General features: G+C 49.9%; 3 protein-coding genes and 1 pseudogene across 9 annotated transcripts; 2 read left to right on the top strand and 2 right to left on the bottom strand.

The window, feature by feature from the left end:
- Positions 1 to 4,803: 4,803 nt before the first annotated feature.
- Positions 4,804 to 110,520, bottom strand: ACTN1 (actinin alpha 1). 7 transcript variants are annotated; one of them, XM_003824087.6, is made up of 22 exons: positions 109,830 to 110,201; positions 56,266 to 56,380; positions 51,719 to 51,838; positions 42,852 to 42,938; positions 40,651 to 40,738; positions 40,014 to 40,092; positions 35,347 to 35,428; positions 33,167 to 33,252; positions 24,169 to 24,261; positions 22,568 to 22,798; positions 20,655 to 20,802; positions 15,934 to 16,084; positions 15,284 to 15,392; positions 14,677 to 14,817; positions 13,381 to 13,563; positions 12,966 to 13,100; positions 11,308 to 11,487; positions 10,450 to 10,596; positions 9,476 to 9,556; positions 8,945 to 9,010; positions 7,570 to 7,728; positions 4,804 to 5,506 (listed from the first exon to the last, which is right to left on the bottom strand). In XM_003824087.6, exons 1-22 carry the CDS (start codon positions 109,932 to 109,934, stop codon positions 5,348 to 5,350), a joined length of 2,745 nt encoding a protein of 914 aa, XP_003824135.1. In that variant the 5' UTR covers positions 109,935 to 110,201; the 3' UTR covers positions 4,804 to 5,347. The 7 variants fall into 7 exon arrangements, with proteins under 7 accessions (XP_003824135.1, XP_003824133.1, XP_034793605.1 ...); XM_003824085.6 differs by lacking the exon at positions 8,945 to 9,010 and having other exon boundaries at positions 109,830 to 110,520; XM_034937714.3 differs by lacking the exon at positions 13,381 to 13,563 and having other exon boundaries at positions 109,830 to 110,411.
- Positions 17,484 to 20,457, bottom strand: LOC106635490 (non-histone chromosomal protein HMG-14-like). The gene has a single exon (XM_034937715.3). It carries the CDS (start codon positions 18,597 to 18,599, stop codon positions 18,297 to 18,299), a length of 303 nt encoding a protein of 100 aa, XP_034793606.1. The 5' UTR covers positions 18,600 to 20,457; the 3' UTR covers positions 17,484 to 18,296.
- LOC117975841 (barrier-to-autointegration factor-like) lies at positions 56,387 to 68,852 on the top strand (annotated as a pseudogene).
- LOC134728926 (uncharacterized) lies at positions 109,933 to 112,439 on the top strand. The gene is made up of 5 exons (XM_063596147.1): positions 109,933 to 109,938; positions 110,272 to 110,350; positions 110,440 to 110,662; positions 110,811 to 111,180; positions 111,829 to 112,439. Exons 1-5 carry the CDS (start codon positions 109,933 to 109,935, stop codon positions 111,928 to 111,930), a joined length of 780 nt encoding a protein of 259 aa, XP_063452217.1. The 3' UTR covers positions 111,931 to 112,439.
- The last annotated feature ends 30,296 nt before the right edge of the window (positions 112,440 to 142,735 follow it).

Consider the following 142,735-nt stretch of genomic DNA (forward strand, 5'->3'; position numbering starts at 1 on the left):
CTCTGCCTCCCGGGTTCAAGCAATTCTCCTGCCTCAACCTCCCAAGTAGCTGGGATTACAGGCGCCCACCACCACGCCCAGCTAATTTTGTATTTTTAGTAGAGACTAGGTTTCTCCATGTTGGTCAGGCTGGTCTCAAACCCCCAACCTCGGTGATCTGCCCGCCTTGGCCTCACCAAAGTGCTGGAATTGCAGGCGTGAGCCATCATGCCCAGAGGGACCTAATATTCTTACAGCTTCCACTTCTACTGCTTTTCAGTGAACATTTTCCCTGGCTGAACTCCTGGGCTCTCTGTAATGGAACTGCTTTCTTCCATGGACCCTGAAGGCTATGATGGCTTCTGGATTGGACCCCAGAGGGAACTTCAACAGATTTAGGTGGCTCCTCAGTTTGGGGATGAAGTAAGGGCGACTTTGGTTTCTCAGCTTTTAAGAGTAGTCATTTTTTTCCCTTAACCACTGAAAATGCATTCCAAGACTTCTACTGAACAACCTCTAAGATTCTTATTCTCCCCATTTTAGGGGGCTTCACTTGACAGGCTCTTTGAATCGGTATCACCAGGTTCACTTCTCACAGACTTCTTCCATTCTGAAGACCTTCCCAGGCCCTCCAGACATCCCTTACATTGCTTTTGGATTAAGTTTAGGATGTATCTTTCTTTTCCTCTTCCATCAAATATAGAATCCAGATTTGGGGGATCTGACAGGCAATAGGGCCCATAGGCCATATTATACTCTTCAGATATGATCAGATTTAGAGATGCTCCATTATTTTATGAGCTATAAAGAAAAATGTAACCAGTTAAACCATAACACAATGCTTTCTTTAGAATTTTATTATGTTCTTTATGTACTCATATATGTACATTATTATATACTTATTGAAAGAGCTCAGACTTTTTTAGACTTGTATCATGGACAATAGGAGGAAACCGAATTTGCTAAAATTCTCTTCTGAATCCCTTGTCAGAGTCTTTTTTTTTTTGAGACAAAGTTTCACACTGTCACCCAGGCTGGAGTGCAGTAGCGCGATCTCGGCTCACCGCAACCTCCGCCTCCCGGGTTCAAGCAATTCTCCTGCCTCAGCCTCCCGAGTAGCTGAGATTACAGGCACCCACCACCACACCCAGCTAATTTTTTGTATTTTTAGTAGAGACATAGTTTCACCATGTTGGTCAGGCTAGTCTCGAACTCCTGACCTCATGATTCACCCGCCTCAGCCTCCCAAAGTGCTGAGATTACAGGCATGAGCCACCGTGCCCGGCCCAGAGTCTTTAAGTGCCTGTTTTTCACACACCTTTGCCTGCTGTGCCATCAATAGAACTGAAAATGCAGCTTTTCTTTTTCTTTCTCTCTCTCTCGCCTCCCTCCCTCCCTTACTCCCTTCCTTCCTTCAGCATGATCTCGGCTCACTGCAACCTCCATCTCCCAGGTTGAAGTAATTCGCCTGCCTCAGCCACCCAAGTAGCTGGGATTACAGGCATGTGGCACCACATCCGGCTAATTTTGTATTTTTAGTAGAGACGGAGTTTCATCATGTTGCTCAGGCTGGTCTTGAACTTCTGGGCTCGAGCGATCCGCCCACCTCAGCCTGCCAAAGTGCTGGGATTATAGGCATGAGCCATTGCACCCTGGCTAGCATTTCGTAAGCCAGTACTACACTATGATCATCAGCATTTTCTCTCTGGGTACCCACTATGCAACTTTTGATACTGGAGCTTGATCTTACCAGGAGGTAAGATTAATGGAAGTTTTTGAGACAAAAGACAGGACTCACATTCCTGTCTCAAATAGGCAGGCAATGACACTAAGTCATGACTGCTATCTGGCCAACAGCAATTGTAAGACACCATTAATCCTAAAGTGAGATCAATTGTATGCTCTATCTCAATATCAGAGATGCTAAAATGTGAAAATTGATGAACTGAGACAGTTCTTATGAGGCCACCTTTTGGGTTATCCTAAAGGTGATACCCAATCTAGCCCATGAGCAATGGCCCCAGCCTTATCCACTGACAGGCATCACTTTATCACACCAGATCAGACTGGGCCAAGTGCGTCCTGGACATCTGGAATTGGGACTAGTCTCGTGTCAAGAAAATGTCAACACTAGGCACTGTGGAATTGACCTCTGCCACCATGGGGAGGTGTGCACCCAAAGCTGGGCTGCAGGCAGAGGAGGGAGGCTGACACACAGAGAGGGGCCAAGATAAGCTATAGAGAAGGCAGGACCTCAGCCTCCCAAGGGCTTTCCAGTTCTGTGGCTGGTGCCTACCTGGAGCTGGGCTGCCCTCTGGCTCCTGCATCTGAGACAACAGGAAGCCTTACATCTCCTGCTGGGCCCAGCTATTCTGGCCTTTTTGGGCTCTCAGAACTTGGAAGCTTCCTTTTCCCCTCTCCATGGATGGCGCTTTTAAGGCTTAGGAGATCAAGTCCAGCAGCTAAGGCAGCCTCCCAAAGGCCAATGTTGCACACTCACGCCTTTGAAGCTAGGGCAGTTTCTCCAGCAGGTCATGCCTATGCCACGGGTCACTGACGTCGGGGAGGCAGCCAGCTCCCCAGGGCATGAACGATGGAGTACAAATTAGCTTCCTATGGTTGCTGTAACAAATTATCACAAATGAAGTGGCTTAAAACAACACAAACGTATTATCTCACAGTTCTGGAGAATAGAGACCCAAAATGGGTCTGTAGACCTGCATTCTATCTGGAGGCTCTCAGGGAGAATCTGTTTCCCTGGCTTTTCTAGCTTCTAGAGGCTGTCCGCATTCGTTGGCTTGTGGCCTCACATCACTCCAACCCCTGCTTCTGTTGTCACATTTCCTCTGATGCCGACATGCCTGCTCCCTAAGGACCCACCCAGATAATCCAGAACCAATCTCCCCACCTCAAGATTCTTAATCCCATCTGCAAAGTCTTATTTGTCATATGAATTAACAATCATGGGTTCCAGGGACTCGGAAATGGACATCTTGGGGGACCATGACTCAGCCTACTACTACCCTCAGCACAGAGACTGTAAGAGGGTTCCCCTTAATGGTATTTTTCTGTAATCAGGCCTTTTTCTTTAAGAATATTTTAAACAGCATAACAAAGCACAGCTGACTTTTTTTCCCCATTTTACAGACAGGGTCTTGTTATGTTGTTCAGGCTGGACTCAAAACTCCTGGGCTCAAGTGATCCTCACCTCAGCCTCCCAAGCAGCTGCCACTACGGACATGCACCAACACGCCCTGCTAGAGCTGGTTTTTTATACAACTCTAGGGACAATACCCATTGCCACTTATTAAATGCCTACTGTGTGCCAGGGAGAGAAGGAAAGCAACATTATCGGCCCCATTTAAGGAGGTCACTTGCCCAAGGTAGTCCAAATGGCCGGTGGCAGGCAGACGAGCTCACATCTGCCTCCCTTGACAGGCACTGATGTTGAGGTTGTATTTCTTCCCTTGGCGTCCATAACGCAGACCCTAAAGTCTTGTTTGTGTTGGAGAGCTTTGGAGCCTTAAATTTAGAGGCGCTTCACACAGCTCATGCCACCTGCAGAAGTACCAGAGAGCCTGGCATAGGCCAAAGAACTGGCAAAGCCTTCAGTCTCTCCTCACCACCTCAGGAAATTGAATCTGTTCTCCCTCCCAGTAACTCACTTAGCCAAATGACTACACTTGTTGGGCACTAACCCCATGTCCAAGGGACAACTATGAGCTGGTCCAGTGATGGAGGAGGTGGGTGGCAGCTGGGTCACACTCCTGCCACAGATTTGGTACCCAGAACAGTCATTAAGGTTTTGTCAAGGGATGGACAAGCCAGAGAGAGGAGAGATGGGCCTTCATGAGGATATCAACAAAGTCCCTACAAAAAAGTCGGAGGTAGATAAAAATATTAGGCAGGAAAGAGATGTAATGGATTCATCCCACTGAGGCATGAACAATTAATTGCCACCTGTCAATTGTCAATGGGGAGAATTCCATCCACCCAATCATTTAAAGCAAGCTGGAACCGGTTACAATGAGAATTAGCCAAGGATGAAATTTAAAGGATGCCCGGGGGCAAGTGATGTAATGGGTTGCAAAACAAACGTCAGATAAAAGGCATGGGCTCAGGGGCCCTGGTGCCAGAGCAGACGGCATCCTATAGAGACTATCTTTTACTCTGGAGAAGCTAGAGCAGTACACACAGTATTCGACATTCAGGGATGGGGCCTGAGATTCTGTATTTCCAATGAACTCCCAGGTGATGCTGAACAGCTGCCATCTGTGGGTCATCTCGAATAGCAAGGGATGAGATGACTCTTAAGAGATAACTCAAGCTGTTCCCTGCAGCAAAAATAAAACGAGTGGGGGGAATGCAGATGTCACAGAGCTGTTTGATGCCGTGGAAAAATGAAGGTGGGGCTTATCATCAAGAAGTCCTTTACACATCCATGACTTTCTGTCCAACTCATAGGAGACTGTGAAGAAATTACCTTTTCCTTTTTAAAATGAAGAAACTGAAGTGTAAGAAGATTGAACACAGCAGGGTCAAAAACATTAGGAGTAGATACAGGTGCCCCACACCATCCTTGACCCCACACACACTTCCAGAAAACATCAAGCAAGGAGCAGGCAAAGAGCTGTCATAGGAGTGTGGTTGTTTTAATACCATCTGTGCCAAGCAATATCAAAGCTGTCCATACTCTCCAAGTTTGTCCTATTTTTAATAGACAATATTAAAAATTTTTTAAGTGTGTGCTGATAAAGAGACTAGTCACACCTCTGAGGGGATTTAAAAATGAGAAGCCACATAAATTCTCTTCCTTAAAAAACAGCCATTTCAAAAGATTTTCTTTAATATCATAAAATATTTTCATGGACAAGTGAGCTAGCAAACACACATGCACCAATGTGCCTTTTGACAAGAGTACCCCCTACCCTGACTCCCACACCAAAGTGGACATGAGATTGGAGAAATGAATACAGCAGATGGAACAGATAGAAGAAAAAAAAATCAGTAAAAAGGATGGAATATAACTTTGTGCTTGGTTATTTTCCTATGTCGCAACAAAACAAGACATTTCGGTGCAAATAGTTAATCTTTCCTCTTTTTTTCCATTTGTCTGGTGGAGAAAAAAATACTTTTTCTATAATAAAATATGTAGTTTTTTGGTTTTTAACGTAACTTTTTTTTCTTTTTTGCAGAAAATAATTTTGTAAACTGTCACTTCGCGGGCAGGGAGGATCGATGCCACGTGGGCCCCAGCTCACCCGGGTGGAGGCTGGGAGCTGAAACCGAACCCAGGCAGGAGATGGGCGACGGCAGAGGTGCAAGGCAGGGCACGGCGCACAAGACGAGGGCGGCCGGGCGGGGTGGATTAGAGGTCACTCTCGCCGTACAGCGCCGTGGAGAAGGACATGTAGTCCAGAGCACCTGGCACGGAGTCGGGGCCGGTGTAGGGGGCCATCCGCGCGATGCAGTACTCAGCCTGGTCGGGCGGCAGCTCGCGGCGCAGTTCGTCCATGGTAATATAGTTCTGCGAGGAGAGAGTGGTCAGGAAGGCCGTAAAGTCCAGCAGCCGTAAAGCGGCGCGGCCCGACACAGCCGCAAAGCCTGGCGGCGTGAAGGCAGCATGTGCCGTTTGCATTTTGCCTCCCTGCTGTAACTACAGGATGTACGGACATAAATATCCACATATGTACATACCGCATACACAACATGTATTTTTAAAATTCTCTCAGGTTTTCCACTTCAGTACCTACTTTGTAAGCCACTTTCCAATCTAATTCCATGTGCCAATTACACCTATAATCATCTTCTGAATCACACTCGTCTGCAATAATTGCGTGCTGGAGCAGTATCAGCAGATACTCTGGGGTGGAGCGTATAGGTTCCTGGGGGGACCCCACACGCACTCAGCTGAGCTCTCTGGAGGCCGCGGACAGAGAGTCTAATTTTAATGAGCCCTCCAACAGATTAAGAACACCATCCATGTTTGGGCATCACTGCTTCCCAAATATGGCCAGGCTATGTTAAGCAGCTTTGCAGAAATGTGGGCCTTGCCCCATGCAAGCAGCTCCAGCCTGGGTATCTACCTTCTCCCAGGTTTGCTCATGATAGGTCTACTTGGAAACTGTTTCTTTTAGGAGCTTCAAGATCCAGGAGAGCTCATTTGGGGGCTCTGACCCACAAGGTAGTCGCCCTGCACCATGCCCTACCTCTGCCAGAGTGCCCTGGGAACCAGTTTGAGGGAGGGTGGAGCTGCCACTGTCAAACCAAAAGTTGGGAGACCAGGCCCCTAGCTGGGCCCCAGTTTTCCTCCTCTACAAAATTAGCCACTACAACTAAATGGTTTGAGGATCCTTCCAGCTCCAAAGTGCTATGATGCAAATAACGTTGTTCTTGTACTTAAATCAGACCTTTAGGGACTTCTTTGTAGGTTCAGCCTTTATTCCCTTATAGACAGACATTCCAGAAATTATATTCCCTCCCTATTGGCTTTTGCTTTCGGTAACTGATTCTTTTCAGTTTTAAGACGGAGTCTCACTCTGTCACCCAGGCTGGAGTGCAGTGGCGCAATCTTGGCTCACTGCAACCTCCGCCTCCCAGGTTCAAGCGATTCTCAGGCCTCAGCCTCCCAAGTAGCTGGAATGACAGGTGCACGCCACCACGCCCGGTTAATTTTTTGTATTTTTAGTAGAGACAAGGTTTTCCCATGTTGGCCAGACTGGTCTTGAACTCCTGACCTGATCCATCCACCTCAGCCTCCCAAAGTACTGGAATTACAGGCGTGAGCCACTGTGCCTGGCCTGAATCTTTTCAGTTTTGAAGTAAGGATGGCATAAGGATTTACTGTGACTTTTACTGAACAGAACACAGACCCTAGGCCCCCACCCCACCCCCACCATTTCTTCTGGCTGCTCTGTGAGTCTTTTCTCTAATATTCGAGGGATCTGTGGCTTCTACAGATCCCCTCAGGTCCCTGGGCTGGAGATGGCTGTGGTTCTGGGTAACATCCAGGTCTACCAATGACCATCTCAGAACAGTGGAGACTTGGACTGAGCCTCTGGCATCCATGGAGACAACCCCCTGCATCCATCCACTGCCAGGTGGAGTGTTGCAGGGTACTTGGGAGACTGGGAAACCCAGAGTAGATCACTGCTCAGGGTAGAAAACACGAGAGACATGCTTCCTTCCTGGGTCCCACAGTCCCTCTTCCTGCTCCCATTATAGTCCGTGCCGATGCACGGGATGAGACCAAGGGTGAAGTCCCAGGGATTGTCAGATGGACTCCAAGAGTCCAATCACACATCCACACCACTCTATTCCCGTCTGCCACCCGTCATTTCATCCCAGCTATGGAGTCCCTCACTGGCATGCAGTGATCCTGGAAGGGTCACTTATACTAATCCTGTGTCCTGACACCTTAGCTGAGCCCAAGGCATTACAGAAATGAGTAGAAGTGGCAAACAAGGAGAGGCCAAAGGACCCTGGAAGAAGGGGCAGTTGAGGAGTTCATGTTCCAGCTCTCACCCCTTTAGATCACAGTCCAGCCAGTGCCTGCCACCCCAGCACAGTGCCCACCCATAGGACACCCACCTTGTCCCCGGCCAGGATCTTGAAGGAAGCCATGACTTGGTCTGCTGTATCTGTGTCGGCTGTCTCGCGGGACATGAAGTCAATGAAGGCCTGGAATGTCACTACCCCCAGGCGGTTGGGGTCCACAATGCTCATGATGCGGGCAAATTCTGCTTCTCCCTGGAGGGAACAGCCAAACCCAGGCCTGTCAGCCCGTGGCCTGCTGGGAATATCTCATATGGACTGAAGACCCTGGGGGCTCAGAGCAGCCTGTGGCTGGAAGAGGAGGGCACATCCCCCTGACCTAACCTGGGTTGTCCTAAGGGTATGATGGGGACACAGCACCCAAGAGGGGAGACCCAGCTCAGGGTTTCCCACACCCTGCAGATGCCTGAGTTCCTCTTAGAGCAAATAATCATGTTGATAATAACTATAATGACAACAATGATTAACAATGGCTGACACCTATGTAGCATATCAAGTATTAATCTAAAGCTTTATTTCAATTCATTTAATCCTCACTACAACCATAAAGATAGGTATTTTATTATCTTCATTGTACAGATGAGAAATCTGAAGCCCAGACAGGCTAAGTGACTTGCCCAGGGTCACACAGCCAGGAAGCAGCAGAACTGGGATTTGAACTCAGGCAGTCTGGTTCTAGAATCTGTTCTCTCCCCACCACACTGTATTTTCTACATGCCAGATACATGCACACACTTAAATTCCTTCATTTAATCCTTGTAACAGTCCTGTAGGGTTCCCCCACTTCAGCTGAGGTAACACGCTAATGACGACAGGGCTGGGATTTACTCCCAGGTTCACTGCTCCTAGCCCCATGCCCATGCCCTGCGCTGGACAGCCTGTGGGCTCTGCACTTGGCACCATGGCTCAGGAGTCACCTGACTGCTCTGCTCAGAATGTCTGTGCAAGGGGGGACAGACTAGGAAGGTTGGGGGGTGGGGGACGGCCTGGGATAATCCAGAGGGGCGGCAGGCCCAACCAGAGTCACCGCCAGGACAGAGGTGGAAGTCTCAGTTTCCATGCTCCATGTGAGGTGACGCATGCCAGCCCGAAACCTGGGATATCCCACACCACCAGTCCTTCCTGCCAGCCTCAGGGTCAGCCCAGCTGTCCACAGTGGGAGTGAGAAGTACCAGAAGATGAAGTGGCACAGAGATTGAAGCGAGGAGGTCAGGCCTCCCGGATACACACACGCCCGTGGCCGGGCCGGCTTTCAGGAAGCCATCTTCCCCAAGGACATGGGCCTTGGGGCTCCTCTAGGGAGGGCAGCCCCTAGCCTGAGGGCCTCCAGCCTGCCACTCCTGGGACTTGGCTGCTCCCGCCAGCTGGCTGCCTTCTCACCGGGGCAGACAGAGGGTGGGGTTTACGTTACCATGTTGTAACCCATGGAGATCAGGCAGGCGCGGAAATCATCCGTGTCCATCATGCCTGTCTTCTTCTGTGGGGGGCGGTGGTACCAAGACACAAGGAGGGTCGGGAAGGCAGGAAGAGGAAGGGCCGGCCCGGGGCCAGGAAGACAGGAACAGATGGCCAGAACGGGGATGAGATTTATGGTTTTGGGGGTCAGGATGGGTAAAGGAACATAGGAGAAGATGCGAACACACATCGGTGGAAATGTCCAAAGACAGGAGGAAGACAGAGCAGGGAGATGCAAAAATCCACCCATGGGATGAAGAGCAGCGAGGACGGAAGACAGCGGGCACCCAGTAGGTTGCCACGAAAGACAGCAGAGGGCAGAGGGTGGACCAGTGATAGGGCAGACAGAGACAGCAGGAGAGGACGAGCCCCATGGCCCACAGGAGGGGGACAGGAGATCCAGACAGAGAGAAGAGAAAAAGGAAAAACGCATTATTTCTTGCCCCAGACGCCACCCCTGAGCGTGCTCCATGCAGGAGGCGAGTACCTGGGGGTCGTTGCCAATATCATAACCCAAGCTGATGAGGCAGGCTTTGAACTCCTCGGGACCCAGTGTGCCGGAGTGATCCTGGGGCCGCGGTGCGCCAGGCAGCGAGCCATGCGGTGTCAGGGAGGTGGAGCCGTGAGGGGGGCATGCCCCGGGGGAGGGTGGCGTGTGTGGGGAGACACAGGGACAGGCATGCGGAGGGAGGGTGGGGGGGCGGGGGAGGAGGGGAAATAAAAGTGCACACGGTTAGACACACCAACGAGGCTCCAGGGGGTGCCCTCCCCCCAGCACACGCAGCCCTGCTCCAGGGAGCAGGACCACAGTGGGGTGTGATGAGCCACAAGGGTGAGAAGCTCCCTCAGAAGTGACCCAGCCCCCCCGCTTCCCCAGGGGCTTCCCCCCAGGTGCCTAGAGAGCCATGAAGCAGGTGGGGTGGTGGGCAGCACCCAAGCCCATGCTCCCACGCTTTGGGACCGCCCGCAAGCCCCAGGGCACTGGGAAGGGGCAGCCCACTAAAACCCAGCCTGACCCAGAGCTGGGATGGGAACCCAGGACCAAGGCCTCTGACATCCCCGGCAGAGTCCCAGAGGCCACTGGAGGTCGGGGTAGGGGTAGGGGCCAGCGAGGGCAGGAGGAGTCTCTCTTCTGCTCCTCTGTCTCCACAGCCAGGGAGCAGCAAGCCTTCACTGAGGGTGACTCCTCATGGTAGGAGAGCAAGGATCGGGGTCAAAGGTCCTCTTTCTACCCACAGTCTGAACACTCTCTCCCGGAAAGCAGGGAAGCTTATGGGGCACCAACACAGGTTTACCAAGGATGGTTTTGCGGGGTGCATTGAGTCAGGGCAGGCTGACGGCAGTTTCCCCTTTCTCTCCCTCCTCACTTGCATGGCAGCCCACGACCCGGGGAAGTGCCCTCCAGGGCCCTGGGGCAGGGGTTGGGGGCTGCACTAAGAAAGCACAGGATGGGGCTCTCACCCGGTCAAAGTGGTTGAAGGAGGCCCGGAACTCATTCATCTGCTCCTGGCTGATGCCCTTGGCATCCCGGGTCAGGATCTGGTTCTCTACCTCATTGATGGTCCTGGCGATGGTGGTGAGCAGCTGCTCCCAGCCCACACGGATGTGCTGCAGGACAGCAAGGGGCCTGTCAGCAAAGGGGTCCCAGGCCTGGGCTCCTGGCGGCCCCTGCCCACCCTACTCCCCAACCATCAAAATGGCCAAAGCCATCAAACTTGGCCTTCTGTGTGGCTTAGTGTCACCAGAGGAAGGGGAACCAGGACAAGGACAACCTACTAGGACAAGGACCCTAGATGACCAAGGGGCAGGGTGGCAGCCTCTGCCTGGGAGAGCAAAGAAACCAGGACTTGCCAATGGGGGTCAGGTCAGGAAGGAGGGCAGATTTGGGGGTAGGAAAGATTGAGACCAAAAAATCCGTGATTCCCCGAACCTCCAACCCCACAGCCACGCGCACACACACACACACACACACACACACACACACACACTCTTGCACAGTTAAAACAAGTAGCCATTTTCAAAGCAGATGCCTGAGCCAGTGTTTGGAGCCCACCAGCACCCAGAACCACCAGAAGTGCTTATTCTGAACTCCACCCCAGAATTAGTGAAGCAAATTCTAGAGATGGGACCTAGAAATGTGCATTCTCAACACATTCCTTGGGAAAGCAGAAGGTACTAAAAATTGAAGATGTGAGGCTTCAGGGGTGAAGTGAATTTATCCTCCAACTATGACCTGTTCCCTTGGAGACTTCCCCACCCAGGAGAAAGAGCAGAAGGGGCCACGGGCTCCCCAAGAGGAACAAGGCCAGCCCCACCCACCTCCATGGTGTAGTTGGTGTGCTTGTTGTCGAAGATGAGCGCCTCCTGGATGAGCTGGTGGTCGCCCTCCAGCTGGTCAATCTTTGGCTTGTAGTTGACGATGCTCTTCTCATACTGCCGCAGGTGGCTGAGCTGGTCCTCCAGGGTCCCATGCATCTCAATGGAGATCCTCCCGATCTCCTGCTCACCGGGAAGGAAGCACCTTGTCAGACCACCTCACTCTGCTCCCATAGGGTGGGGACTGGGGCCTCCAAAATCACTTGTTAAGCCCTCAAATGATTCTCAGTTCCCATCCCAGCCCTAAGGAGGCCATCACTGGTAATTAGTAAGACACTTTTAGCATGGGTGCTCTTAGGTATGGAAACAGCACCACAGAGGTATATAACAAGCACTGTTATCATTGGATGAAATACCTACCAACTCTCAGGTACCTGTCAGCCTCAGGAAGGGGATGCAGGGTCAGTTCTAACCTAAATATTCACTCCTCTGCTTGCCATTCAAATGCTCTTTCCCAAGTCTTGTCCATCTCAGGGACCTAATGAACCAGGATCCTCGTAGCCTCGGCAGACCTCACTCACCTCCTCAGTACCCATGCTCTTGCTCCTGCTGTTCCGCCTCCTGGGATGCCTGCCCTGGCCCACCTGAATCCCATCCATCCCTGCAGGCCAGGCCTAATGCCCATTTCTGTCTGTTATTCATCCATGTAAACAACCCTTGTTTGTGAAAGCACTTTCTGTCCACTCAGTTCAATCCAGTAGATATTTCCTGCCTGTCTACTAAGGACAATGTGCTGGCGGGGGTGCGGGGGAGCGACACATACCAATGTAAACTCAACATGGTCTCTGTTCTTAAGGAACTCAGAGGCCATGCTCTAGCCAAGCAGGGCCTCTTTCCTGATCTGCTAAAGCACCCCACTATCTACCCCACACAATTCAGCAAAAAATTCTGTGCTCCACTGGGGTTCAGTTCTCTTTCTGGGAAGATCAATCATTTTCTTTGGCCAGGCTCATTGCTCAGGAGGAGGAGGAGGAGAGGAAGGGGAGGCCTGGTCAACAAGAGACATCAAAGGGATTAAGCTGGATCGGGCGCTCAGGAACTGACCCTCCTATGGGACTTTCATAGGCAGCTTCTTTTTTTTTTTTTTTTTTTTTTTTGAGACAGAGTCTTGCTCTGTTGCCCAAGCTGCAGTGCAATGGCGTAATCTCAGCTCACTGCAATCTCCGTCTCCCGGGTTCAAGTGATTCTCCTGCCTCAGGCTCCCAAGTAGCTGGGATTACAGGCACGCATCATCACACCCGGCTGATTTTTGTATTTTTAGTAGAGACGGGGTTTCACCATGTTGGCCAGGCTGGTCTCGAACTCCTGACCTCAGGTGATCCACCTGCCTCGGCCTCCCAAAGTGCTGGGATTACAGGCGTGAGCCCACAGGCAGCTTCTTAGTGGTGTCCTCATATGTCTTTGCTCCCAAATCAGATACTGCCAGCAGGGCTTCCTCACATAGGCCCCCATAGCCTTCTACAGGACAGCAGACCCACGGCGGGCTCCGGGCCTCAGTCCTCCATGGGTCCCACCCAGGGAGACAGGCAGCCTGGCTGGCTAGGATAGTGTGGGGGGGGAGGGGTGGGAGCCCCAGCACTGCTTCCCAGCATGGGACCCACCTCCATCTTGGTCTGGATCCAGGGCCCGATGACATTGGCCTGGGCTCCAAACTGCTTGCGTAGCCTCTCATTGTGCTGCTGTCGGGCATGCTCCTCCGTCAGAGCTTGGTCCCTCCGAGGCACCAGCTGCCGCACCTGGGGCAGGAACAACAAGGCGACTTTCAGGATGGGTCAGCCATCTGTCCATGTGCCAGATGAGGAAATGGAGGACCCAGAAGGGGAAGGGCCGGTCAGTAACAGAACAGGAGTAAAGGTGTCAACCTGTTCTGGAAACCCAGTCATTTGACATTTGGACAAACAATGAGTGTTTACTATATGACAATTTTAAATGAAATTGACAAAAATCAATTAAAATGGACAAAAATCCCTGCCTTTATGAAACTTACGATGGCTCGGCCCATGCCCTTCAACTCACGTGGTCCCATTTGCCATTGATCTCCTGAGGCGTGATGGTTGTGTAGGGGTTGGTGCCCGCCATATTGACGTGGTAGGTCTGGACAATCTTGGACACCTCATTGTGGATGCCCAGGATGGCCAGGCGCTCCTTGTCAGCATCAGGGAGGGTGGCCTTGAACTGCTCATGGGCTGTGGTCAGTCCCTGGACAGAGATGGGAATATGTGGGCAAGAGGAACAAAGGGAGCGCTAGAAGTGAGTGGAAGGGCCATGGAGGTTGAGTTCCACACCAGCTGGGAGACCAGGAGGCATCAATTCAAAGATTCTTGTGGCCGAGAACCAGGATGGCAGGTATGGCCACAGGAAGGTGAAGCCACAGTCATCAAAAGCAACAGCTTCATCCTTAGGGCTGGTCAAATTAACAGCAACCTCTCTGGTGTGTTCACCACCTCACAGGTCAGGGAGAAGGGCTGCTCCAGAGGCTCACTACCCAGATGACCTCCCACAACATGAGCTTCCTTAGCTCCTGGCAAAACCTTTTAAATCCAGTATTCTGCAACTGCATGAAAGATTGAGGAAGCTGCTAATTGATGTGAAATGAGCTCCAAATAAATGTTACATTAAAAATCAAGGTTCATGGCTGAGCACAGTGACTCATGCCTGTAATCCCAGCACTTTGGAAGGCTGAAATGGGAGGATCTCTTGAAGCCAGGAGTTCGAGACCAGCCTGAGCAACAAAGAAAAAACCCCACTTCCACAAAAATAAAAATTAAAAAATTAGCCAGGCATGGTGATGTGAGCCTGTAGTCCCAGCTACTAGGGAGGCTGCAGCAGGAGGATTGCTTAAGCCCAGGAGTTGGAGGCTGTAGTGAGCTATGATCCCACCACTGTACTCCAGCCTGGGTGACAGAGTGAGACCTTGTCTCTAAAAAAATAAAATAAATAAAAATCAAGGTTCAGAATATGGTATATAATAAAAGGTACTTTTTGTTTTATACAAAAAGGGTACAAAGCATGGAAACAAACATATTTGCTTGTGTGCAGAGACTGTAGTCAAATTCTTACCTTTGGGGAGAGAACTAGGGGCTGGAGGATAAGGAGTCAGAGGGAGACCCTATCATAAACCTTTTTAATTTTTTTTTAATTTTAGATCATGCACATATATTATCTTGTCAAAATAAGTCAAATGCAAAGGTTCTGGGTCTATAAAATCCTTAGGATGCTCTTCCTCAGGGGCAGTCCTGCAAAAGTGACCCATAGAGCATGGGCCAGGGGCCCCAGGGGAGCCAGCCTCCGGGGAGTGGAGGTGGGGCTCACCTGGATCTCCTCAATGGTGTGCACAATGAAGGTGTCCTGCAGGTCCTCCATGGCCCCCTCCATCCAGTTGTTGAAGGGTGCAGCCCGCTTGGCATACTCCAAGTACAGCTGGTCAATGGTCTCCAGCAGTTTCTCGGTCCGCTGGGAGTGCCAAATAGGGTAAGGGTTAGTACAGTGATGTCCAGAATCATCCCCCACTCCTATCAAGATCCTCCTGGTGAGCCCCAGTTCTAGAAGCACTGACTCAATCAGGCAGAAAGAACAAGCTCTTCCTGCCAGGTGTATGAACCATCTCACATCACAGTCACCTGGCCTGGGTCCCAGAGTCTGGTGTGTGGAATAGGAGGGTTCTCAAATGGCTGGGGTTGGGCTGTAAAGCACACTAAACTGGGAGGATGAGACACGTGAGGGCAAGAGAGGAGGCATCGCCATGAGGGCAAAGTCCAAATCCTGTGCCAAAGTGAATCTTCCACATTTAGGCCAGGGTTGGGGGAGGTCTGGGGAAGCCATAGAGTCTTTTAGCCCAAAGCAAAGAGAGTCAAGAAGCAGGAAGGGGCACCACAGGGCTGCCGGATATGGGCCTAGATCTCCCTCTGGGACCCCTCACCTCCAGAGCTTCCCTTCGCTTCTGAGTTAGGGCCCCCAGATTGTCCCACTGGTCACAGATCTTTTGGCAACGGGCGTTGACACTGGGTGAGTCATAATAGTCCAGCTCACTGGGGAGGGAAGAGACAAGGAAGTCGGGGGACCCAGGTTAATTTCATGGCCCATCTCCCTCTCCCTGAGGCTGTCAGTGGGGTGGCTGGTGGTGCTGGGAAGAGCCAGGGGCGCTCCCTTCAAGAGACCTTCCAGGCACTCCTTCCACCCCTCCCCTCTTTCAGGAGACTGGCAGAGAGGAGACCAAAGAAGACCCCTTTCCCAGTCATGGCTGGAGATGACACCAGCCTTCACCTCAATGGCCAATGGCAGGGAGCCCTCGAGGCCCAACGAGAAAGCTCAGAACCAAGTCTTGGTCACCCTCTGCTCCTGTACTAGCTACAGGCGAGAACTGGTGGCCTTTAACAGGATGGCAGTGGTCCCGGGCTCCTTCCCCACCAGGAGAGATATTTGTCTCCTGCGTTGACTCCCTCCCCACCTGGGCACCCACCTGTACCCACCCTCCCCATCTTCCACGGCCACACCCCCATCTCCCCCAGCAGCTGAGAAAGCCCAGCCTCAGCCCCTCACCACAGGGTAGGGGTGTCTGGGGCCACCTACTTGAGCTCCTGTGCGATGGCGGCAATCTGCTCCACACGGTCCTGGTGGGCAGCCAGGTCACTCTCGAAGGCCTCATGCTTCTTGAGCAGGGCCTTGATCTCAGAGAGGGTGGCGGTCTCATAGTCCTTCTGTCGCAGCATGGCCTCTTTGCCTGGGTTGAGAGAGGCCCACATGGCTCAGCAGGAGTGAGAAGCATCTCCTTGGTCCCAACCGCCCACCCCTCAGAGCCCCAGGAGCTCCACTTCTGGGGGTGCTTTTCAAGGAGGTGCCCACTGTGCAGGGATCTGCAGGGTGCAAAAGCAGATGTGCAACTAGAACATCCACCAACGGGCGCAACGGGGAAAAGCACTCTCCTCAGAGCACTTCCAAGGCCATGAAAGTGTCTACGTAGGAAGGCTATGCAGGAGTCTGTGGGAATGCATAGGGCATGACGCTATACACACAGCGGGAAACACAGCCATCCACACCCTCTGGTATAACCAGGAAAAAAACAACCCAAGCACCTCAGGAGCACCCTGCCTTTAGAATGTCCCCAGTTACCGTCACTGGCTGCCGGCAGCCCTGCAGGGGCCCCTTCCCTCGGTCAGTGTGTCCAGTGCACTCTGCACAGAACCCGACAGTGGCTAGCGCCTTCTCTGACCCTCAGACACGCTGCCCTCTATCTACAGGGCACGAGCAGGTCTTGCGTTTCTTAAATTTGTTTCCACAGGAGGAAAGCAGGAACAAGAAATGACCTCCCAGGGCCATTGTTAGACAACACTCACCAGCTGCCTTGTGAAGTTGACAGGCACAGGATGGGGGCTGGCCCAGCCTCCCTCACTCACATACCCAACCCTCTGCTGCTGGGATGCTCAGCCCATCTCAATAAATAAGGCTGGGCTGGGAGCCAAGGTTGTGTCCCCAGGTGGCATTTCTTTCCTTCCCCCTACTCTTTCTTCTTTAAAACAGAATGGTAATATATAAAGCTTAGGGAAAAAATTACAGGTAAGCCTACTTATCCACTCCTATTCAGTCTTTCCTTATGTGGCTATTCTTTGGGCATATATAAATTATGTTTCCTGCTTTTAAAATATTTAGCAGCACATGGGCCGGGCACGGTGGCTCACACCTGTAATCCCAGCACTTTGGGAGGCCGAGGTGGGCAGATCACGAGGTCATCAGGAGATCGAGACCAACCTGGCCAACATGGTGAAACCCCATGTCTACTAAAAATACAAAAATTAGCTGGGCGTGGTGGCGCATGCCTGTAATCCCAGCTACTTGGGAGGCTGAGGCAGGAGAATCGCTTGAACCAGGGAGTTGGAAGTTGCAGTGAGCCAAGATCATGCCACTGCACTCCAGCCTGGTAACAGAGCGAGACTCCGTTTCAAAAAGAAAAAAAAAAAATTGGCGGCACATTATTGGAATTTCTGCCCTGGCTCCATAGTCTTCTCATGTAGACGTCTGCAGAAAGGCTGCACGTCCACTCCCCTAACCCTTCACTGCCCTACTGTGGGTTGCTGGGCCCTCAGCTTGCCCTAGTGTATGGATGTCTCCATGTTCAGGATGGATTTTATTTTTTTTGTACTTTAATAATTGAGATTTTATTGGTTGAAGATCACTACAGACGTTTCAATTTGTACACAATTCTTAACATACGTAATGAAATTCTAAAAAGCCATGTAGTGTAATTCTTTTTTAAAGTTATTCCAGTGACTTTCCAGCTTAAAATCGGGAAGCAAATTTTCCTTAAGAGGCTATCAAGTACCAGTATTTTCACATGTTGGTCAGCTGTTACATACGGCCCACCAGTTCACAACTGAATAGCACGTACACTACATATTCAAATTTGTAATCTTTCACAGCACAGTAACAAAGTTATTAGGAAAACAGGACTACCACAACCAAAGATGTTACAGAGTGCACAATTCTGACAGGGAGAGCCATGATCAAAGAGTGGTTTTCTTTAGGAAACAATTCTACTAAAAAACAACATGGGAACAGAAGTAATTCAAAATGTTCAAGATATTAAATGCAGGACTGACTCCATATTGCCATTTAATATGCTTTGTATTATAGGATATAAAAACTAACCCCCCATCTATGGAATGTTAAGCTGACACCCGAGACAGTCAAAGCCTCCCATAATTCAATATCCCACACTATTTTCTGGTTGTACCAAAAAATAAACAATCAGCAAATGATTTCACCTCTTAAAAAAAAGCATTTACACTTAAAAAATGGGATGAGGTGGGATTCCTCCTTCTTAAAAATGTTTCTAGAGCTACTAAAAAGCTTGCATTTACAAAATAGTTGATAAAAATATTCCTCTGGATTGTACAAGAAGGGAGACAGGGACCACTGATAAGACATGGTATATGGTATTAATCAGACTTGGCTTCTTTCTCTCCTGCTTCATCAGAGGCTGGACTCTCCTCAGTTTTCATTTCCCCGTTTTCTGCAGGTAAATCTTCTTTAGTTTCTTGGTTAGCCACTTCGGCCTGTTTTCCCTTTGCTCCCTTTTTCCCTTTTGTTTGCACTTTTTTGTCTGAAGATTTATCCTTCACTGCTGCGTTTTTCAGCTTCGCTTCCACTTTTGCAGGAGGTTTAACTGACAACCGCACCGATCTCCTTTTGGGCTTTTCCTTGGCGGCTCCTTCAGCAGAGCTGACCTTCCCCTTGGGCATCCTGGCGGCAGGGAGGGCGCGTGCCGGGTGTCTGCGGGCCGCGGCGTGCTGACAGCCTTTGCGAAACTGGGCTGCCTGGCCACTGCCACTCCTCACGCCCAGGATGGATTCTTTAGACAGTCTCAAGAAATGGAATTCCCAGGTTAGAGTGTAGTAAAATTGGTAGAACTGAATACATGTGGCCAAACTGCTTTCCCCAGAGGCTGTGCCAGCATGCCAGCACTTCTCATGCCCCTGCTGGTGGCTGGCAAGGCAACGAGGTCAATCTTTGCTCTGTACCTTGGCTGTGAGCTGGACCCGACAGAAGCATGTGATGAATCAGTGCAATCCCCACTATGCCTCCTCCACTCTGCCCGTCACGTCTGGATAAATAACTCCATACACGCACAGTGGGTGTGGGGGCAGCAACCTCTTACCATTGTGTGCAAAGCCCAGCATTTGTACTTACAAAGGGGAACTAGAGCCAACCCCCCTTAGCCAGTCAAGCACACTCCCATCCCCTACACCAGGGGTCCCCACCCCCTGGGCCATAGACGGGTACTGGTCCGTGGCCTGTTAGGAACTGGGCTAAACAGCAGGAGGTGAGCCAGCAGGTGGGTGAGCATTACCACCTGAGCTCCGCCTCCTGTTGTGTCAGGGGCGGCATTGGATTCTCACAGGAGCTCAAATCCTATTGTGAACTGCGCATGCGAGGGATCTAGGTTGTGGGCTCCTTATGAGAATCTAATGCCTGATGATCTGAAGTAGAACAGTCATCCTGAAAGCATCTGCCTCCTCCCCACTCCGTGGAAAAACTGGCTTCCACGAAACTGGTCCCTGGTACCAACAAGGCTGGGGACCGCTGCCCTACACCAGGCCAAGCCACTCCCAAATGGCCTTGGGGTATGGTTCTTCCTTCTCATCTCCAACCTAAGATCTGAGGAGTACAAAACAGGGCTGAATGGGGGAGTCTCAGGGCATTGAGCTCCGCCGGCCAATAAGTCTGTCCCAGACTCCAGCTGAAATGGCCGGAGGGGCCCCAGCAGATAGGCAGCCTGTTCCCCACCTCCAGCCCTGGTCCAGGTTCTGGGGAAAATACTATCCTAGGTATGATCCTCTCTCTTCAGAGTTCACCTTAGCTGCCAATAAGCAGACACCAGACACGTCCCCAAGAGCCTCAAGGTTGGAGTAACAGGGACACACATGTGCTAAGGCAAAGGCTGGTTCACTGTAATTGGAGGCCAGGAAATAGAGGAAAAAGAACTGAAGAGATGAAAACCACAAGCATGCAATGTACTATAATATTTAAGCCTCACAACAACCCATGAGGAGACTGAATTAGGTTGAATGGGGTCCCCCATAAAACTCATGTCAACCCAGAACCTCAAGATAGAACCTTATTTGGAAACAGGCTCTTTGCAGACATAATTCCTTAAGATGACATTATACGGCTGGGCACAGTGGCTCACGCCTGTAATCCCAACACTTCAGGAGGCAGAAGCAGATGGATCACCTGAGATCAGGAGTTCAAAACCAGCCCGACCAACATGGTGAAACTAAAAATACAAAAATTAGCTGGGAATGGTGGCAGGCACCTGTAGTCCCAGCTACTAGGGAGGCTAGGGCAGGAGAATCGCTTGAACCCACGAAGTGGAGGTTGCAGTGAGCTGAGATTTCACCATTGCACTCGATCCTGGCAACAAGAACACAATTCCATCTCAAAAAAAACCCCCATAAAACTAAAAAACAAAGTGAACACTCAGGGGGTAGAGGATTTGACTGCAAAGTGAACACTCACACAGCACTGCACTATGCAGGAACTCTCCTCAGAACTTCGTTATGTATTAGCTGATTCAATTCTTACAAGCCTGTGAGGTTGGTACTATTATTATTCCCACTTTACAGATGAGGAAGCTGAGGCGACCAGAAGGCTAATGAACTTGCCTAAAGCCATGGAACTAGTAAGAGACCAAATGAAACAAATGAAAAGCAAAGAATAGCATAGTGGCTGCTGGCTGGGCTGAAGAGTAGGAAAGTGAAGCCCTGGGGGGAGGCAGGAGGCTGGGCTGGCCTCACCATCAGTCCAGGCCTCGTGGATGGAGGCCTTCTGCCGGAACTTCTCTGCCAGGTGGTCCAGTCGCTCCAGCCTCCGGATCTCATTCAGCAACCACTCCTCATAGCCCTTCTCCACCTGCTCTAGGCAGCCCCAGGCATTGTTGATGTCCTGTGGGGATGGGAGGTACAGGGTCAGGGTCTGGCTCGGGCCTAGGCTTCAGGTCCCCTAGCCCCCTAAACCCCTGAAGGTGCCCCATGCCTTCCAGGAAGAGCCTCTTCTCTATCTCTGCCCCATATCCACCCTAGCCAGGCTGCCCCACCATACCTCCCATCTCCCACTGGTATTTTCTGGGCTCCCAGGAGCCAGGCCTCCTGGGCAAGGCATGGGACCTGCATCTACAATGGTCACCCAGCTATGGGACTTTGAGAATAGAGCCCTGTGGGGAAAGGGCCCCAGACTCTCCCTGACTAGGACTGGTTTCCCGCAGGACTCTAACCGATCACAGAGGTCACACATGTGCTAAGGCAAAGGGCCCCCCAGGTAAACAGACCAACAATGTGCAATGAGGCAAGCAGGCATTGGAGCTGCCCAGCCTCCCCACTGTCCTGGATCCATTCATGGACTCAGGCCTCTGGGCAAAAACCTGGAGCCTACAGAGACCCCGGCCTGGGTGAGCCGGCCAGAATTCTGGGAGGACAGATGCTGAGTGCAAACCCACACGCCCCTTCAGACAGGGCCATGCCTCCAGTTTGTGCAATAGTGCCCAGCTGGACAGTCACTGGGGCTGCACCCTGCAAGCCACCCTCCCCACATGTCCCCAGGCCAAGCTACATCTGTCCCCCAGAAAGGGTACTTTGTCTAATTCTCATAGAGCACCCTTAGGCTAGCAGTGGCTCTGGCCACCTAAAAGCTACTGATTCAGCCTTGGAGCCCCGAAATGACTGCAATTTTCCAAACTGCATACACACTTGCAATGTATTCTCCCTCCACGACCCCCTGGGCTGCTGTCTCCCCACAATGCTGTCTGCCTTTCACCCTCCCCTTCTAGACCTGTCATGTGCCCATGACACTCCTGTTACTTTTCACTTAAGGACAAAAAGCTCCGTCATGGCAAATTTCTTACATTTTCTTCTGTGTGTTTCTCTGGCTTATGAAATTTTTCCCTAAGTTGTGGGGACAGGGTCAAGAGGGATGAATAACAAAAATAACCTAAAAGAAGAGTATTTTATGACATGGAAAGCTGGTCAGAATATAATGTAAGATTGGGGGTTTTCTTAAAGCAGCTTATTATATAAAACAGGCTTTAGTTATCTGTCAGTGGACACTTGAGTACAAAAACCGGGAAAAATGTTTAATTTCAAATACATATACTTTAGGATTCCCTCAAATATTTACATGAAAAAACCAAAAAGATTAAAATCATTTTTTTTGAAGTTGATACTGGGTAGTAAGATTTTCAGTAATTTCCATGTTCTGTATTTTGCTTATTTGTATCTTTGAAATATGCTACCCAAAAAAACCCACAAAACTATTACTTCAATAATAATATTTTTTAACTACTTAAGATTCCATGGAAGTAGAAATCAACTTTACTGCGATTCAATTATGCCCTGTTTGGTTCAGGGTGTCAAAAGCATTGTGTTCATAGGGATGATTTTTTGTGAGAGGGAGGTCTGGAGTAGATGCTCAGGGGTCTGGAAGGGCAAGCCTGACCCAGAGTGGTCTGGGCAGAGGGGGCTGCCCCACATGGCCGAGTTTGGGATTGAGCCTGGGTGGTAACTGGAAGGGGGAAGTGACTTCTGGAGCAGTGTATGTAGGTAGAAGCAAACACGCCCATCCGCACCCCCATAAAGCTGAATTTGACCACAACTAGGAGCAGCTCAGAGGTGGAGGCAGTCCAGTCTGGGGGCCCAGGCTCACCCCCAGTGCTCACCGAGACCATCCTGCCCTCAGAGGGCATGAAGGCAGGCCGGTTGCTGAGCCGCAGCTTGGTCTGCAGCGTGTTGAAGTTGATCTCCAGCTGGCACTTCTCCTGCACCTTGGGCGGCTTGTGCAGGCGCCGGTAGTCCCGGAAGTCCTCCAGCTTCTGTTGCATGGCATGCATGGTGTTCTCGGGCACCCGGTTCTCCAGCCACGGGATTGTGCGGCGGATCCACTCCAACAGCTAGGGTGGGAAGGCAGTGGGGGCAGGAGGTGAGGAGGCGGGGAGGGAGTGTGCTAGGGCCAGCCTCCCTTTCCTCCCAACAGCCCTTCCCACATGGGGAAAGGGTCTGTCCTAATAGCACACTCCTTCCCAACCACCGACATTCCCAGGCCATGAAGTCAGCTTCCAGGGTGTTCCCTCTGAGAACCACAGGCTTCGTGAAGCCTGGCTACTAGGGTACATCGACTCACAGTCACGTCACTCAACCTCCCTGCTTTGCTAAGGGAAGACCCATAAACCTGGTGTGAAGTTAGTGCAACTAAAAGGCAGGAAGGAAACCTGGGTTTTAGTACCAGGTTCTAACTGGCTGGGCCTCAGTTTCCTCATCTATACCATGGAGGGGGTTAACAGCTATTTCCAGAAGTTCTTGCCATCTGACTTCCTAAGAATCTAGAATGTGGGTCTCTGACTTAAAAGGGAAGAGGGTGGCTTCTGGGCAGAGAGCTGGCCTGGAGCACAAGCAGGCACAGCCTGGACTGTTTTCCTTGGGCCAAGGTGATGGTGATGGAGAAGGTGGAGGGGTGCACATGACAATAGGAATACACTGAACACCTGCAGGGGGCCAGGCACATCACACACATGGACTCATCTGAATCACCACAGAAACACTACGAAGCTAAGGGCTGTGATCACCTGCATGTTACAGAGGGACAACCGAGGCCCTACCAGGTCCTGTAACTTGCCAAGGTGACCTGGCTGGAATGGCAGAAATTTAAACCCAGGCACTTGGGCTCCAGAACCTGCGTTCTTACTATGCTGGGCAGCAGATCCACCAAGAGGCTGGGCTGAGCAGCTCAACGGGCTGAATTCTTTCAAGAAGAGGAGGCTTAACCTAAATGTAGCCAATGGCAGAACAGGAAACCCAGCACTGTGCCATCCTGTTCCCTGAACAGTAGGGGACAGCCGCTACTTTTGGTAGCTGTTATGCTAGCCTGAGTCGGCACTAATTTACCAAAAACCCTACCCTCACCCTCTTAGAACCAGATGTGCTCCTTTTCTCACTGAAGCAAAACTCACAGACTGAGTACACTAGGCTGGAAAGGCTTTGACATCCCCTGGCTCAACTCTCACTTGACAAGTGAAAAATACAAGAATACCCTGAGAGGCAAAGGGATATCCTAGGCTCATGATAACTCAGGGACTGGCCTCTGCCCCCACCTCACTACTTTCTGGGAGAGCCACAACAGAGCTCAGGCTGCCCTGGACTAGCAGTATTGGGATCAGAGACTACACAAGCCTGGGACTATGCTCCAAGGAAAGACTTGGAGGTACACGTTCTAGGGGACTGACTCTTGCTAGAGTCAGGCCAGGTGAACCCAGGGGGTACCCACATCACTGGCCAGCTTCTCGTAGTCTTCCATAAGCTGCTCGTTCTCCTGGTTGACGGCCAACACCTTGCAGATGCGATTGGCTGCTGTCTCCGCCTGGCAACAAGACAGAGAGAGTCACGACCAGCCAGCCCCAGCAGCAGGGGCACCTGGTACACACCTGTGCTGACAAAGCCCCTCCCATCCCTGCAGCTCCCTGTGGTTGGAAGGGAGTTAAGAAGGCTGTGAGGTCACATTCCTCCTCTCTCCTTACCATCCTCCTTGCCAGCCCATGGCCAGGTCCCATGGGTCAAGTGAGCCTGGACAGAGGTCTTGGTGGCTGAACTGGGCCCCTGGAGAACAGCCTGAGTTTAAGGCCCAACCTGCAGGTTGGGAAGAAACTAATCCAACGACTGATATAATCAAAACGCTCAGGTCAGGTGGAGAGGTGAGAAAATTCATGCCCATCCTGGAATTCCAAGTGGAGGCACTGGAACTGCAAGGCTTAGGATCTCTGGCTGGATTTTCCAGGATCTTGGAGATGTGGGAATTCAAATCCGGGAGTCCTGGGATAAAGTGCTGACTGAGAAATCATGGGACCTCTTGGGATCCCTGCAGAATCTCCCAAGGCTCTTGGCCCAAAGCCTGAAGCACTTTAGAGAAAACTGACGGACATTCTACTGCACCCAAGTCCAGACTTCCGGATCAACCAAGTGTGGGCTCAATGCCCAGCAAACCCAGCACAGGCCTCTTCCAGACAGCTAAGCACACATCATGCGCTGCGTGCTGGGCTAGCAGGGACCCAAGATGGCCTCAGCAGCAAAGGGAAGGAAAGGGGACTGAATGGCAATCCCAGGCAAAGACTAAGAAACCTTAGTGGGAGAGCGCCTTCTGCAGCTGTGGGGGCTACTGTACCCCTAACACCAGCAGGGACCCAGCATGCCTGAGTCCACTTCAAATAGGTGGTTTTAAAATCCAGCTGTGTTCTTGCATACATTCCAACCCTACACCAAGGGGGAAGTGAACTCAAAGCCTTTTTGGGGGCCAGAGGGTAGAAAGGAAGACAGCCTGGGGGTGGGAGAAGCTGATATCTGTGAGAAGACAGACATGCATCCTGAGACCCTGGAGAAGGGTGCCCTGCAGATGAAAAATGATCCCTGGATTAACAGGTTGAAAGACAGGACCTCACAACTGGTTGATGAACAAGACAAAACAGGTTCCAACTGCAGCAAGATGAACTGAGGCTGGTCGTAAGGAAGAGCTTCCTGAGAATGAACGTGCTTAGAATTGGAAGGAATGACTAAAATGGAAGACGGAAATGTTTTTTCCTTGAAGAACTTCTCAAATCCGCCCACCAAATCATGTGCTTTGTGGATGACTGTGCTGGGGTGTGTGGGGCAGGGGGTAAGGGGCAGAATGAGATCATCCTAAAGGCCTTGTCAGAAACACAGTCAAGGAGGTCAAGGGAGGCACGACCTGCAGAGCAAGGTGTCAGAGTGGGTTGGGAGAACCAATAAGGAGAAGGTGGGAATGGCCAGAGGGTGGTCTAAGAGTCCCCTGAGGTGGGGACTTTGAGTCCTGGGCCTCAAGAAACTGAGACAGGGAGTCACATCCTTAGGCCCTCACCCCCTGACCCCAACTCAACCCTGTCCTGGAGATGCCATGACTGCTTCTCACCCACAACTCCTGACTGATCGCCATCTCTCTCGAGAACCAACAAGCACCCACGGGGAATCCCAAGAAGCAACGAAGAGGGAAATGCTTTTCCTGGAGCCTGTCTAGGAGACGTGGAGCCCCAGAAAGCAAGTGGGGCCATGGGAACCAGGCCAGCAGCCTCATGGGGCTGACTGGGGAGCAGCTTGCTGGAAACCCCAGACTACTTCCCTTCAAGGCTGGGGCAGGGGGCTGCAGAGAGACCTGTGTGTCCTCCTCCAGGCTGATGTTTTTGTGAGGATGTGCCACCCCGGCAGACTATGCCAGAGATGTGCCACTCAAACAGCTGAAACTCCTTGGCAGCTACTCATAACTGGCACGAAGCAACTGCGGCTGTGATTTTCATGGATAAAGCCACCTTCACCTTGTTACTCTCCTGATCCATCGGCTCGATGGTCATAAAATCTGATGTGTGCCAATTTATCAAACTGGTGGACTAAGGTCTGCATTTGTGGGATTTTACATGTGTCCTGTGGGACCTCAAGAGCCTCGCCCATCCCCAAGAGCCTGCTGACTACTCCAGAGTCAGGGTCAAAAGGGCTCCCTTCTGGATGAAGTCTGGGGGAGATTCCGGGTGGGCCTCCTGGGGACTTTCCACAAAGATCCAACCGCGTTCCCAAGCCGGAGTCTCAGCCACCTGCTCCCAGGATGGCCTCTCCAGAAGGAGACTGACTGAGAATACCATCCATTATAACCAGTGAACCAGCCTTCAGAAATAACACACAAGTACCACGGGAGACACAAGAGTGCTTTCTGTATGGCAGGCCAGCCTGCAGACTCCACCGGGGTTCCCTTGAGAGACAGCCCAGCTCCTACATTACCTTTAGGAAGCAGGTTCCTGAAGTCTAGATTTGATTTTTCTAAAAAAAACCACGGCAGAATCCTCAGAACCTCATCCTCTCCCTTTCTCTCGCAGCCTGACTCCCCCTACAGGCAGGATGCACCACAGAGAAGCCCACTGGGTGGTGAGTTGGACCTGCTTCCACAGTGGTCCCTTGATGAAGGCAGCTTCATCACCCACCAGTCTCAGCCTGAGAAGTAAGATGAGGTCAGCTGGGAAGGCCAGGCTTAGGCCCACGGGACATGATCCCGGGAGCAGAAGGAAAGGCCGCTGGGGGTGACAGGCCTTCCCCATCACCGCAAACTCCTGGTTTTCTAGCTTTTTCCTCTCACAGCTACAAGAACCCCATGAACTCTGAGGGATCTAGGAGAGAGGTACCCAGAACCACCAAGTACATAAAGAATCTCAAAGACAACGCTTTAGTCCAGAAGTTCAAAGGAGAGATGTGTTCTAGGGGAGGAAAGATTCCTTCCCTGAGAACCTCAGGAACTGAAGCAGCTTCAGAAGCAACTTCAGAAGAGAACCCCGGGAGAGACCTGGCTTCAGGCTATTCCTGAAGAGGAAATGGGCTGCTCTGGCCCCAGCAAGAAGAACCAGGTGCCCTGACATGAGATAATGTAACAGATGTAACAGATAATTGATGGCTTCAGAAAATATTCTCTGGAAATGAGCAAAATGTTGCTTCCAAGTGCCAAAGGAGAAGACTACTAGAAATCTGTGTTTCCTTTCCCTTCGTTTGTATTTTCATGGTTGTTTTGTTTGTTTTTTTGTTTTTTGAGACAGAATCTTGCTCTGTCACCCAGGCTGGAGTGCGATGACACAATCTCGGCTCACTGCAACCTCTGCCTCCAAGGTTCAAGCCATCCTCCTGCCTCAGCCTCCCGAGTAGCTGGGATTACAGGTGCACGCGCCACTATGTCTGGCTAATTTCTGTATTTTCAGTAGAGATGGGGTTTCACGGTGTTGGCCAAGCTGGTCTCAAATTCCTGACCTCAGGTGATCCACCAGCCTCAACTCCCAAAGTGCTGGGATTACAGGTGTGAGCCTCTGCGCCCAACCTGAATTTTCATGTTTTTTTATGACCTACTTTAAGCTGCGCTATTATACAACTTAACATATAATACACTTTGTTGTATATTCAAGAGTTATTTTTTAAAAGATATGAACTATTATTATCCCTGGAGTACTTAGCTATCCCAAGCCAAACTGCTACCCTAATAATCAGCATCCAATTGCCTGATACAGGCACAGTCTAGAGAGGAACTGTCCTCAAGGTGACATCAAAACACCCAAACGTGGCCAGATGATGTGCTGTGGCTCCACCACCCACAACCCACAGATTCACATGAATGCCACAAGGATCTCATCTATGTCATCTTTAGCCAAAATGTTCCCAAATCTAGCTGGACCTGCTTTCTTCTTCTTCCCACAGCTGTCCACTGCCCAGTCTTTCCCTCTGTCCTGAGTCAGCCACCAAGCCCAGGGTTCCTGCTAAGAGAGCCCCAGATCAGCAGAGATCTCAGACCAGGCATCCGAGCTTCCTCACGGTGAGTGGGCCAGGGTGGGTGACCAGGCAGAGGGAAACTGGCCCCTTTCCTCAGGCAGCCCACACCTTGCCAGCTTCCTCTCCTACCGCAGGCTCCGCCTGCATACCCCGAAGCTTCTTGCACAAGCTGTGGTCACCTCCCTCCACAACACTGTCTGCCCCTTCCCAAGGCCTTGCTAAGCCTTCCCCCCACAGACCTCATGTTCAAGTTTCTGCTGCTCAAGAAAACCTTGGTGGCCGGCAGTCCTGTGACTGCACCTGCCCTGCTCAGATCTGGGGCAGAGCAGGGCACTGGTCAGACCGCAGCCACTGCCGGCTCCTTTTTTTAGGGTTTTCCCAGATGGCTCATGAATTTCTCTCAGATCGAGTCCAAGCCTTCAAGTGTTCTTTCTCAGAAACAGCAGACCATGAACTCTAAAACACAAGCTACATAAACAAAATCTTAATGCTCTCCATCCATTCTAAGTCCCTGTAAGGGAAGAGGAGGGGAGAGGGAAGCAGAGAAAGAATTAGAACCAAAACCCACCTGTCAAACAGCAGTTGGTCCTCATCTAATGAGGGAAATCAGTACACAGACTTATTATACAGCACGTGCCTGTACAGGCACACAAGCTGTGCACCACACGTGCACACACACATTAGGCGCTGTTGCCTTTTCATTCCACCATACGAGGTTGGGCGACAGAAAGACAGTGGAGAGGATGGAGGGCACTGGGCACGGGTTTTGGAAGATTTTCCTCATCGGTGCCAGCCCGGAGACAGACAAGACAGGAGTGTGTGAGTCAGCAAGAGTCCTTCTCCTCCATCAGCCCCACCACATAAGGCGAGGTAGGGTTCCCCTCCCCTGCCTGCTCAGCTCAAAGCAGTCACCTTAGAAGTGGTGGGGGCAACTCTGGGTCAGACCCCGGACCAGGACATGAGAGGACGACCACCACCACCACCAACCCAGCTGTGACCTTGCCCTCAGGTGTGGACAAAAGCAGCGTGAAATGGTTGCAACAGGGATGAGTGAAAGGGAAGGGGGCATGGGGAGGTGGCATGAGATTTGGGAGGGGGAGCAGGCTGTCACCCACACGCCATCCACATCCCACACACTCCACACACCCCACCCACCCCTCACACACGCCACACCCACAGCACTCCCCTTCACTCCACACACACACACACCACACCTCACACCACACACACCCTACACCTCACACCCACAGCACACCACACACACCACACATGCCACACCTCACACCACACACACCTCACACACCACACACACACTTCACACCCACAGCACACCATACCCCTCCACACAACCACACCACACCCACACCTCACCCTACACCTCACACCACACACACACCTCACACCCTACACCTCACACCCACAGCACACTATACCCCTCCACACCACACCCCACACACCACACCCACAGCACTCCCCTTCACACACACACCAAACATGCCACACCTCACACTACACACACCTCACACACCACACACACACCTCACACCCACAGCACACCACACACACCTCACACCCACAGCACACCACACACATCTCACACCCACAGCACACCACACACACACCACATACCTCACACCCACAGCACACCATACACACACCACATACCTCACACCCACAGCACACCACACACACACCACATACCTCACACCCACAGCACACCACACACACACCACATACCTCATACCCACAGCACACCATACACACACCACACCCACAGCGCACCACACCCTACACCTCACACCCACAGCACACCACACCCACAGCGCACCACACCCCTCACACCTCCTACACACCACACACACCAGTCCCCACACCCCATACACCCCTCATACACACACACCTCACACACTACACCCTTCCACACCACATTCCCCACACCCCCTAGACATACACCTTACACACCACACTCCACACCCCCCATACACACACCACACTCCACACCCCCCATACACACCTCACACCCACCACATCCATACCATACACACACACCTCACACACACCCCATATCTCACCCATCACATCCCCCACACCACACATACCTCAAACCACACACTCCTCAGAACCCCCCATACCCATACACACCACACACCCACTTCATACCCACTACACCCACACGCATCTCACACTCCCTTCCAAGCTCTGTCACCAGCCAGGACACAGAGAAGGCTTCAGAGACAGGGAAGGCCAGCACCAATGGGCATGAAGCCCGGGACAGACCCCTGAAGGAGAAGGGGAGAGACTGGAAGAGGAGGAAGGAGCTTTGGGAAGACGGGAAAAGACCACAGCAGAGAGCTCAGCCTGACCATGGACACGGGCAGGTGCACACCTGTGGCTATTGGGCCAGGAGGCCAACCAAGGCAAGGGAGAGAAGCTGCTCACACCCTGGCCGCGAGGGGCCAGGGGAGGGGCACAGGAACAGCAGCAGGAGATGTGGGAAGGACAAAGAGGAAGGAAGGCCAGAGGAGGGGCTGAGAGGGGCTGGGCAGGCTCGGGGGATACCTATGAGAAACAGCCTCCAGACGGGGCTGGTCTCCTGTCTCTGGCCCGCACCAATGAGCCCTGGAAGGAAGTTCCGGAGGGTCTTGGGTGCCCAATCAGGCAGGGAACAGGGCTGCTGCCAGCCCATATGGTGTCTCTGGATCATTTTTTACCTCTTCCCCAAGGGCACTTCTACTGGGAAAATGTCCTACTGATTTTGTTAGAAGACATTTTCACTGCCATCTGCAGGATCACTTTAGTAATCAATATTCAAATCTCCATTGTCCACTGCACACACGTGGCACTTGTGAGTAGTCTGCAACCTGCACAACTGTCCATGGCAGCCTGGTTGAGAAGCATCAGGCAGGGCTCTGGTCTGGACTCCCTGGAGAAGGCAGGAAGAGCTCTCCCTGCTCTGGCTGCTGGCTAAATTTGTGAGGGTGGCCTTGCTCAAGCAGGAAGGAGGGAGAGAGAGAGAGGGAAGAGGTCCTGGATGTTTAAGGAAATAGAAAGCACTGCCAAGAGCTGTGCTGCCTGGGATAAGGGCTCTTGATGCGGGGTGCAGGGAAGAAGCTGAGACCACAAGCTTCTCTCTCGCTTGTGGTATCCGCTATGCCCAGGGCATAGGGACAGAGACACAGGAGGTCATTCAGAGGCTGGGGTTCTCTGGCATCTTCAAGTGTCCTGGCCAAAGTTCAGAGTCCTGTCCCCCTGCAGGAGAAGGAGGGGCTTCTCTAGTCCCTCCTTCCATCCCAGGGCCTGCTGCTGGAGTGTCCAGGGAGGACGGAAGAGATGGGCAAGAGGGGAGAGTGGAGGAGGCCGAGAGAGAGCTCACCTTCTGCACACCCGAGAAGGCGTGGCCGTGACATGAAACATTAGGTCACACGGCCTTCCCATCCGGCCTTAGCGTGCCTACACATCTGCACAGAGAAGGAGAAGAGGTTGAGAGGAGAAAGTAGGCAGCGGCAGCAGCACAGAATAAACCCAAACAGCCATGGTGGACAGAAAGAGGACACAAGACAGACGGACAGACAGAAAAGGAGGGAATGAGCAGAAAGAGAAAAAATGAAACAGCAGGGGAGGGAGTGGGTGGGAGGTGAGCAGAGTCTGAGGCAGGGACGGCATAGGAGAGGTGGGAGAGGGCGGGGGCTCCCATCGTGCATTTTTTCGTTTTGTGGGTTTTTTTGGTTTTATTTATTTATTTATTTATTTTTTTGAGACAGTCTGACTCTGTCACCCAGGCTGGAGTGCAGTGGCACAATCTTGGCTCACTGCAACCTCCACCTCTCGGGTTCAAGCGATTCTCTGGCCTCAGCCTCCTGAATAGCTGGGATTACAGGAGGGCACTATCACACCCGGCTAATTTTTGTATTTTTAGTAGAGACGGGGTTTCAGCATGTTGGCCAGGCTGGTCTCGAACTCCTGGCCTCAAGTGATCCGCCTGCCTTGGCCTCCCAAAGTGCTGGGATTACAGGCGTGAGCCACCAGCCCGGCCTCATCATGCATTTTAAAACGGTCACTCAGATGCCATGTGGAGGGCGGGAGATCTGCATGAGACGTGAAGGTTCTGTGGTCATGGTGATGTTGTGCTTCTTCTGGGGTCCTGCCTACCAGGGAGGTCTGGGGGAGGAGTGTATGCTGCCTAAGCCTGGTGATGAAAATGTTCAGATCTTCAATGTCCACAGCATGGACAGTGCCCTTTAGTCGTGGTACCCCTGTGTGGTGCAGAACCTGCACGACTGAACTTTAAACTCAGGCCTCCTGGAGCAAAACTGGGCCAGGACACTTGACGGGGCTCACAGCTGCCCACCCCCTCTCCCTTCCTCCCAGAGGTTCTGCTTATGTCTGAGAACACAGAGTGCAGCATGGCCGCATGGGAGTCCCAGGCAGGATACAGGAGAAGGCACTAGAGCCCAAGGGGGCCGAGGACAGATCTGCTAAGTCATGCCCATGAGCAGGACAAAGGTGCGGCTTTATGATGCCTTTGCCAAGTGGGTAAGTGAAGACTGGAGGTGTCTCTCAGCATTGCCCTTCTAAGGGAGCTCCAGCTGCTCTATCGAGCCAGTGGCTTCAACAGACGTGGGCATGGAAGGGCTGCTCCTGTTCACCTTTCAGTAGCCTTCCAGAACCACCCCGGCTGCCTCATGCACACAGCCCTTCCTGCTTAAGCCAGTCATCTGGGTCCCAGAAAGTGAGCTGCTGCCCAATTTTCTTGTTAACAGTAGAAGATGAGAGAGAGAGGTGTGGGGTGGGACAGGAGCCAGGTAAGAACAACACGCCACTTCAGAACTAGGGGCTGCCTCTGTCCGAGAGACCAGACCATCCAGATACCTGTCACCAGGAGAGGTGGAGGCGGGCAGGAGGACATGGTTTGGGGTCCAGCAGGAGGTGTGCTGGGCATGGAAGGAGCAGGGGGCCCCGGGTACCTTCTGGGCTCCAGAGAAGGCGTGGTAGAAGCTAGACACGTAAGTCATGATGGCTTTCTCATCCGGTCGGGCAGTTCCAACGATGTCTGTCAAGAAAAATCTGGAGTTAAAGCCAGCTGCTTCCAAGAACACCATACACCCCCGACGTGAGGCAGAAAGAAGCTCGCAGCACCACCAAGTCTTCTTGCCAAAATGTGGAGCCCGAATCTAACCAGCCTCTGGCGTCAACTTGCGCTTATGGGAATGTAAGTAGAGGAACAGGTGAAATGAAGCCCCAAAGGAGGCGGACAAACCCAGGATAAGGAACTTGCTACAGGACAGCGGCCCCATTTCTGCAGCAAGTTCATTGGCAGGAATAAAAGGGGTCAAAGGGAGGAGAGAAGTACTAGAGATGGGAAAAGCTGTCAGAAACACAACCGAATGCCAGTATGGACCTTGTTTGGATTCTGATTAAAACAAACCAACCCTCAAAGAAATGTCATAGGTAATTAGGGAAATTTCATTATGAACTGGGTATCACACGGAATTATCAATTTGCTAAATGTGATAACTTTATCATTGACTAAGAAAATAACTCTATTTTTAAGGATGTATTCAGAAGTATGCAGTGGTAAAATGATGTGATATCTCAGAATTGCTTTAAGATACTTCAACAAAGAAAACAAGAAAAACACAAAGTGTGGCAAGACCTCAGTAGCCATTCTATCTGGATGATGGAAATAGGAAAGGTCATCGTGCTATTCTTTCTGCTTTTGCCTGGGTTTTTATGTGTTTGAAAATTTTCCTCATGACATTTTGAAATTTTAAAAGCTACTGGTGGCTTTGGGAGGCCAAGGCAGGTGGATCACTTGAGGCCAGGAGTTCGAGACCAGCCTTGCCAACTTGGTGAAACCCCGTCTCTACTAAAAATATAAAAATTAGCCGGTGGTGGGTGCCTGTAATCCCAGCTACTTGGGAGGCTGAGGCAAGAGAATCGCTTGAACCCAGGAGGCGGAGGTTGCAGTGAGCTAAGATCGCACCACGGCACTCCAGCCTGGGTGACACAGGGAGACCCCGTCTCAAAAAAAAAAAAAAAGCCACTGGTGGGGCAGAGGGGCAGGGAACAGTCTGGACCCCACCGTGGTCTTTTCCTGTTTCCATAACCCCTTTCTAGCCCTTCAGCACTGAGCAGTTGGGGCCAAGGAGAGCACACAGGGAAGGGGCTGTGGTGAGTCAGGCTCCTCCCAAGGGGCAAGTGCGGAAGTGGGACAAGACCCAGCCTGACCCCAGCCTGGAGCTGCCAGCCCTGGCTTCATAAAGCCCACAGACCCCTATGCTCCCAGATGCTTCCCTTCCCCCCACAGCCCCTGCTCACCCCATCCGAGACGCTCTACACAGGGAGAGGGGCAATGGTAAGGTCAGCAGCCAGGAAGAGCTGGGTTTCCAGCCCCAGGCCCAATCTTTGGTAAGGATGTTCTAGTGTCAAACCCTGAACCTGTCCCCATCCAGGCATCCTGGCTAGCAGCATCTGGGACACCAAGGCCTTGGTGAGGAACAGAAAAGTCAACACTCAACTTGGGCCCCCTCCTTCCTTCCCTACCCAACATGGAGCCACTGCCTCTGGCTGGGATCTGCCCAGCCAGGTCAGAACTGGACACTTCCACCACTGAGAAAGTCCAAGCCATAGTTCTCTAGCACCCTCCTCAGAAGATGCTAGAAGGAAGCCAGGGTTACAGATGAGAAAAACACCATGCCCAGCCAGCCCCAGTCAGAGCTGGGGCATAGAGGAGATGCTAAGCTCAGCTGTCCAGAGACTACCCAGGGCTCAGAGGGTGAGGACAGTGCACCTCTCAGCAAGGGAAACTTCCCATCCCAAACTGTGCCGGACAACAAGGGCACATTTCCCCACACCCCAGCACCCGCTATCCTGACTCCAAGGCAAAGACAAGAACCATCCTCAGGCAGTCAATGCAAGAACAGCCCCTAAGACCTTTGCAGAATCAACTAACACCTCTCTCTCCAAAGCTCAAGGAACGATGGAAGAATCCCCAAGAGGCTGTGATCCCCATGCTCCTCAAATGCGGTCCCAGAAAACCAGGCCTCCTCCCGTCCAGCCCCGGACTGCTGGGGTCCACCCCTTCTTAGCCGCTGAGTGGCAGGTGGGGGATGGGCAAGAGACACAGAAGGAAAGCGCCTTTCACCTTCGGCATCCAGCATCTTGGGGATGTCCAGGTACTTCTCTGCCACGTCAAAAGCCGTATTCAGATTTGTGAGTGGATCATCCTAGAGGGAGAAAAGGAGGAAGGGATGATAAAGTGAGAGCCACCACAAGTCACTGGCTACTCCCAATTGGGTGGCCACCCAAACTGGGGAGCAGAGCGACTTTCTCCCAGCCCCAGCTCGATCCTCAGGGGACAGCTCCAGATGTGGAAGGCTGGTCTCACCACTGGGGCTCACTGGTTGGAGGTTTAAAGCATTCTCTTTCCCCCTTCAGGCTTCAGATTGTCAGGAAAATGGGGTGAAGTAGTCTGCAGCCTGAGTCGGGGGTAGTAAGGAGTTCCTAAGAAACGCGTGCCAAGGGCAGGGCACTGGCCTAGTCACCATCCATCCTGGCTTCTGGTTTCAGCTCTGCCCTCAACCAGTGGGACTCGTGGGTAGCTAACCTGACCTCAGCTTCTCCATCCATAACTCAAGAGTTGGGGTAGGGAGCTCTAAACTCTAGACTAGTCAAGATTCAGAGCAGGAGCCCCTCTGGTGCTCACATTTCATGAAATTTGGGGGCTCCTTTAAATAGCCACAGCTTTGGACTATTCTGGCTTCTGCTACCTTCGCAAGAACACTTAGCCGGGCTTGGCAAGGATGTTGAGAAGCTGTAATCCTTGTGCGATGAATGCAACATAAACGTAGGTGGAATGTCAAATGCTGTGAGAATAGGATGGTGGTTCCTCAAAAAATTCAACATGGGATTACATGGTCCTACAATTCCACTTGCGGGGAGATACTCAAAAGAATTGGAAGCAGGTTCTCAAAGAGATCTTTATACCTCCATTGTTCATAGCAGCATTATTCACAGTAGCCAAGAGGTGGAAGCAACCCAAGTACCCATTGATGGATGAACGGATGAGCAAAACGTGGTGATACATACAATGGAATATTATTCAGCCTCAACAAGAGGGAATTTCTGACACATGCTGCAACATGGATGAACTCTTAGAATGTTATGCTAAGTGAAGTAAGCCAGACACAAAAGGACACAGGCCGGGTGCAGTGGCTCACGCGTGTAATCCCAGTACTTTGGGAGGCCGAGGCGGATGGATTGTTTGAGGTCAGGAGTTCAAGACTAGCCTGGCCAACATGGTGACACCCCGTGTCTGCCAAAAATACAAAAATTAGCTGGGTGTGGTGGCACGTCCCAGCTACTCGGGAGGCTGGGACAGGAGAATTGCTTGAACCCGGGAGGCAGAGGTTGCAGTGAGCCAAGATCGCGCTGCTGCACTCCAGCCTGGGCAACAGAGCAAGACCTCGTCTCAAAAAAAAAAAAAAAAAAAAAGGCAAACACCATATGGCTTCACTGTTATGAGGTTCCCAGACAGAAAGCAGAATGGTAGCAGCCAGAGGCCGGGGGGCTGGGGGGGGGGCAGGAAAGAACAGGGAACTACCGTTTAATGGGTACAGACTTTCAGTTTTGCAAGAAAAGAGTTCTGAAGATGGATGGTAGGAACAGTTGTACAATAATATGAGTATACGGAATACCCCTGAACAGTAAGTGTATTTAAAAATGGTTAAAGTGGTAAATTTTGTTTGTATATTGTACCACAGTTATTTTATAAGTTTTTAATGCAGAGGATAAAAAACCTTAGTGGAAGAGTTTCTGGCTGGGCCCTTCTCCTCTATTCTTGGTTCCCCAGACTAACCTAAAGCAAGCTGGTTGTGTCGGCCCAGGACTCAGTTTCCCTGTTTGCTAAAGGGAGAAGTATAGGGTAACAAAAAGATAAATACATCATCCAGGATGTTTTCAGGATGAAATTGCTCTAAACAGAGAAGGTGGGGTCCCCTCTGGGAAAGTCTCCAACAGCAGCCAGGAGGATGAACACTGCCAAGTAGTCAAGGTCATTCTCATCCAGGGCCTGGAGCAGCAGCTGCCAGTGCTCAGGTCCAGGTATACACACACCCACCCCGCGTGAGTCCCAGGGACCCCAGGGACCCATGCCCACCCATGGCTGCTGCAGGAAGGAAGAGCTTCCCAGTCGGAGCCCCTCAGCCCTCTGTCCCTATTCTTCAGCACCAGTTGGTCTCACAACCTCCTTGTTCTCTGGAAAGGTATTCCTGGTTCACTGGGCTCAGGTGTGTGCTAGGATTTGGGCTGGATTTTACTGATGATGATACTGAATTAAAAGGAGTGGAAGCCAGGTGTGGTGGCTGTTCCTGTAATCCCAGCTACTTGGGAGGCTGAGGCAGGAGGGTCACATTGAGGCCAGAAGTTCGAGACCAGCCTGGGCAATATAGTGAGACTTCATCTCTACAAAAAAATTACAATTAAAAAACAGAAAGGGGGCTGGGCGCGGTGGCTCATGCCTGTAATCCCAGCACTTTGGGAGGCCAAGGTGGGCAAATCACCTGAGGTCAGGAGTTTGAGGCCAGCCTGGCCAACATGGTGAAATCCTGTCTCTACTAAAAATACAAAAATTAGCCTGGGTGCCTGTAATCCCAGCTACTCAGGAGGCTGAGGCAGGAGAATCGCTTGAACCTGGGAGGCGGAGGTTGCAGTGAGCCAAGATCACGCCACTGCACTCCAGCCTGGGCGACAGAGCCAGACTCTCTTAAAAAAAAAAAAAAAAAAAGCTGGGCATGGTGGGTCACGCCTGTAATCCCAGCACTTTGGGAGGCTGAGGCGGGTGGATCACCTGAGGTCAGCAGTTCAAGACCAGCCTGACCAACATGGTGAAATCCCGTCTCCACTAAAAATACAAAAATTAGCCAGGCGTGCTGGCGTGCGCCTGTAATCCCAGCTACTGAGAAGGCTGAGGCAGGAGAATTGCCTGAACCCAGGAGGCGGAGGTTGCAGTGAGTGGAGATCACGCCATTGCACTCCAGCCTGGGCAACAATAGTGAAACTCTGTCTCAAAAAAACAACAAAAAAAACACAGAAGGAGAGGCAGAGACAGCAAAACAGGGAGAAACTGGCAGAGATAAATAAAAAGACAGAGAGGGATAGTGCGTGGGAGAGTGCTAACTGGGTATCAGAAAGAACCCCTGGACTTTCACCTCCCAAATGGCTGATGCTTCCAAATCCTTCAGAATAAGGGAGGGGGCTCTAGAGCCACGGTCAGCACAGACCCCTTTAGTGGGGATGTCCAACAGCTGTGGATGAACTGGCCACTGACACCCCAGCATACCCAAGCAGGGACAGAGATAGGTGCACACCTGTCACCAAAGCCCATCAGCTGAATAGGAAGTGGTGATGCCTTCAAAAGAAAAAACTGCCACCTGTAGAATATTCCCCCTTGGCCACGTTTGATTTGGCCACACAACTTTCCAGCAGGACAGGAAGGTTCTCTTTTTTTTTTTTTTTTTTCTTGCAAAGCAGCTGAGGAGGTGGGCCAAGGATCCTCTTCCCCCAGGAGGTTAGCTGGGGAAGGGCTGGCCCCTGCTGTGGCTCCTCTCCTTCAGCAGATGGGCCCTTCCAGTGGGCAGAGGCCTCAGCCTCAAGCTTCAGGTGACGGGGCAGTGTGTGTGGGGTGGGGGTGGGGCGGGGCACGGTGCAGGGAAGCGGGTAGGCATCTGCTCCTTTCCTCCCTCAAGATCCTTTTTGGCAGCTTGCTATCCACCCGCCCGAAACAAAGGGCCTGCCACCACCCTGAGTTGCACAGCAGCTCCTGCCCCAGCGATATTAAACCTCTCCTGGCCCCTGAGAAGCAAGACGCCCTTCCTGGAGGCCCAGGCAAGGCAAGAGCTACACTGAACACTGTGTTCTCCAGCATCAAGGTGAAGTAGAGACACACAAGTCCAGCCGCTCCTTGAAGCCTCCCTTGCCAAGAGATCTGAGCACAGATAGGCGACATTCCAACCCCAACTCCAGGTCACCAACTTGGGGCGTGGGAAGGGTCTTTCCTTGGATGGCCATGCCATGTGGCCTCTTGGCACCAAGATGGACCAAGAGGGAACCTGGAGAGTGTGGTCAGAGGGTCCAGGAGGGAGCCTGGAGAGTGTGGTCAGAGGGTCCAGGACAGGCTTCTCCAAGGTCCAGGGCAGTGTCGTTCAACCAGCTCAGACATTGAGAACCACCATGAGGCTAGAAACACAGCTCCCACTCCTGCATCTGTCCCCACTCCACACACCCACTCAAGAAAAATCACTGCAGCTTCATGCTGAAGGCGGGAGTGAAACCAAAAGAAAATCCCCCAGCCAAACTTGAGCAATAAAGGAAACCAAATCCATGGGTGGGATAAGCTGCCCAGGACCGCACAGCAGGTCAAAGGACAAGGCGGGGATGAACTGTCTCTTAGAATATGCGATGTTTTCAATGATGAAAATAGTGTCTCCTCTTTACAAATCCCGGAAAAACAGAAGGGAGAAACACCATGTATCATTCCATCCCTCTGACAAAGCTGCTGTCACAGCTGTGATATTTTCCTGATGGGCTGTGTATATGTGCAAGTACACACACACCACGCACAAGGGTAATGAAGTTGCCCTAACAGGGAAGGTGTTTTCTCTTCACTTTCAGTTGGGGCTCTGTCCGGCTATTCTAAGAGGCCAACACTGCTCAGGCTGGACCATGGACTGTCACAACAAGGATCCTAGTCCTGCTCTTTTCCCACCCCACCTGCCAGGGACCCAAAGCGGGTGGTCAGGTGGGCACACATACCTTCCGCAGCTTCCCGTAGTCAATCAGCTCGGGCCGGTGTCGGTGGATCAAGGCACAGAAGCCGAGGCCATCCTTCCAGCTGCCCGGGGAGAGAGAAGAAGGGGCAGGCTGGTAAATGAGGCTGAACAAACGGGCAACCAGGGCAAAGCAGGGGCCTCCTAGGCACCAGAGAGATGAACACATAGAGCTTTCTGGGGCAGGAGTTAGAAGACAGGATGGGAAGGGACATTTCTTCCTGCCACAAATCCCATGCACTAGGGTCAAGACTTTGTGGGGGGGTTGACAAGTTGAGATAAACCCGCCATATCCGGCCCTACCCCCGACCAAGGCCTATGGCCCTAGTCTGCTGTTCCAGAGCCCTGGGCTGGGACTTCCTGGACAATTTCCTTGGGGGCGCTCCCAGTAGCAAAAGCATCAACCAAAGTTACATCAGGCAGCAGCCCCGTCTAAGACACTGCAGGGAGAGAGACGGGGGGATTCAGAGCGATGGCGACATCCCCTTCCCAAGGAAAGCTACTTCTTCCCCCAGAGGCCTCCACTTTGTTCTAAAGCTGAGACTGACCCAGCCAAGGGGGTCTGGGAGCTCCCGGGGGAGGCAGCCTGGTTCTGTGAGAGCCCCTCAGCCCCCAGCACTCACCTTATGTGGAAGTTCTGGATGTTGACATTTTTGTAAGGGGCTGTCTTTCTCTGACACCACAGGAGCAGCCCTTCCTTGGCTGAAGTCTCTGTGGGGAAGGGGACGGGCAGCGAGGTCAGAGGGCTGACTCGGTGGAGGGAGGGATGCCGGCTCACAGGAGGCCCCACTGTGACCCCTTGATGCCAACCCTGCAGCTACTGAAGGAGGAGCCCTGGCCGTCAAGTCTATTCCCTTGACAGAGTTTGAGAAGTTATTTGAGAAACAGAAAAAGCAAGCTGGGAAGCTGTTCAGAGCTAGTCGTGTTACACGTGTAAATTTTGAGACAACAGTTTTTCAAACTTCAAGAATTAGCTCCCCGTACTCTCTTTTATTCAAAGAAATGGTAATGATACAAAATAAGTCGGCAACCTCTATCAGGTTGGGGAGGAAGGTTTGATCTGGGAAATCTACACATCTAGGGGTCTCCAGACAGGGGAATCCCACAGCCTGAGGGGTGCACACAGCTGAGTGAGAAGAAAGCATTAGGACTCCTAGACAGATTTTGTTTTTAATCTAAAAAATAAGGTTTCCTTATATTTACTGCACGGATCAATACTGCTGCCCTCTGTGTGTGAAGCAGCCACGTGTCTATGAGGTTAGGCAGGCAACTGAGGGGGCTCACGGAGCTCCCAGCACAGAAGAAAGACTGCAAACCACACTACCCCCCTGCTAGGCTTGTGCTGTGTCCCCACCCAAATCTCATCTTGAGTTGTAGCTCCCATAATTCCCACGTGTTGTGGGAGAGAGCCGGTGGGAGATGATTGAGTCATGGGCGTGGTTTCCCCCATACTGTTCTTGTGGTAGTGAATAAGTCTCACGAGGTCTGATGGTTTTCTAAGGGGAAACCCCTTTCACTTGGCTCTCATTCTCTGCCTGCTGCCATGTAAGAGGTCCCTTTGCTCTCCCTTGCTCTTCTGCAATGACTGTGAGGCCTCCCCAGCCATGTGGAACTGTGAGTCCATTAAACCTCTTTTTATTTATAAATTACCCAGTCTCGGGTATGTCCTTACCAGCAGCGTGAAAACGGACTAATACACCCTGTGTTTGTGCCTGTGAATTGGAGGTTAAGGTACTCAGTGGACTGTGTTCATGAATGATCTCATTTATTTTCAACACACAAAATGGACTTTAAAATGACATTCAAGGGTTCCTACAAAGACCATAACCACCTAAGCAAAAGCAGACAATTTAAAAATTGGAAAAGCTAATGCTTCTACTTAGCTTAAGCTCTTCGTCAGCTAAATCACAAGAGTAACACAATGATGACTGCAGAGCTGACAAGAAGTCCACCCAAAAGAATCAAAATCATCAAGAAGGCTATTTGAGAAATGGATTTACATCCACTATCATTAACAAGAACCACACCCCAGGTGACTACTATGACCCTCTTTCCAACCACTTCAACCCTAAATACCAAGTACCCATAAACCGAACTTGGACCTCTACATTGCTGCATCACAGAGTGTCACACCTAGATCTCCATCACAAAGCAATTGAATTGAATCCATGTTGTTTTCATTAAGAAATTCCTTTGATTAAAAATGTTTATGATGTCTATGCCATTAAAACAAATATTTAAAAAATATTATCTCCATCTCATCTTGTAAAAGTTTGTTTCAGTATGTGTGCTTTATCACATGCACAACAATACACAAATATTATTATGCAAGATAAATACAGGCATAGCAGACATAAAGCTCAAAAACTGCCCGAGTGTGTAATCAAGCGTAGAGATCACCTCTCCAGACCATGGCGGCCCTTGCAGATCTGTGAAATGGCCACTAGAGGGTGCTAGGGGAGCAAAGTGGAGGACGGGGTTAGCGCCCCTCCTGGTACTTCCTCCCAGCCGCTATTTCCCCACCCTTTCAGATTAACAACCCAAGAGCCAGGTGGGTTTTCCAACATACTTCCCCATGGCAGCCTTGGGCTTTCCCAAAGTGGGGAGTTTCCCTGAGGCCAACATGCCTATGAGAATCAGAATGGCAAATAGTTCTTTTTTCTACATTGACTGGAGGAGAGGGCTGATGCCCAATAAATGAGCAAGAAGCCCAGGACATGGCCCCTGATCAACGTCCATTGCCCTGGGTATGGGAGTTCTCCAGGCTAAGCCCAGGGAGGGAGACGAGATGGTGATGGCGGGATGGAACAAAGCGGAAACCCACCTTCCACGGAGATGTCCTGGATGGCAAAGCGCAGGATGATGGTCCAGATCATGCCCAGGGTCATCTTCACATTCCCATCCACGATTTCTACAGAAACAGCAGCAGCACACATCAGAAGGGGCCTCAGCGGGGACAGAATTAACACTCCCTCAGCACCCACAGCACTCCATGCCCCACGCTAGGAATCAAAGACTCCAGAGCTCTACTTCTAGAGGGAAACAGGATTTTTGCTTGTTTTTGAGACAGGGTTTTCGCTCTGTCACCCAAGCTAGCGTGCAGTGGTGCAATCATGGCTCACTGCAGCCTCCAAATCCTGGGCTCAAGTGATCCTCCCATCTCACCTTCCTGGGTAGCTGGGACTACAGATAGGCCACCACACCCGGCTAATTTTTTCATTTTTTGTAGAGACAGGGTCTTACGATATTGCCCAGGCTGGTCTCAAACTCCTGGGTTCAAACGATCCTCCCACCTTAGCCTCCCAAAGTGCTGGAATTACAGGCATGAGCTACCATGCCTGGCCTGGATGTTTCTTAAAGTTAATGCAATAAACTGTGACAGGTGCTGGAAGAGAAGTCTATTTGGGGCAAAAAAAAGGGGTGTAATCAATCCTAGTTGGAGACAGTGGGTACATCAGGGAAGGCCACAGAGAAGGGGGCATTTGAAATCCTGATCTGTGTTCCCAGCCTGATGAAGAGGGGAGGATTTCTAAGCAATCACAAATGTTCTGGCAATTCTGTGAGCTGGGGCTCTCTGGGCAATCACAGCTCTCAAAATAGCCACCCACACGTGGAAAAACAGTGGAATCAAGAGAAAGTCACAAACTTAAAGTTTTGTAAATTGCCATCTTGAACTATCCACTGACTCAACCTCACAATGCCATTAGTTTGGGTATTAAAACAGATGTTTTTTTAAAAAAATCAAACAATAGCTTCAAGATCACAGCTAAGAGATAACCCAATATATTTAGTCTAAGCAGCACCTTTTAGAGTTTTAGAATCTACAAGTTCTATGAAGTAGATTTTCTCTTTTTTTCTGTACCAGGCCTAATGGCAGGGTATACAACATAAATAAGCCCTATTTTAAGGAGCCCAATACATGGAGCAATTTATGGTCTTGTGGTTGAACAAGTGACGCTCAAATGTAGATTCCACACTCCCTCATCACCTGCTTCCAGACCAGGAGATAGTAATCCAGCCCATGGTAAGACATGCTCAGTTAAGAGTAAGGTACCCAAAGAATATCTTTTTTTTTCCTACCTGCAACATTAATTTTAGGGGAGACCCAATAGAACCATGAGAAGGATCAATTTCTAGGCAGTTCTGACCCTACTAGGATTTGCATCCCACAAACCCCTGAAACAAGAGTGGATTTCCATTAAGGATGGTATACTCTAACATCTTAGCCCCTTTCCCAAAAGTGAGGGCAAAACTGTATGCTGTTCCATGACCAGCCGGGTGTAGTCCATGGAGCGGTGCTTGGCCACAGCCACCTCCCAGGGGAGCGGGTAACCTGCTGAGTCTGCATGGGATGCTGAGCAAAGGAAGAAGTGTCCACTTTGGACTTGGAATAGGATGTAACCCTTCTTGTAAACAGGGAAGTAAAAATGCCCCTCCCAGAGCCCCAGACACCAGGCGGGCACAGTCCCACATCCAAATGCTTGGGTTGGAGAGAAACAGAGAGCTGAGCAGCATGCAACCCCTTTTGCTACCAAGCAACACAGCCAGCCAGCATTTTGCAGTCCACATTGTGGGGATGTAGTACTACTCATTAAAAATCAACTCATAGACCTGGCACAGTGGCTTGAGCCTGTACTCCCAACACTTTGGGAGGCCAAGACAGGTGGATTGCTTGAACCCAGGTGTTCAAGACCAGCCTGGGCAACATGACAAAACCCCATCTCTACAAAAATACAAAAATTAAACAGGCATGGTAGTGTCTGTAGTCCCAGCTACTCAGGCTTAAGTGGGAGGATTGCTTGAGCCAAGGCAGAGGCTGCAGTGAACTGTGACTCCATCCTGGGCAACAAAGCAAGACCCTCTCTAAAAAAATGAATAAATAAAATTAAAAAGTAAAGGAATCGGCTCATAAATCTTTGATATTTTTAAAAATGCACTTTCATTTGTTATTTCCAATGGTTTAAAGAGTTCATCTAAATTGAAAAGACAAAAATACTAAACTCTCAATAAATAGGCAAAAGACAAAAAAATCATAAAACATGAAATACAAATAACCAATTCACAAGAATGTCCAATCTCACTTGTAATCAAAGAAATAAGATCACCTTCCCAGTTATTAAATTAGCAAAGTTAAAAAACAAAGTTAGGCTGGGTGAAGTAGCTCATGCCTTTAATCCTAGCACTTTGGGAGGCCAAGGTGGGAGGATCGCTTGAGCCCAGGAGTTCAAGACCAGCCTGGGCAACATAGGAGACCTTGTCTCTACAAAAAAATGAAAAAATTAGCCAGGTGCAGTGGTGCAAACTTGTAGTCCTAGCTTCTTGGGAGGCTGAGGCAGGAGGACTGGGGACTGAGCCCAGGAGCTCAAGGTTGCAGCGAGCTGTGTGATATCACCGCTGCACTCCAACCTAAGCGACAAGTTGAGACCCTGTCTCTTAAAAACAAAAAAAACAAAACAAACAAAAAACCCAAAGTTGAAAAACCACACGCCTTGATGTCAGCAAGGCCACCACACTAGAAGTGTAAATTGGTTTAAAAAACAATAATAATAATTTCTGGGAAATTAATCAATTAATCTGAGAAATAATTTGGCCACAAGGAGCATGCATTTTAAAGTTGCTCAGCTTTTTGGCAGTATAATTCTATCTCCAGGAGTCTATCCCTAGCCAATGAAAGGAAATGCAGAGTAAGGTTCCTGAATGAATGCACTTGCTGCAAGGCTATTTATCACACCCCGTACTAGAAACCTCGCAAATGTACACAGTACACAGAATGACCAAGTAAATCCCCAGACCCCATATCACCCTCTGCTAAAAAACCTCCACAGCTTCCCACCTCCCTGAGAGTCAAAGCTGTGGCCAGAGAGGCCCTCGTGGTCTGGCTGCCTGGGCCTCTGGTTCCCCCTCCTCCCCCTGCTCCTTCTTCCCCTCCTTCTCCTCCTCCTCCTCCCCGTCCCCCCTGCTCGGGCCTCCCTGCAGCTCCCCTTCCCTAGATACCCACGTGGCCTGTCCCTGCCTCCTGCCAGTTTCACTCACACATCCCCTTCTCATGGACACCTCCCTTGACCACCCAAGTTCCTCCCTGCTTTGGTTTTCTCCATCTGACAGGTGTACATGTGTATTTTCTCTCTTTCCCCTCTAGAATGTAAGCCCCTTGAGGGTAAGAATACTTCCTGTTTTGCATCACTGCTTAGAGTTCAGTATGAAGCCTGGCACAGGCAAAGCCCCCATCAGCATCTGCTGAGTGAATGAATGAGTGAACAAACACTAACCACAAGTGGGGGAATGGGCAGAGCTAACACAGGCCTGCCATTGGCCCCCTGAGAACACAATGGACCTCAGTCTCTTCCAGGGCAGGGCCCAGGCCTGGGACGAAGTACGACAAACAGATGATGAGGCCAGACGCAGTGGCTCACACCTGTAATCCCAGCACTTTGGGAGGCCAAGGTGGGACAGATCACTTGAGGTCAGGAGTTCAAGACCAGCCTGGACAACATGGCGAAACCCCGTCTCCACTAAAACAGAAATTAGGCAGATGTGGTGGCACGTGCCTGCAATCCCAGCTACTCATGGGGCTGAGGCAGGAGAATCGCTTGAATTCGGGAGGCGGAGGTTGCAGTAAGCTGAGATCGTGCCACTGCACTACAGACTAAGCAAGAGAGTGAGACTCATCTCAAAAAACAAAACAAAAAAGACAATGAACGCAGACATTAATGCTTACATCATGAGTGCTTAATAACTTAGAAAAAATGTTTAGCATGGGAAGTGGGAAAAGCAGGTAAACAATTTCATAAACAGTGTTTAAAATATAAGGGAAAAATGTTTTAAGCCTAGAAAAAAGCTCTGAGCAGTAATCCCATGGTTTGGCCTTCCTAGGAGTGGGGCTGCAATGCTAGCCCTCCCTTGGTCCCCCATATGCTGCCCCACTCTGTGACAGCCAAACTCCAGGGCCTCCCGCTGGCCCTGAGCTCACTGCCTGCAGATCTGCCCTCTTGGAGTCCTCCCGGAGGGACTGGGAGAGGCAGGTGGCTTCTTTTTAGGGTCTTGCCTATTTATTCCTCTTCTTCTTCCCCAGAAACTCCCCAGAGAATTTTGCTTACTGAATTCTCATTCACACCAAAGGCATAGTTTCACTCCAGAAAACAGAGGCGCCAAGCACGAGCAGAGAGAGTAGGGCATGCTTAATTAGCAGCCCATGCACGCCCAGCCCCAGTTCCCACCTGACTCCCATCCCATCCACTCTCCTTCCCCTTCCCTGGCATGGCAGGTCCTGTATACCGGGCCTCCGGCTTCTCAACGTTTGCAGCAGGGATGCCTCATCTCGCAGGCAGCTTTATGTCAGGGACTGCTTAGAAGGCTGGGCCCAAAGGGAGGGTTCCAAGGCCACAACTGGGCTTTGTGGAAAAACCTTGATGACAGATTAACAGCGTCTGTAATGTAGACCTTCCTGGTCTACAGCGAGCTATGAAGCTGCTCACATCCCCTGTTTACTGGGAACATGTTTCTCCCTCCTTCTCTCTCCAGGGACACCGTCATCTGTTCAGTATTCAGACGGCAGAATGAATGCTGCAGAAATTCCATGTGACAGAAACTAGAACCCCAGGGGCCACCACCTCCCAGACCAATGCTGTGGTATGGCACCCACCGCCCCCTCCATCCTAAAGATACATGCTACCTCACTGAGCCCACCTCCATGCTCACAGCACCCAAACCCTCAGGCTCCACCTGCCCAAAGACCTTAAAATACAAAATCCTTTTTGAGTTCTCTCCCCTGGTTAACTACATTCCAACCACTCACCCAGGCCAATTCCATGAAGTCTATGCATTCTAGAACCAAATATCGTAGGGGAGACCTTAAGGATCTGCTCTAACCTCCCCTTTATGTGTGGAAGCTCCTTGTCTCCAGCCTTCATGTGCACACCTTCAGGGACAGGGAACTCATAACCCTCCCAGAGCCCCGGCTCCATTTCCCAAGGCTCCCATAGTCCACCTACCTACAGGGTACCTATTCTGGGCCTGGTTCTGCCCTTCGGAGTCAGCCAGAGGTCTTAGTCCTTGCACTGCATGATAATCCTTCAAAGACTTTGGTGGGGGGTGAGGGGTGTCCCTGCTGGGCCTGGTCTCCACAGTCACAGCCTTCAGCAGCCCAGGATGGACAACCTGCAACGTTCCCCTGCCCCCCTTCCAGGAGAGCTCATTCCATGCGATCTGCCCATCGCCTTTTATTTTATAATCTACATCAATAAACTCCATTTCACTTTTAAAAGCCCACAACACGCCATTTGCTGCCTCATCTAGTTTCTTGGCTCAGCAGAGCGGCCATTGTGGCATAATCTTGGTGCTCAGCCTGATGGGAGTGGATGATTTCAGTCCTGGAAGCCACAGCTGAAAACACTGGCTCCTCAGGGCGGGGAGAAGGTAAAGAATGTCTCACTTTAAAGGAACTTTTCGTCGGGGCGTGGTGGCTCGCGCCTGTAATCCCAGCACTTTGGGAGGCTGAGGCTGGCGGATCATTTGAAGTCAGTAGTTCAAGACCAGCCTGGCCAACATAGTGAAACCCCATCTGTACTAAAAATACAAAAATTAGCCAGGCGTGGTGGCGTGAACCTGTAATCCCAGCTACTTGGAAGGCTGAAGCAGATTAAGAATCACTTGAGCCTGGGAGGTGGAGGTTGCAGTGAGCCAAGATCGTGCCATTGCACTCTAGTCTGGGTGACAGACTGAGACCCTGTCTCAAAAAATAAAAAATAAAGGAGCCTTTTCAAAATCTTTAGAGAAGCTAGGCCTGTGTCAAAGGAAACGGGAAAACTGAGGGTGCCAGGTGAATGACCTTCCCAGCACAGCAGCGGCAGTGAGATGAGAGTTCACGCCAGTGTTCCTCTCACTCCTCACCCCTGAGGCCAGCATGGCAGGGGCAGGCTTGATCTGCTATCTCAGTACTGAAGACAATTCGATGTGAAAGTTCTGGCCGGGCGCAGTGGCTCACGCCTGTAATCCCAGCACTTTGGGAAGCTGAGGCGGGTGGATCACGAGGTCAGGAGATCGAGACCATCCTGGTTAACACGGTGAAACCCCGTCTCTACCAAAAATATAAAAAAAAAATTAGCCAGGCGTGGTGGTGGGCGCCTGTAGTCCCAGCTACTCGGGAGGCTGAGGCAGGAGAATGGCGTCAACCTGGGAGGCGGAGCTTGCAGTGAGCCAAGATCGCCCCTCTACACTCCAGCCTGGGCGACAGAGTGAGACTCCATCTCAAAAAAAAAAAAAAAAAAAAGAAGTTTCAGATCTTAGGCCAGGCGCGGTGGCACACACCTGTAATCTCAACACTTTGGGAGGCCGAGGCGGGCGGATCACAAGGTCAGGAGATAGAGACCATCCTGGCTAGCACAGTGAAATCTCGTCTCTACTATAAAAAAAAAAAAAAAAAAAAAAAAAAAAGAAAAGAAAGTTCTGTCCTGGGCTCCGACCGGAGAGGCAGCGCTGCCGACAGTGACAGGAAGAGGAAGGCCTCAGCTCTGGAGCCTAACCCTGGGTTTAACCCTGGATCTGCCACATAGAAGCAGTCTGGCTCAGAGCCTGGGCTCAACTGATGACACTCTTCCACTCTAGCAACTTTTCTGAGCCTCAGTTTCCTTAACTGTAAAACGTGGCTGGTGATACCCATCCTATGAGCCCATCATGAGCGTAGCAGGAGATGGCCCACGTAAAGCACCCTGTCTAGCAACACAGAGCTGGTACTCGGTGAGTGCTATTCTCTTCCGCCTTCCCCTTCCCTGCCCTCCTCCCCTTTGGTAGAGGCTTTAAAGAGCAAACAAGTTATTTTTTTTAATTTAGTTGCCAAATTTTTCTTTTCAAAAAATCTGGATTTCTGGCTTCTTTTGAAAAACTGGAAGATCTAGCAGCACTGGATCCACACAGCAGCAACTTCTTACATCCACAAGGTGCCCATCCCGCTTAGGACATGACTCTCTAGCTTGCCACGGTCCCTACCCACCCCTGCCACTGACCCCTGAACCACTTCACAAATTCTCTACACTTCCCTGCCCCGGGGGCATCCGAGCCTGCACCAACCACCTAGGTGACTTTCTTTGGCTTCCCACGCCTGCTTAGTTATAACTTTTTCTGCCAAGTCTTGAATTGCTCCCTAATAAAGCAAACTGTTCTTTTCTTATTATAAGGCAGAGAACATCTTCCTAATCACCAAGCAGATTATACTGCTATATGTAAAGCCTTTGAACATGTATTGAGCACCTACTGTGTGCATCATGCTGCTAGGAACTGGGGCCACAGGATGTAGAAACCATGGTTTCTGCCTTTGAGAAGCTCACAGCTGGTGGGGGAGATGCTGGAATCCATAAGGCACCTTGCATGACCACCTTGGGCACTGGCCTGAATTCCAGATAAGGCAGAGGTGAGCAAACTTTTTCTGTAGAGGGCCTGATAAGAAATGTTTCTGGCTCTATGGTCCATATAAGCTCTGTAGCAACTACTCAACTCTGCCATTGCAGCACAAAGCCACTGATGATACATTAACACGGGTGTGCTGTGTTCCAATATTTCCAAAAATCCAAATCAGCCGGACTCGACCCCATGCACTGCAGTTTGCTGAGCCTGTGTTAAAGTTCTCCATTTGATAAATATCCCTCCATTTCTAGAAGAGAGGGGACTGTAAGCTTCAACCAGAGAAGAGATCTGCTCCTATGGACTTCCCAGGAGCAAGACCCCTGCCCCCTCCAAGGGAAGGCCACTCTCAGGGCATTCCTCTGGTGTCACGAAGACCTGCGTTTGAGTTCTGGCTTTGCCACTTACTGATGGCGGAACCTTGAGGAAGTCACGTAATCTTTAAGCATCTGTTTTCTTATGGCAAAATCAGGATAATTAATTCTTAGAGCTACCTCATAGGGTTGTTGTGAGGATTAAGTATATGCCACAGAGTGAGCAATCCATTCTCACAATCACAGTGTGTCTTGAATGAGTGAGATTCGTTCATCTTTAGGTCTCTGTCATCACGCAGCAGGTGCCCCATAAATACTTGCTAAATCCATGGTCACAGGACTGAAGGGGCCTGGATAGAACATTTTCTGCCCACTCTAAACAACCCACACTCAATTTTTCAGAGCCACCACCATGCACACAAGAAATTACACTACCTTCTTTTAATCATTAAGGACATGCTAACGGCTTTTTTGGTAAGTGTTTCTAAGTAAAAGTTAAAGAGTTAGGAAGCTACACTGCAGGGAAATGCTATTAAAAATGTTCCTAGAGGCTTCGGGACTTCAGTCTTCCCAGGGCCCCGGGGAGTCTCGGGGCAGCCTCCAGCCTCCACCAGCCTGTGTCTGCACACCCTTTCCAGCCCACACACAAATCCTCTGCTCCAGGCAACACCGTGCAGTCAGGCCTCTGGATGGGGGAGGTGGCATGCCACGCACACAGGACTCCACAGAGCAAGGACGTGGCTAAGCAGGTGCAGGCATGGGAACAGGGGTCTAAGTCCTTGGTTTTGGGCAGGGCTGAGACTAGAAGAAAAGTGCTGTTGCAATATGAAGCATCCACAGGTGACCAGATGGAGGTGCTGGGGACCCACTGCCCAATGCCCCCAAGTGATGTATGGGCCCAAGAGGCAGCACAAAAAAGGCCAAGAGAACCAGGGGGACAAAGAAAATCAGACTCCTTGGGGCCACCAGAGGTAGGCCTTACCTTCGGCTCCGATGGACACCAGTTTGACGCCTTTGCTGGCTATGAAATCCAGGGCCTTGTTGACGTTGGAGATCTTGTGCACTCTCATCTTGCCTCGCTCTGGCTTGGCCAAGCGTTCACCTGTTTGGATCAAGAGGGAGGAAGAGGAAGGTGAGACGCTATGAGCCAGGGGCCAGAGCTACTACCACTACACCCTCATCCAATGCACAGCTTAGCTAGGCAGAAGCATGTGCATGTGTGCACGTGTGTGTGTGCTCACACGCTGCTCAGGGGCTGGAGAATGTCACCCTGGCAGGGAATGAGAGGGAGAATCTACCCTGCCTCTTCTTTCTTCTGCTTCTCAGGTCGAAACCTGCTTGCATCCACTCAACATTTATTTATCGAGCCCCTACTGCATGCCAGGGATTTGGCTGGGTGCTAGGAATAGGGGGGTGAACAAAACAGTTTCTTGCCTTTATGTAATTACAGTCCAGTAGGAGAGACAGACCTTAAATAGAGAAACACAAATAAATATATACAATGAACAAATACAAAGAAAGATCCATGCTCTTCAAAAGAGGAGGAGGAAGAGGAAGGAGGAACTGGAGAGTGGTCAGGAAAGGTCTGAGTCTTTGCAGCCAGGCAAACAAAGCAAGGAATGATGATCAAGGCAGAAGGAACAGTACATGCAAAGGCCCTGAACTCCTTCTAGCCTTCCCTTTGCCCTGGGAGGAGGGTATAGGTCACTCAAGTATTATGGACTTCCCTGGTGTTTAAATGGAGTTGCCTATAGCAGCCCATCCCCATCTGAGAACCACAGTTCTTGTCCTATTATGCTGCCTCCTGTGGGCACCCAGGGCTCAGCTCCAGGTCAACCCTCCACCCCCACCTCCAGATTCCACACAGTAGCTTCTGCTGCTCAGGTTTCAAGGTCAGAACCTTTGAGAAAATAAAGGTAGAGGAGCTGGCTCTCCAAATACCCCATTAACAGCACTTTTATTCCAGAACAAAGAGCATCCAGGGGCCTCCTGAAATGATCTGAGAATTTTCTAAGTGCAGCATATAGCCATACCTAGGGAAGGGGTATATAGCTTTCAGGGTCTCTAAGGGGCCAAGGACCCCAAAAGGCTGAGAACCACCATCGCAGAGCCTGGAACTCAGGCCCCTTGTGCCTGCCCTGATATCCCGACCACCCCCACTGTCTCCCCAGCAGGTCGACAATCTGGCTGCGAGGGCTCCAGGGACCAGCCATGGGGATTCTGGGCCAGGCCCACCCTGTCAGAGCAGCACCTCTCCAGGTGGCCTCCCAGCAGCCTGCTAGCTTCTGGAAGACAGCAGACTTCCTGCCACAGATGGGATCTGGCTGTCAGCTCCCAGGGAAGCACAGCTGTTTTTTAAATTAAATCAAGACTTTCCACTTGGGGCCCTCCCAAGGCTCTGGCTGCAGCCCAGCAAGGTACCCCAGTATTTCCTGTCCGGGGGGAGATGGCACAGAGGCTCCCTCCCCACAGGATGGATGCAGGCAGCACCACGTCCCCTCCCTGGAAGGCTGCTCCTGTTACAGCCCCAGCCCTTGGGGCCTGTCCAGCTAAGCGGAGTGCCCCAGCCATTCAGCAGCTGTGCACACTGGCTGGAAGGGGGCTTCTGCAAAGGACAGCGGAGGAGGCAAGGGTTAAATACGGGAGAATGGAAACAGCTTCCCAGGCCTGGGCCAGTGGTTCTCAAACGTCAGTCAGCACAAAATCACCTGGAGAACTTGCTAATCTGTGGCTGTCCAGCCCCTTTCCCCCTCTCACTAAGTTTGTGATTAGGAGGACTGGGTTAAGGGTTGGAAATCTGCATTTTGACAGGCAATCCTGCCAATTCTGGTGTGGGTAGTCCAAGGACCACACTTTGAGAACCTCTGTAGGCAGCATACCCCTCCTTCTCCTCATCCTGGGGCACCCTACCCATCTCCAGCGATGATCAGGAGAAAAAGGTATCCCAGCATTTCCTGTCCAGGGGAGAACAGATCATTTCACAGAACAGATCTTCCCCAACCCTGGCAAAGAGACACGTGCTTCACAGAAGTGCACAGGTCCCCTGGGCACACGTCAGACCTATGCAGCAGGAACACACTGGGTATCATGAGGACAAGCCCGGCTCTGGGCACTCAGTCATTCTAATGTTCCCGGAGCACCACCTACATGTCTGGTGCTGTTCTAAGCACCTGAGACACAGAGAGAAGATGACCTGCCCCAAGGAGCTCAGTGTGGAGCAGAGAAGAAAACAAGCGAACCGAAAATGACTACACTTTGTGATAAAAGACACAGCAGAGGAATTAATGGGGTATTATAGGTGCTGGGGAGCTGGGCAGGTAGGGGGGTGGTGCGGGCAGGGCACAGTCCCCTCAGATTAGGGGAGACAGGAAGGGTGAAGCCTTCTTGAAGGACACCCTCAAGCTGCATTTTGAAGAATGATAAATAGTAAGGCCAGATTTGTTTAAAACTGGGGAAGGGTAGTGGAGGAGGTAGGAAGCAGGGACATTCTAAAAGGCAGTTAGAGGCCAGGCCCGGTGGCTCACACCTGCAATCCCAGCACTTTGGGAGGCTGAGGTGGGAGGATCACCTGAGGTCAGGAGTTCAATACCAGCCTGGCCAACATGGTGGAACCCCATCTCAAAGAAAAAAGAAAATAAATAAATAAATAACAGCAGAGGAAAACAGCACGGTGGCTCCTCAAAAAATTAAACAGAGAATTCCCATGTGACCTAGCAGTTCCACTTTGGGGAATATACAAAAAAAGAACTGAAAGAGGGATTTTAAAAATATTTTGTACAACCATGTCCTAGCATTATTCACTATACCCAAAAGGTAGAAACAACCCAAGTGTCCACCGACAGGTGAATGAACAAAATGTGGGGAGCCATTTTATAGCTGTAGGTCATACATACAATGGAATACGATTCAGCCATAAAAAGGAAAGGGATGGCGGCACATGCTCCAACATGGATGAACCGTGAAGACACAGTAAGTGAAATAAACCAGTGTCACAAAAGGAGAAATACTGTATGATTCCACTCGTACAAGGTATACCTAGAGTAGTCAAATCAGAGACAAAAAGTAGAACGGTGGTTGCCAGGGGAGGGCCGGGGGGAGCGGCGAGCTAGTGTTTAACAGCTGTAGGGTGTCAGTTTGAGACGATGAAGAGCCCTGAAGGTGGACGGTGGCGATGGCTGCACAACAGTCAGTGCATGCCCTTAATACCGCTGAACTGCACCCTTTAAAATGGCTAAAATGATACATTTTCTGTTATATATTATTTTACCACACACACAGGTTTTATCTGAAAGTAGAAAAAACTACTTTTAAAAAAAAGGGCAGTTAGAGCTTGTGCAAAGGCACAGGAAACAGAAAGTGCATGTCATCTGGGGAGAGCTGCACGTTCCCCCTGCCCCCACCCCACAACTGGCAGAGGATCGAAGGTCTGATACCTTTTTGGGAATAGTTAGTTGAAAACAAAGCAGGTGCCAGCTCATGCAGGATTCCATAAGCTATGCTAAGGAATGTGGCCTGCAGGCTCAAAGCCCTGGAGAGGCACCGCGGGCTGAGGGCTGTGAGAGGGAACAGTGTGACCATATTTGGACTGACTGTCGGACAAGCCCTCTGGCTACAGTGACAGGGGTGGACTGCCAGGAGGAGCTGGGGTAAAGGCCTTTGTGGGATCATCTAGGTGAGAGTTGACACAGGGCACACTGACACCACAACAGTAGGGGTTAAAAGAAGGATTGAGAAGAAGGAATCAGAATGAACAGAACATCAGTAACAACTTGCAAAGAAGAGCTGTCTATGATCCCAGCTTGGGTGCAGAAGAACAGGACTCTGGGAGGGAAAAGAGGTTTGCTAGGGCAGGAGTGACAAGCACAGAGTTTTGGACATGCTGAGAGGACTGTGTGGGACATTGGGGTGGAGACGCCCAGCGAGGTTCGGCATTTCAGAGGTGGCTCGAGGGAGAGGGCTGGGCTGGGATTAGGTCTAAGGCTCACCGGCATCAAGGTGAAGAGAGTAGCTAACATGGCCCAGTGTATCAACCAAGGCTAGACTCACGGGACTCCCACCCCTTAAGGGATGGTGGCAGAAAGGCATTCATAAGCAGGATGAGATGTGTGTTCCAGTAGAGCTGTCCCTCCAGACATCTGGACAAACCAGGGGCTGGGGAATGGCCTGGGTCACCTGGATACAGGTAGATAAGTAGTAATGGAGCCAAGATTTGGAGACAATCACCCATGGTTAACATTCTTGGCCACAGAATCCTGGCACTGGGGAGGAGAAGGAACCTCAGTTCCTTCAAACCCTTTTTTTTTTTTTTTTTTTAAAACAAACAAGGATGCTGAAACAAATGTCCAAGGCACCTGGATGGCTGGCAGCAGAACCAGAACTCAGGCCCACGCTCCTAGGATGAATTCATACATGTCATCCCCAACTTGTTTCAAGAGACCAAAACCAGCTGCGCTCATAGGCAGAGCAGATGCCAAGGTGTCAGGCAGCACCAATAGACAGTATCTCGTCCTGGGCCAGGGTCCGCCTCACCTGAGATGACCTCCAGCAGCAGCATGAGCTTCAGGCCATCCCGGAAGTCCTCTTCGATGTTCTCGATCTGTGTCCCCGCCTTCCGGAGGTGGGAGTTACACCATGCCGTGAATGTCTGGGCAGAGAGAAGAAGGGCAAGTGGTCAGGGGGCTGGTGTTGTCACCCTCATTGGACAAGCCATTTAATGGTGCCGGGGGGTGGGAGGTGGACACCTACTCAGCAGAGCCTCTCAACACAGTTGCCCCACCATGGTCTCATTCACTGCATCAACCAAGCACTGAGCTACCCACAGGGCAGCAGCTGAGGGACCCTACACAGAGCCTGCTACATGGGTGGGAGCAAGCAGGATACATGAAGCAGCAAATTCCCTTAACATCCGCCTCCCAGCCCTCTCTCAAAGACTCATGCCCACCCACATTTGAAAATGCCACAATTCCATTCTTTCAAGTTACCTCTTAAGTTATAAGACTTAGTTTCAATCTTCACAGTTTTAAGACAGAGTAACCCCGAAGGAACATATTAAGCCCTGTTGATACCTTAGGGTAAATTAGTATATTAAATCCTTTCTCACTTGGCAGCCAGCTAAGAGAAAGGAGTAGTAAGTTTTGCTGAGAACAGAATTCAGATGCAGGGTGTCAGGACAAGGGAGAAGAGTAAGCACCCCAATGTGTATCTGTGTGTGCTTTGGGTGGGGATAGGGGCACCCTAAGCTGCAAAAGCATGAAGAGTTCCAGAAAGGGAATGTAAGGAGGTTAAATCAAAGACCATCAGCTTCATAGTTACTTCTCTATTAAGCAGATTATGATCAGGTGAGGCAGCAACTAAGCCATCCTGTGCCAACAGCACGAGCTGGTGGCTCAAACAGGAAGAGGGTGTCTCAACAAACATGAGAAACAAAAGCATGCATCACAGTTTTACATGTCCATCTAAAACAGGTGTCTCTCTCCAGCTGTCTCCACTCTGTGGCAACCAGAGAGAAGAGCTCCCTTGCTTTAGATCTAAACCATTCATTGGCAACTCCAGACTTCTCTGCACCAAATGGCACTACCAATTACATGGGGCTCACCCAACACCAGAGCCATTCAGCTCTCTTCCCACCTGCCCTGCAAAATTCAAAGGGTGGGCAGTGTATCATTCATGTGACAGTAGGAGCCACACTAGAAATACTCTTCCTCATGGGAAAGGTCACAGCTTCATGCTCCCCACCCCCTTCCTCCTGCCCTGGGGAACTCTAAAGGTGAAGTGGCAATAAGTGGGTAGGAAGAGGGAAGAACATCACACCAGCGAGTATCAGGGGAAAAGAAATAGCTGGTTAGATTTAGGAGCAAAAGTTGAAGAGCCTATGAGCAAGAAAGGGAACAGGGGGACAGAAGCTATCACTCCACACAGGCGGGGAGAAAGGGACAGCATTATGATACCCTGTGACTTTGGGCTTAATTTTTCAATCATGTCTCACTAGTAACTTACCAATACGGAATACCTCTCTCTCCCTGCAAACATATCTCCACTCTGCAGGCCAGCCTACTCCCATGATGAAGAGAAACGGCGTATTGTGCTATCCCAGAGCTCTGGGAAGACTGGCACACAGATCAGGGTAGATAGGGGACATACACTGATTTCCAATGTCCTCTCTATCTTGCTTAACTAACTCACTCATCTTTCAAGACTGGGTAGAGATATCACCTCCTCCAGGAAGCCTTCCTGATAGCCACCTGCTCTGTCTGGGCTGGACACACACCCATAGCGCCCTGCATTCACCCATTATGCCTAGCCACTTGTCAGCTCCACACCCCCAGCCTGGAAGCTCCTGGAGGTAGAAACTCAATGTTCACCTTTATATTCCAGAGACCCAGGACACAGAGTCAGGGACACAGCCGTGAACTAAACAGCAAAAGTCCCTGCCTCTGTGCAGCAGACATTCTAGTGGACGTAAGAATTGGGCAGCCAGGTGAAGGAACAAGTGGGGAACTGGATGCAAAGCTGAGAGGGTCCTGGGAGATCCAACTGCACCTTGTGGGTGAGGCTGAATGCTCTCAGGGCAGGGGGTGATGGGACAAACAGTGCTCTTAGGGACCCCCTGGACACAGAAGACAGCTCGGAGGAAAGAGGACGCAGCAGGACAGGGAAGCGTATGTACCAAACATCCTTCCTCCGCTGCTGGCACTGCAGGAGATGAGAGGGCCTTTAGCCTTTATCCTTATTTTAACTTCTTTTTATTGGTAGAAAAATATTAAAGCATTTTTAACTCTTTAAAACAAATATAATTTACTTTGGTTTTGCACATTCTCTCCCAGCTGACACTGGTCTGCCCAGTGTCTTCAAGCTGTGCGTTCACACTTGAGTGTGCGTTGACACTGGGGTGGGTGGTCTTTTCTCATTTATCACCATCCTGGCCATCCCCAGCACCCACTCCCAGGCCCCCAGCACTGAACCTTCAGCCTAAGGTTTTCTATTTCCTTGAGGGGAACTGTGTCAGCCCCAGCAACTCGAAGGGATGCTTTCAGGTCCAATGTGGCCTGAAACATCCGGGGTCCTAGCAGGCACTGCCCTGAGCCCACCCGCCCAGCTGGGGGCTATAAATTCTCACTGTTTACCACCCAGTCGTGGAGGGGGTTGGGATGAGATAAAGGAGGAAGAGGCTGCTGTCGTAAAAAGACACTGCTTTTGAAAGAGGAAAAGTGCTGTTGAAAGCAGCCAGCCCCCTTTCCTGGAAAAGCCAGGCTCAGCCCTGGGAAACAAAACACACCTGTGTTTGCTCAGGTCTCCCGGACAAAGCCCTGGAACATGGCTTTACTAAAACCCCCAATCCTCAGAGGCCCCATAGATTACTGCCTTGAAGGGGGCTCTGGGCACCTCTCAAACTGGAAAGTTTCCCCAACAAGCAGCAGCCACCGCAAAGTTTAGGCTAGAGGAGGAAATGGTGGCGGTGACCCGGTGATCAACAACATGCACTTCAGGACGCATCAGAGCTGGATTCAGTTCTCAGATCCACTATTTACTGGCTGTGTGACCTTCAGATTAACCTTCCTAAACTTCAGTTCCCTTTGCAGTAAAACAGGGATAGTAACAGCGCTCCATAAAAGTTAAAAAGATTAACTCAAAAACATCTGTAAAAAACTTGCCATTTAGTAAGTGCTCAGTGAACAGTGGGGAGGAGGAAGAGGACAGGACTAGCTCCCCCAAAATGTTCCCGGGACCAGGTCTCAGAGGACTTGCTCTTGCTCCTCTGCACTCCCACCCCACATCCTCTCCCTGCCCCCAGCCACCAAACTCTCCTGTCGTAGGTCCCACCCCACCACGCGCTGTACTGTTTCCAAGATGACAACATGCGAGCTCTTTTTTGCACCGGTGCTGGTGTGTTCGTGGGAGAGGGCTGGAACTGTGGTGAGTTCCTGGGAGAGGGCTGGAACTGTGGTGCATTCATGGGAGAGGGCTGGAACTGTGGCGCGTTCGTGGGAGAGGGCTGGAACTGTGGTGCGCTGGTGGGAGAGGGCTGGACCTGTGGTGCGCTGGTGGGAGAGGGCTGGAACTGTGGTGCGCTGGTGGGAGAGGGCTGGAACTGTGGTGCGTTCGTGGGAGAGGGCTGAAACTGTGGTGAGTTCCTGGGAGAGGGCTGGAACTGTGGTGAGTTCCTGAGAGAGGGGTGGAACTGTGGTGTGTTCGTGGGAGAGGGCTGGAACTGTGGCGCATTCGTGGGAGAGGGCTGGAACAGTGGCGTGGGTGCAGAAAACCAGGGATTTTGACAGTGGCCTTGTGCACCTCTGCAGAGGAGGTCTGACAGCTGAACGCACACCATACAACTATATCCTCCCCTCCAGCCTGGGGCAGCCTTGGTCTTGAGGCTCAAGCTCCAGCATGAGGGGGTGGCACCTGCTCCTTAGCAGTGCTCCAGGGGTCCAGCAAGGAGAGGAAGGTCAAAGCCACAGGAGAGGCCCATGCTAGAGACCCACAGCCCCAAGACCTCCAGCCTGGACACCCGGCGTGGTGGGGAGTGCTACCCCGGCAGGTTTGTGGCCCAGCCGCATTCAAACAAAGGGTACAGGGCCATGTTACTGCCTCAGCCCGATGAAGCCCTGCCCTATCTGGCCTCCCCTCACCCCAAGAGCCATCTTCAAGTCACCTCCTTAGGCCATACTCAGGCTCACAGCCTGACAAAGGAGATCCGGGATGGCAGGTCTTCAGTGGATACACTCCGTTCCAGAAATGGCTTCAGGGATGCCGAGAGGTCCCAGGAAAAGTCCTTGGGACCAAGGACCACACTGGGACGTTCCCGCAGAGCAGCGGCAACGGCCTGTTCCCCTCTCAGCAGCCCTGTCTGTACTCCACCTGCCCCGGCCCTGCAGAGTCTCTGAGGACCCGGGACAGAGGGAGGGGCCGCAAAACAGCCTGGACCCCTGCTCAGCCTCTCAATGACCTCGAAGCCACTGCCCATGTCTAATCCAGTTTGAAGGTGGTTTGAGGAGGTGAAGAGTGCAACTGTCCAGCCCTGTAGTTCAGGGTTGCAAAGAGGGACCTGGCCAGGCGCCAACAGAGGGGCCCCAGCCCAGGCTAGGAGCCATGGAGCTGGCCATGGAGACAGAATCACATTGTCCACCTTCTGTACAGGTCTCATAGCCTTGCTCTCACAGATTCCGCTAACCTCTTTTCGTCACATCTTTCACAATTATCATGTGATATACTTCCTTTAAAATGTGTTGGAAAGGAATATGGCTTTTGAGAACGTGCCTTCCCTGCCCCCAAGCTCAGACAGACACACTGCAATGTTTCTTTAGCCACAACAGGCCTCTCTGAGCCTCAGTTTTCACGTCTGTAAAATGGGGGACAATAGCATCTCCCAGGCATGACTGAGAGGAAGTACCCTTATTCAGTAAATAATTTTAGCATAGTAATGTTGTTAATTTATGTGAATAATGACAATATAGTATCAATGTGTCTGAAATATAGTAAGTGTGCAGAAAGTGGTAGTTCCTACCGTCATCATCACTGCCTGAATTTTAGATTCTAAAAGGATGTCTGAATAATCACACTCTGCAAGGAGCTGGGGTACAGAAGATTACCCCAGAAGCATGAGTTAGGGGATGAGCTTTTACAATCAAGCATCCTTCATACCCTTGGTCATGGGGAGAGGGAGAGGTAAATCACAAGACCCTAAAGCAGGAGGGCCATGGGATTCGCTCGGATCACTCTGCAGAAAAGTATCCATGGGAATGCAAGGATTTAGTCACTCTAAAGAAGACTGCAAATCCAGGCCTATCAGCTTCTAGCGGGTGGTAAACCCTGGACAAGTGACTTGACATGGCTCTGCCTTAAGGCACCATCTGTAAAATGGGGGTAGTAATAGCACCTACCCAGAGGATTATTGGAGGAGTCAATGAGACAGTCCACTTAAAACACTGAAAATTATAGCAACTGCAATAATTATCCATTGTTACTATTGCCACCACAATTGGGGGTATAATTATTATAAGTTTATGCTGTTAACACACCTCATAAAAGAATGTTAGAGCTAGAAGAGGTGTTAGGCACCATCCAAGTCAAACCTTGACTTTACGACTAAGGACACAAAAAAGAGAGGGTGAGAGGCTTTCCCCAGTCCACACGGCTGGATTATATTCACAACCCAACCTCCCGACTCCTCCAGCCCCTCACACTTTCTGCTCCACCCGAATGACATGGATTTCAGGTGCAGGCATGGGTGGGTGCTGGAAGGGAACAGCAGAACCAAGGCTGAGATTCTCAATGGTCAAACAGGTAAGCTGAATCTCACAGGGTATCACTGAAAATGGGTCACTGTGAAGTGAAAACACCAACCAGATGAAATCCAGGGGACTGCAGCCAGCATTGGCACAGAGAGTCTGAGTTGATGGAACATCAGCAGAGTTGGCAGAAGATGGGCAGCCCCTCTGGGGCAGCCTGGCAGACAGAGGCAGAGCCCAGGGACAGACAGGTGTTGTCAAGAGGCAAGAGAGATCATTCCAGATGGTAAGCAGACCAGACAGCCCTTTGAGGGGAACTTTGGGAACTGGGGCTCTATGCCCAGGAGGAGAGATGAGATGGCTGAGGGATTCACTGCAAATATCTAAAGATCCTTCCATGAATGAGTGAGTAAACTTGCTGGGTACAGACCAGGCAGAATAGGCCAGTGGTGAGGAATGTGGATTCTACGGCAAGATGGACCTGGATCCACTGAGTGACCTTGTGCATGTGACTTGACTTCTCCAAGCCTCCATCTCCACATCTGTAAAATGGAGATGGTAATAGAACCACCTCACAGGGTGGGGAAGATCGTTGCAGTAGCACGTGGAAAATGCTAAGCAGAATCACCCACACACAGGCTCCAAAAATGGGAGCTACTATTCTTAGAATGAAGGACAGAAAGTTTCAGGGAAGATTAGAGTTCAACATAATAAAGAACAGACCACAAGCTGGCTGTACAGTGTGCTACCTGCGGCTGAAGGCAGGGCTCGGCAAAGGGCACTGGGGAAGGGATTCAAGCAGCCCCTCCAGTTGAGCTAAGTAAGGTCCTTTATCACTCTGACTCTATGAGAGCCTGAGGCAGCCCTTGAAAGGCAGCCCTTGAAAATGTTGGTTTAGAGGATTTTTTTTTCAGCCTGCCAAGTAGCTGGGACTCAAGGTGCACACTACCATGCCCGGTGTGATGTTTAATATTGATTGTCAACTTGATTGAATTAAAGGATGCAAAGTATTATTCCTGGGTGTGTCTGTGAGGGTGTTGCCAAAGGAGATTAACATCTGAATCAGTGGACTGGGAAAGGCAGACCCACCCTCAATCTGGGTGGGCACCATCTAATCAGCTGCCAGCACAGCCAGAATAAAAGCAAGCAGAAGAACGTGAAAAGACTAGACTGGCTGAGTCTCCCAGCCTCCATCTCTCTCCCGTGCTGGATGCCTCCTGCTCTCAAACATCAGACTCCAAGTTCTTCAGCTTTGGGACTCGGACTGGCTTCCTTGCTCCTCAGCTTGCAGATGGCCTACTGCGGGAGCTCGCCTTGTGAGTGTGTGAGTCAGTGCTCCTTAACAAACTCCCCTTTATATATACATCTATCCCATTAGTTCTGTCCCTCTAGAGAACCCTGACTAATACACCCAGCTTTTTTTTTTTTTTAATTTTTCATAGAGACTGGGTCTCTCTATGTTACCCAGGCTGGTCTCGAACTTTGGGCCTCAAGTGATCCTCCCACCTCATCCTCCCAAAGTGCTGGTTACAGGCGTGAGCCACTGCACCTGGCCTAGACCTGTTAGAAGAGTTCAGTCAGACCAAGGGTCACACACGCCAAGGTCTAAGCAAGGTTTCTCAACCTCAGTACTACTGATATTTGGGGTCTGAAAAATTTGTTGGAGGGGGCAGGGAAGCTGCTGTATGCATCATAGATGTTCAGCAGCACCCCTGGACCACATCCTAGTTGCTGGTAACATCGCCCAACCCCAAGCTATGACAACCAAAATTCACCCCTCAGTTCCTCATCTGGAGGAGACAAACACATCTGCCACAGATCGTAATAACAGCAGCAGCTAATACGTATTGACCATTTGCTACACGCCAGATCCTCTCCTGAGTGCTTTACCTCCTTTAACTCACTGAATCATCACAATGACACTGTGGGACAAGTATTATTCTCCCCACTTTAGAGATGAGGAAACTAAGGCACAAGGAGGGGTCAAGTGTAGGACAAGTTAGTCCTCACCTCCTTGTATTTTTTTTAGTATTATTATTATTTGTGATGTATCTCGCTCTGTCGCCCTGGCTGGAGTGCAGTGGTGCGATCTCGGCTCACTGCAACATCTGCCTCAGGGGTTCAAGCAATTCTCCTGCCTCAGCCTCCTGAGTAGCTGGGATTACAGGCGAGCACCACCACACCTGGCTAATTTTTTTGTATTTTTAGTAGAGACGGGGTTTCACCGTGTTGGCCAGGCTGGTCTCAAACTCCTGACCTCAAGTGATCTGCCCGCCTCAGCCTCCCAAAGTGCTGGGATTACAGGCATGAGCTACCACGCCCGGCCACCTCCCTGTATTCTTATGCATTGTTCTTGAAACAGTGGCCCTCTTGGGCTATCCTTTGTTTTTCTACCCAGAAGAAAACATGGCTATCCCGAAATACAAGTATACCAGGGTGCATGAGAGCTACTCAATGGCAACTAGAATACGGCCTCTGTATCACGGCAGGAGGTGGCCCGGGGCAGAAGCAGCTCCTCTGTGCCTCATATGGGAACACAGGCCCTTGGCTGCCACACCTCCAATGAAGAAGAGACAGAAATCTGAACTTACGCTGGGTGTAGTGGCTTATTCCTGTAATCCCAGCACTTTGGGAGGCCAAAGTGGAAGGATCACTTGTGTCCAGGAGTTCGAGACCAGCCTGGGCAACTTCATCTCTACAGAAAAAATCAAACAAAATTTAGCCAAGCATGGTGGTGCACACCTGTAGTCCCAGCTCCTCGGTAGGCTAAGGCAGGAAGATTGCTTGAGCCTGGGAGGTGATGGCTACAGAGAGCCATGATTGTGGCACTACAGTCCAACCTAGGGTGACAGAGTGAGACCCTGTCTCAAGAAAAAAAAAAAAATCTAGATTTTTATGTAGACTCCCTCAGTTTTGAAATGCTGCCACAATATAAAAATAAGACATCCCACAGGCCCCCCAAAAATGTCAGCAGGCTAAATGTGAATTAAGACCCAATGGGTCTTTAGTTTCACAATGGGAAAACATGAAAGCTTTCTAAGTCTGCTAACAAAGTTACACACGTAATAATGTATGACATGCTAAAACAAGCACGCAGCAGACAGCTGTGCCTACCACAGTTAACACTCCTGACAGGTCTTGGGGACATCAGCCATCTGGGAGTCGGCAAAAGCTGGCAAGACTTCCCGTGAGGGGCAGCGGGCGCGCCTCTCCTGGGGCTGGATCAATGAGGAACCCACGTCAATACCTGTCACAAGGGCCTGCAGTTAGACATGTCACGCACATGCTGCCATACTTGTGAATTTTCAAAAGGTGTATTTGTCACTTATTACATGTGCGAAGTAGTTTTCTGATCATTCCCACTGTTGGTGGGTTCAATGACAAAGGCACATCACTGTGGGCAGGCGATTGGTACAACTCTGATGGACAGCAACTCACCAAGGTGAACTAAGATGGGCACCAGCCCTTAGCCCAATTCTGGGCCACCATCCTGAATAAAGACTAATAATTCTAAATATAAAGCAAAGGCTGTAAGCATACAAATGTTCTTGCCAGTATTCCTTGAGAGAGAAAAATTAGAAAGAGACAGAAATTATATTAATAAGGTATTAGATTAAGTATATTAGGCTTCATCATCCACTTAATGAAATATTACATGGCCAAAATGATGGGTTCTGAAACTATGTTACTATGAAAAAAAACTGCTTATATATAATTAACCAAAAAAAGCAGGATTCAAGACTGTATGTACTGCAAGTTTAAAACTATGTGGGCAATCACACAAACATGAAAAAAATGACTAAAAACAAAACACATCAAAATGCTAACAGGGCTTGCACTCCAGTAACTGAACTGATTAGGATTTTTTGCTGTTTTACAGTTGTCTGTAAATGTGGTTGGTTGTGGGCTTTGTTTTTTTTTTTTTTTAAGATGGAGCTTTGCTCTTGTTGCCCAGGCTGGAGTGCAATGGCACAATCTCCACTCACCGCAACCTCCATCTCTCAGGTTCAAGCTATTCTCCTGCCTTACCCTCCCCCGACTAGCTGGGATTACAGGCATGCGCCACCACACCCGACTAATTTTGTATTTTTAGTAGAGATGGGGTTTCTCCATATTGGTCAGGCTGGTCTCGAACTCCTGAGCTCAGGTGATCCACCTGCCTCTGCCTCCCAAAATGCTGGGATTACAGGCGTGAGCTACTGTGCCTGGCAATGTGGTTGGTTTTTATGATGATCTGCTCCCTCTCCCTTCTCCTGTCAGAGAGCTCTCTGTTCTTTTTTTTTTTTTTTTTTTTTTTTTGAGAGGAGTCTGCCCAGGCTGGAGTGCAGTGGTGCAATCTCAGCTCACTGCAACCTCCACCTCTCAGGTTCAAGCAATTCTCCTGCCTCAGCCTCCTGAGTTGCTGGGACTACAGGCGCGTGCCACCACGCCCGGCTAATTTTTGTATTTTTAGTAGAGACGGGGTTTTGCTATGTTGGCCTGGCTGGTCTCAAACTCCTGATCTCAAGCGATCTGTCCACCTTGGCTTCCCAAAGTGCTGGGATTACAGGCACGAGCCACCACACCCGGCTAGAGCGCTCTATTCTGATGTTTAAGCCTCAACACACAATCCAGGCCATCCACTCTGGCTGACCTCCCCAGAGAAGCCTCCATTGACAAAGGTGCTTTTTCCATTTGTTGCACAGTGGAATAAACAAGATAACCCACCTGCAGCCAAACAAGACTAGCTGGGCAGTGGTGGGACAGCCCAGGCTCCAACCTCACGTGCTGGCCACACCTCTTCCAAGCACATCCTCCCACTCTCCCGGAATCAAAAATACCAGCCACCATTCAGGCCAGGGGAGTTAAGTGTTCAGAGGATGGGATCAGGAAACCTGGACCCTGCCCTGGCTCGGCCAGGCGTGTGACCTCAGATAAGTCACTTCAATCCCTTCCAGCTCTGCTAGCGCAAACAAGTCCCTCCTACCTTGCAGGCTGGAGCCCAGAAACTTTTCCCATCAGAACATGCCTAATGAGAAGACACAACCAAACAGCACCCGGGAACAATCTTTTGTTCCTGTGTAGGGTTTATTCTGATTGGTGGGCTCTCAAAGAAAGCCAAAAAATTCCCCAGGGACAATTTCATCTCCATGAACTCAAAACATACTCAGTGTTTCTGTCTCAAGACAGCCAGCTCCTAACCCTCCTCACCAAGCAGACTCCTGACGTTAGTGTCCCGGACAGCATCTAAAAGCTTTATGCTAGAACATTCCTAGCAGGACATAGAAGGACCAGGATCATCGGCTGCCTCCAGGGAGAGAAATGGGAAGGCAGGGGGTGGAGAACACTTGCTTTTCACAGAATATGCTTTTGTTTGAGTTTTGTACCAAAATGTGCTGTCATTACCTTTTTTTTTTTTTAAGTATGCAAATAAAAGAACAGTCTGTCTAGGGGGTGGCGGGAGGAACTGTTACGGGAATTGAAGCTGCCGATTAGGCCTAATCAAGATGACAACCTTCCAAAAGCACCGAGAGTTCGTGGCAGAGCCCATGGGGGAAGAGCCAGTGGGGAGCCTGGCCGGATGAAGTCCTGGGCAAGAAGCCGGAGGAAAGGGGCTTTGACAAAGCCTATGTTGTCCTTGGCCAGTTTCTGGTGCTGAAGAAAACTGAAGACCTCTTCCAGGAATGGCTGAAGGACACTTGTGGTGCCAACGCCAAGCAATCCCAGAACTGCTTCTGATGCCTTTAAGAGTGGTAGGACAACTTCTTGTGATGCTCTCTGGGAAGCCCTCAATCCCCAGCCCTCATCCAGAGTTTGCAGCCATGAAGGGACTCCTCCCCTGTCCTCTACAGAGGAAAAGATTGCTATTGTACTCACCTCTGACGTACTCCAGGGTCTTTTGGGAGTTTTCTCCCCTAACCATTTCAACTTTTTTGGATTCTCGCTCTTGTATGCCTCCTCCTTCCTTTTTCCCTTGCCAATTCCCTGGTGACAGTTATCAGCTTTCCTGCATGGATTCCTGGCCCCGTCTCTCACCCCCACCCTCACTTGCAGTCCATTTGATACCATTTGGCTCCTTTTTTGGCAGAACAGTCACTGTCCTTGTAAAGTTTTTTAGATCAATAAAGTTAGTGGTTTTCAAAAAAAAAAAGAAAAAATAAAAGTCTGTCTGGGAATATATACATTTAATTGTTATGTCAGACCTCTAGGATAGGATAGAGAGGACTTCCCATTTCTCTGGGATTATTTGGCAAGGGTGGGACAAGGCTCAGGTATTATGGAGGAGGAAAAAGGATGTTTCCAAAAGAAAGATAAAAAATGAAAAAATTATCCCATCTATTTAAAAGAATGAGTTTGAGAATAAAATAAGATATAATATAGGGAAAAGGCTCTGAAGAACTTTAAAGTGCCTTATCAGTGTAAAATCTTAAAGAAAGTCATAATTAGGGAGCAGGACATGAGGATACACCAGCAATCACACACATCTCCCCAATAATTAAGACAGCAAACTGCTAACTGGGTAAGATAAAGGGCTGTGCTCTGGCCAAGTGACCCCAGGAAATCACCCAAATGAGCTTCTACACTTCCTGAAAATGGTACACAGCTTCCTATACAAGCCAGCTTCTCGTCTGATGGTCGTTCTTCTCCCTGAGTAGAGCACCCAGGACTCTGGTCTAGGCTCATCGAGTCAAAAACAAACTCGCCAGCCTCCCCAGGCAAGCACCCTGCCAGCCCAAGCCAGCCCCCTGCTGTGTGGGCGGGGTGTGTGAACCAGCAGGGTCCTTGGAGAAGGCCAGGCCAGCACCTGTGCTCAGGGTTGAGTCCCCTGCAGCATCCACTGATGTTGAAGATGTTACTGAGGTGCAGCCAGGGGGCGTGCTGGAATCCCTCTGACCCCCGTACAAGTATGGCCAGTCTGGCCAGGGCGTGGGCCCTGGGTGGTTTGTCTAAGCAAAGACCTGCCCAGAAGTGATCTCAGATGCCCAGTGTTCTGGCACGGTAAATAGGAGTATCTGGCTAACTTATCAGGGGCTGACTGCCAGCCCTTCAAAGCCAGCCGTCAGCTGGTTCATGCGCTGATGAAAAGCAGAGTCTTCGGGAACATCTCCACCCAGATCTGCCTACTTCCCACCCACCTGGGAGTGGCTGCTGAAAAAGCTGACAACCGCCAGGCCTCTGCTGAGACCTGGCACTGCTCTAACAGCCTGTCCCCAGGACATGTGAGTGCTGGGGTCCTGGAGATTCAGAGTGCGGGGGACTGGGGGTGCACCTTGGACTTTGGAACAAGACAGACCTAGGCTCCAGTGCCAGCCCACACCTCACATTAGATCTGTCTGCTTGGACAGGAGATTTAATCCTAGCCTCAGGATCCCTATCTGTAAAATGGGGATAACAAGGCCTACAATGGCACAGAATGAAAGACGACCAAATTAGACCCTATGTCCTGAAAGACTTAGCCTGGTGCTGTGTCCACAACAGACACTTAAACAATGTTAACCCAGCAGGTCCTCACCACTCACTGGCTGTGTGGCTTTAGTTAAACTGTCTAGGTGTCAATTGCCTCACCTTACAATGGGGATAAAGAACATCACCACTTTGTGAAGATTATGACAATGGAAGCAAAACAGCCAGCAAGATACCCCGGACACATCAGGAGCCCAGTCAATGTCAGCGGTCAGCATGCTCTCACTTCCCATCCACTGTCTATTTAATCAAAGTTAATCATTCACAGAGCAAGAAAGAAGTCCTGTTGTTTTTTTTCCCCATTGATGAGAGAACTCTGAGACGGGCCTCTGGCCAAGAGGAGGAGATGGGGAGGGGGGAGTGAAGCCTGCATTTCCTGGTTTACACCCATCTACAGCCCATTTCAAAAGACGGGGGCCTGCAGCTTTTTCTGGGAGGCCTAACAAAGGCACCGTGCTTGAGAGGGCTCCTGGGCCACCACGAGACTCCGATCTGGACTTCCTGCCATCCAAGGCCCCCCAGAAGGCAGACTGCCCAGCTCCTTCTTGCCTGGTACAGGTGGAGCCTATGGGCTCCCAGGAGAAATCAGAGCCACTTTAAAACAGGTGGACACATGATCCTAGTGAAGAAACAGGTCTGTCCTCTTAGCTCCTCGCCAATGAGAGTCAACTGCCTCAGCCAATCTGTCACCATCCACAGCCTCACCCCTCCCAGGGACCCAAGAGCCCACCCCAACTGCCAGCCACCAGCTAGCTCTGTCCAGTACTTGCGACTGGGCCTCCCGGAGCCTTGGTTCTCACATCAGTAAAGATTTCTGTAGGCCAGAATGATGATGGTGAAAATAGTAATAATAAAATAAAGATAAAATGAGCCTGCAGCCCATAAGGTAGTCACGAGGGAGGGCTATGTGAGCTAGTGCAAAGGGCTCAGTCTGCTACCAGACACAGACCAAGCACTCACTAGATGTTAAAACACAAAAGCACCTAGGAAGACAGAAAGCGGCTTGATTAGTGGTTTCTTAGGGCTGGGAATGGAGGAGTTGGGGGAGGTGATCGCTAAGGGGTACAGAATATCTTTCTAAGGTGATAAAAATGTTCAAAACTGATGGCAAAAATAGCTGCCCATTTATGTGACTATCGTAAAAACCATGAAGTTGTATAAATGGGTGAATTGTATGGGTATGTGAATGACATCTCAATAAAGCTGTTATTTCTCTTTTAAACTAAAATGTTCCAGGACCCCGCTAAGCCTTTTATATCAAGACGTGGTTTTGTTTTTAACCCATTTGGCCCATTGGAAAGAAACCAGGCTCAAAGACAGGCCCTGGACCAGAGCCCTCTCGGGGGACTGATGTAATTGAGCTAGTTCAGCTACTGAACAGTGGCTGGTAAGCCTGCTGAGATGAGGATTACTAAATGGGAGGAGCTGGTCTTCGAAGCAGAGTGGCACCCGCTCCGGGAGGCCAGTGTGAGAACAGCCTCCTCCCCGGTCCTCCGGGGTTACAGTTTGGTCCTGCTCTAACCCCTCCCCCATGTCTGGAGTCTGATTCTGGCCCTTGCAGGTCTGAGAGCACACAGGCCTCAGCAGGCTGTAGCTCCCAGCAGTGGCCAGCACATTCCTTCCCCAAAGAAGGAAAAGCCACCAAAAGTGAGGTCATTTGGTTTTTTTGGCACAGATGCTGAGAGCTCTGGGTCACTCAATTCCATAGAGAACTCCCCCAGCTGACAGGGATTTGGCCCAGCCTGCTACTCATACAATATGGGAACCCGGGGTCTGGCAGACTCTGGCCCCTAACTTGACCCCTCCATGTAGTTGAGGTATGACCCTCAGTCTTCCAGCTTGAAACCTCCATGGTCTTATCTGTGGAATGGGATGATGAAATCCACCCCTCCTGGGGTTGGGCTAAGAATTAAATAGCACAAAACTAGACTTACGGTAGGGGCTCAAAAATTAAATAAGGCTGGCTCTGGTATCTCACACCAGCAATCCCAGCACTTTGGGAGGCTGAGGCAGGAGGATTGCCTGAGGCCAGGAGATCAAGGCCAGCCTGGGCAACATAGCAAGACCCTGTCTCTACTTAAAAAAAAAAAAAATTAGCTTCTGTCTTCTCCCCAGGGTCATTTCTCCTGAATGTGCCTTGTTGACCAGAAACAAGGACCTGCCTAGATTCCAAACCCCTGTGTGGAAGCTCCTCTCCAAAGGTCAAACCACTTATCATTACAAATTGGCAAGAAAGAAAGAGATCCTGCTTGGACAAGGAAGTTTTCCAAGACTCCTTTCTGTGCCCCTAAAATAATCTCCCAGCAGGAGCTTCTGTCCTGGTCTGTCCCACAGTCCACCCCTGGGTCACCCGGACCCCTCAAAGCACCTCCTTGGGCATAGTGACTGGGAACTCTGACCCCCATGGTGGTTCCGGTCACCAGGCTGTCAGCTGGAGCATCAGTTCTGTCAACTGCTTTTGGGGACTTGGGAGGGGTTCCTGGAGGCCCCAGAGGACGGATTACTGCACCTCTTTAAAAGGGGCATGAAGCCCCTGAAGAGCAGCCAGGGTTCAAAGTCTGGGCTCACAGTGACTGGCCCAATGACAAAAGGGGAGAAGCCAGGCAGAAAAAATAGAAAAAAGAACAGCAGAATAATTCAGTGCGGTGGTTCTCAAACTTGAATATGTAAACTTGAACATTTACCAGAATCACCTGGAGGGCTTGTTAAAATACAGATTGCTGGGCCCCACCGCCAGTTTCTGATTCCAAAGTTCTAGGCCGGCAGAGAAACTGCATTTCTAACAAGTATCCAGGTGATGCTGATGCTGCCGGTCCAGAGACCACACTCTGAGGACCAAGGCTTAGTGGCTAAGAACGGATTTGGGCACAGAAGAGCTGGGTTCAATATGGGTCTGCCACTTACTAACCTTGGAACCTAAGCAAGTTCTTGACCTTTCTGAGCCTCAGTTTCCTCATCTGTAAAACAGGGATAATACCTTTCTCAACTGGTTTGGTAAGGAGTTTCAATGAGATAATCTATGCAAAAAGCCCAGCACACCCTAAGTAGTTAATAGTGTCTAGAGTTCATTACTAAAGTACAAGAAAGACAAGAGAAAGGGTGCTCATGGAAAGGCATGAGACAAAAAGAACGACTCCAGGACCCATGGAATTGCCCTTGTCTACTAAACGGTCCCAGGTAGCATCAAGGGATCATGGGGGACACCTTGGCGCCCAGTGTGTTCCTTCATCTGGGCTAGCAGGATCCAGCAGGCACTGCACCCCAACCTCTCTGACTCAGTCAAAATGTGATCAATAGGACCACAGCACTGATCCAGCCCAAACTCCAAGCCAATGCCACAGTGCCACCCACCTCCTCCCTGAGGGACAACCACCCAGCAGCAGCCACATGACTTTGCAAAGGAATTCTCAAAGCTCCAGGGAACCCAAGCCCGCAGGATGCCAGAGATACCAGGGGATGAGGCAACAAGTTCAGCAACTGTGGAAGCATCACAAGCCACCACAAGTCACAGCAGTGATTTGCACCCCGGGGGTGGGACTGGAGCAGACACTCCCAGGGAGCAGAACTTCCTGCAGGAACCTACGCAACAGGCAAAAAACTCTGTCTCTACAAAAAATGTTAAAATGTTAGCCAGGCATGATGGTGCACCCCTATAGTTCCAGCTACCCAGGAGGCTGAGGTGGGAGGATCACCCCAGCCCAGGGAGGTCGAGGCTGCAGTGAGCCATAATCACACCACTGCATTCCAACTGGGAGACAGTGAGAACCCAGCTCAAAAAAAAAGAACTTCCTGCAGGGACTGAGGCATTAACGGGCTGTATCTATAAACTGCCACTCCTTACAGAGGAGAGGTTTTCTGCAGAGCATCACCATGATTCTCAACACCACCCAGGAGGAAGTTTCTGGTTCCAAGAGAGCTGACTGGAGGAGGGGAGCAGTCTTGGCACTTGGAGGAGAGTTCCTCTTCAGCTGCAGCTCAAAACTAAAATGCATCTCTTTACACCTAATAGGCAAACAATTAGAAAGTTGATTACGCCGAATGTTGGTGGGGTTGAGGGATCCGGAAGCCCTCGTGCCCGGCTGGTGGAGAGTAGACTGTACAGCCATTTTAGGGAGTAACTCAGCAGCGTATCAGGAAATTCCCTGCAACCCAGCAATTCCCTGCTCAATGCAATCCTCACACAGCTGCACTGGGATGTATGGAAGAATGTTCATCGTTGCCTCATTTGTGTCAGCAGGAGAGCAGCTGGGGACAATCTGCATATCCATCACAGGAGACTGTAGGATAAAATGTGACGGACACACAGAGGCCTTGCATGGCCCCGAGATGACACTGGGCCATGACGGAGGAGCCTAACGACCTCAATTCTCTTCACCTGAGGTTCCGCAACACAAAGTTTCTTCTCCCAAAACACAAACACACAGATCAGCACATTAAAAAGCAGCACAGAAACCCTCACCCAGGCCCAGGACAATGTGACCCAATGCCATCACTGCCTTCCTGGCCTGTCCACTAGACCGGCGGTGGTCTGGGGTGTCAACAGCTCAGCAGGCTGAGCAGCTCGCCAACACCTTGGTATGGCCAGCCCGGTTTAAGGGACAGGGCGGCAAGGTATCAGCAAGCAGGGAGCAGCAAGCTGAGGAACAGGAATGTGTCTGTGGGAACTTCCATTTCCAGAAGCGTGGGAAGAAGGGCAGCTGCAAGCAGATCTGTCCACCTCTGCTGAGAAGCCCAGGGACCTCTGGGTAGTGCAGGGCAGGACGGGACAAGGGGCTTCCGCCTGTGGTCAGTGTATTCACAGTCCTCTTCAAAGATCAGAGAGATCCATGCCCGCTGTTGCCCACCAGCACCGGGGCTCCTAGGCTTCACTTCAGACACTGCAGCAAGGGCAGCCCTGGGGTGCTTTCCGCTCCCCAGCCCCCTCCCCCCAACCTTGAAAGGAAAGATCAGCGTTCTATCCTCAGTTTCAAGATGGGGACACTGATGGCAACGTGGACTTCAGGGATCCCCAAGGGGAGGTGAGGGAAGGAGAGGGAATCATATCCTAGGGTTGCTCAAAGATGTTGGCTACCATTATAACCCTCAGTGAGTGCTCACTCACTGTTATCATCACCCACGAGGCATGCGCCATCTCAGCAAATCCACTCAACAATTCTAGGTTAAAGGAACAAAGGAACAGGACACCAAGGGCCAGTTCCCCACAGTCACACAGCTGGCAAGAGGCAGAACTGAGGTGTGAACTAGGTCGGTCAAAGCCTGAGCCTGCTCCACTCTGCTGGGAGGCTAAACTCTTCCAGGCCAGCCTTCAGACTCCGTTCAGGATGGGGAATGATGGGGACTCATCCAGCTCTGCCCACCAGCCTGCACCAGTCCCTGCTCAGTCTCAAGCCACACGGGCACCCACTCAGCTGTGCCCAGGCAGTCCCTGAGCCCAGTGGACTGGGGAGGAGAGCCACAGGGCAGCCCAGGACACTTCAACGCTTAAAGCCAGCCACGAGAGGAGGCTGTGGACCTGCTGGCCCCCTGGGGATGCAGAATGGGCCAGCAGGTTTTTCTTCCAGGTCTCAGTTTTAGGGAGATGGAAAGAGGGTTTGAATACTGTCTTGGGTTTCTGAACACAAAGGCCATCGAGAAAGACCGATGAATAATTAAAGGGGCCACCAAGCCGATGATGTGTGCCAGAGTGTGGGCAACTGGCTTGCTAGGGCTTGGACTGGCCCGATGTTGGCAGCCTCCCTCACGCAGGCCACTGCAGATTCTACAGACTCGCCCAGGCTCCAGGCCTCCCCTGCCAGACAGCTGCAGCCAGATTCATTCATTCCTTCCTTCCATAAATTCTTACTGAGCACTTATTCTGTATCAGGGACTAGGGTTACATCGTGGGCAAATACAGGCACTGTCCTAAGTCATGGAGCCTGCAGTCTAATGGAGAAGACAAACAATAAGCAAAGATTTTATCAATGAGTGTATTTTTGTACACTAAGATCCAGTGCCTATAGGAAAGGTCCTGGAAGGCATAAGGCTAAAACAGGACCCTGAACTGATCCTGGGGGGCTGTAGGGGGGCAGTGTGTCTGATCACTGCCCCAAGGGAGTCAGTGAATCTATAAGGCTGGGGAGTATTAGATGAAAAGTTTGTAAATGTGAAGGGGGCCCACATAACCTGTCATCCAAACCAAGGCACCAGGGGGTCTACTAATAATTACACCAGCATAACAGGTATAGGCAGAGCTGTAGGTCACCCTACGCGTGTGTGGGGCGGGTAGCTGTAGGTCACCCTATGCGTGTGTGGGGCAGGTAGCTGTAGGTCACCCTACGCGTGTGTGGGGCAGGTAGCTGTAGGTCACCCTACGCGTGTGTGGAGCAGGTAGCTGTAGGTCACCCTACGCGTGTGTGGGGCTGGGCAACATGGTGAAACCCTGTTTCTACTAAAAATACAAAATTAGCTGGGTGTGGTGGCACGTGCCCATAATCCCAGCTACTCAAAAGGCTAAGGTAGGAGAATCGCTTGAACCCAGGAGGCGGAGGTTGAAATGAGCCTATTGCACCACTACACTCCAGCCTGGGCAACAGAGTAAGACTCCGGTTCAAAAAAAAAAAAAGAAAGAAAAGAAGAAGAAGAAGAAAACAAACAAACAGCAAAGGCCCCAGAGAAAAGAGAGTAAGGTCTGTTCAAAAAACTGGAAAAAAAAAAAAGTCACAGTGCAGGAGGGAAGAAGAGGGTGCCAGAGACTGGAGATCAACTAGCCACATGGGTGTTCGGGTGCCTGCAGCTGTTGTTTCTCCTGAGAACAGTGGAAGTCACCGAAGACATTTTATTTTAGCTGAAAGAAACAAATGGGGCTGTGGCGGGCTGAGTTGGGCTGGGAGTGCCAATCAGATGCTGGTTACATAATTCCACCTGCATCTTAGAAAGAGACCTCTAAATGCCATGGGAAGGGCAGATCAGAGATGGAAAAGAGTGGCTGAAAAGAGACCAAGCACAAGATCACGAAAGGGTCCCAGCCAGAGACAAAGGGAGCCAGTCCAGGGTGGCAGTGTAGGAGAGGGAGAAGCAGGTGGATACAAGAGATACTCAGGAGAGACGGGGAGGAGGGGCAGAGGCCACACCCAGATTTTCAGACCTGAGCCAACAGAAGGAGGAACAGGCAGAGAGGCCACAGCTTTGCACCCATACTCCCTGCCTGCCCAGACACCTGGGGCAGCTCGCTGTTCACAGCAGTCCCCAAAGGTCCAAAGTCCTGAGGCTGCAGATCTAATTGAAAGGTCTGAGTGGAAGAGCTTCAGAGATCAGGATGTCACTCCCAACCCACTGCCCCAAGTGCTCTCTACCAGTGTCAACCCAATCAATCTTAACCACCCCAGAAGGCATCTCATTTTACAGATGAGAAAACCGAGGCCAAGAGCTCACAGCCACTCAAGGTCACAGCGAACAGTAGATGCAGGAGCCAGAATTCCACCCGCGGTGGCAGTCACACACTTTCAACCACAGGCTCAGTCAGCGTGACTCTCCCCAGGGCCTGGCAGCAGGTCACCGTGCCCCGGCCACACTCTCACAACTGTCCGTAACAGGGCCCCTCCGCTCACAGCCCACCAGCCCAGCAGCCCACCTCACCACCACCAATCAAGTCACCCTCTGGGGGTGGGGCCCAGCAGAGGTTGAAATCCTCCTTAAGGGCCTCTTAAGGGTAAACTGGAAAGGATGGCATAGTAAGGACCTAAAAGGGGTTTTCTCTAATGGACCAGGCCAACTTTGAGAAGGAGGAAGCAGACAAGGCAGTGCGACCCCAGTTCCTGGCATCATCAGCTGACCCTGGAAATACCTATTCCTCAACTTCCCTATCTGAACAAGGGAGCCAGCCCTGCCTGTGCTTCTAGAAAACTTCCCAGCCCAATAAAAGAGGCAGAGGAAGAGGGGAGAAGTGGCAGAAGTCCTACCCACAGGACTTCCAGGACTCCACCAGCAGCCCTGAGGAGGAGTCCCAGCCCCTCCCGCTGGGTCCATGCTGCTTAAGACCGCGCCTACGCTCTGACACCTGTGGATTCCCAGTGGCTCTAAGAAGCCCAAGGCCCCACATGCTCACTGGGGCCCTGGTTTTCAGAAGGCACACCTGGGGAAGCATCCTAGTGGGGCTCAGGGCTCTGTCCCACCATCCATCCCCCACTTAGTCTCTGCAGGTTCCCAAGGCCATCATGGAGGCCCTCAGCCCTCACCTCCTTCCTGTCACTCCATCTCTCTCCATCCCCACCTTCACCTTTTCCATGCTTTAGTGGAATGTTTGCAGGCACAATGGACACACATCACTGGGAGATCTCAGTTCTAAATCTGCTTCCACCACAAGGAGCTCAGGGCCTCAGGCCAGCCCCTTCAAGCTTCAGTCTCACCTGCAAAGTCTCCCACTTTCCAAGGGGCCATACCTGTCTCATTCCAATGGGCCCCCGTGAAGATGGAATGACACAGCAACTGGCAGAGCAATCTGAGGGAAACGGCATTTCCCAGACTGGCCCGATTATAAAAAAGGTTAAAAGTAGAGACCCCTCACCCCAACAACCACCATTCTAGTTCAGGAGTTCTGGGATGGGACTCACAGATTGGTATTTTAACAAGTAACAAGTACTCCAGGTGAATCCTATAATCAGGCAAGTTTGGGCAACTCTGGGCTACAGAAATGTATATAGGAAGTCTGTCTCACCACACCTCTGTGTGGAGAAGAATGGTTCGCTAAAAGCACCCCTTGGCCCATCCACACACAAAATAACAACACACTTAGGGAGCCTACCAGGTATGGGATGCCAGCTTGGGTGGTTTACATCCATCATCTCATTTAGTCTCGGCAACAACTCTGCAAGACAGATTGTCTTTTTACAGAGGAAGAAACTGAGGCTCAGAATAAGGACCAGCTCAAGGACACAGCAAGTCAGACAGCAGAGCTTGCCTCCACACCAGTGCTGCTGGCTCCAAAGCTGGGTTCTCCCTAACACTCTGCAGACTCTGCAAGGTGAAGTCTTCTGCAGGGAGGGGCCGAACACAGAATACAGCTCCAAGCAGGGTTCCCGTTCCTATTCCCTCCCCCAAGCCTGGACAGGGCGGTCCCAATCATCCCACAGGAGAAAGGGGCATCCTACTGCATGGAAAGAGAAGCTCTTATTTTCTGTCCCCAAATATGAGGAATATGGAGGTCCCGGAGCCTATCGTCTAAAAAGGGAAGTAGGACCCACCTATGAAACGGTCAAATAGCAATCCAGAGCAGTGGGAGTTCTGAGCCACAATGCCTGGTGCTGGAGTGAGGGGCTCCAAGGAAGGGAGTGCGAGGTCAGAGAACACGGTGTATCTGGAATGAAGCCCAAGGCACCGCCCTCATCACACACGCACATAATCCCTGCTTAGAGCACACAGCCGGCCCAAGCCAGAGTTTAGCAACTCCCATCTCCCTGGGGAGGAAGCAGTTTCCTTCTGCAGGGGAAGCTGCTGCCACCCAACCAGACAACCTCACATGCAGCCTCTCCCAGGGGAGTAGGGCTTGGATGGACAGAAAGCACACAGAGGTCCTAGGAAGTTGGCCTTCTGCAGGGAGTCCCCCCCAGGCCCTTCCACTTAGCAGAGGCACAGCGGTGACAAAAGCTGACATTCACTGACACTTAAACCTACGCACTTTATAACAAGACCCCATTTACTCTTCACAACAAGCTTATTAAGAAGTAGGGTTTTCTGGCTGGGTGCGGTGGGCTCATGCCTATAATCCCAGCACTTTGGAAGGCCAAGGTGGGTGGATCACCTGAGGTCAGGAGTCCAAGACCAGCCTGGACAACATGGTGGAAACCCCGTCTCTACTAAAAATACAAAAATTAGCCGGGCATGGTGGCGAGCGCCTGTAATCCCAGCTACTTGGGAGGCTGAGGCAGGAGAATGGCTTGAACCCGGGAGGCAGAGGTTGCAGTGAGCCGAGATTGCACCGCTGCACTCCAGCCTGGGCAAAACAGCAAGACTCCATCTTAAAAAAAAAAAAAAAAAAAAAAGAAGTAGGGTTTTCTGATCCCTATTTTAGAGACGGAAAAACAGGCTCGAGAGGGTTAAGTAAGCCGGCTAGCAAAGAGCAGGCCCCAAACCAAAGCCAGGAGTTCTCCAATGCCAAATCCCAAATTATTTTCCTGGCCTCTCTTTCTCTGTAACTGGGCATCCAGGAAGTACAGGCTACCAGACCAGCCACTACCAGGCCACAAAGAAAAACAACCAGCAGCTCTGCTCTCAGAGAGCTGTGATCTAGCTGACAGAACAGACACACTGCCTCCTGAGGCGCACGGGGCACCCAAAAGACAGCCACGTGCAGATCTCTGCCAGGGGGTCAAAGCAGCTCATAATGAAGCTCGAACCAGTGAGCCCACAGAGACCAGTCGGCTGTGCACAGGGCTCTAGCGAGGAGCTGCTCTGGGGCCCAACTTGGTGAAAGCAGGCATCAGGACAGGAGCTCCTGCTCTGTTAGCAAGAAATAGAATTTTCCTCCAAAGGAAGCTAGGAAGTTTTGCATTAGTCTCTGTAATTCACAGGCCAAAAATCTTTCTCACACTAACCCTCTGGGAGAGCCTCGGAGAGAAAAACAGCCCAGGACAGGAAGAACTGGAGGCAGGGGTGGGGGAGGTCATAAGAAGAATGGGCCTCTAGGTCCCAAAGTAAGCTCGGGGTCCCCGTGCCTCCCCAGGGCTCCCAGAAGCTGCATCCCCCTTCCCCGAGTCCAAAACACGAGGAGGTCAGGAGGAAGGAAGGGTGGGGACCTGGCCCGAAAAGGCCCTTCTGCACCACAAGATTCCAAAACTTTTCATTAGCTCTGCAGCTCCACAGTGTGCCCTCGGGGACCCAAATGGCCAGGCCAGCCCTAGCCTCTGCAGACAGCTACTGTGGCAGGCCTGGCGCTGGCAGGGGGAAGGGGTGGTATCCAAAGCCCTCTGCTGACCTGTCAACACTGCCCAGGGGACCCAAGGTGCCTGAGAAGCACAACCAGTAACAGCATAAAATATAGCAATACTACTTCTGAGCATATACACAAAAAAATTAAATGCAGGGACTCAAACAGGTATTTGTACACCCACATTCACAGCAGCACTGTTCACAACGGCCAAAAGGGGGGAACAACCCAAATGTCCATCAACAGATGAACGGAGAAACCAAACATGGTCATACATACAATGGACTATGATTCAGCCTTAAAAAGGGAGGAAATTCTGACACATGCTGCAACATGGACCAACCTTCAAGACATTCTGCTAAGTGAAAATAACCCAGACACAAAAGAATAAATGCTATATGATTCCGCTTACATGGGGCCCCTAGAGTAGTCAAATTCATAGAGGCAGAAAGTAGAATGGAATTATCAGGGCTGGGGGTCAGGAATTGTTCATGGGTACAGAGTTTCAGTTTTACAAGATGAAAAGAGTTCAGAAGATGGGGCTGGGCGCTGCGGCTCACACCTGTAATCCCAGCACTTTGGGAGACTGAGGTGGGCGGATCACAAGGTCAGGAGTTCGAGACCAGCCTAGCCAACATAATGAAACCCCGTTTCTACTAAAAATACAAAAATTAGCCAGGCATAGTGGCAGGTGCCTGTAATCCCAGCTACTGGGGAGGCTGAGGCAGAAGAATCACTTGAACCCGGGAGGAGGAGGTTGCAGTAAGCTGAGATTGCGCCACTGTACTCCCAGTCTGGGTGACAGAGTGAGTCGTTGTCTCAAAAAAAAAAAAAAAAAGAGTTCAGGAGATGGATGCCGGTGATGGTTACGCAACAACATACATGTACTTAATGCTGCTGAACTGTACGTACACTTCAAAATGGCTAAAATGGTAAATATCATATTACGTATCTTTTACCATAATATATATGCATGTGTGTGTATATATATATATATAAATCAAACATATAAAATCTGTGGTATAGAAAAATAACAGTGTTACCTGTGGAGAGTTGTTTTTTATTTTACCACAAGCATGTCAAACTTTTTTTTTTTTTGAGACGGAGTCTCACTCTGTCGCCCAGTCTGGAATGCAGTGGTATGATCTCGGCTCACTGCAAGCTCCGCCTCCCTGGTTCACACCATTCTCCTGCCTCAGCCTCCCAAGTAGCTGGGACTACAAGCACCCGCCACCACGCCTGGCTAATTTTTTGTATTTTTAGTAGAGACATGGTTTCACCGTGTTAGCCAGGATGGTCTGGATCTACTGACCTTGTGATCTGGCTGCCTTGGCCTCCCAAAGTGCTGGGATTACAGGCGTGAGCCACCACGTCCGGCCCTAAGCATGTCAAACTTTTATCATAAAACAAAACAGATATTGAAGACTTGTAAATCAAAAACATTTCAAATTGTGATTCAGGAGGGTGTTTAAGACCTCCAGTTAGAGGGGGGCAATGTTATCACCTGCCTGCCCTCCTTGCCACCAGCACCAGCCTGCCTGCAGAAGGCCAAGAAACTCTCCCAAGAAGCGACGAAGGCAGACGAACGGCAGGGCAGCTGGATAGCACAGGCCTTCCCTGGCCCCCCACCCTTTGAGAAACAGTGGCAGGAAAGCGCCACCCATGGCCAGAGGCAACGGGGTGATGGGCAGGCTCCTCCCTGGGCCCTGACTCCAGGGTGACTCAGGCGCTGGTTTCCCCGGAAGGAAGTGAGCCAGCCGACTCTCTTTTTCCCTTTCTAGGAAGACACAAGGGAATGACTTGGCCCAATCCCAGGGGCCCAGCCTTTTTACTCAGACTGTTATGGAGAAACCACCCCACCGTCCTCCGCTACAGGAGAGGAAGCCAGAGTGAGAAGGGAGAGAAAGAGGAAACAGCTCATCCCACAGAGGAAGATACAGAAAAGGGGAGGCACAATGGACAAGACAGGGCCTTCTCTTTCTAACCTCAACTCCCAACATAAACGCCCAAGGAGGGATGCATGGAAGCTCTGCAACCCCACAGACTTGGGCTCTGGTCCTGACGTTCCCGCTGACTAGCTGTGTGCCCTTGACTCCATTTCCCCAACTCTAACGTGAAGGTGATGCAACATTTGATATCCAAGGCCCCTTTCAGCTCTGAAACTCCAGGCTCCTGTAAAAGCCGGGTGATGGGCTGGGACTGAGGAAGGCCTGGAGAAGACTGGACATGGTCTTGGAACAGGGAGAGCTTTGGGTGTGGAGACTCGTGCCTGGTACCCCTCCCAGAAGCAATGGCTCTAAGTGCAGCACCAGCGTCCCCACCCTCAGGCCAAGTAACCCCATCATTCATTCATTCACTCATTCATTCGTTCGTTCATTCATTCAAGATTTTCTAAACTCTTACCCTGTGCCAGGTACTACACTAATTCTGGCAAACAGCAGTGAACAAGCGCAGCCTTGTGAACTTCCCATTGGGTCTGAAGATCTTTCACTCTACTCCCTGTCCCCAGGGCCGGCCCTTTAAGGGAGTAGAGCATGGAAGAGCAAAACAAACAGTAGCCAAAAGGGAAGCCACATGAAGCCAGCAAAAGAGCAGTGAGCCAAGCTGAGAGCTGATGGAGGTCTGGTTCAGTCTCCAGCTTTCCGGGCCTCAGTTTCTTTATCTGACAGAGGGGGCTGGCTCTGGTTTCTGTGGGACCTTCCAGCGCTGGTAGTCTAGACATCCTAGGGATTGACTCAACTTCTCAATCCTGGGATCGCCAGAGGGAGGCCTGCTGGAGGCCAGCCCTGGGCAGCTTCTGACAGGCCCCAGCTTGGACTCCGCAGCAGCAATGACCCACCCGGGACCCTGTGGGCTGCAGACAGGTCGAGGTGACAGGCGGCCAACGGCAGGGAGTTCTGGGGCACAAAGAATACAGCTTCAGCCTGGCAAAGTCCAGCTGCTGGAGGCTGCTTGAAAGCAAACATCTGGCTTTAACTGCAGAGATAAAATGGATGTCACATGCAGTTTTCTCCAAGTTGTAACTGTCGGGCTTGGGATGGGGTCAAAGAATGAGAAGGAAGGTAGATGTGTGCCCTGTCCCTGTGCCGCAATGCCTAGTAGGGGAAAGCGGCATCCCGCCCACCCCCCATCCCTGCTGGATTTTAACCATAAACACAGCCCTTTTCTGAAGGCACAGGCTTAACACAAACCAGATGCGGTAGGGACTTTCCCCCACCCCCTACCTTGGCCCTAAAATTAAACGTTCAGTATCTTCTCTGCCAAACCTCACTTGAAGGCCGAGCCTTAAAGAGCCAGAGCCTCTGGTTCTCACCCTCACACACTCTCAATCACATCTCCACTTAAACAAAATGTCAAAGTCCCCCAAATGGAAAGTGTGGATGGAGCAGCCCCCAGGAGGGCCTGACACCCAAGCAGGGCACGGGCAGATTTGAAAGGAGAAGGAATGCTGATCCTCCACCACCAGTGACGCCACCAACCCAGAAGGGATGGAAAGGGTTTCCTGAGAGGGTCGGGGGGATGATTTCCCATCCCTAGGGGCATCTGCCACTGGAACGCAGCCAACCCACAGGGAGTCAGCCTGCGCACCCACCCCTGTCCCCAGGGGACTCTGGAGATTCCTGGAAGAGCTTATTTCCTGGACTTCAGTTTCCAATCTCTAGAAAACAGGGTGAATAACAGACATCTTATTTAACTCTGAGCTCACTCACAGCTGTGATGATCTGAAAATCCCTCTTAGGCAAACTCAACTCTGCTGGTCTTCCTAGGTTTCCCCAATGCCGGGCTGGTTGTTTCCCTGTCCTGAAAGCTCTCCTGGTCCTTCTTCCAGCCCCAGCTAAAGGCCCAAACCACTCCACCCACTCCCTACCCTCAGCCTCCATGTCCCCCACTCCATGCCTGAGCCATGCATCAGCCTCAGCACTAATCAGCGTGCCCAGCACAGGGACATCTTATCTCCCCAGCAAAGACACATATCCTCTGCCCTTAATAAGCTCAGAGGACCACATCTTACACTGTGCGTACTCCGCAGAGCCTGGCAGTGCACAACACACACTAAAGATGCTCAAAGTGGGTCATTCAATCTCACCCAGTTGCCATGACTCCTTAAGAAAAGGGACAAGTGACCGGGCACGGTGGCTCACGCCTGTAATCCCAGCACTTTGGGAGGCCGAGGCAGGCAGATCACGAGGTCAGGAGTTCCAGACCAGCCTGGCCAATATGGTGAAACTCCATCTCTACTAAAAATACAAAAAAAAAAAAAAAAAAAAAAATTAGCTAGGCGTGGTGGCATGCGCCTGTACTCCCAGCTACTCGGGAGGCTGAGGCAGAAGAATCACCTGAACCCAGGAGGTGGGGTTGCAGTGAGCCACGATCGCGCCACTGCACTCCAGCCTGGGCGACACAGCAAGACTCTGTCTCAAAAAAAAAAAAAGAAAAGGGACAAGTGATAGTAGAAAAATATTTGAAGAGGAATGATGCTTCAGATAGAAATTCTCTGACTTGCCATAAAATTTAAATACTAATTTTTTAAAATAATGAATCCTCTAGCCTTAACATAGCCATTTGCATTTTTACATATTATCTTCCTTATTTACACTACTTACTACACTATCTTCCTTATTTACAGTACGATCAATTATAATGTATTACTCTTTAGTGTTCTCCGACTTTCAACAGTCTGTTGAATATTTTGTTCCTGTATAATCTTCCTAATTATCATTTTTAAAGGCTGCAAAAATACTACACCACCATGATGTATCAGGACGGATAGTTTGTTAAATTCCTTCCCCAGGGTTAGTTAGATATGGAAGCACTTTTTTCCCCCAGTTTTGCTGTTACACACAGAGAATTTATTTATTTATTTATTTATTTATTTATTTATTTATTCATTCTGAAATGGAGTTTCACTCTTTTCACCCAGGCTGGAGTGCAGTGGTGCAATCTCAGCTCACTGCAACCTCCGCCTTCCAGTTTCAAGAGGTTCTCCTGCCTCAGCCTCCCAAGTAGCTGGGATTACAGGCACCCGCCACCGAGCCGAGCTAATTTTTGTATTTTTAGTAGAGACGGGGTTTCACCATGTTAGCCAGACTGGTCTCGAACTCCTGACCTCATGATCCGCCCGCCTTGGCCTCCCAAAGTGCTGGGATTACAGGCATGAGCCACCACACCCGGCCCACACAGAGAATATTTTTAAGCATGTCTTTCTTTCAGCTGGACAGTTTCCTTAGGACACACTCCTGGGGGGTGAAATTACAGGGCTAAAGGGTCTGAGCATTTTCATAGCTTTTGCTGCATCAACAGCCATGATGCTAACCTGAAGGCTGTGCCAACGTGCAACACCTTAAGAAATGAACACATCACTCGCTCTATTAGAACCTTGCCCTGGTCAGACTTTTTTTCTTTTTAAAAATTGTTCCTCAGCTAAGTTGCTTTGACTGGAAGATTTTGCCTTCTCTGGGCCTCCAGATGAAGTGTCCTGGAGATCCTTTTTCTTAAATCTTAGCTTCAAGTCCCAGCTCCTCTTTACTAATCCTTCTCGTCAACCTAGTCCACTCTGATGCAAGCAGACCTGTAACAGCTCCCCTGGCAGCCTCCATGCCACACTCAATTCTGCTCCCCCATCATCAGCCTCCCTCTATTTCTGAGCTTCCTGGTCCCCATATACACTGTGGCCTCCACATCTACCCTATGAAGCTCCCACAGGGAAAAAGAGGGAAGCAGCCAGAGGGTTTCTTGACCTAGAGCCTCCAAAATGAACCCCAGGTGTGGAGTCAGTAGGAGATTGCATGTAAACTGAGTCCTGCAGGCCTCCTAGGCTTCCCATTGCCTGGGAATGTCTCAAGGGAGCTGTCTGAGTCTATCCCAGCAAAACACACAACTGCTGGCAGACCCCCAGGCTGAAATGATCCAGTCTCATGACAATGACTAGGCGCTCACCGTGTCTAGAGCCAACCCAAACCCCTACTGTCACGCGGTTTGAAAGAAAGCTAGAACCCAGACAACAGTCCACAGTCAGAATTTGGCTCAACTGAGACTAGAGGATCAGAGGTCACTCCGGTGGGCCAACCAGGGAAGCAGGGCGAGGCAGGAAGCAGAAAGTTAAAAAGCCCTCTCTCCGCAGGAAACCGAACAGAGTTGGGCAGGTCATTGAAGGACACAGATGTTTGCGCTCGGTGGCAGGGGAGGACCTGCTGAGCAGGGTGAGAGGGATCAGTGGGCAGGGTGGGCCACCTGCCTGACATGGATGGCCCCTCAGAATCCCTGGGATGAATCACTGATCAGCAGGGCCTCCACTGCTAGCACTGCAGTGTTGCTTTAAAGCAGCCTTGCAGAGAGCCAACCAGACCACGTGCTCCAAATCCAAAAGCAGTTTACAACCAGGAAAGCAATAACAGATTGCCTTTCCTTTCTTCACTTTTGCTCTAAGTCATGGGGATTTGGCGTCCAAAAGAAATACTTGATTCACATTTGGGGGTGGCTAGTGAATTTACGGTCTAAGTCACAAGGAGACAAAGCTTCATTAAGAAGGTCCTGGAGGAAGAGTAAATAAGAGTGAAGCAGTTGGAGCCAGGCACAGTGGCGCACACACTATAGTCCCAGCTACTGAAGAGTCTGAAGCAGGAAGTCTGCTTGAGACCAGGGGTCCAAGGCTGTCGTGAGCTATGATCATGCCACTGTACTCCAGCCTGGGTTACAGAACGATGAAGACCCTGTCTCAAAAACAAAAAAAAAGAGGCTGCACAGTGGGTTACTTCTGTATTCCTAGCACTCTGGGAAGCAGACGGAGGGGGATCGCTTAAGTCCAGGAGTTTGAGACCCACCTGGGCAACATGGTGAGACCCTGTCTCCATTTTCATAAAAAGTGAAAAACATTAAAGGGGGAAAAAATGTAAAGGAATTGAGTTCATTTAGCTAAACTCTTTCCATTCAGACTGAAGCAATAATATTCCTCCAGATAATCCTTCATAGGGTTATCTAGCTTTATCTAAAAATTAAGTAGGGCGCTTGCTGGAAATGCAGATTTCTGGGCTCTAACCAGAGCATTTGGTTCAGGAGGTCTGGAAAAGGCCCAGGAAGCTACAGTTTTACACAAACCTAGGTGGTCCACAGGCCATCCTATAAGGAATATAGCCTTGGAGTGAACCTCTCCACTTGGGTAGCAGAGGGTGGACATACCCAGGGGAGCTAGAATATCTGCAAGGAAGTTGTGGTCACCTGCAGTGAGTGATCACTGAATACAGCTTAGGCAGGAGGCCCCTCATTGCATGACCCACCTCCAACCCTCATCGCAAAGGAACCTCTCCTTCACAGACCAAAGCACAAGTCACTCTTGTCTCCTCAAGTCCCTCTCTCTCTCTCTCCCAGTTCCATGAATCTTAGTTGGACCAGCCTTTAGAGTTCATTGTGGTTTTCTGGGTGGGGAGAGACAAAGCGGGTAGAGTGTCTAACAAACCAGACAGAACAAATCAATCCCAGCCCATCCACATGGCCACAAGCTGGAGGCATCACGAGATCCCAACAGGGAGCTCTTCACCCAAACAACACAAACAGCAGCTGAGACATTCCAGTGGCTTCCCCCTTCTCTGCCCCCAAGGAAACGTCACCAAACCAAGATTCTCTCTGGTGAATCCCATGGTTCCAAAGTTCTAATCATCCACAGCCCCTGGAAATTGGAAAACTGAAAGCTGTTTGCAACTGTGTGTCAGATGGGCTGGCCAGAGGACACATAGCTCTAAGAACATCGAGCATCTATCTTGAAGGCACACCTCTAACAGAGCCTGTCTGAGAGTTCCATGCATGGTAAGAGGGGTTTGGATAAGATGCCATCATTTAGGCATTCATCCCCTCTTCCCCCAAGAGACACCTGTGACCTCCAGCTGTGGTCCCTGCCCAGATCCCACCCAACTCAATGAAACTGCTAGAGTGGCAGGAGAGGGGGCCTTCTGTGCATCAGCTCCTATATGCTGAACAATGACTCGGCCATCAGGTGTGCCACTGCTGTGTGCACAGTGCCCAGCACACCTGCCGTGCCCATTCTGGCATTTAAAGCCACCTGGGAACTCTTTGATCAGTCATTACAGTTCCTAAGGACTGAAGCCTCACTCTCTATTTGAGGTGAAGTAATTCCACGAATGGACCATCTTCTTCCTGCCCCATATTCTGGCAAATTCAGTCTGACATGTAACTGCTTAGGTGATGGTGGAGCTACCCAGTAACAGAAGCAACTCTGTGGGTTGCAGGGGGTCAGCAACCCTCAGCCCACAACCAGTACCCTGGTCAAGAGTTCAGCAAGGCATCTGGCCAGCATGGGAAGGGGTCTCCCTGCCCTGGAAGCTTCCTCCTAATGACAGGGGAGTAGAGGGGTGTGTCTACCTGGCCCAGAGAATGTCTGGTTCAGCGAAGTGAAGAGAGGGAAGTGAGAGACGGCAGGTTTAGGTTCTCATTTATGATCGCTCGCACTTCCCCTCCATTTTACCAAACACCCTGGCTCTCCAGACAAGCCTCAGAGCCAGACAGGAACTTGAGGAATGTGGTCAGGAGTCAGATCTGGGCAACACTTTCCCAGGCGATTCCACCACTTCTCACACCGAAGCGCATCAGCCCGGGGTCCCGACCTCTTGGGTTTCACGCCTGGCAGGTGGTAGCTGTTGAGGAATCTACTAAGAAGCCAATCAGTGATAATTTAACATTTCCTCCCAAACATTTAGACATTTAAAAGTTTTCTAAACCGCTTTCTATGATTAACAGATTAATAGGTTAACAGGGCCTTCAAAACCTTAGAAATGTATGCTCAGAGGCAGACAAATTAGTGGCTGAGAAGACCGTTTGAGGCAGAGGAAAATCAGGTGCCCCATGCACCTAGACAGACTACTAGCAGGGGACTGTCCGAGGCTCAAACCCCTGCCTGACAAGAGACGAGTTCACTGCGGCAGTGAACCAGGTGTGTGCACCAGGCCACACACCTCTGTGCTCTCAGGGTGGTAGAATTTCTGCTAATTCTTATTTTCTTCTTTGTAGTTTGCTGTAGTTTCCAAATTTTCCACAATAAATATTACTTTCCTTTTCAATTAAAAAAAAAAACAGGTGGCACATTAAGCTGGTCAGTCTTCTGAAAGCAATTGATTCACATGGAAAAGGACTCAGAAATGATCCTCTCCGAGTATGATCAAAAAACCCAGCTCCTGGATATTATCCAAAAATGCAGGAAAACATCCACATGAAAGGAATATTTATAGAGGCATTATCTACGATAGGCCAAAACTGGAAACCACGGAAGTGTCCAATAATGGAAGAATTATTAGCAGAGGACATGCCAGCAGCCAGGGCGTGAGGCAGCTGGTAAGGGGGACTTGCCCAGGCCCAGCCCCGACTGACCACACTGTTTCCTTCCTGAAGGGCCTCATCCCAGTTCTGTGGGCAGATCCCAAACTGCTTCTAGAAGACAACTTTGGCCTTGACAGCCATCCTTCTGGAAAGGGAGAGTGGGCCAGGCTCTCATTTTCATAATAAAATAGCAGCTTTGCCCTTCACATGCTTAGCACCCAAAACAAATATTCAGGTTGGTGCAAAATTCCCATTACATTTAATGGCAAAACCCGCGATTACTTTTGCACCAACCTATTAGCTCTCTTTTCTGTGAAGACCTCAGAAAACCTCTGAACTCAGAGCCAGGAGTCCACACAGCCTGCTCTCCAGCTCCTGTCAAACAACTGCCACGACAGAGTCTCCAAGAAGTGCTCAAGAGTATCTCAAAGGACTTGTGCCTCTCTGAGGTTAAACCTCTGGAAACAGTGGAGCTCGAGTTCATTGCCTCAGCTCCCCACAGAAATGCCTTCCTACACGTGTGATTTAACACCGTACCTGTGGCTTTCAATGGGAGCTGATTTAAGAAACAAGTATACAAAAAATTTCTGTGTGTTCCATGAAACTAATACTGACAGCACTGTTTACTGCACCACTCTCCTAAAATGGTAAAACTCAGCTTTTAGTGCTTACAAAAAGTGCCCCTTTCTCGTGAACTGGTATACTTTCTTTTACTAAGAAATAAACACTTGATACTTCCAAGTTCTCTTTTTGCTTCGGCTGTCAGGAAGCTCAGAACCAGGGTCAGGGTTGACTTACAAAAACTAACCTCTTTTAATATTAGGCTAGGCAAAATAAGCAAGACATAGCAAATACTGCATAATCTAACTTGTACATGGAATCTAAAAAAATCAAACTCATAGAAGCAGAGAGTAGAATGGTGGTTACTAGAGCCAGGGGGGTTGAAAGAAATGGGGAAATGTTGGTCAAAGGGTACAAACCTTCCATCAGGATAGTTACTATTTCTAATAATCCTACAGTTGAGCCCCCAGAACATGTGGGTAAGAGGCAACGACCCTCACACTCCCACTATGCAGTAGAAAATCCACATATAACTGACTCCCCAAAAACTTAACTGTTGTAGCCTAGTGTTGACTATAAGCCTTACCTATAACATAAACATTTGATTAAAAACACATCGACATCCATGTTGTATGTTACATACTGCATTCTTAAAATAAAGTAAGCTACAGAAAAAAATGTTATTAAGAAAATCATAAGGAAGAGAAACTATATTTGCTATTCAGTAAGTGGAAGTGGATCATCATGAAAGTTTTCATCCTGGTTGTCTCCACATTGAGTAGGCTGAGGAGGAGGAGAAGGAGGAGGACAGCTACTGCTGTCTCAGGGGTGGCAGAGGCAGAAGAGGTGGAGGAGGAGGAAGGGGAGGCAGGAGAGGCAGGCGCAGTCGGTATAACTTTTATGAAAAAAAAATCTGCTTGTAAGTGAACCTGCACGGTTCAAACCTGTGATGTTCAAGGGTCGGTTGTATATTGTTTATTTGAAATTTGCTAAGACAGCAGATCTTAGTATCCTCATCACATACACATACATACAAACAATGACAACTATGTGAGGTGATGGATGTGTTAATTAACTTGATTGTGGTAATCATGTCACAGTGTACATGTCTATCAAATCATCACACTGCATAACTGAAATATATATAATTTAAAATTTTCAATTTTACCTCAATAAAGCTGGGGGAATTACATTAAAATTTCTTAAAAACTAACCTCTTTGAACATTGTTTTCTTAACAATTGTCTCACCCCCACTATGACATAGCTCTGGATCTTCTAACTTTAATTTAAAACTCTGGCCCAGGCACAGTGGCTCCTACCTGTAAACCCAGCATTTTGGGAAGCCAAGCGGGGAGGATCACTTAAGGCCAGGAGTTTGAGAGCAGTCCTGGCGACTTGACAAGAACCTATCTCTATTTAAAAAAAAAAAAAAAAAATTAAACAACAAAAAACTTCTGAAGGAAGGGGGTGTGGTGGCTCACACTGGTAATCCTGGCACTTTGGAAGGCCGAGGTCAGATGACTTTTTAAGACCAGGACTTCGAAACCAGCCTGATCAACATAGCAAGACCTTACAAAACAATGTAAAAATTAGCCAGGCGTGGTGGCATGCACCTGTAGTCCCAGCTACTCAGAGGAGGCTTAGGTGGGAGGATCCCTTGAGCCCAAAAGTTTGAGGCTGCAGTGAGCTATGACAGCACCACTGCACGCCAGCCTGGGTAACAGAGTGAGACCCTGTCTCTAAAACGAAATAACAAAAAACCCTGTTATACACGAGACTTTTAATATATCCACCTCAAATGCTTTTTGGAAAGAGGCAGGAAAGTACAAATAAACATGTATTTATGAAACAATCTCTATACTTGGATCTCACTTTCTCCAGGCAAGGAACATAAAGGCTGTGTAACTATATAAGAAAAAGTGTTTTTGATAAAATGCCAAGTGGGGAAATAAAAAAGCAGAGCTAATTTTTATGTACACTATGATTACCGCTATCAGAATAATGCAGGCATGAAGATTAAAAATAAAAATAGGTTTCTGAAAATATAAATGGTTATGTTTAGGAGAAAGGGTCTAAGATGGTCATTTTTCTCCCCTAACTTATTTATCTTCTCAAATGGAAACAGAGGCCCATGTGGGTGAAGCAAGTAAGGCAAGCAGAGGCTAGAAATGCAGTGTTCCCCTGGGTGTTCTGATGCATCTCACAGGCCGCCACACGGGACACAGGGCGCGGGGGCACGGGGGTGGGCTATAGGCCCTATGTGGATCCTGAGGGACCAGCCCCCAGTGGGTGGTGCCATGGATTTCACAGGGTCTTGGATAAAAATGGCTTGTACACTCAAGTCACAGCTGTTTGAGATTCTTGCAATACCCCCGACATGTTCTGATCACTCCCTCACAACTGGGCATCTGGGGAGGGGCACAGAAGGAGGAGGCAGGAGCCATGACCCTGGCTGGCCTCAGATGCCTAGGACTTGGTGGGCAAACTAGTTGCTCCTCATCCCTCCAGCACCAGATCAGAAGCCACTCCCCACAGGAAGCATTCCTCATCCACCTCCAGAAACTACCCCCACGCCCGACCGACAGGCATTCACACCCACACAGCCTGTACTTCTCCTTCACAAGGCACCCTGAAAGCTTGCCCTCGGCACCCATCTACCCCCTGGACCACAAGCCCTGGCCCAGTACAGCTGTGGCTGGTGTGCAGCCCACATCAGCTGAGTGGCCGGCAGAGAGAATGGCTCACCCTCTGCAACACAGCCAAGGTTTAGCCAACTAGGCTAGCAGCTTCCCCGAGTCAGGATCCTCACTGATGCCAGAATGGCTGGCAGCTGCCTTTATTGCCCTGCATCTTTTACGACAAGAGCCCACATCCAGGGCACGGGCGCCTGGGAGGTCTGAGGAGGGGGTAGAGGCAGGGTCCACTGCTCAAATTCCCGCCTAGCCTTGGCGAGCAAGCAGGAGAGGCAGGGCTGACTCACCAGCTCGCAGGTGGAGTGAGCTCATTCCCTTCCAGGGCATCCTTGGAACTGGAAACCCACGGCAGTGATGGTTCCCATGGCAACGGGCCAGCACCTCCTCCACAGCCGCCTTCCCAGGAGCACCATTTGCCTGTGCCCACGGGTCACTTACCCACCCTCCCCAGCCTAAATCTCAGAAGTCAGAGTAAGGAGAGGCCTTGAAGGCCAGGCAATGCAGAGCCCTCCTCCCTCCACACCCCAGCCCTGCCTGCTTCCAACCTGAGACTACTTCAACACATTTAAGACCATGAAACTCTCGCCCAACCATGCATCCCTTCTTTGGAAGGCTGTTAGAAATTCTATTCTGAGCCAGATTCCATCTCCACACAACTCTCACCAAGTCCTACTTCTCCCCATTGGGTCAACCCAACACATCCCCTCTTTCAAATGACAGCCTGGAGCCTGCTCTAAGCAGCCCAGGTCAATCAAATAGTCCTGATACAGTTTCTGCCCTTCCGCACCCGCTGTGTGGGTTTCTTTGCATGGGATTATATTGGTCTATAATCCTCTCAATGTGTGGAGTCTAATTCAGGCAGCCACGCACTGAGCAGGTCTCAGGACAAGCCTGGTGCCTGCTACTGCCCCAAAGATGCCCAGAGCTTGTCCCTCACTGATTCACCAGTCCTCACTGTTGCCCACTCCCAAATATCTTTCACTCCAGCTGCACCCAGCCCACTCCTCACTCACCTCCTGCCCCTCCCTCCCCAGAACTTTGCACTCCCTTTTTCATACCTTTGGTTACACCCTTTGCAGGCCCACCTCCCCTTGACCCTGCCCCCTCACCCGCTTGGCCTGACTCACATATTCCAGATTTGATTTTTAGCTCACATGATCACCTCCTCCAGGAAGTCCTACCTGTCTCCTCCAGGATGGGCTGGAGCCTTCCTTGGAACTCCATTCTCTATACCAGATGTGATATCTTTGTATATGACAAGGAAATTGCCCGTCCCTGAGTCTCTCACTCACAGGCCTCCTTAGAGACAGAGATCATGCATCTGTCCCTCATCTGGAAAGAATGTCTGCTTTATGTTTGTTAAGTCTGGGTGGCAAGCAGGTAGATATTCATTTTATGATTCTCAATGCTTTTTCTTATGTTTGAAATGTCAACTTTAAAAAAAGATGATCCACAGTAAACATGAGTTGAGTAGATGAACTAGGGCTGGCTGCAGTGCCTTCTGCCCCAGTGTGTGTTTGAGAATCTCACGTATCCAGCTGAACTCACCCTTCAGAAACTTTCCTCCCACCTGGGGCTGGAACCCAACACCACCTGGCCAGTTATCCAGAGCAGTTAGTTCAAACCCTCCGGTGAGCACCTGCAACTTGCCTAGCATGGCAGCACCATAAAGATGAGTTTTTATTCATACTATGATATCATTTCTTCTCCGCTTGTCCTTTCTCACTTGAGAAGTTCCTAGCAGTTCACACTAGCACACTAATCTCAGTGCCAATAAAATAGCCCAGATGATTAAATATTACAGGCAATTCTGTTGCTAATTGCTGAAGCTGAGTAATGGGTATATGGGAAATCACTATACTATTCTCTCTACTCCTGTGTGTGAATTTTCCATAAGTTTTTAAAAAATTCATTCATTTATTCATGCAACTAGCATGCATCATGGATAAAGAGAGAAATCAGAATCATCTCCCCAAGAATTTGTAATTTTATTAAATTCTAAATTGCTTGCTACCTTATGCCACCCCAGGAATTAAATATCTATTGGCATTTGTAACATAAAGGTTATGCTGACCTATCAAAGGATGAACAGCAAATAAGGGGCTCCAGCACTGCCTCTCCTGGACTGTGGGGAGCAAAGAGCCTTTCCAACCCTGCCTATTCCACCTACATTTGAAGGCCGCCGTGCACAGGGGCGTCATCAAAAGGCAGCAAGCAGCTGCAGGAAGCCAACAGCATCCTTCCAACTTAAAGGCAACTTTCCCTCAAAAAACAGGAGTCAAGTACCCTCCATTCTACCTGAGCCACCCCCACCTCCACTGCTCAACACAGCACGGGGACTTCAGTCTCCACGACCAGAGAGGGGCCACTTCCCTGGTGCACAGGAATGTACGGGTCAGGAGAGAAGTGTATGGGGCCCGGGAGGGTGGAGACTCAGCTCCATCTCTCATGAGGGGCCTCCCTTCTCCAGTCAGGGCTGACAGCTGGTGCTCGCTACCAGAAGGAATGAGCTAGCAGAGAGGAAGCAACTAGGACAGTGGTTAGCAGTGTGGACTCTGGCCAGGCAGCCCTGAAATCAAAGCCCAACTGCCCCACTAAAAGCTGTGAGTTGGGAGAAAATATTTAATCTCTCTAAGTCTCAGTTCCTTCTGTAAAGTGGGACTAAAAATGTCACAGTACCTTTTCCTCATAGGGCGGCTATGATGATTCCTTGGTATAATGCACGTAATGGACTTAGCACAGTGCTGGACATGCGGTAATAAGTGCTGGCTGTTAACACCAAGATCACCGCCGCCACCAGGCTGCCTCTCTCCTGCAGGCTCATCTCTCTATTCCCTCCTCAACTGCAAACGCAAGAGCCAGTCCCAGGAACAACAGAGTGTAAGGGCCCGCATGTGGATCACTACCTCCAACTTGGCAGGGCGCAGCTGCCTGCATGTGTGAAATTCATCTGAAATTGACCACCCACACACTAGCCAGAATCCCAGCAGCTTCATCTGCCTTCAGAATACAGAGGCCCGCCCCATGTGCATCTATCTGCAGGTGTTCTGGAGCCCACCTGCAAGGATGACTTCAGAAGATGGCTTACGTGTACCCAGAATAAAGAATCCTTACCAAATCTAGCCCCACAAGGAATGAACTCATGGCAGACTGTCCGTGGACAAATCAGATCACCACTATGGACCTCATCCCTTTATCTGAGGGAGAAGAGGGGTAGGTGACAGTGCAGGTCCCTTCTGGCTTGGGCATTCTATTGATTTCTTCAAACTGCTGCAAAGGAGAGAAGGGCCAGAGCTGGGCTCTGGAAATAAACAAGTGAAAGACAAGGCCACCTATTGACACCAGTCCCTTGGGCAGATTCCAGGCTGAAAGCCTTGCTCCCTGGCTCCAGCCAGTGTTTCAGACCCACTGAGCCCACAGGCAAGCAGCCTCCTCACACCAGGCCTGTGGGTCAGCCAAGTCTACACAAAGGACCAATTATGATCAGTCCACCTTGCAATTCTCCTGAGCCACCTCCAGCATCCCCACCCCCAGACACACCTGGAGCACCCAGACTAGAAGGCAGAGCTAAGTTACCCTTCACCCACACCAAACAAGGGAGAGTGCCTCCCTGATTCTCCCCTCCCCAGGCACCTGGCCTCCCACTCAGGACCACACCCTAAGCAGGTATTTCCAGAGCCAGAGTGAATGCAGAGCCCAGGACACACAGAGCACTGGCTTCTGGGTCTGTCTATAAAGGAAGCGCATTCACCTGGCCCCACTTGCATCCTCCCTAGAGGGTGAGAACAAACTCCTCAAAGCTGAAGACACAGAGGGCTCCTAAAGAAGCTATGTTCGCAGAATAGTTAACTTCAGGGCCAGGCTACAAAGCCCAGGAGTCAACTGCAAGGTCACCTTTAGAAGTGCCTGACTCGGATGAGTATGGTGGTTCATGCCTGTAATCCCAGCACTTTGGGAAGCCGAGGCAGGAGATCGTTTAAGCCCAGGAGTTTGAGACCAGCCTGGGTAACACAGCAAGACCCTGTCCCTACAAAAAAATAAAATTATCTGGGCATGACGACACACTCCTGTGGGCCCAGCTACTTGGGAGACTGAGGTGGGAGACTCAATTGAGCCCAGGAGGTAGAAGTTGCAGTAAGCTGAGATCATGCCACTGCACTCCAGCCTGGGTGACAGAGTGAGACCCTGTCTCAAAAAATAAAAACACAACTAATTTTGTTTTTAAAAAAAGAAGTGCTTGACTCTGCTGAGTGTCCAAGAGGGCAGAAACACAGAATGTTGGCATCACCCCAGACCCCAGAGATCATCTGCATGTGATAATCCAAGTACAGCCTTTAGAACAGAGCCCCACCACCATCCTACCACCCAATTTCTCGGTTTATAGGTGGTTTCGGGTGTGACTTATCCAGCATCACAAAGTGGCCACAGGCAGCACTAGGACAAGACCTTGGGTCTCCTGAGGCCCCGGTACCTAACACACAACCATTCTTCCTGTTCCTGGGGGACAAGATAGGTTTCTGCCAAACAACTCTCTGGCCTAATAAATCAAAGAAGACAGTCTTTTCACACCTATCCCCACTCCCAAATGCCACTCCCAAAGTCCCAACAGAAAGGGAGCAGGAGGCAGGTGAAAGCTTTGCTGAGGCCCCACAGTTATCTAGATCCACACCCCTTGGGATACTGTGGCTAAAGACAGCGGGCTGCTGACATCCAACACTCCAGAGAGAACCCTCAGCAGAGGGACTGGAAGGAGAAGGAAAACCAAGACCCAGGTTTTACTTCCTTTAAGGTCCACAAACCCACACAAAAGGACCAGAAATTCCCTGTGATTTTCTGAAGCAGGGCTCAGCCAAATGCAATAACCCCACCCTCCAGAGAGGAAGGGGCAGGATGAAGAGGGACATGTCAGTATGGCCAGCACCTTGGAATCTGATGGGCAGCTAGCCAAAGAAAAAACGCAGCTAGGCTGGCTGGTAGGGAGCTGGGAGGTCTGTGCCAGTTCCAACCAGCCTACCATTGGACGCACCAGCTCAGAGAGGGGCGCTGAGCAGCATGGCAGGGGCTGAGGTCATCCTAGGCTATGACCCCATCCCAATGACAAAGCCAGCTTCCCTGGCCCCTGTCCTCCTTCTGATTCCAGGACACACCTCTTAGTCCTGAGGAGCCAACTGGGCCTCTGCCCTGGTCCCAGGAATCAACCTCATCTCTGGGGTGGTCCTTGGTGACTCAGACCACCACCACCCAGGCCCTCAGCATCTGTCAGTTGTCTCCTGCAGGACTACAGCTGCCACACTCCTGTCCAAAGGCCCTCACCACCACTGTTCATCAACACTGGATACTCGGTGAATACCTAGTATGTGCAAGCTTGATTCGTGCTTACCTGCTCTTTGGGGTGCTGGGATGAGCTCATCAGGGAGCTCCTGAGAGTCCGTTACTAGGGGGACCCCAGGAGACTCCACAAATCCACCTTTGATCATCCAAGGAGCCTCAGATCAGTTACAGATCAGTGACATCCCCTGAGAATCTCTAAATGTCTTTAGAGAGGAGTTTCACAACAGTGCCCTAAGAAAGTGTAATGAAGGCAGGCAGGCTGCCACACATCTGTCCTTTCTGACTCTCCTAGCCCAGGTACTAACTGGGCAAGGCAATGGCCGAGTGGCTGAGAGCCAGAAGATAAGAAGGCAAGAGCAGGGAAATCAGACAGGGACAAAGGCCACTCAACTGGGACCCCACTTGTTGTCCTTGAAGCCTAGGAATGGTCCTGGCGGAGTGGGGCTCATCGTGGCTCCCCACATCTGGCCTCTTCCAAAACTCTACATGCAGCCCAAGCCTCATATCCAGAGCAGTCTCTTGTCTTGCAGAGCACAACCAGCTTCCAAAGGGCACAAGAGGCTGCTGAGCCATAAAATATAAACTCATTTAGAAGCATTCCCAAATTCATGCACCTTTTCGTCATGACATATTTGCTTTATCAAGAAGTAATAAAAGCACAACTACTACCCTGGGAGGCGAAAAAAATGGCAACGTGGCATAGGTCCCTAGGAACCTGAATCTCAAGCCCAGGAAAAGAGGGCAGCAGACAAGGGACCAGGGACCCATAGGTACGGACACCAGATGCCACACACACGTGTGGGTGGAAAGAGGGTAAGATACTGAGACTGACATCTCCTGCCCTCCCTCATCAAACATCAGCAAGTCTTTGAACTCTGGCGGGGTGCAGGGCGGCAGGTGTAACATACGAACGCCACCGCAGAGGCAGGAAGCCGGGTTCAGTCCCACCTGCCACCTACAAGGAGCTGTGTGACCTGGGCAAGTGCTTTGGAACTCAGCAGTCTCAGCCACAAAACAGGGATGGCAGAGCTCCCATAGGTCTACCTTTACAGCTCCAGGGCAAAGGAGACGTGGGAGCAAAAGGAGCAATGAACAGAGTGACGCATTGTGTATGACCCCATCTACACAAAGTTTTAAAACAGGCACAAAGATACAGACAGCTATATAGGCAAGAAATGTATAGGAACAAAAACACCAAACTTGGAACAGTGGTTAACTCCGGTGAGGGAAGGTTACGGGATCAGGGAGAACGCTGGGGTCGCAACTCTACAAGGTACTCTTTCCTGAAAATAAAAATCTGAAGCCAACATGGTCTTTGTGAACTGGCTTCAAGGTCAGAAAATCTAGAAATACTTGCTGTAACCATCTGAACCTTTCAGGTCTTTCCAAATACCCTCAAATGGCCTTTACCTCCCACTAAGCCATCCATATGGGTATTGTGAGGATTACATTAATATCTGTAAAGCACTTAGAAATGTGCCTGGCCCAAAGCACAGTACCAGGGCTGGCTGCTGCTGGGGGCAGGGCAGGGGGACGCAGGGATGCTCAGCTCCATATTCCCAGAATAGTCCCAGGGCCAGTAATGTGGGCCTATGCTGAGCTTGCTTCCGAACCAGTGGCTTCTGGGGAAAAGGCATCAGGTACAGGCCCCCCAGCCAGGCACCTTTGGGTGCTACTGTGGCCTCCTTGCCCGTGCCAAGCAGCCTCAATGAGGGGGTGGCACACAGGCCCACTATATAACTGAGACCCCAATGTGGCATTCCTTAAAGAAACTATATACAATGAACCTCTAAATATAAGAAAAGAGAGAAAGAGGAAAAAGAAGAAGAGAAAAAGAAAGCTACAAAGCAAAACTTCATTTGGAGCTAAAGTTGGGAAAATATGCAGATTTCTAATAAGAGGCCTCAGGGCTTCATGCATGCAAAAACACCTCCATGCAGCCCCAGCCACCAGTATCCGAGATGAAGGACAGGAAACCAGGGGTCTGGCCCCATTTCCCTGCCTCCAGGAAAACACAATTCATAAGCCACCTCCTGCATCTCCCAGCTCCCAGGGCCAAGTCTGGAAAAGCACTTTGGGTTCCTGGAAAGAAAGGCCCTTACAAAATATCGGGAACTCGACTGGAAAGCGCCATTATCTATTATCTGGAGGATGTCTGCGGAGTTTAAAAGGGAGCCACTCCTCTGCCAAGGTCAAGGAGGTGGCCAAAAACAACAGAGGGGCTTCTTGGAGCCAGAGAGACACATGCAGCCAAACGCTGACAGACAGGCACCCCTGCTCACAGACCCGACAGACACAAGTGTTAATTAAGACAGAGGACCTCGGTGGAGGCTGCCCTCCTTTTCCTGGACCAAGACCCCATATTGGGGGTGTCGAGACTTGACTCAGAAGGATTAAAAGCTCCACTTCTCTATCCCCAAACTATAGGCTGTGATGCGTTGGACATCTCCACATCAGACATAAGGAGAAAAGATAGAGTCTGATTTTAAGAACCCCTCCCACCCACATGCAAGGCTTGGTGCCTCTTCCAGCCTGGAAAGCCAAGTTCCATTAGGGGACCGGCCTGAAGGAGCCCACCCACCTTGAAGTTGCCTCCCCTCCCGTCATTTCACCTACAGATGATTTGAAAATAGAGCTCAGATGCTGTCTCACTCCCATCAATTATAATCAGCTTTGCAGATGGCTTTTAAAAAATAAATCTTCAGGCCCATAAAAATGCTCCCCTACAAGCCCTGGCCTGGCCTCAAATCACAGGCCTTGTGACCATGCTCTCAACAGCCCCACGATCACCCACCACCAAGAAACAGGAAAAACAAGGTAACAGAGAGGAGGCTCCCTTCCCCCAGCCGACTGCTCTTTCGCCTGGAGCTGAACATTTGGGGCCTCTGATTTAGGCCTGGAAGGTTCAAAGCTGGGGGTCAGGAAATGGCACTGCCCCCCACTTAGTGCTGATCTCTGACCTGGCACAAAAACTCCCCAGCCCTGTAACACCAAAAGCCAACCTAAGTCCCCCACTCCCTCATCAACTTTCTAAATCGTCTCAAGGCTTAAACAAGAACCTCAAACGTTACGGGTTTCACGTGCACAGGCTTTTAAAATCAAAATAAACCTGAGCCTCGGCTGCCTGGTTCAAAGCCTGTTTGGTTCCCGTGGTGACCACAAAGGAAGAGACTCTCTAAACAAAGGGAAGGACAGACAGAACAGGTGAAACTGAAGGAACCAAAACAAGAGAGAAGGGGAGGGTGCTGCTAAATCTTAAAGCAGGGGAAGCTAGCTCCCAAAAGCTGGGGTCAGCACCAGAAGAGGCCACCAGGAACGTGGGATTGGGGAGGCCTCCAGGTTCAGGGGATTTGAGTCTATTCCTGACAGTTACTGCTTCAACTGAAAAACACAGAGAAATACAACTTGCATCCTTCACTACCTTTAAAACCAAGAAAAGTACCTTCACTGAGGCCTATGTCCATCCCCTTAAACCTCACAGACCCCCCTGTCAAAGACCTGGATTGAAAACCAACTCTACTTCCAGGCTACGGAAAGCCTGGTAAAGTCGCTTAACCTTTCTGAGCCTTACTTTCCCTGCATGTAAAATGGGGATAAGACCTCACAAGTTTGCTCACCATGATTACTGGAGAGAAAGCCACACATGGAAGCACAAATGTTAAAAATGCGCCACAATGAGTTGTTCTCTTATTTCAATTCCATATAAGCCTTGCCTCCCAATTCAAACATAAACTCCTTAATAGCAAAGAGTGTGTCTGTACTTCTGGTTAAAAGCCGAGTTCTGAGGTCAATCTGCCTAATCTTGGTCAAGTTTCTTAACCTCTCTGGGCTTCCATTTCCCTGTCTGTACCAAGAAAACTAACAGTCCCTTCCCCAAAGAGTTGTTTGACATGTGGAGGTACTCCAAACCATTCAGCATTTAATCAGTGTGAACTATTCGTCTTTGTACTTACTTGGAAAACCAAGACATAGTTAATAAATACTGGTTGGTTGGTTGGTTGGTTGGATGGTTGATATAAAACAGGTAACACACCTTTCCAGTCTTCCCTCTCTCATCTTCTGTTCCCTTCCCAGGAGGTGGACAGTGTTTACATTTACCTCCGAGTACCTTGGGCTTGTGAAATGCTTTGAAGCAAAATGAATGGCTCCCTTTAAGAGTCAAGGGTGCCAGCACCTTCATTTCCAGGCCTCTCTCGCTGTGCGGCTGTGAACATGTTGTTCTCTATCTCTAAACTCAGGATCTTCATCTATGAAGTGTCATCATCCCACATATCTTACAAGGCTGTTGTCAACGTTAAATGAAGCCACTGACAAACGCGTCTGACATACACTCCATGTGCAAGAAGGGTTTCCCTAGGTCCCCCAGCCCTGACCTGTGGGTGACAGGCCTAGGGAAGACCCCACTCCCTCTTAATGGAGAACAGATCCCCACCCCAGAAGTAGCCTGCTGTAGCCAAGGACCAAGGAGGCAGTTTCCAGGGGAACAGCCTCCTCTGCAATGTACGCCCGATTTCCATCTTTGGCTGCTTTTTATTCTCCTCCCGCTTCTGTAGTGGGCTAGGTCACCTTTCCCCACGATTGCTAGGCAACCTCCAAGAGTGGTACAGCTGCCTCCTTTGGGGGGCACCCTGGCCCTGCCCTCCCCTTCCCCTGCCTACAACCCTAAGGAAAGCTGCCTCACTTGGACTCCCACCCTGCCAACCCTGGGGAGAGCACACGGAGAGAAGCAATCCCAGGCCAAGAGGGTTTATAGACAGAGGTTAGGGAGAAATTTTCCCCAAGGACTGAGACTTGGAAAATGAAGGCCACCCTCTCCCCAACCCACCCAGTCTTCTGTTTGCCTGTGCATATCTATGATCTATTCCTGGTCAGTTTCCAAGGAAAGAGCCACATCCTTCATCCCGCTTTCTACAAAAGCTCCCGCCCTTATCTTCCTCTTCTAAACTCCTCTCACTCATCATAAACCTGGACCCCAGCTCTAAAAAGTGGGCATGACAGAGAAGGGGACACACAAACAGGGGAAGAGGGACAAGGATGGCAGAAGCCATCAGAAATCCTGTGAATGCTTGTTTACCTCTGGGAGGTGGGATGACAGGCAATTGTCATTTTCTTCTTTATATTAGTTAATAATTTCTTAGGTTTTTAAAAATTGAGATAAAATTCCATGCCATAAAGTCACCATTTAAAAATGTACAATCTAGTGGTTTCACGTATATTTGTGAGGTTGTGAAACCACCACTACTATCCAATTCCAGAACATTTCCATCACCGGGGTTTTGTTTGTATATGTTTGTCTTGGGTTAAATGTTCTACCCACGCAAGCATTTGTTGTATAAGCGGCAGAGCAAAGTTGAGAAGGAGTGCAAATGCTGGAGCCCGACTGCCTGGCTTCAGATCCCAGCTCCACCATTTGCTGGCTGCGTGGGCCTGGAGGAGTTCCGCAGCTGCTCCAAGCCAGCTCTCTCATCTGCAAAATGGGATAACAGGAGGACCCATCTCACAGGGTTAGATGTGCTCATGCATGTAGAGTCCTTAGGACAATTGCTGATAATTACCATGTGCTCAAAAAGGGCGAGCCACTATAATTATTATGAGAAAAGGAATCTTGTTAACTTTATGGCAGAATGGTGCATGCGGAAGTGGCCAGTTGGGGTCATGAACGTTGCCACACACAGCTTTGGGGTCTGCCCATCACTAGACCAGACTCACCATGCCCAGATAACCAGACTTGCCTGCCAGATAACCCCCTGGGACGACATGAAAGGAGGGAAAGCAGGAGAGGCAGAGAAGGGGGAGCCTGGGCAACCCTCTCCATGCGTTTCCCCCCATCTGCTGAGAAGAGAAGGATTCCTGGGAGCTTGGACTTGATGCCCAGCCTGGGGATAGGTGGGAAACTGATAGGGTTTGGCTGTGTCCCCACCCAAACGTCATCTTGAATTGTAGTTCCCATAATCCCCACGTCGTGGGAGGGACCCGGTGGGAGGTAATTGAATCATGGGGGTGGTTACCCACATGCTGTTCTCGTGAGAGTGAGTTCTCACAAGATACAATGGTTTTATATGGGGCTTTTCCCCACCTTCGCTCTGCACTTCTCCATCCTGCAGCCATGTGAAGAAGGACATGTTTGCTTCCCCTTCCGCCATGATTTTAAGTTTCCTGAGGCCTCCATGCTGAACTGTGAGTCAATTAAATTTCTTTGCTTTATAAATTACCCAGTCTTGGGTATGTCTTTATTAGAAGCGTGAGAATGGAGAAATACAGAAACCTTGGTCATGCATGAAGAGGGAGGAAGAAGGGGTTCCAGGGTGGCTCTGAGCCCTGGTTTGCTGTGTCTCCTGTCCCTATTACTCCTAAGGCTCCTTGCCTCAGTCAGAGCCAGGTTTGGCCAAACAGTACTTAGGAGGCCACTGGCACCGGCACTGTGGGAGATGGAGCCAGAACCCCGGGCTAAATTGAATCCTGAGTCCTGTGGGGGCTGACCCATCTGCCAGAACTAAGGAAGCAGGCTCAGTGGGTTTCCTCTGCGCCTGGCCTCTCTGCCATGACCTCTCTGGGGAGGTGCAGACTAGAACTGCCCAAACCATCTCAGCTGGTGGGTTCCAGGACCCCACCAGTGTCCATGGCGAGTAACTCAGCCCAACCCACAGGCCCCTCTAGCAGAGACATGGGCCTACCAACATCTCTCTATGCACTCTAAAGAGGGCATAAAAGCAGGGCCAGTGGGGAAGGTGCCCTTTGGCTCCATACCAAGTCCAGGAAAACCACAGGTGGGTTACACATGGAGGCAGCTCAGGTAGGGTTAACTGGCTAGGATGATCCCAACAATATCTGTAGAGAGGTGTGGACTTGAGAATCTGGTCTGTGACCTGTCCAGATGGCCTGGCCGTCTCTCGCAGAAAGGTGAGAGGTCAGCTCTGGGAGGGGCAAAACAAATGTAAAAGAACAATGAAGCTAGGCATAGTGGCTCATGCCTGTAATCCCAGCACTTTGGGAGGCTGGGGCAGGAGGATCACTTGAGGCCAAGAGCCTGGGCAACATAGCAAAACCCCCATCTCTATAAAACATAAATTTAAAAATTTTAAACTATAATAGAAGAATGATAAGGGAGAATGGAAGGGGGTGCTCCCCAGCATGGATAGTCACTGTTGCTCTGCTCTGCCGTTTCAGGCATCTCCCCTCTCCCCACCTCTGTCCTACAACATCACACACACACACACACACACACACACACACGTGGCTGAAATGCCAGGGAAAGGTAAGGCTCCCAGCAGAACCGCCTTCCTTTGAGATGCACCTCCAATTCCACCAGCTCCTGCCAATGGCCATTATTGGCAGAGCCTGTTGCAACTCTGCATCTTTCTGGTTCCCTCTCTACCTAAACCTTCATTTCCACACTCTACACAGCAAGCAGAGCATCTGATACCTAACAGGGGTTTAATGAACATCTACTGATTGCCTTCATGAGAAGGAACTGTCTACATTCTCACCCTGTTAAGGGCTGGGCTCTTTCCTAGAGACCCGACATAGCACATCTGTGACTAGGCCACATCTCAGGCTCCAGCTGCCCCACCCTGGCTCCAGGCCCCCAGGTCTTGTGTGACAAGTCTTTGAGCCAGACTGATGGTTTATGGCCCCCAGCCAGGTGCCCAGCCCCATGCCTTCCTCGAGAAGATGAAAAGGGGTGTCCAAGTCCGACACAGCCTGCAGATTTTCCTCTCTCTGTAGTCCTCCACCTTGACTGGTGGCCTTGGCTATAGCTCCTGCAATGGCCTTGCTGTCCAGAAGGAAGTGCAAACAATGTGTCCCCTCTTCCTGTGACCTAGCCTCACCTGTCTGCAGAATCGGGATGTGGGCCTTATTCACAACCACCTCTATGCACTTGCCAACGCTGCCTCTCTGTTTCAACATCCATTCACTCAACAAGTATTGATTAAGTTCCTACACATAAAAGACCACAGGCTGGCACCTGTGGAAACACACATTAAACCAGAATCTCTAGGACTTCAGAAGGAAGAGAGAAAATAAAATTTAACAGCAGAAGCTGCCATTTTACGTATCTGCTCGCATCAAGCCAGCAAGGTGGGTATTAGCTCTTTTTTATAAGTAGGGAATTGGAGACTCAGAGAGGAACTTGCCCAAGGTCACAAGCCTGAAAATAATAGAGCCAGGATCCTACACCAAGCTGATGCTCTCTCCAGCTTGACCTACCTCCAGCTTGACTGGGTACACACATACACCTAAGAATGTGAGCGAAATTACATAAGGGAGAAAACTGGGGGCTGCAGTCACCCTGAAAATAACAGCAACTCCTAGGAAAAGTGACTTCAGAGCCCAGCCTCAAAGATCAGGAAGATTATGAAACCTGGAAAAGTAGAGGAAATGCCTCTAATCCACGTGCTCTGTCTGGAAGATAACTGCATTTTGTGTCTGGAGGCACGGCGACCAGCCCATGAACTCCGTACCGAAGCATTCTTTGAAAGAGGGACAAGCCTCGGCCAAGCCAGTGCAGCTTCTTGAGTCATGCCTCCTGCCTGCACAGACTTCTCCCTGCCTCCACATCAGGCCATACTTTCACCAAGGAAGCATTTCTCAATGCGTCATTTAACCTGATTCCCCAGAAGAGTCCTGAGGGCTCCACGGGCAGAAATGTGTCCCATTTACAGAGGAGGAAACCTAATGGAAATGCCACAAGAACGGGAACTTGGTCTGTCTTGCTCAGTGCCCCATCCCTAATACCTGGAACTGTGTCTGGCCCAGAATGAGTGCTCACAAAGTATTTGCTGAATGATCTAATAAAAGCTCGATGAAATGGAGACTTGCCCAAAGTCTCACAAATAGCTATGGCTGCACCAAAGCTAAAAAGAGGGTCTTCTGCCTTCTACCGGGTGACCTTTGTATCCCTCTACACTGTGTCCTCCTCTTCCCCTCCTCACACTCACTCCCCTGCCTCCCTCTGGAACCATCAGCCTCTGTCCACTTGTGGACTCTGGTCCCACACAAACCCCACCTCCCAGTCAGTAGAAAGAGTGTCAAAAGCAACACGTTTACCTTAAGTCTTATCCCTCACCTGTAATACCACCTCCTTAATATCACCCTACTGAGAACTAGGCAGGCCAGAAATTCTGCAGACTGAGGCCCACGAAAGATAATCTAGAGAATTAACAGGAAACAAACAAACAAAAAATATGGATCTGAATCTTCAGAGTCAGGCCCAGAGCTCCTTCTGCCATGGCCCCTCCATCAACCCCGCCCAAAGCACGTGTCGGCTCTCCTGGTTCCGAGATGCTCTGGCTCTGGCTGCCAGGCCCAGCTTTCCTGCCTCCCTTGCCAAGGAGGGACAAGTGAGGGGAAGCTGCCAGTCCCAAACATGGCTGCATCCCAGCCCCACCAAACACAGTCTGGACTTGGAGCTGGTTACTTCCCCTCTCTGGCCCTGGTTTCCTCGTCCCTGTTCGTGCCTGGCACATATCAGCAAATGCCAGTTCTTGGCACTGTTGAGTTTGCCTCCAGGATAACCCAGTTTCCCAGACCACCTCTTCCTACCTGGCTGCCCAAAGGCCTGGGGCACACCCACTGCCACCCAGGTCAGAGCCCTGGGAATCTATATTCTTCTCCCCACTGCGTTTAATATATTCATTCATTCAGAAATATTAAATACGATGTTCAGGCCGGTGCTCAGTGTCTGTCCCCTAGGAACTTGGTCTCACAGTCCTTTCAGGGGCCTAGTTCCTAGGCAGCTCTGTTACTCCTGCCCCTCCCAGGCACAAAGCAGGTGCTCCCTAAGCAGGGATTTCTCCTTCGATTCTAACCCCCAGGGAAGACCCCAATCCACCACCCTAATCTCACTTCTAATTTAAAATCCATTCTCAAGAAGGCTTCACCCTGAAATTATTAAAGAGCCTTCTGCCTGGTGCCCCATAGGGATCTCCAAATTACTCACTCACTTTTCAGTTCCACCCACAGCACCCATGGTCCCAGGAAATAAGCCAAGTGAGTGGGGGACTGTCTGCAGCCCCCAGTCCTCAGCTCTTACTAGGAAGATGACAGGAAGAGGGGGAGTTTAAGCAACTGGCACATTACAAAGAAGTCAGTTCGAAGTCAGGGGACCTTCCCATGTCCGATGTAGATGACCGATGTCGCTGTATAGCGCCCAGCCCTGCATAGGCCTTGGGCACCGCGGCCCAGGTCATCCTGCTTTGAGGAAGCCCATTGTGTGTGTTTTAGATAACCTCTGCCTGTCTGATGAAGTGAGTAAAAGGGCTCCGTTTCAGGGCCTAGGATTCCTGAGTGAGCTAATACAGGATGCCTTTGGCTGAAAAAAAAAACTTCAGTCGGCTCTATAAACTACCCCCCTTTTAAGTTTAAAAAAGGGAATGAATGTTACCATTTTTGGACATGAGCGTTCTCCCTCAAGCCCAGCCCTAATCGCACTATCCAAAGGGACGCGCCATCCTGTCCCCCCCCACCCAAAACCCCATTCCCAGATCAGCCTGGGGGTGGGGAGGGTATGAAACGGGGAGGGACCGGATGGAAGCGGGCAGCCGGGAGGAGGGGGAGGGAAAGGGGTATTCAGGGTACGTGGCCGCCTGGGGGCACGGGCTCACTGCGCAGGCAGGAAGCAGCGGTAGGGTTGAGGCGCCCTCCCCCCACCACCACGAGTGGTTTCTGACCTCTTCCTGCCACTGGCCACTGTGCCCGGGTCCCATCGCCAGCTCCGAGCCCAGCTCCCGTGGCGGGGCGCGCACCCGGCACACCGCGCCTGCCTGGGATGCAGCTCCGTGGCTAAGTAGGGATCCCCAGTGACTGGCCCCAAATATCCCCTAAGACTGACCCTCGTTCTGGAGCCCCTCAACTCGAACCGAGCTGCCCACCTTTCCCGGGGGTCGGAGGGGCAGGACGTAGACGCAAGCCCATGTGGGGCTTACAGCTTCCAACACACTGAGTTAAGCAATAAAACGGTCTGCTGTCCTGACCCCGCCCCCACAGGGCCCGCGGGGGAGCCCGCGTACGCCCCCCAGTTTTCTCGTCCCCAGCCGCACTCCAGCTGGTCCTTCTCTAGGCAGATCCGGAGGCGGCCGCCGATCTCTCCGGCGCTCTCCCCTCCGCCTAAGGGGCAGCAGGGTCCCGGGAGGCCCGCCGCTCAGGTTGAACCCAGGGCGGCCCAGGAAGCGGCGCTGCCACCGCACGCCATATGGAGAGGTGGCCGGGGGCGGAAGAAAAGGGAAAATCGATCCGGAGCAAGCAGCCCCGAGCCGGGGTCTCAGCTCCAGCCTGAAGACCACCGCCCCCGAGCACAGCCCACGCGGGGATGGTTGCAACAGCCGCAGGGTGGCCTGGACCACGGACCCCCAAGGAGACCTGCCCGCCAGCGGCGCCACCTCCCCGCGCTCCGGCCCGGCGTTCCCGGGCTCCGGGGCAGGGGCGCTCCCGCTTCCGCCAGGCGCCTGTAACCCAATACCCCACCTCGCAACGGCCGCACCGCCCCCGCCCCCTCCCGTGCGCGCCCGGAACCGGTTCAGAGCCCGGAGCCGCGAGCCCGGCGGGCAGAGCGGGTCGGGGGCTGGGGGCTGGGGGCTGGGGGCTGGGGGCTGCGGCGGGCAGGGGCGGCTGCTAACCTTTCTCTGCTGCTTCTCCCAGGCCGGGTCCAGGAGCAGGTCCCGGTCCCAGTCCTCTTCTGGCTGCATGTAATCGTTGGTTTGCTGAGAATCATAATGGTCCATGATGGTGCGCGCGTGCTAGGGTCTGGATTTCTTCCTCCACCTTCTCTCTGAGCAACGGCTGCTGCCCTGGCGTGGGGAGGGAGTAGGGCTGGGCTGGGCTGGGCTGGCGGGGCCGGGCTCGCTCCCCTGCGCCCGGTTCCGCCGCGGCGCTGCTGGCGAAGGCTGCTACTGGCGGCGACAGCGGCGGCTGGGCTCGCGGACTGCCTGCCTCTGGGCGGGCGCTTGGACCTAATCTCCACGCACACTGAGCTAGGCGGACACACTAGCGCTGCGGGAGCCGAGGCGGGCGGGGGCGGGGGGAAGGGGCAGAGCCCTCCCGAGGCTCTCCATTGGCCAGGCCGAGTTGCCCAAACTTCCCCCCATCGCCTCTCATTGGGAATTCCTGGCATCCGTCAGCCGGGCTGCGGCGCATATAGGTGGACTGGGCGGCCCCCTCCCGGCGCGCACACCCCCGCCCACTCCCGCGGTGCCCGTTCCCCCGCGGCTCATGTGACGCCAGCTTAAGCTGAACGGGACCGAAGCTGGGAGACGCCTCCCCGAGCTCGGGGACTGAGTGGCAGCGCGCTTGGGAGCCCCAGGAGCCGCCGGGATTGGACCCGTTCCCCGCCACCGTTATTGCGCTCCCACGCGCGCTCCAAACCCCGGGGTGGGAGGGGGCTGGAGAAAGGACGCGAGGAAACCCGAAGAACATTCATTTTCTCTTTCCCAGGGAACCTGGGTCTGGGCAGGTCGGCACCCTAGGAAAGGGGGCGGAGTGGGGCAATGGAAAGGAATTTCTTGGGAATTTCACGACTCCACCGCCGCCCCCCCCGGCCCCGCCCCACCTCACCCCACCCCACCCTACAAGGCGCGACCCGGCTGATCCCTGCCCTGCAGGAACCCGGTTTCTCGCCAGCCAACTGCTCTCAGAGGCTACCGAGCGTTCCCGCCTCGCCGCAGGAACTCTTCCAGCTCGCCCTCGGGCTCTGGGGACCGCTCCACAGCGGGGCCTCCCGGAATTCCCTGCCGGTCTCCGCGGGCACACTTGGCTGGCTGCTGCGACCAAAACTACCTTCGCGTGGCAGGGTCCTCCCTCCTCCTCACAGACACCCGGACATCACCCTCAAAACTGGAAGGGACAGCCCCGAGTGATCTAGGTAAATCTACTCCGTACCCCCCTCCCACATACACACGCCTGACAGATGGGGAAACTGAGGCTCAAAGAGCCGAGCGCGGAAAGAGCTTCTGGACTTCACAGGCCAATCCGGTAACCTTATGCCTGACAAACAAAACCTTATTGTCATTGGAGGAGGATGGAGGGCGGGAGTGACTAAATAGCTCTAACTTCTGCTTGCCACCTGCCAGGACTCCTTTCCCTGGGCTTAGTAAGAGGAGAGTCTAAACGCGCTAATGCCCGGGAAGGAGCAGGCCTCGCGTTCTGGCAGGCTCCTCTATGGGATCCCGGTTCCGAAGAACAGTAGCAAATAAACCTCTCCTAGGTTATGCACTGTATTGTGAACAACAGATGTGCCAGTCTTCCACCCCAGCACCCAGCACATAGTAGAGCTTAATTTATGGATTTGAGGCTGGCCACGGTGGTGGTGGCTCACACCTGTAATCCCAGCACTTTGAGAGGCTGAGGCGGGCGGATCGCTTGAGCCCAGGAGTTGGAGACCAGCCTGGCCAACGTGGCAAAACCCCGTCCTTACTAAAAATACAAAAATTAGCTGGGCATGGTGGTACACGCCTGTAGTCCCAGCTACTTGGGAAGCTGAGGCGGGAGACTCGCTTGAGCCTGGGAGGTCGAGGTTGCAGTGAGGTGCATTTTCACCATTGCACTCCAGCCTGGGTGACAAAACAAGACTGTCTCAAAATATATACATACATATATGCATTTGGCCCTTTATATCCACAGGCTTCAGAACCTGCAGATACCCAGGCTGACTGTGAGGGACTTGAGCATCCTCAGATTTTGGTATCCATGGGGATGCTGAAACCAATACCCTGCCAATACTAAGGGAGGACTGTATTTGTAGGATGAATGGCTGCATCAACTGCAAAAATTTAAATTTAAATTTAAATTTAAAATGCAAATATGTCAATTCAGAAGTGAGTGAAGGAGTTAGAAGAAGAAGTTCACTGACAGGAAGGGCCCTGAATTATGGGCTGGATTTTGTCCTCTACCTTTTTTCCAGGCGATGGTGGATACCTGAAAGCCACCCATGGAAAAGGTGAAGAAAGTGCCCCTTGGTTCTCAGAAGAGCCACTGCTGCTGTTGTGAGCAGATATCGGGTGGTGTCTCTGGCTGCATCATTCATCAACCACACATATTCATATGAGTGTTACCCTCCAGCACTGTGCCTTCCAAAAGCCCCTGGCTGAGGAAGCACTGCTTCTGAGCCACAGAGACAGCTGATTTATGGACTATTTTATCACTGCTTCTAAACTGTGGCTCTAAACCTAACACAGAGGGTAATGGTAGTGCTGTATCCATTCATTCACTCAATAAATATTTGCTGAGCACCATCTGCGTATCAGGGAATGTACTAGATGTATACAGAGACGAAAAAGCCATAGTCCCTGTCGCACACAGCCCAGCAGACAGACACAGAAACAAAAATATGATGTCATGAGTTAGACGCAAGGAGAGAGATCTGACAAGGGTACTGTTGGAACAGATGAGGGGCACTGAACCCCATGGGAAAGGAGACTCCAGGCTTAACTTTTTGGAGGAGGTGAAACTTAAGTGAACGTTAAAGAATGAGAGTCAGCCAGATAAAGAGTGTGGGAAGTTACTCCAGAAGGAAGGACCAGCACAAGCTAATGCACAAGGACAGGAAACTGCATGGTATACAAAGGAATGTCTAGCATCTCAACGTGGCTGGACTAGACATCCAAGGCTGGGAGGGGCAAGAGACGGGGCTAGAGAGGTGCAAAGCAGCCAGACCATGAAGGCCTCATGTGCCAGGTGGAGTGTGGATCTAAGGGGAGCAAGGCTGGCTGGAAGCTTTGACACCAGTTGCAAAGCTGTTGCAATAATCCAGGTCGAAATGGAAAAGTGTGGATAGACCAGAAATACTTAGGGGATAAAACTGAAAGACCTAGGAGTCTGGAGAAAAGATAAGTGTTTTTGTTGAGAGATCCCATGCACTTTACCTATATTAAGTTCCTCCTATGAGGTGTTTCTCTGTCTTACAGAGAAAACAAACTGAGGCTCAGAGAGGTAGTAACTAGTCCAAAATGGCACCAGTACATGTGACTCCCAGACCTGTGCCTTTAACCCCAGTGGTTCTCAACTCTAGGATATTTTAACAGCTCCCCCTCACAAGGGATATTTGTTGATGTCTGGAGTCATTTTGGGTCATCACAGCTGGTGGGTTCCTACTGGCATCCAGTGGATGCAGGTTGGGAATGCTGCTAAACATTCTACAATGGATAGGACAGCATCCCCACAACAAAGAATTATCCAGGCCAGGCATGATGGCTCATGCCTGTAATCCCAACACTTTGGGAAGCTGAGGCAGGTGGATCGCTTGAGGTCAGGGGTTCGAGACCAGCCTGGGCAATGTGGCGAAAACCCGTCTTTACGAAAAATACAAAAATTAGCTGGCCATGGTGGTGTGAATCTGTATTCTCAGCTACTTGGGAGGCTGAGGCAGGAGGATTGCTTGAGCCTAGGAGGTCAGGGCTGCAGTGAGCCATGATTGCACCATTGCATTCCAGCCTGGGTGACAGAGCAACACTCTGTCCAGAAAAAAAAGAAAGAAAGAATTAACCAGCCAAATATGAAAGAAAGAAAGAATTAACCAGCCCAAAATATCAAGAGTGCTGAGGTTGAGCAATCCTGCTTTAATCATGAGTTTATAGTTTAGATGATCTGGGGAATGGTGGCACTATGACCAATTAAGATAGAACAGAAAAGGAAAATATTTAGGAACAGAATCATGGATTGAGTTTGAACCATTGAATTTGGAGTGCTCTTAGAATGTCCAGATTCCATAGTCCAGCAAGCAGTTTGACTGCATAGCCCTGACCTCAGGCAAAACAGAGTTGAGAGTCATCTGCATATGGATGATATTAACACCAGGAGACCACCCATGAAGAATGCCCAGGTGGACATGAGAAGAGGGCAGAACCCTGGAGAACAACACTTAGAAAGGGACAGCAAAGAACGAGAACCCCTGAAGGAGACAAAGAAAATGGTCATCCAGGAACGAGGAGGGCCTGGAGTATATGACGTTGAGGAGGTCAAAGGAGTAAGGTTTCAAAGTAAGAGGAATTGGCAATATCAGATATATTCAAAAAGTCTGGAAAATAAGGCCTAAACAGTGTTCTTGGATATGACAGTTGAAAATTCACTGGTGACCTTGGCCAATGGAATTTTGGCAGAGTGGCAAAAGCTGTAAGTTTAAAGAGACATTAGGAGTGAATAAATGGAGACTGAATATAGAGGGGAAAAAGAAGTAGCTAAAGGGGCAATAGCTAGACGCAAGTACTGAGATCAAAGGAAGATTTCTTTTAAAACTGGAAAATGTGAGCTGTTTGAAAAGAAGAATTCAGTTAAGAGGAAAAAGTTGAAAATGTAAGCAAAAGAAAGTTAAGGGAGCCAGGTGGAGTGGCTCACGCCTGTAATCCCAGAACTTTGGATGGCCAAGGCAGGTGGATCGCTTGAACTCAGGAGTTCGAAACCAGCCTGGGTGACATGGTAAAAACCTATCTCTACCAAAAATACTAAAAATTAGCCGGGCGTGGTAGAGTGCACCTGTGGTTCCAGCTACTTGGAAGACTGAGGTGGGAAGATTGCTAGAGCCTGGGAAGTCTAGGCTGCAATGAGCCATGATTGGGCCACTGCACTCCAGCCTGGGTGACAGAGCCAGACACTGTCTAGAAAAAAAAAAGGAAAGTTGAGGGATAGCACAAAGTTCTTGAGGAGATAGGACCATATGGGTTCAAGGACACAGGCTAAGGGATGGGCCATTGAACAAGAAGAAAGACCCTCATCTGGCTGGGTGAGGTGGCTCACGCCTGTAATCCCAGCACTTTGGATGGCCAAGGCAAGCGGATCACTTGAGCCCAGGAGTTCAAAACCAGCCTGGCCAACATGGTGAAACCCCATCTCTACTAAAAATACAAAAATTAGCCAGATATGGTGGTTTACACCTGTTGTCTCAGCTACTTGGGAGGTTGAGGTGGCAGATCGCTTGAGCCCAGGAGGCAGAGGTTGCAGTGAGCTGAGATCGTACCACTGCACCCCAGCCTGGGTGACAGAGCGAGACTCGGTCTCAAAAAAAAAAGAAAAGAAAAAAAGAAAAAAAAAAGAAAGAAAAGAAAGACCCTCATCTGAGCCTGAGGAAAGAAAAGGGGGAGTTATGATGCGTGAGGATGCCCATAGTGTGTGGGAAGACGGTAAGGAAGTAAGTTGAAACAATAACTGATGAACTTATCTTCTCAATAAGGGAGGTCCTGAGATGGACCAAGGTAACAGACTGACCCATCTTCTCACTCATGGCCACCACCCTGTGAAATGATACTGGGGACTTTAGTCTCAGTATAAGACAACCTTTACTAAATACAAAAAATTAGCCAAGCGTGGTGGCGCATGCCTGTAATCCCAGCTACTCGGGAGGCTGAAGCAGGAAAATCACTTGAACCCAGGAGGTGGAGGTTGTGGTGAGCTGAGATCACACCATTGCACTCCAGCCTGGGCAACAAGAGTGAAACTCCATCTCAAAAAAAAAAAAAAAAAAAAAAAAAAAAGAACTGGATTGACACATGAGGTGACATAAAGAAGGGAGAGTGCCAGCCCCATGCCTGGCATGCAGCAGGCCACCTCAATGCTCATGAATTTCTTTTCCACCCTGCTATGGGTGACTGACCATGTGAGGCCCTGTGGGGAGACATAGACACGTAGGATCTGCAAGATTCTGGAAACTAAAAGCACTATGGACCTCCCACCTAGATATCTGGCCATTGCCTTCCTTGTATCCTGAGTTCTTCTCTAACCTTACAGCCTAATGGTGATAGGCTCCTATGAGCTCTTCCTAAGAGCCCAGGGCATGGTAGTCATTAGAGTGTTTGTAGAATGCTAGAAGGAGGTAGGAAATAAATCACTATAGTGTTTTGGGCTTGGGAAATCAGAAACCTCAGTTTTGTCCCCAGTCCCAGTAGCAATATAGTTAATAGACTCCTCTTCCCCAAACGCCCATAGCATACCATTTGTAACTAAGAGAGTATACTTTGCTTTATTTTAGTCCTTTGTCCATTTTTTCTCTCACACTGCCTTTATGAAGCCTCAACTCTGTTCTTTCCCCCACTCAGTGTAACACAGGGCCTAGGACACAATAGGTGTTCCAGTTCAATATTCATGAAATGAAAAATGGCATTAGCCAAATTCCATCTCACTGCCTGTTTCTCCATCAATCCATGGGAGGCTTGGGGAGGCCAGTCCTTTGCCATAGTCCACACAAGCATTTCCCAAATTCTTGGGCCTCCTGAGAAGCTCATGAAGCCCATGGTGGTGAAATTGAGTTGGCTGTCCCTACTCCGATGCCCCAGCCAGCAGCACTCAGCCATCACCCACCAGGATGAATTCCTCCACACCAGCTTCTGCTTCACTGGAACAGTTTGCCCTAGGGCCAATTCCTCTCCCTCCCACCAGAGACCAGTGAGGCAGGGCAGGAGACAGCAGTTTCCCTCGTGCGGGATCTCTAATAAGAGGCTGGCAGAAAAGTTCCTGTGCTTCCCATGCTCTGCCCAGCTCTAGGGTCTCGGGTGAGAGAATATCTGGCCTGTCTGGTTCACTCTTTTTTTTTTTTTTTTTTGATAGAGTTTCACTCTTGTTGCCCATGCTGGAGTGCAATGGCATGATCTCAGCTCACTGCAACCTCCGCCTCAAGCAATTCTCCTGTCTCAGCCTCCCAAATAGCTGGGATTACAGGCATGTGCCACCACACCAGCTAATTTCTTTCTTTCTTTTTTTTTTTTTAAGTAGAGATGGGGTTTCACCATATTGGTCAGGCTGGTCTCGAACTCCTGACTTCAGGTGATACACCCTCCTTGGCCTCCCAAAGTGCTGGGATTACAAGCACGCACCACCGCGCCAGGCCAGATACACTCTTTTCCCTAGTGATCAGGCATATTTATCTCCCCCAGATACCTAGGGTAAACCAACCTGGACCATCAGAAATCTCTACCTTAGATGGCTACCTTGAGGTCAGCTCTGGGAGCAGAGCTAGTCAGGCTTGAGAGCTGCCCAGCCTGGGCCCTCCAAGGAGGGCTGGGAGCTCTTCCCCAGCTGTCTCTTGTTCCCAGCAAAAATCAGAGCAACACACCCAAATCACAGCTGAGAATGTGAAGACCTAGATAAACGGAAAGATGATTTATTATGTTCACAGATTGGAAGAATCAGTAACCCCCAATTTGATGCCTAACCCTCCACCTCCCCCACAACACAGCATTGGCCTTACCAATTACAGCAGCCACTAGCTGAAAAGCCACTCTGTCCAGATCATTTCCATGGAAATGATGGGATAGCTTTCAGGGGTAGATATCCTTATGTGAGAAGCAGGACAAGGCAAGGAGACCTGAGCTCGCTGGGCTTCAGTTTACTTATCTGCAAAATGGCAGGGCTGGATTCACCAGACAGTCTTTAAGTTCCTGGTAATAAACTTCTGAGCACTGTTCTAAGAATGTCTTTCTGCAACTCCTCCTTTTTATCTCCAGTGAGAGGATGATTTGAATCTTCTGAAACAATGTTTCTCTATCTTGAATACTAAGCAAGTTCCTTTTGAAAGGATACAAATCCTCACAAAGTTACTTAATTTTTATTTTAATGTTCCTTAAATGTGTATGAACATAAAACTAGGCACAACACTTCTTAAGGTTTGGGGTTTACAATCAACTATAAAATGAAAACAAGCTTACAAATTCTATTTAAAAGAAACTATAAAACCAGTAAGATTCAAATTAGCCACACTAATTTAAATGTAACTGTTGCTATTTGCTGAAACAAAATTGCTACTCCCAGCATGATTTAATTCTGACTGTGATCAAGCAGGTGGTTCTTTCTGCGTTGGGGATGCCTGTATCACCACGTGCCAGGCAATGACTCAATTCTCCTACCACTTTCTCTATTTGAACTACTGCATCAGGGCATCATTTAACCTTCACTTGATTGGAACACACTGTAATGAATCAAGTTCCCTCTGCTGTTTTCTCATTAGCACTGAACAATTAAAGTTAAAAAAAATTTTTTTTTTTGATCTTTGTACCAACAGGATCCTTTGCTCAAATTTCAGTGTCCTTATCTATAACACAGAGAGAATCACCTCCATCCCACCTACCTCACAGGATGGCTGTGCACATTCATTCATTCAGTCAACTATTTTTTATTGAGTATCTACTATGTGCCAGACACTGTTTTGCCACAGATGATGTAGCAGTGACCAGAATGGACACAAGTCCCTACCTCATGGAACTTACATTTCAACTGGGAGAGCCTGGTAAGAAAATAAAGAAGTAAAATAATATGATAGTGTTAAGCTCTAAGGAAAGAATGTATATATAAAGCAGAGAAGGGGAATTGAGAATTTGGGGAGAGGTAGAGGGAGGTTACATATTTTAAATGGGGTGTTCAGGGAAGGTTTGTTGAGTAGGTAACATTGAAGACCTAAAGGGGTGAGAAAACATGAGCATTCCAGGAACAGCCAAGAGGTCACAGTAGCTAGCAAGAAATAATGCACATGAGACACACACTGAAAAGTACAATGCAAATGTGGGTCTAATAGATAACTGCTGTTTTGCTGCCCAGCAGCCATTTCCCCCTCCTGGCAACCATACCTTGATATTCCTCTGGGAGGGCACTTCCCCTGCTCCAATCCCTGGGCTTCAGGGAGAGTTGACCCCACCCCTAGTCAACAGGGCTGGGCAAATGACAGGCCTAGCCAATCAGAGCACACGATTGGCTTAGGGCATGGGACCCAGTCACAATGAAGGACACACAATGAAACTTTTTTTTTCCTTTGAGGCAGGGTCTCTGTCTTGTCTTTGAGGGTCTGTCACCCAAGCTGGAGTGCAGTGGTGCTATTACGGCTCACTGCAGCCTTGACTCCCTGGGCTCAAACAATCCTACCACCTCAGCCTCCCGAGTAGCTGGGATTACAGGCATGCACCACCATGCCCAGCTTATTTATTTATTTATTTGTTTGTTTATTTAGAGACAGAGTCTCACTCCGACACCCAGGTTAGAGTGCAGTTGTGCCATCTCAGCTCACTGCAACCTCCACCTCCTGAATTCAAGCGATTCTCCTGCCTCAGCCTCTGAGTAGCTGGGATTACAGACATGTACCAACATGCCCAGCTAATTTTTTGTGTGTTTTTAGTAGAGACAGGGTTTCACCATGTTGGCCAGACTGGTCTCAAACTCTTTATTGTTATTAATTTTTTTTTTTTTTTTGAGACTTTTCTCCTCCAAGATCCTCCCTCTCTTCATGTAAGGTGAAGGAGTGGAATTGCTACAGTCCTGCCAAGCAATGCTCAGTGAGATCTGAGATGACTCTAGACAGGAAAGGGCAGTCCAAACTCCTGTGGGGCCTAGTAACTGTTCAGGAGCCCAGAGCCCAGGGCCCCACTCCACCTGGCATGCTGCATTCTTGGTGACCAAGGCAGGCCTCTGCCCTGAACTGAGTGACTGCCTACTCTCTGTGGCTGGTCCAGCCTCTCAGGGTAGAGAGTCCTGCACTCAAAAAGATGCTGAGATGAGCTTTTACACCATGGGACTTACCCTGCACATATTCAAGTTAAATTTCAGCTGCCATCCTTGCCTGAGTCCCAGAGGAGATCAGTTTCATCTGGAGTTTCTCATAGGCCCCCCCACAACACCTTGGCCTTGGCCAGCTGAAAAGTGTTTAGATCAACAGCAAGCCTCATCAACTCTTTTCCACCCCCAACCCTTACTAAGTGCATCAGACAACAGAAGCCCCAGGGCTGACCTTTGCAGCATCCATTGTCATAGCAGTTATTACAGACACAAATAATAGGTAGTATAATAATCTGTGGTTAAATGTCCTTTAACCAGAGGGCTCAGAGCACTCTGGGAACATTACCTCATGCCCCTCCTGACACTCCTGCCCACATGCCTTTTCTTCAAGACCCTCAAGTCCCTCTTCCAGGCTCTTGCCTTCTGGAAAGCCCTCCTCCACATTCCCTCTAACTCCATCTCAGCACAGCTTAACAGCATGGTTCCCAGGTCTTACCCAGGAGCTGCCCTGAGTGACAGCCTCATGGAGGAAGTTGTTCAGGTCTCAAAGATCTTCTTATCTCCCACCATGGCCTATAATCCTGAGCATGTCCCATCACTGACCTATTTTCTATATGCTCAGAAGCAAGAATTATTAACAGTGGATGTGTTGAAGTGTTTTCAACTACTAAAAATGGGGGAAATAAGATAAATATAATTTTGAAGCTGGTAAGGGGCTTGCTGCAGTTGTCGGTCCTCCCCATTTCTGGTTGGCCACAGGTGCAATTTGCAGACATCATCTGCAAATGAAAGCTTTCTTACAAAATTCTTTCCCTTAAGGTACATGTAAACTTGGTTTGTTGGATGCTGCTATTCGTTTCTTTCTTGCTTTCTTTCTTCTGCTTCTTTCTTCCTTTCTTTCCTTCCTCCCTTTTTTCCATCATCTAAAAATCAGAATTCCTTTGAGCTGGAGCTGAAAAAAAAGAATGAATGAATGAATAAATAAATAAGAAAAAAGAAAGAAAAATCAGATTACATTTGCTGTCATACCAGAACTACCCAGTCTATGGGCAAGAAAAAGTTAACCTATCCCCCCACTGGGAAACTCTAAAACATTTTAGGAGCCACAGAAGATCACAATGTGTGGACCCATCAAACAGCTTTTCTTGAATTGCTTTGGAAATAAACCTGCAGGGAGGAGGCAATTATCTGGAATGAGAAAGGAATGTACAAGGAGGTGGGGAGAGAAATGGAGATTAAAAAGACCTAGTCTTTTTCATATCCAGAGGCACCTGACTTAGAAAAAAAAAATAAGTCAAAATAAAAAATAAAAAAAAGACCTAGTCTTTTTCATATACAGCCTTCTCTCTGAAACAATGGTTGCGGCTTGACAGCAAAATGGAAATAATGTGGGTTCTGAAATATTTTCAACTCTTTAAAAAGGAAATGACTGGCCAGGTGCAGTGACTCATGCCTGTAATCCCAGCACTTTGGGAGGCCGAGGTGGGCAGATCACCTGAGGTCAGGAATTCGAGACCAGCCTGGCCAACATGGCGAAACCCTGTCTCTACTGAAAATACAAAAATTAGCTGGGTTTGGTGGCACGCATCTGTAACCCCAGCTACTCAGGAGCCTGAGGCAGGAGAATCGCTTGAACCGGGGAGGCAGAAGTTGCAGTAAGCTGAGATCGTGCCACTGCACTTCAGCCTGGGAGACAGAGTGAGACTCCATCTCAAAAAAATAATAATAAAAATAAATAAATAAGGAAAGGACTGTAGAACAGGGAAGGCCAGTGCCTGTGTTTAACTCATCTGTGAATATCCATTTGCGTAGCTCCCTGTGAAAGAATCAGAGATTGTAGATCCAGGCATATACTGGACGAGGTGGGGAGGGGCTGAAGTGGGAGCTCTACCTGGACAAGATGAGCTGCAGAATGCACGAAACATGGGGAGAATGGAGCGGGCAAGGAGAGCAGAGCGAGAATGAGCAAAGTCCAGGTGCTGCTGTTAGAGAGGTAAAGGCAGTGCACACCTGAGTCATGTCAATGGCCCATCATCAGGAGAGCACGCTTTAATCCAAAGCTAAATTGGGAAGAACCTAGAGCCCAGAAGAGAAACATTCTGTTTTTTCAGGCTTCTCAGGGGCTGGAGACAGCTAATCATGAGTCTAGGAGTAGCCCCTTGAGGGTTGGGTTCTCAAGGAGGGTCCTGTGCTTGAGAAAGGGAGTTCCCAGAAAAGGCCATATAATTTAATAAATTAAACTCACTTTCAAGTCTTGCTCTACCAAGGACACTGACACTGACCTTGAACAAGCTATAGAACTTTTTTCAGGGCTGGCCACATATGCAGTGGCTTTGACGCGAACATTTTCTTATCTGTAAAATGGGAAGATTAGCAATATCTGTGAGACAAGGTGTATTAGGGTGCTTCTGAGAAACAGAACCAATGGGATGTGTGAGGGAGAGATTTCTTTTCTTTTCTTTTCTTTTTTTCTTTTTTGAGACAGAGTCTCACTCTGTCTCCCAGGCTGGAGTGCGGTGGTAAGATCTCAGCTCACTGCAACCTCTGCCTCCCAGGTTCCAGCGATTCTCCTGCCTCAACCTCCCAAGTAGCTGGGATTACAGGTTCGTGCCACCACACCTGGCTAATTTTTGTATTTTTAGTAGAGACGGGGTTTTGCCACGTTGCCCAGGCTGGTCTCGAACTCCTGACCTCAGGTGATCCACCCGCCTCGGCCTCCCAAAATGCTGGGATAACAGGCATGAGCCACCGCATCTGGCCACATCTCTGTGTTTTCTAATTTGCTGCTTCTAGTCTGCCCAGTTTGGTAACCAGATAACCAGGCTTGTTAGGAAAGCGTGGAAGAAAGGGAGAGGTATTAAATCGACCAATTCAATGTACCTCCAAATTCAAATTGGAGCCCCGGAGGCAAGTTACAAGGAGGCAGATTTTGGCTCAGGCTAAGAACCGAGGCCATGTCTTCATGACCAGCCTATGTACCACACACGATGAGCAGTTTGTGTAAATTTTTATTGAGTATGCCTAATTTTGCCCACCTCGAGGACTTACCTAGTTTAGTTGACTTTGCTACAAATAGTTTTTGGCTGTTACCAGAAGTCAAATCCATTCCCAAGAGTTATCTCAGTGCCACTTCCTATAATAGCAAGTTCCCTAACCTCTCTGAGTTACCCAGCTTCCTGCCTATGAAGGTCATGGTGATCACTCACTTGCCACACTGTGGAGAGATTTCAATGAAATAATGAAAGAGTGTGACAGCTCTGGATGGCACTGGCTGAAACTGATCAAAGCTATACCCTTACACGCCGGCAGTGAGATCTTAAAGGACTGCGTTCATTCCCGGCTCTGAAAGTCATTCTAACCCTGGTTTTGAAGTCAGATGACCTGAGTTCAGCCTTATCACCCAGTAGCGATGTGACTCTCTGAACCTCAGTTTCCTCATCTGTTATTGAGGCTGTGAAGGTCAAACGGGCTAATACCCATAGGCCGCTTAGCACAGAGCCTAACATTTGGCAGATGCTCCATAAATATTGATACCTTTGTTAATTACCCTTGAAGTAAACCTATAGCCTACATAGGTGATGATTTTGAAGGGAATGCTTATTTGGATATGTAAGTCTGGAGCATTTGTTATGAAACCAGCCCACCAGTCTGTGGTCATAGCTCACCCATAGGTTCTTTGACTTCCATTCAAGTCCAGGTCCCGGGGTCTGGGAGTTCTGCTCCTGCAGAGCTTGTCTGGATGTGAGGACAGAAGCCAAGGGAAGTATTTGCTTTGGAAAAAAATAAAAAAGGGGACAAGGATGCATTTCTGGAGGCGCTCACCATTTTACAGAAAGGAGTCATCTGTTTCTCATAAGGTGGGGTGTGGGAAGTGGAATCTATTTTCCTGGCCTGTCTGGAGTAGCTCCTTACTAGTCTGGCCACAGCTCCTGCAGGTCAGGACCAGGCCCCACCACAGCCAGGGCTACACTTTGAAAACGGACTTGAATTTCTTTTGGGTCTTCAAAGGTTAGCCTGGAAGCCTCTCCAGTTGCTCCCATCCTCTCCTCCATAACTGAATGGATATGTGTGCGCCTGGATGTGTGAAAGCACAGAAGAGTGGGAGGACATTGTGGGGGAAGGTGTCCAGGTGAGGCCTCAGTTCCTGGCTCTGGAAAAGACTACATTCACCCTGAATTAACTTTCTAAAGGCTTTTTAAGCTCTCCAGTTCCTCTCTGTGGGACTCAAGAAATCACTTTCCTGATTCAGCTGAAAGGACCAGCCTGGTTGCAGAAGCACCCACACAGAACCACATCTTGGACCATTATTAAAAAGGAAAAGGTGGCTGGGCATGGTGGCTCACAGCTGTAATCTCAGCACTTTGAGGGCCTGAGGCAGGCATATTGCTTGAGCCCAGGAGTTTGTGACCAGTCTGGGCAACATAGCAAAACCCCATTTCTAAAAAAATTAGCTGGGCATGGTGGTGTGCACCCGTAGTCCCAGCTACTCAGGTGGCTGAGATAGGAGGATCGCTTGAGCCCAGGAAACAGAGGTTGTAGTGAGCCGAGATCACAACATTGCACCCAAGCCTGGGTGACAGAACAAGCCCTGCCTCAAAAAAGAAAAAGGTGGGAGGTGGGGAAAGGTGCTTTTCTATAGAAGTTTTGTTTCTACCTTTTGAGGCTTCGAGTTTATGATTTGTTCCTAGCATATCACCATTTCATTCAATTTCACTTCAAAAAACAAAAAAGGCACCCACAGTTTAGAGTTTTTATTTTCTTCCTTTATTTATTATTTTGCATTTATTTTGTTTTTTATTGAGTCAAGGCATGGACTAAGCGAGGTTCAGAAGCCCTACTGAACACTGATGTTCCCAAATGCTTCCCTTAGGCTTCTTGACGCTGAGGGGGACAGATCATGGTAAGTGAGGCAGGAAAGCCCCCTCCCCACCCACCACCCACTCCCCAGCCATTCAGTCCCCACCCCTACCCCCAGTAGAAGGGAAGCCAGCTGGTGGAGGTGGGGTGGGGAAAGTGGAGTTGCCACAGCTTGTTGCAAATGGAAGATGGATGTCAGCGGCTGTCAGTACCACATCTCTCAGCAGCCTCAAATTACTGCCCCAGGATTTATATGAAAAGAGATGGGAAGTGTGGAGAGACAGAACTCATAATACTTGCAGGTTAATAAGGATTGTGTGTCTGCTTCCCTGAGGAACTCCTGACCTCATTGTTATGCCTCGGAGGGCCAAGGGAAGGTCTGGTCAGGTGGGCTTATCTGCCTTTGCCAAGAATGCACTACCCTCCCAGAAGAGGACAGGAATCTAACATTTCATGAGCTCGTCCCATGAGCCAACATTGAGCTAGAGCATCACACATTCTCTCATTAAATATTCACCACAAACATGTGCAATATGTGTTATTATCCCAGAGGAGGGGCACCTGAGACTCAGGCTGTACATTGGACAGAATAGGTTAGGTTGTGCTGCAGTAACAAACAGTTCTAAGAATCTCAGTGGTTTTACACAACTGGTGTGTATTTCCCCTTCACACAGCCACCTTCCAAGCCAGGACTCAGTGATCCTGGCTGCTGTGATCTTTGGGTCTCCCAGTGTCAACACAAGGCCTCCTCTACAATTGCCATGAGAGGGGAAGAGAGAGAATGGAGAATCATGCATGAGTGTTTCACTAGCCTGGAAGTGAACTTCCTCTATCATTTCATTGGTCAGAACTAGTCCGCACGGCTCTACTCAACAGCAAGGGAGCTGAGAGGTACAGTCTCCCATGTGCTGGGAGGGGGAGGAGGTCTATTGGTGAACCAAGTTCTGCCTAAAGCCAAAGCCCGAGGTCTGTCCATGACACTCAGGGCCAATGAGAGGAATCCCTTCCCTCCAGCCTCAGCCAGCAAGCATTGTGTGAGAGTGTCCCTTGAGTGACTTTGCTGGGCACACTTGAAGTCATCACATTACAGCTGTAGGCCCTTGTTGTTCCACAAAACCCCATCATCTTCAAAGCTTTTTAATTGTACATTGGTTCACCAAATTCCCAAAACACCACAAGGAAGTGGGCAGGGCAGTTATTCATAGGCCCCCTTTTCTAGCTCAAGAAACTGAAATCAGGAAGGTTACGAGACTTGACATGCTCAAGGCTAGCAATTGAAACACCCAGACTATAACCTACGTCTTTGAAAGCTCCCCAATACATCCAACTTTCTGTAATTTTAGAATCTGAAAAGACCACTCTTTCCCTCAAAAAATATCTCTTTGACCTGCTCGCTAATGCCTAAAATTCCACCATTGAAATGCCATGCCTTCTGTGGACCCTCCTCTACAGGAAATGAAAGTAAGAGGGAAGTCATCATTAATGTACATTAAACAAACTATAAAATCAAATAACCTTAAGTTCAAAAATATTTGAGATAGAATTTAGAGAATGTGCTGTTTTATGATAACCTCAAAAAGAAAAAGAAAAAAAAGAATTTAGAGGCCGGGCACCATGGCTCACACCTGTAATCCCAGCACTTTGGGAGCCTGAGGCAGGTGGATCACAAAGTCAAGAAATCGAGACCATCTTGGCTAACATGGTGAAACCCCGTCTCTATTAAAAATACAAAAATTAGCTTGGCGTGGTGGCAGGCACCTGTAATCCCAGCTACTCGGGAGGCTGAGGCAGGAGAATCGCTTCAACCTGGGAGGTGGAGGTTGCAGTGAGCCGAGATTGCACCACTGCACTCCAGCCTGATGACAGAGTAAGACTCCATCTCAAAAACAAAGAAAAGAAAGGAAAGGAAAGAAAGAATTTAGAGAACAGAGAGATCAGAGTGAAAGGTCCAGTCAAGGCAGGCTCTATTGAGAAGCTGCTGGCCCTGGTGAGATGTGGATGGAAGATGGAAACTCTAAAGTCCCTTTTCTCATCCTTTTGACCCCTGCATCCCACTCCTCAGGGATAATGACTGCTAACAGTTGGTCACATGATATATATTCATTTTGGAAAGGGAAACTCCATTCCAGATGACAATTCCCTCCCAATTCTCTTTCCTCTATTCTATCCTATTACATTCAAAAATCTGCAGAGTGCCTTTCTGTTTACTATTTTGTTTAATTCTGTGAGCAATTCTACTAGGAAATTGGGAGGTTGGGTGGATCTCTCTTCCTGTATGACAAAAAACTGAAACCTACCGAGGCTAAAGTAACTTATCTAATATCAGAGCAAACCAGTGACTGAACTTGAATAAAGAAGCAAAAATGTCAAAGAGTAATAATCATCAATCTTCATGAGCATGTGGTGAAGCTGCCACATTTATAGCTACCTGATGATGTAAAAATTAGTAAATTTTGCCAGGCGCGGTGGCTCACGCCTGTAATCCCAGCACTTTGGGAGGCTGAGGAGGGTGGATCACAAGGTCAGGAGATCGAGACCATCCTGGCTAACACAGTGAAACCCATCTCTACTAAAAATACAAAAAAAATTAGACGGGCGTGGTGGCGGACGCCTGTAGTCCCAGCTACTCAGGAGGCTGAGGCAGGAGAATGGCGTGAACCTGGGAGGCGGAGCTTGCAGTGAGCCGAGATTGCGCCACTGTGCTCCAGCCTGCGTGACAGAGCAAGACTCCGTCTCAAAAAAAAAAAAAAAAAGAAAAAGAAAAATTAGTAAATTGTGTAAAACCCACAGCTGGCCAAGTGTGGTGGCTCACGCCTGTAATCCTAGCATTTTGGGAGGCTGAATCCAGAGGATCACTTGAGCCCAGGAGTTCCAGACCAGCCTGGGCAATGTGACAAGACCTCATCTCTACAAAAAATACAAAAATTAGTCTAGCGAGGTGGCGCGTGTCTGTGGTCCCAGCTACTTAGGGGGCCGAGGTGGGAGAATCACCTGAACCTAGGAGGTCAAGCCTGCGGGGATCTGTGATCACGCCACTGCACTCCAGCCTAGGCAACAGAGTGAGTCACACAGACACACAAACACACACACACACACACACACAATAAAAATAAAAAATCCAAGTCTTTATTATAAAATATTTAGTATATATAACATAATTTGTGTAATGCATATCTAGTATTTAGAATAATAAAACAACATTATTTACCACCCTGCTTATTACCAATGTCCTAAAATGCTACGTCTCTTTAAGTTATAAAAATAATATGTGGCCAGGCGCAGTGGCTCACGCCTGTAATCCCAGCACTTTGGGAGGCTGGGGGGAGGCAGGGAGTGCGGATCACTTGAGATCAGGAGTTTAAGACCAGCCTAGCCAACATGGCAAAACCCCATCTCTACTAAAAATACAAAAATTAGCTGGGCATGGTGGTGCACGTCTATAATCCCAGCTACTCGGGAGGCTGAGGTGGGAGAATCACTTGAACCCAGGAGGCAGAGGTTGCAGAGAGCCAAGTTTGAGCCACTGCACTCCAGCCTGGGCAACAGAGCAAGACTCCATCTAAAAAGAAAAAAAAAAAAGTTATGCCCTTGGTAAAAAAAAAAAAAAAAAAAAAAAAAAAAAAAAAAAAAAAAAAAAAAAAAATTCAAGTCATACAAAAGATGGAAACTTTTTAAAATTTATTTATTTATTTATTTATTTATTTATTTTAGAAACCGGGTCTCACTCTGTCACCCAGGCTGGCGTGCTGTGGCGCAATCATAGCTCACTGCAGCCTCGACCTCCTGGGCTCAAGCAATGTTCCCTCCTACCTCAGCCTCCCAAGTAGCTGGGATTGCAGGTGTGAGTCACCCTACCTGGCTCAGAAGATGGAAACTTTAAAATCCCTTTACTCATGCTGTTGACCCCTGCATCCCACTCCCCAAGGATAATGACTGCTAACAATTAGCTACATGATATATATTCATTTTGGAAAGCAATCCACCAATATATATTGAAAGTCATAAATATGTTTGTAACTTCTGGTCCTATTACCCACTCTGGGAATTCATTCCAAGAAAAGACCTCCCGGTCTTCCCTCCTTTTCTATAAAAATGGTCAAGTTCATTCCCACACAAGTCTTTCTCTTTGCTGTTTTCTGTCTGGAAACCTGTTCCCCTGGATTTGCTCATGATCTGATGTCCAGTGAGGTCCAGCTCAAATGCCACCACCTCTGAGAGGCCACCCACGGTCACCTGTCTATACTTGTTCCCTCCCCCCTACATCACTGCCTTTCACTTTACCCTGCACTAATTTTTCCTTGCATCTTCCATTCCCTGAGGTCACCTTGTTTAATTGCCAGTTCACTAATTTGTTCTATCTCCTCTCCTACCCCATCATAAGTCCCTTGAGAGAGGGCCTTTGTTGCCTGCCTTGCTGTCTGCTGCGCCCCCAGTACCTGGCACACAGTAAGAATGCAGGTCGTAGTTGAAAGGATATGTCTGTTCATGAAGCTACTCAAGTAAGGGATGTTATTTGACTCACCTCGAAACCCAGGCAGCTACTTCTGCAGAGAAATAGTTCTTGCAGGCTTCCAAGACCCTAAGGAACCACTGTGTGGGATGTCAGACAGGCCTAATGGCCGTGCCGTCATTTCTCCCAGCAGAATGGGTGCCTTTCAGATGTAGACGCAGCAAAGCCAACAGTCTGTCCTCTCTCTAAACCCTCTTTATTCTTGGCTTCTAAAACAAAGAAGAGGTAAAGAAAATCCACGGGGCCAGGGCTCTGTCAAAGAACACCCAGGCTGCACTTAATTAAGATGAATAATTTAAAGACTCTCAAGTCAGACAATGGAAACATTAAGAGTTTCCACCAAAACATAAACTGGCCAAGTGGGCCAGGTCTCCAGAAGCCGCCAAGGACATTCTCAGAAATGGAGGGATGGTGTCTTGCTTAGCCCGGGGGTGGGGAGTGGAGTTTTGGGTGGAGAGAAGGTATGAGAAAGGAAAACCTGAATTCTCATCTGGGCTCCACAAACACATGCTAGGTTGTTTAGGCTGTGTGACTCTCCCTAACTTGTTTCCTTATAATGAAATAAAACATGTTGGCGGGGCGCGGTGGCTCACGCCTGTAATCCCAGCACTTTGGGAGGCCGAGGCGGGTGGATCACAAGGTCAGGAGTTCGAGACCATTTTGCCTAACATGGTGAAACCCCGTCCCTACTAAAAATACGAAAAAATTAGCCGGGCGTGGTGGCGGGTGCCTGTAGTCCCAGCTACTCGGGAGGCTGAAGCAGGAGAATTGCCTGAACTCGGGAGGCAGAGCTTGCAGTGAGCCGAGATGGCACCGCTGCACTCCAACCTGGGTGACAGAGCGGGACTCTGTCTCAAAACAAAACAAAACAAACAAACAAAAAAAACATGCTATGTAGATTAATCAAAAGAAAAAGCAAAACCTTACATAATCCTACCATCCAGAAAGGCAGTATTTTTGTCGTGTCTCCTTGTAGTGGTTTTTTTCCTAGCATAAATATACTTTATCACAATAAAAATGTGATTTACTATATATTGCCTTACATATTGCTTTTTTCATCTAATAATATGTTGTGAACATTTTCTTATGCCATTAAATACTATTCGACATGTTTTTCTTTTTTTGAGACGAGGTCTCGCTCTGTGGCCTAGGCTGGAGTGCAGCAGTGCGATTTCAGCTCCCTGCAACCTCCGCCTCCCAGGTTCAAGCAATTCTCATGCCTCAGCCTCCCAAGTAGCTGAGACTATGGGCACATGCCACTATGCCCTAATTTTGTATTTTCAGTAGAGACGGGGTTTCACCATGTTGACCAGGCTGGTCTTGAACTCCTGACCTCAAGTGATCCACCCACCTTGGCCTCCCAAAGTGCTGGGATTACAGGCATGAGCCACTGCACCCAGCTTCAACATTGTTGTTTTTATGGTTGTGTAGTATTCCATTATATGTATGTGGCTAGATCATCCAACCAATCCCCTGTCATGGGACATTTAGGTAGTTTCCAATTTTTATAAGTAGCACGGCAATGACCATTTGTTGTTGTTGTTGCTGTTGTTGTTGTTGCTGTTTTTAGACAGGGTCTCACTCTGTCACCCAGGCTAGACTGCAGTGGCACAGTCTTGGCTCACTACAATCTCCACTTCCCCGGCCCCAGCAATCCTCTCACTCAGCCTCCTGCGTAGCTTGGACTACAGGCATGTGCCACCACGCCCAGCTATTTTTTTGTGTGTTTTTTGTGTAGACACAGGGTGTCACCATGTTGCCCAGGGTGGTCTAGAACTCCTGAACTCAAAGCGATCTGCCCACCTCAGCCTCCCAGAAAGCTGGGATTACAGGTGTGAGCCACCAATGCCTGGCCAGCAATGACTATTTCTGAAATGGATACATGATTATTTCCTTTGAACTAATTCCCAGAAGTTGAATTTCTGTGTTAAACAGATACAAAATCCTAAGGGTTTTTATATGCAGCTTTTTTAGACAGCACATTTATTAGTTTGTAGAGCATGAATGAATATGGTCTGCTATCTTATTTTTTTGGTCTCTTCACCTCTATTTTTACTGAGCGTTGTGACGTTGAGTTAGGAACAATATACAACCTTTACATTCAAATGGGAACGCCTGCCTTCAAAGGAGCTTAAAGGAGCTTGTTTTTGTTTTGTTTTGTTTTGTTTTTAAAGGGAGTCTCACTGTCACCCAGGCTGGAGTGCAGTGGTGCCATCTTGGTTCACTGCAACCTCCGCCTCCCAGGTTCAAGCGATTCTCCTGCCTTAGCCTCCCAAGTAGCTGGACTACAGGTGCCCCCAGCATGCCCAGCTAATTTTTGTATTTTTAGTAGAGACGGGGTTTCCCCATGTTGGCCACGCTGGTCTCCAACCCCTGACCTCTGGCGATCCGCCCACCTTGGCCTCCCAAAGTGCTGGGATCACAGGCATGAGCCACCACACCTGGCCCTTGTATTTTAAAGAAAACTTTTTGACTTTTTGATCTGAACAAACATAAAACAAATCAATTAAACAGAAAAAAGATCAATTGATCAAATCAGCTAACAAGAGAAAATTAATAGAAGACCCCATCTTTCCTGTTTCTTCCATTGAAAACCTAGCCAGCTGATTACTTAATAATTTAATTTATCGAGTTTGCCACATAAGCATTTATATCTCATGTGCATTTTATGGCACATACTGATGACTGGCTATCTAACCGTCATTTCTAACCCCGTTCTCTATTTTCTGCTTCCTACTATAGAAAGTGAAAAAGCCAAAAATGCACTTTCTCAGACTCCCTTGCAGCTAAGGGTGACCCGTCTTTGCTCAATGAAAACAAAGGGGATATCTGTTGCAGGAATTCTGGGAAAGTTTTTTCTTTTTCTATTGATTGGTTGATTGACAGGGTCTCACTCTGTTGCCCAGGCTGGAGTGCAGGCTGGTGCAAACTCATCTCACTGCAACATTGACCCCACTGGACTCAGGTGATCCTCCCACCACAGCATCTCAAGTAGCTGGGAATGCAGGCCCAGCTAGCTTCTGTATTTGTTGTAGAGATGGGTTTTTGCCATTTTGCCCAGGCTGGTCTGGAACTCCTGGGGTCAAGCAATCCTCCCACCTCAGCCTCCCAATGTGCTAGGATTACAGATGTGAGCCATCACACCTGGCCTTGTTTGTTTGTCTTGTAGAGACAGGAGTCTTGCTGTGTTGCCCAGGCTGGTCTTAAACTCCTTGCCTCAAGTGATCCTTTCGCCTTGGCCTTCCAAAGTGCTGGGATTTGGGGAAAGTTTTTTCCCTGCCTGACAAAATGAGAGAAGTCACAAAAGAAGCTCTCCTACCACCTCCCACCTGTGCTGTCTTCCCAACTTTTGAATCTCCTGTAAGTGCAGTATTCTAGGAAGCATGGCAACCATCTTTAATCATGAGGCAACAAGCCTAAGGAAACAAAACAAATCCTGACAGTGGTGAGTCCTCCGCTATATCCTGGGGCTGCTGAGTCCACCTAGAGCTACCCTGGAATCTAGCTCCCAGATAAACATCTTTATGGCTTCAGGTAGTCGTTCTCAAAGTTAGTGGTTAAGTCAGCACATTATGATCCCGTGAAAAGCCTTTAAATTCCTGGTACCCAGGCCGTACCCCATAGTAGTAAAATCAGTATTTCTGGGAGTGTTGGGGAGCTGCAGTGTGGTACCCAGGCATCAGCATCTTTTAAAATTCCCTAGGTAATTCCAAAGTGCAGCAAGTCTGAGGACCAGTGGCTTAAGCCAGTGCTTCTCAAACTTTAATGTGCATAGAAGTCACCTAGGAATTTTGGTAAAATACACACTGCTTCAGTAGGTCTAGGGTGGGGCCTGAGTTTCTGTGTTTTTAGCAAGATCCCAGTTGATGGCAATGCTGCCAGTCCAAGGACCACACTTTGAGTAGCCAGGGTCACTGTTACTCTAAATGGACACAACCCAGCTGGTACATCCTTTTTCTGGATGCAAAAGTCACCCTCATCTTTCCCAGGTGGGGCAGGAGTATCCTTCTGAGAATGCTGGGACAGCAGGAAGGGCTCCTCCCTGCCAGAGGTCCAGGAGCCCTTCAGCATCACCAGTCCTCCACTGTAGCCAGTAGGTTCCTAAGTCAATGCACCACCCAGTGGTAAGGAAAGTCCCAGGTCATGAGCCTGTGGACTGCTGACATCCTGTCCGTCCTGTCCTGTGCTTGCTGCGTCAGCCAGGCCAGCTTTTCTGACCAGACCTACCCAGCCAGATTCAGCCTTCGGCTTTACCTAGAGCTCATTCTTTCTTTTGGGTCCTTCTACCACCAGCCTCTATCTCAGCTACACTCTTAGCTAGTAATCAGGAAGTAGCATTTCAGCTAGCATCTTTTTCTTTAGTTGCTATTTTCCATGATTCTAAAAAACAGCTTCCCGGCCAGGCACAGTGGCTTATGCCTGTAATCCTAGCACTTTGGGAGGCGGAGGTGGGTGGATCGCCTGAGGTCAGGAGTTCGAGACCAGACTGGCCAACATAGTGAAACCCCCATCTCTACTAAAAATACAAAAATTAGCAGGGTGTGGTGGCACACACCTGTAATCCCAGATACTTGGGAGGCTGGGACAGGAGAATCATTTGAACCCGGGAGGCGGAGTTTGCAGTGAGCTGAGACTGAGCTATTGCATTCCAGCCTGGGCAACAAGAGCGAGACTTCATCTCAAAAAAATAAATAAATAAAATTAAAAACAGCTTCCAAAACACAAAGATGGCGATGTCTCAGGCTAGGGGGAAAAACACAGGCAGAGCTCTCTATCTCCTAGAACACTTCCCCTGCTCAACCTCTTTCCTTCCACCCTCAGGGAGGTCAAGCCCACCTAGTGACTGACACAGTCCCTGACCACCTGATCTGCAGCTCTAAAACCTCCTCCTGAGGCCATCGGGGCCACACCCTGTGTCTTCTCCTCCCTCCTCCTTCATGGCCAACCAGCTTGACGGTTCCGTTTCTTTGATCCTTTCTAGCAAAATCCCCCAACTAATTTGCCTGTCTTGCATCTCCATCTCCTTCCATCCCATTCTCTCCTGCACTCTCATGAGGCCTAAGTCCCCAGCCCCGCTCTGCAGCTGCTGCGGTCAAAGCTGCCATGACCCTCAACTTGCCCATCTGGATGGTCTGGGGTGGTCCTCGTCTTTTGGGCAAGTCTGCAGCTTTTGGCACAGGTGAGCATCCCCTCTTTTTTGCCTCTGCACAAACTGTCATCAGGACACCGTTTGCCTGGTCCCACTCGCTGGCTCCTTTTCAGTCTCCTGAGCTGGTTCAACCTCCTCTTCCTGACCTCCACAAGTTGGGGGCCAAGGCTCATTCCTCACTCCTCCTGCTCTCCCATCTGTTTCTCCAGGGGACCCCGCCTCTCCCCAGTGGTCAGTTCCATCTGGAAGTGAATGAAAGGTAGGTTTCTAACCCCTAGGCGTCACCTCCTCTCCCTGACCTGCAGTGGCTTCCTGTTGGGTCTCTCAGCTCCCCCACCTGACCTCCCATCATCTGTTCTCCACATAGCATCCAGCCACCCTCCTAAACCTAAGTCATGCCACTCCTTTGCCCAAAACCTCCATGGCCTCCCATCAGACAGAGAGAAACAGGTAGACCCCACTCGTCCCAGTGACTCGGCCCTGCCTGCCCCTCACTCTGTTCACCACGGCACTCTGTTGTCCCTCCACTCAACCCCTTTGGCCTCCTTGCCACACCTCGTGTGTGCCAAGGTCCTTCTGGCCTCAGAACCTCTGTACTTGCTGTTCCTTCTGCCTGAAACACCCTTCCCCGCAGATCCGCAGGTTTCCCAATCTTACACCATTCAGGCTTCTCTCTACTCGTTGCTGTCTTCTCAGGGGACTGCGCGGAACCTTCCACCCTAGTCACTCCCTCTCCAAAACTTGCTGCATGCTTCTTCCTCACACTCATGGCCCAACTTGATTACATCAGATATTGGATTGTTTCTTGTCCTGCCTGCTGCCTGTTTCATATGTAAGCTCCATGAGAGCAGGGCCTTGTCTGTTTCATGCACAGCTGAGCTGCAGAGCCCAGCACAGTGCCTGCTACATAGCAAGTGTTGAATGAATAAATGAATGAATGAGTAAACAGATACATGTTGCTTGTGACACTCCGGACACATGCTGTGAGGAAGGCACCTGGGCTCAGGCTGATCTGCCTAAGGGGCTGCACTGCCCCTCGGAGCTGCTTCCAGGGAAGCTCCTATTCACCTGGGCCATGGCTGCTGTCCTTGTGTCTGGCTCTCGGAGATCCCCAGGCCAGCCCTGTGTGCTATTTGGATCCCGATCTCCTTCATTCCTATACCTGGGTCTCCAGAGGCCTAGGCACAGGCAAGGCTTCTTCCACCCCCAACCCCCAGGTCAGTCTATGAACTGCGAGCACGAGGGGGACTCAACAGTCACCCACACCCTTTCCCACTTTGGTCCAGTCTCCCTGGAGGATGCTGTGAGTTCCAGTATGGTCCTTCGAGCAAGCTGAGACATTAGAGAAGCCACTGCCACAGACTGAATTATGTCTTCCATAGTTCCTACCTCGAAGCCTTAACGCTCCATGTGGCTGTATTTGGAGACAGGTCCTTCAAGGAGGTAATTACGGCTAAATGAAGTTATAAGGATGGGGCTCTGAGCCAATAGGATTAGTAAGAGGCACGAGAGAGTGAGCATGCTCTGTCTCTGTCTCCCTCCCTCCGCTTCCCTTCCCTCCTCCCTCTTCCCCCAGCTCTCCCTGCCTTCTCCCCATCTTCTCTTCCCTCACCACCCTCTCCCTCACAGAAGAGCTCATGTGAGCATATAGCAAGACGACAGCCACTACGAGCCAAGAGGAGAGGCCTCAGAGTGAAAGCTGCCTTGCTGGCATCCTAAACTTCCAGCCTCCAGAACTATGAGAAATCGATTTCTGGTGTTCAAGTCATCCAGTCTCTGGTATCTTGTTATGGAAACCCGAACAGTCTAACACACCAACCTCCAACACACCCAGCTCTAGAGGCTCCTGCTGCCACAGGGTGAGCTGGTTAACACTGGGAGGGGATTGGGGGAAGATGATAGACTGATAGATAATAGATTGATAGATATAGATAGATACTGCTCCTGTCCTTTCCATTCACCCCCTTGAAATTCTACCCTCAGAAATTCACCTTTAAGGAATGAGAGGAATGTAGCTGCCTCTTCCAAGAGGCCTCCCAGCCTCACCTTCCCTAGCCCAGATTGGTCTCTCCCTCAGCTGAGATTCATCTTCATCCTCCTGGCCCTCAGCCCTTGCCTCCTCCAGCTCCTGGCCATCCTCTCATCCCAAGGGTACGTCCTTGGGCAGCTGGGCTCATTTATTCCTCACACTGGTTTCTACTAAGTAGGGAAGTTTATAAACCTTTCTGTGAAAAAAGAAAGAAATCCTGCAGGGAAAGGGGTTCAAACAGGTTGTACAACCCATCCCCAGAGTCTGATTCACCTGGTGTGGGCGTGTGCCTGAACTCTGTATATTAAGCAAACACCCTGGTCTTACACCGAAGACCCTCTGCTGACCTTATGAAAGAGACTGTGTAAGAAATGCAGATGCCTGGGCCTCACCCCAGAGATCCTAATTCCGCTGCCTCTTCCTTGCCTTGTGGCTTCACCCACTTCCAAACCCCCTGATTCTGGTGTGCTGCCAGGGATGAGAGCCACGGACTTACCGGGTGCTCAGGGAACAAGCGTTGACCTGAATGAAGCTGCTGGGTTGACACAGGCATCCTTCCGGGAGGGGTGAGTCATTCAGCCATGCTGCCAGCTGTGAACAATTCAGTCTGGGGAAATACAAAGAGACGTGGTCCCTCTCAGAGTTTCCATTCCCACATGGAAAGCTGGTGCTGGGAAGTGGCTGGGCAGCCAGGCTGGGCGCTGGGAGGAGTGCAGGGTGAGGATGAGAGAAGGGCTGTACCCACACTATGCTAGGCTGACTCCAGGCACTGGCTGTGTCCGGCTGGTTCAATCTTTCCAGCAAACCTGCGAGGAGGGATGTCATAGGTGAGGAAGCCAGGTCTGCAGAGTTGAGGTGTCTGGTCTTGAACCCACGTGTGTCCTAACCATGACATGGTCCTCCTCCAGGAACTGTGCGGGGGCAGAAAGAGGGCTCAGGGATCCAGCCTCAGGCATTGGCCTCAAGGGATACGGTGGCGGGGGTGTCTTAGAAGCCTGCTGACCAAGGGTTAGGATCTCTCCATCAATTGGTGGCTGAGGGTGAATCCCACCACCTCCGCCCTCCACCCATCCTCTGTGTCTCATTCCACCTGCTCTGGTCTTATCACCCCTGCCAGACTGTGAGATCCAGTGAAGGGGACAGGCCAGGCCCCTTATCCACATTTATTGCTCACCCCCACCTCCCCAGTTCGGGGCAGGCCCTCAGCAAATCAAGTGCTAGGGCTGTGAGTAGTGGGAGAGTTCTGAGGGGACCCAGGGACTGCAAAGTTGGAGGCAGCCCGGGGTTGGAGAGGCAGCATAGAAAAGCCAGTGGTCCAGAACACAACCTGCCCAGCCTCGCTGAGTGGCCCTGGGCTGGCCACTTCACCTGCCTGTGCCTCAGTGTTCTCATCTGTAAAATGGAGAGATTCATTGCACCTCACTCATAGCATTGCTGTGAGAAACAAATGAGGTAAAGTACGCAAGGCGCCTGCTACGTCACAATAAGTACATTATTGAAATACTGTTTGAACCCTTGTTATCATTATTGTCACCATTATGTTGTTACTATTATTGGTGCCTATTTCCCAGTTTGGCTCTGGGCAAGCAGTTACAGGCACCAGTTACGGACCTTGGACTTTGAGGTGGGCTCCTGTCCTGGACTTTTCTGGTCTTCTTTCCAGTCGTGGGGATGGTCAGGCCAGGTGACATTTACAGTCAAGGACCTTGGTGGATGTGGGATTTGGAACCCACTAAACCAGTGGCTCTCAGCCTTGGATGCCTGTTAAAATCACCTAGGGAACTTCAGAAAATCCTGATTTCCCATTAAATAAAAATCTCTGGGGGTAGGACTCAAGCATCAGGATTTTGTAAAGCTTCCCAGGAGAGTCCAACAAGCAGTCAAAGTTGGGAACCAGGGCTCCAAGCGAATTTCTCATTCACAGGAAAGAAAATCCTTTGGCAGCAGGAGACTGGGCTTGGGAGTCAGAGGAGTTTAGCCCTTGACCTATCAGCTACAGGACCTTGGGTAAGTTACTTACGATCACTCAGACTCAATTTCCTCATTTATAAAGTGGGGGATGGTACCCACCTAGCAGTTAATGAATAGCATTAAACTAAAGAGGGTGTCCAACACAATAGGCATTTAATATATATTATTATTATAGTCCTTAATGGGTTATCCTTCTAATATGTCCAAGGAGATATTACAACACACACACACACACACACACACACAAATCAATGTTCAAATTCTGTTTCCAGGCCAGGCGCGGTGCCTCACACCTATAATTCCAGCACTTTGGGAGGCGGCCAAAGCAGGCGGATCACCTGAAGTCGGGAGTTCGAGACCAGCCTGGCCAACATAGTGAAACCCTGTCTCTACTAAAAATACAAAAATTAGCCAGGTGTGGTTACAGGTGCCTGTAATCCCAGCTACTCTAGAGGCTAAGGCAGGAGAATCACTCGAACCTAGGAGGCAGAGGTTGCAGTGAGCCGAGATTGAGCCACTGCACTCCAGCCTGGGTATCAGAGCAAGACTTCATCTCAAAAAAATAAAAATAAAACCACAGTGCTGTGGCTGTTCTGGTGGAAGGGCTGACCTGGTACTTTGGGAAGTGGCAAGAGGCCACACCCACAGAACCTGCCTGCCATCCTGGGCCAGGACTACTGTCTGAGGTGAGGGTGGGAGCTGAATTGCAGGGAAACTATCATTCAAGCTTTTGCCTTAACAGACAAATTATGGTGATGGCTACCTTTCCTGAGTTGCCACCATATAGCAAGCATATTACATATTCTCTTGTTAAATTCTCCCAACATCCCTAAGATTTAGGTATTAATGCCCCTAGAGAGAGTATCTTTGTTCATTCATTCAAAAATATTTATTGAGGGGCCAGGTGCAGTGGCTCACACCTGTAATCCCAGCACTTTGGAAGCCCAAGGCAAGAGGATCAGTTGAGCCCAGCAGTTCGAGACCAGCTTGGGCAACATAGTGAGACACTGTCTATATATATATATATCCCTTGCCATGTGCTTGGTCCTTTTTAGAAGCTGGGAATTCAGCAAAGTCAACATAGCCCCTGCCTCATGGGGTTTACGGTCTGGTGGAGAGGACTATATTCCTTGAATAATCACAGGTCAATGCAGCACAAGGCTTTTGGCAACATGCCAGATTGCACTGTTTCAGACAGCCCCTCTCTCATTACTATAAAAATGCTGCATAAAATACAAGAAAAACACTTGAACATACAAAGCTGAGCTCAAGAGAAAGGAAAACCCCAGATTCCAGAAATAGTTCCAAGAACTCAAAGCCAGAAAATGGAGTGAGAGCTAAGCCTCCGGTTTGTGAGGTTTTGACTAGATATAGGCCCTAAGGCCTAGAGCCCAGAGTTCTAAAGCCCCTTCAAAAACAGGAGGCAGCCCCAGGCTGTTTGAGGCAGGAGAGTTGGAACTGATCCAGCTGAATACAGCTTGGAGCCTTGAGGAGTATCCCAGTCACAGAAAAGAAAGGCTGGAAAAACTACCAACTGGGCCTGCAGAAGGAGCAACAGTTTTCTCACTGTGGAAGTCTTGGGTGGGAGAAAAGTTCATGTGAAAGATGGAAAGGCCAGGCCTCCCTCACTTGGAGGAGAGAGATGGACTGCTCCCGCCTCATCCCCTGCTTTGGCATGCCCCTGGTCCCAGGATTCCTATGCCAAAAAGTTAATCTACAAGTTAGTCCAGAGGCCGGGTGCGGTGGCTTACGCCTGTAATCCCAGCACTTCGGGTAGCTGAAGCAGGCGGATCATTTAAGGCCAGAAGTTCGAGATCAGTCTGGCCAACATGGTGAAACCCCTTTTCTACTAAAAGTACAAAAATTAGCCGAAGGTAGTGGTGTGCACCTGTAATCCCAGTTACTCGGGAGACTGAGGCAAGGAGAATCAACCTCACCCAGGAGGTGGAGGTTGCAGTGAGCCAAGACCATGCCACTGCACTCTGGCCTGGATGACTGGAGACTCTGTCTCAAAAAAAAAAAAAAAAAAAAAAAGAAAGTTAGTCCAGAACCTAGGGCCCTGACAGAAGCAAAACCCAAGGTACTCTGTACATTTTCACAACCCAGCCTCACAGGCATTCCACAGCAAAAACAACCTTCCACTGGAAATGAGCTTCCCAATCAAAAATTACAAATCACACAGGGAAACAAACCACCATAAGAGATCATCAGTAAATACAAAACCAAAGCCAAACCAAACCAAACCAATCAGAATTCATCCCCTAAGCAGCAGAAGTAGTAGAGAAACCTGAAGTTATAAAATAAATAGGTTAAATAATTCTCAAGAATTTTTAAATAGAAAAGAAATAATAATAAGAAACAAGATAATATTTAAAAATGTTGGGAAACAAATCAAACAAAGTTCTAGAAATGAAAAATACAGCTTTAAAAATTATTTAGGGCTGGGTGCAGTAGCTCATGACTGTAATTTTACCCAGCACTTTGGGAGGCCAAGGTGGGCAGATCACTTGAGGTCAGGAATTTGAAACCAGCCTGGCCAACATGGTGAAACCCCTCTCTACTAAAAAAATACAAAAAAATTAGCCAGGCATGGTAATCCCAGCTACTCTGGAGGCTGAGGCAGGAGAATTGCTTGAACCCGGGAGGCGGAGGTTGCGGCTCACCGCAAGCCAATTGGTGAGCTCACTGCTCACCAATGCGCAGCCAAGATTGCCCCATTGTACTCCAGCCCAGGCGACAAGAGCAAGACTCCATCTCAAAAAAAAAAAAAAAAAAAGGATTATTTATTAAAATTAATGGATTAAACAGCAGAACAAGATGGAGCTAAAGAGACACTTAGCAAACTGGGTGATGCCTCTGAAAAAAATCACCCTCTCAGCAGCACAGCAAGAACAGTATGGAAGCAATTGCGGCTAAGAGACATAGAGGGAAAAATGAGATCAAAGAAGAAATGAGGAAGGAGCAATATTTAAAGAGAAAATGGCTGAGAATTGATCAAAACTAAAGAAACACCTAAATCTTCAGATTAAATAAGCATCTGAAGACTTAAGAATACATAACACAAATTCACACCTTAGGAATGTTAAAAGATAAACTGAAGCACATTAAAATGTTAAAGAGTTTATTTGAGCAAATAGCAACTCATGAATTGGGCATCTCTAAAACAGAGGGTTTTATAGGGTGATTTTAAAATAGACTTTGTTTGTTTGTTTGTTTGTTTGAGATGAAGTCTCCCTCTGTTGCCCAGGCTGCAGTGCAGGGGAGCAATCTCAGCTCACTGCAACCTCCACCTCCCAAGTTCAAGTGATTCTGATGCCTCAGCCTCCCAAGTAGCTGGGATTGCAGGCGCCAGCCACCACACCTGGCTAATTTTTGTATTTTTGGTAGAGACGGGGTTTCAGCATGTTAACCAAGCTGGTTTCAAACTCCTGACCTCAGGTGATCCGCCTGCCTCAGCCTCCCAAAGTGCTGGGATTACAGGCGTGAGTCACTGCACCCAGCCCTAAAACAGAGACTTCAAAGCAGGCTTGGGGCTCTGCCAATGGGGTACAAGGGGAAGGCTTTTATAGGGTGAATGCAGAAGAGAGCAAAAAAATTATTTGACTGGTTAATGTTTGAGCAATTGCCTTATTCAGACTATCCTATGGGAATTTCGAGACGATATAATATACACCCAGTTGGCCACCTGTGATTGGCTGAACTTAAGTTTCATTTTCTTGTTCTTTTCTTTTTTTTTTTTTTTTTTTTTGTTTGGTTTTTGAGACAGGATCTCACTCTGTTACCCAGGCTAGAGTGCAGTGGCACGATCACAGCTCACTGCAACCTTCGCCTCTTGGGCTCAAGTGATCCTCCCACCTCAGCCTTCTGAGTAGCTGGGACTACAGGTGCACACCACCATGCCTGGGTAATTTTTTTTATTTTTTGTAGAGCCAGGGTTTTGCCATGTTACCCAGGCTGATCTTGAACTCCTGGGCTCAACCATCTGCCTGCCTCAGACTCCCAAAGTGCTGGAATTATAGGTGTGAGCCACCACACCTGGACGGTTTTATTTTATTTTTAATTTTTTTTATCTTTTTAAACATTTTCATTATTTTATTTTTTGAGTAAGGGTCTCACTCTGTTACCCAGGCTGGAGTGCAGTGGTGAGATCGTGGCTTACTGTAGCCTTGACTTCCTGGGCTCCAGCGACCCTCCTGCCTCAGCCCCCCAAATGGCTGGAACCACAGGCATGCGCCACCATGCCCAGCTAATTTTTGTATTTTTGGTAGAGGTGGGGTTCTACCATGTTGCCCAGGCTGGTCTCAAACTCCTGAGCTCAAGTGATCCACCCACCTCAGCCTCCCAAGGTGTAGGTGTGAGCCACTGCACTGGGCCAATTTTCTCTTTAATTTTGAATTAGGATTCAGTTTACTTACATAAGAACCTAGGACTTTAAAACCACCTCAGTCTAATGACCTTCTACTTAATTATTTTAATGGAAGCTCAGTGGAAAATCGGGAGAACAACAAAGATAAACAGATAAATGGTACAAAGTGCCATAGTTCTATGA

Source organism: Pan paniscus, chromosome 15, assembly GCF_029289425.2.
Source record: "Pan paniscus chromosome 15, NHGRI_mPanPan1-v2.0_pri, whole genome shotgun sequence".
Classification (NCBI taxonomy): Eukaryota; Metazoa; Chordata; class Mammalia; order Primates; family Hominidae; genus Pan; species Pan paniscus.

What these genes read in the sequence shown, in the direction of transcription:
- LOC106635490 (XM_034937715.3), bottom strand. Translation starts at nt 18,599, where the DNA reads ATGCCCAAGGGGAAGGTCAGCTCTGCTGAAGGAGCCGCCAAGGAAAAG.
- LOC134728926 (XM_063596147.1), top strand. An exon ending in CCGGGCTGCGGCGCATATAG is followed by an intron (nt 110,351 to 110,439) that starts GTGGACTGGGCG and finishes CGCCAGCTTAAG; the next exon opens with CTGAACGGGACCGAAGCTGG. An exon ending in GGGAACCTGGGTCTGGGCAG is followed by an intron (nt 110,663 to 110,810) that starts GTCGGCACCCTA and finishes CCTGCCCTGCAG; the next exon opens with GAACCCGGTTTCTCGCCAGC.
- ACTN1 (XM_055097732.2), bottom strand. Translation starts at nt 109,934, where the DNA reads ATGGACCATTATGATTCTCAGCAAACCAACGATTACATGCAGCCAGAA. An exon ending in ACTACGGGAAGCTGCGGAAG is followed by an intron (nt 35,429 to 40,013) that starts GTATGTGTGCCC and finishes TTCTCCCTCTAG; the next exon opens with GATGATCCACTCACAAATCT. An exon ending in CCTTCTCTGGAGCCCAGAAG is followed by an intron (nt 24,262 to 33,166) that starts GTACCCGGGGCC and finishes TCTTGTTGCCAG; the next exon opens with GCGGAGACAGCAGCCAATCG.